At 36.8% G+C, this 144,179-nt stretch overlaps 1 pseudogene across 1 annotated transcript; it reads right to left on the bottom strand.

The window, feature by feature from the left end:
• Positions 1–61,970: 61,970 nt before the first annotated feature.
• Positions 61,971–137,369, bottom strand: LOC307070087 (coiled-coil domain-containing protein 150-like; annotated as a pseudogene). Its single transcript has 16 exons — positions 137,172–137,369; positions 130,202–130,365; positions 128,628–128,847; positions 128,328–128,506; positions 126,435–126,503; positions 121,089–121,205; positions 119,920–120,039; positions 117,109–117,152; positions 115,273–115,365; positions 106,418–106,525; positions 104,268–104,392; positions 103,847–104,024; positions 103,225–103,293; positions 82,047–82,162; positions 76,562–76,645; positions 61,971–62,084 (listed from the first exon to the last, which is right to left on the bottom strand). The product of its transcript is annotated as a coiled-coil domain-containing protein 150-like (transcript).
• Positions 137,370–144,179: the final 6,810 nt, after the last annotated feature.

Genomic DNA, 144,179 nt, shown 5'->3' with positions numbered 1-144,179 from the left:
TCACTTTAAAGAAAAGATGATTTGGGGGAATAAAATCATTAATATTTACTCACAAATCTCCAAATTGTGTGTTTTTCTACATTTTCTTCCTCTTATTCCCAACCCTCTCAATACAAATCGACAATTAACATTACTGAGCTTATCTCTGAATCAGAAAAAAATTCATCCAAAATTTTTAATTTAAATCAACTTTTTCCTCTCTCAGTATCTTTTCTTGTTTCCCACCTCTGAAGGGCAAACTCCTCTTGGTTGTAGCCACTGATTGTTTTCAAGAACTGTTAAAATTTGAGTGCTAATACTTCGTTTTTTTTAGAACGCTACATGAAAACACATTTTGTCTTAGGAAATCTCTCTTGTTCCATCAGCAGAATCCTTTTTCTCATCTTTGCCTGTTTCTGGTGCTCTTTTCCACAGTGTACAGTATAAAACATATTCCATGGCTCCCCCTTAAGTGTATTCACTTAAGGTTTCAGAATTAGAATGGCTGCCTCTAAAGAGAGGTATTGATGCAACACTTATTCTCATTTTAAACGTAAGCAAACTGCTGTTAACCTTAGAACTCAGTGGAAAATACTGATGAACACTCAAGAATTTTCGATTTGCCTCTCTTCAAACAAAACACAGAATATCCTTATTCCACAATATTTCTCAGGTAACTGACGCTACCCCCAGCCTCAGAGTACTCAATAAAATGCCCTGAAACTTGTCAGATGGCATGTTCTCATCTATAAAGCACTTTACTTTTTATACTGGGTTTCTTTTCTGGAAGAATTTCTAATTCAGGACACTGAAATGGGGAAGAACACAGAAGCAAATAAATCCTGCTGCCCTCAGAGATCTGATGTTTCTGTGTCATTAAAATCCAAGTAGCTTCCACAGCTAGCTTACCAGGCAGTCTCGGAAATACCAGTATTTAGGTCAAGGTCATATCCTCCTACTGTTTCAAATGATCTAAATATATATAGATACATATTTTTAAAAATTGAGGTAGAGTTGATTTATAATATTATGTAAGTTTCAACTATACAACATAGGGATTCACAATTTTTAAAGATTATACTCCATTTATAGTTACTATAAAATATCGGCTATATTCCATGTAATGTACAATATATCCTTGTAGCTTATTTTATACACAGTAGTCTGTACTTCTTAATCTCCTACCCTAATATTGCCCCTTCCATATATTTTCTAATATAAAACTATAAAAACATAACACTATAGAAACTGTGAGACACCTAAGAAATGGATGAAAAGGAACTTTTTGTGTGTGTGTGTGTGTGTGTGTGTGTGGTACGTGGGCCTCTCACTGTTGTGGCCTCTCCCGTTGCGGAGCACAGGCTCCGGACACGCAGGCTCAGCGGCCATGGCTCACGGGCCCAGCCGCTCCGCGGCATGTGGGATCTTCCCGGACCGGGGCACGAACCCGCGTCCCCTGCATCGGCAGGTGGACTCTCAACCACTGCGCCACCAGGGAAGCCCTTCACCATTTTTTTAACCTGCATTCATCTGTGTATGCACACATGCACGTAGCTCTATGTAATTTGACCCCATGCACATATTCCTGTGATCACGACAATCAAGATACAGAACTGCTCCACTGCCGCAAAGAACTCACTTGTGCTACTTCTCTGTGTTCACACCCTCCCCCAAACTCATCCCATGTCCCCTGGCAACCAGTAATTTGTTCTCTATCGCTACTGTTTTTGTCATTTCAAGAATGTTATTTTAAACATTTAAAAATAATTAATTTTAGTATAATACATTCACATTTTTTAAAACAGCCTTACTGAGATATAGTTGAAATAAGCTATGTATATTTAAAGTGTACAATTTTGATATATGTATAAACCATAATCATGATAATGAACACTTCCATTATCCCAAAAGTTCCCTTATGCCTTTTTGTAATTTCCCCCACTTCTATCTCTCCCTGTTCCTACACATCCACCCAAGGCTACCACTGACCTCTTTTCTGTCACAATCAATTCACTTTTATTTCCTAGAATTTTATATAAATGAAATCATATTTGATGTACTCATTTTTGAACGATTTTCCACTCAGCACAATTATTGTGAGATTCACTCACTCTTCTTTATATATCAATACTTCTTCCTTTCTGTTGCTGAAGAGTGTTCTGCTGAACACTGGAGTTGTTCCAGTTTTAAGCTGTTACAAGTAGAGCTGCTCTGGGCAGTTGTATACAGATCTTCATGTAGATATACGCTTTCATTCATCTTTGGTGAATGCATAGGAGTGGAATGCCTGGGTTGTATGGTCGTAGCATGTCTCACTTTTAAAGAAACTACCAAACTATTTTCCAGAGTGGCTGAGTGATTTTACATTCCCTTCAGCAATGTATGAGAGTTCCTCCACATCTTCACTAACACTTGGGGTAATCAGTTTTTCAATCTTAGACATTCTAATAGTGTGTGGTAGTACCTCACTGCAGTTTTAATTTGCATTTCCCTAATGACTGATGTTTAACATCTTTTCAGGTGCTTATTTATCATCCGTATATCTTTTTTGGTGAAACGTGTGTTCACCAAATAAATAAAATACTTTGCACCTTTTTTTTTTCCAGATTGTTTTTCCTTCTTAGTGAGTTTTGAGAGTTTTTAATAAACTGTGGAGACAAGACCTTTATCAGATATGTGATTTGCAAATGTTTTCTTCCCCCAGCCTGTAGCTTGTCATTTTCTTAACAATGTCTTTGAAGAGCATACGTTGTCAATGTTACATTTTTTCCTTTATGGATCATGCTTTTGATGTCAAACCTAAGAAATCTTAGTGTAATCCAAGATCACAATGGTTTCATCCTATGTTTCAGAAGTTTTACAGTTTTAAGTTTTACCTTTAGGGATTTCATCCATTTTGAGTTAATTTTTATATATGGTAAGAGGTATGGATCAAAGGTATTTTGTTTTTTTGTTTCTGCATATGATACCCAATTGCTTTAGCACATTTGTTGAAAAGACCATCCTTTCTCTACTTTTACTTCTGTTGAAAATAAAATGTTCATAAATTTTTTCTGGATGGGTAGCACATTCACATTACTCTTAAGGTACAAAAGGATAAAGTGAAAAATCTCCCAGCCACCCAGTTTCCTTCCTCGAAAATAATGTTGCCAATTTATTACGATTCATTTTAGAGAGACTCTATTCAAAAGTGAATACATATGTATACTTCATCGCCCCAACCCTTTTGCACACAAATAGTAAAATACTCTGTATACTCTTCTGAACCTTGACTGTTTTAACCTAATAATAGATATGTTATGATTAAGATAAATATATCTTCAAACAGTATTCCAAACTATGGATATACCATGATTTATTTAGCCAGCCTCTTACTGATGGAATTTTGGTTGTTTCTAGTCTTTTGCTAATAACAAACAATACTTCAGAAAGTAACCTTGTAAACATGTCTTATGTACAAGCTAGTGTATCTGTAGGAAAAAGTACAACTGTGGGTGTAAGGTGATAAACAAAGCCAAATTGTCCTCCACAGGAAAAGGGCACTCCAAGCAGCAGCAAAGAAGAATGCCTTTTCCCCACATCTTCCTCAAATTATACTTCCTTATAACTTTTAACCTGTAACGTTAAAAATACTTTAACGTCTTCTGTAAGGGTTCAAGAATACTACAAAAGATGCTAACTTAGAAGGTTTTGAAAACCTATTGGATTTTGTTCTAGAAAAGCACATTAGGAAGAATATAGTTTTTATAATTTTACCAGTGCTTATAAATTATTTATAAAAATGAAAAGGCCACTAGCAAAAGTGCTTACAGAAAGGGTCTAAATTGTAGTTAACTCTAGAAGACAAGCTACAGTACTTTCTATTTTTAAATACCAAACAAAGATGGATGCTCTAGTAAGTTTTCTTTGGGAAGTATTTTCCAGTGTTCAAGTTCTCAGGGCTTCTATTTATGTATTTCTACTTGAAAATCAGGCTTTACCCATTTTACTGTAAATGTTAAGACTATTAGCATTAATTTTTAAAGTGAAAATTAGATTAAAAATCTCAATGGTTACTCTTAAGCCAAATATGACATTTCTGTGTCCAAATCAAAAACTAAGTATGCAATAGCCAGAATGATGGTTTTGATCTACATCATCAGTTTCTGCTGTTTGTGAAGAAGTTCTTTCCTTGTTGTTACTCACACCTCCAAACGTTATCTTTCTAGATGTTACTACTTTTCTTCATTGTTGTATAAATCTGAAATTTCCTTATGATTTAATTTGTGGCCTTCACTTACCGAATCCCGGTGAAGAAAATTTGGTGACTCATCATTTTTTAATGGTCTTGAGGCAAGAATGTCTATTTTACCTTCCAGTCTTCCCTCCATGGTTTTAATGGCATTCAAAAGAGTCTTTAGAGAGATCCCAGAGTCTCCAATCTCCTGAGAAGACCTCACAGAAGTCACGGTAGGTGCAAAGGTCACATGGTGTGTAGGGTTTGGCCTAACACTGGGCAAAACAACTGATGAACTTCGTTCCTTTACATTGTTGACACGGGGCCTATGGCTTTAAAGTAATTTTGAAGATGCAGGCCTCTCTGGAGACTTCCTCCTTCTTGGAAGCATCAGCAATTTAAAAAGACAAAATCAACTAAACCTAGAATTATTTTTCAGTGAGTGCCCCCTTTACTATGAGAAACAGCACAACGTTCCAAATGAAGCTGGGATGGAAAATATACTTTAAAATGTGTTCCTTTGCTTTCAGAATGAAGAAAATACTAGTGTAAAGTATGTCCTCATGAAGAAACAAAGCATATCTAATGAGGTCCCCTTTACCAGTATAGTCAGATTGTTAGAACCCATTTGAAGACACATTCTAGTTGCTTGGTTACCAAGGGTATACATACACAAACGTTATAGTTAAAGAAGTTACACATGCTTACACTGTTAAAAATTAAAAATAAATAATGTGATAAATTTGTAAATCATTCTTAATAGTCTCAATAGTCTCAGTCTCAATAGCCACCATGCTAACCAGTAAGCACCTTCACTACTAATACCTCTTTCAAGTGCGCTATTGCAAGTATATCTTGTTGGCAATGAGTTCTGCGTTCGCCTGTAATTAAAAACCCAAAGATACTTGTTCCTCACCTCTGACAAAAGTTTTAAGGTTCAAATTAAAAAAACACTTCCTCTATGATAGAGATTCTCGAGGCTTTCATCATGATGATGTTCCCTATGCATGCTCACAATACAATCTATTTTGTTTCTGAAAGGCATAACCTTCTATTCTATAATAAAGTCTGCCGAGTACATTCCTAATCCTGCAATTAGAGCATGCAAGTTCAATGTCCCAATACTGCTTCAGGCATCTTTATGAACTCTTCTGTGGTTGAGTGGAACCTTGTACATCGAGGGTGTTTAAAATATTTTTGATAAATTGAGTCAAGTGAGAGAATATTCATCTTTCTGGGATCATACGGTGAGGTGGGGAGAAAGTCACCAATTTCTTAAAAGCTAATTAAAACAACATAGAAGCAATCTGTTTTATAGCTATTAAACACACCTGAGCATATTTGTCCTCTAATGCCTTATTCAACTTGCGTAGATGGTCGTTCTGTGAACTGGTTTCAGAAAAAGAATGTAGTTGTTCTTCTAGCTGCTTAACTTTTATCTAGAGGGAAAACAGAAGAATAAAAAAACAAGTCTCATTAAAGAAATATATATATATATATATATATATACACACACTCCAAAACAGAAAAAAAAAGATGTCACAAGTTTTGCAGAAAAAAATCACAGAAAATCCTTAAACCTTGTAAAAAGCGATCCTGTTTTTCTAATGACGCTACTTCTACTAAAATAGCTATTTCAACAAATAAAATAGGCTATAGCCTTATACATGTACTGAGATAATTCATTTGGTTTATAGCGTTTATGGAAAGTCCAAATTAACATGACTCATGAATATAACAGTGAGACTTTGTGGGTAAAATATTTCAATTTTAAAGAAATTGTGGTATCTAGTATTCAAAACCCTTTCTGAGTACGGATAATTAGAATTGTCAATATGTAAGGAGACAAGAGTCTTGTGTTTACCCACAGAGAATTACGAAAGTTGAATTAACAGAATTCTTATAGGCTGAATTATATTTGAAAACTAACTCATAAAGCTGACTACTCACATCTTTCACTTTAAAGAAAAGATGATTTGGGGGAATAAAATCATTAATATTTACTCACAAATCTCCAAATTGTGTGTTTTTCTACATTTTCTTCCTCTTATTCCCAACCCTCTCAATACAAATCGACAATTAACATTACTGAGCTTATCTCTGAATCAGAAAAAAATTCATCCAAAATTTTTAATTTAAATCAACTTTTTCCTCTCTCAGTATCTTTTCTTGTTTCCCACCTCTGAAGGGCAAACTCCTCTTGGTTGTAGCCACTGATTGTTTTCAAGAACTGTTAAAATTTGAGTGCTAATACTTCGTTTTTTTTAGAACGCTACATGAAAACACATTTTGTCTTAGGAAATCTCTCTTGTTCCATCAGCAGAATCCTTTTTCTCATCTTTGCCTGTTTCTGGTGCTCTTTTCCACAGTGTACAGTATAAAACATATTCCATGGCTCCCCCTTAAGTGTATTCACTTAAGGTTTCAGAATTAGAATGGCTGCCTCTAAAGAGAGGTATTGATGCAACACTTATTCTCATTTTAAACGTAAGCAAACTGCTGTTAACCTTAGAACTCAGTGGAAAATACTGATGAACACTCAAGAATTTTCGATTTGCCTCTCTTCAAACAAAACACAGAATATCCTTATTCCACAATATTTCTCAGGTAACTGACGCTACCCCCAGCCTCAGAGTACTCAATAAAATGCCCTGAAACTTGTCAGATGGCATGTTCTCATCTATAAAGCACTTTACTTTTTATACTGGGTTTCTTTTCTGGAAGAATTTCTAATTCAGGACACTGAAATGGGGAAGAACACAGAAGCAAATAAATCCTGCTGCCCTCAGAGATCTGATGTTTCTGTGTCATTAAAATCCAAGTAGCTTCCACAGCTAGCTTACCAGGCAGTCTCGGAAATACCAGTATTTAGGTCAAGGTCATATCCTCCTACTGTTTCAAATGATCTAAATATATATAGATACATATTTTTAAAAATTGAGGTAGAGTTGATTTATAATATTATGTAAGTTTCAACTATACAACATAGGGATTCACAATTTTTAAAGATTATACTCCATTTATAGTTACTATAAAATATCGGCTATATTCCATGTAATGTACAATATATCCTTGTAGCTTATTTTATACACAGTAGTCTGTACTTCTTAATCTCCTACCCTAATATTGCCCCTTCCATATATTTTCTAATATAAAACTATAAAAACATAACACTATAGAAACTGTGAGACACCTAAGAAATGGATGAAAAGGAACTTTTTGTGTGTGTGTGTGTGTGTGTGTGTGTGTGGTACGTGGGCCTCTCACTGTTGTGGCCTCTCCCGTTGCGGAGCACAGGCTCCGGACACGCAGGCTCAGCGGCCATGGCTCACGGGCCCAGCCGCTCCGCGGCATGTGGGATCTTCCCGGACCGGGGCACGAACCCGCGTCCCCTGCATCGGCAGGTGGACTCTCAACCACTGCGCCACCAGGGAAGCCCTTCACCATTTTTTTAACCTGCATTCATCTGTGTATGCACACATGCACGTAGCTCTATGTAATTTGACCCCATGCACATATTCCTGTGATCACGACAATCAAGATACAGAACTGCTCCACTGCCGCAAAGAACTCACTTGTGCTACTTCTCTGTGTTCACACCCTCCCCCAAACTCATCCCATGTCCCCTGGCAACCAGTAATTTGTTCTCTATCGCTACTGTTTTTGTCATTTCAAGAATGTTATTTTAAACATTTAAAAATAATTAATTTTAGTATAATACATTCACATTTTTTAAAACAGCCTTACTGAGATATAGTTGAAATAAGCTATGTATATTTAAAGTGTACAATTTTGATATATGTATAAACCATAATCATGATAATGAACACTTCCATTATCCCAAAAGTTCCCTTATGCCTTTTTGTAATTTCCCCCACTTCTATCTCTCCCTGTTCCTACACATCCACCCAAGGCTACCACTGACCTCTTTTCTGTCACAATCAATTCACTTTTATTTCCTAGAATTTTATATAAATGAAATCATATTTGATGTACTCATTTTTGAACGATTTTCCACTCAGCACAATTATTGTGAGATTCACTCACTCTTCTTTATATATCAATACTTCTTCCTTTCTGTTGCTGAAGAGTGTTCTGCTGAACACTGGAGTTGTTCCAGTTTTAAGCTGTTACAAGTAGAGCTGCTCTGGGCAGTTGTATACAGATCTTCATGTAGATATACGCTTTCATTCATCTTTGGTGAATGCATAGGAGTGGAATGCCTGGGTTGTATGGTCGTAGCATGTCTCACTTTTAAAGAAACTACCAAACTATTTTCCAGAGTGGCTGAGTGATTTTACATTCCCTTCAGCAATGTATGAGAGTTCCTCCACATCTTCACTAACACTTGGGGTAATCAGTTTTTCAATCTTAGACACTCTAATAGTGTGTGGTAGTACCTCACTGCAGTTTTAATTTGCATTTCCCTAATGACTGATGTTTAACATCTTTTCAGGTGCTTATTTATCATCCGTATATCTTTTTTGGTGAAACGTGTGTTCACCAAATAAATAAAATACTTTGCGCCTTTTTTTTTTTCAGATTGTTTTTCCTTCTTAGTGAGTTTTGAGAGTTTTTAATAAACTGTGGAGACAAGACCTTTATCAGATATGTGATTTGCAAATGTTTTCTTCCCCCAGCCTGTAGCTTGTCATTTTCTTAACAATGTCTTTGAAGAGCATACGTTGTCAATGTTACATTTTTTCCTTTATGGATCATGCTTTTGATGTCAAACCTAAGAAATCTTAGTGTAATCCAAGATCACAATGGTTTCATCCTATGTTTCAGAAGTTTTACAGTTTTAAGTTTTACCTTTAGGGATTTCATCCATTTTGAGTTAATTTTTATATATGGTAAGAGGTATGGATCAAAGGTATTTTGTTTTTTTGTTTCTGCATATGATACCCAATTGCTTTAGCACATTTGTTGAAAAGACCATCCTTTCTCTACTTTTACTTCTGTTGAAAATAAAATGTTCATAAATTTTTTCTGGATGGGTAGCACATTCACATTACTCTTAAGGTACAAAAGGATAAAGTGAAAAATCTCCCAGCCACCCAGTTTCCTTCCTCGAAAATAATGTTGCCAATTTATTACGATTCATTTTAGAGAGACTCTATTCAAAAGTGAATACATATGTATACTTCATCGCCCCAACCCTTTTGCACACAAATAGTAAAATACTCTGTATACTCTTCTGAACCTTGACTGTTTTAACCTAATAATAGATATGTTATGATTAAGATAAATATATCTTCAAACAGTATTCCAAACTATGGATATACCATGATTTATTTAGCCAGCCTCTTACTGATGGAATTTTGGTTGTTTCTAGTCTTTTGCTAATAACAAACAATACTTCAGAAAGTAACCTTGTAAACATGTCTTATGTACAAGCTAGTGTATCTGTAGGAAAAAGTACAACTGTGGGTGTAAGGTGATAAACAAAGCCAAATTGTCCTCCACAGGAAAAGGGCACTCCAAGCAGCAGCAAAGAAGAATGCCTTTTCCCCACATCTTCCTCAAATTATACTTCCTTATAACTTTTAACCTGTAACGTTAAAAATACTTTAACGTCTTCTGTAAGGGTTCAAGAATACTACAAAAGATGCTAACTTAGAAGGTTTTGAAAACCTATTGGATTTTGTTCTAGAAAAGCACATTAGGAAGAATATAGTTTTTATAATTTTACCAGTGCTTATAAATTATTTATAAAAATGAAAAGGCCACTAGCAAAAGTGCTTACAGAAAGGGTCTAAATTGTAGTTAACTCTAGAAGACAAGCTACAGTACTTTCTATTTTTAAATACCAAACAAAGATGGATGCTCTAGTAAGTTTTCTTTGGGAAGTATTTTCCAGTGTTCAAGTTCTCAGGGCTTCTATTTATGTATTTCTACTTGAAAATCAGGCTTTACCCATTTTACTGTAAATGTTAAGACTATTAGCATTAATTTTTAAAGTGAAAATTAGATTAAAAATCTCAATGGTTACTCTTAAGCCAAATATGACATTTCTGTGTCCAAATCAAAAACTAAGTATGCAATAGCCAGAATGATGGTTTTGATCTACATCATCAGTTTCTGCTGTTTGTGAAGAAGTTCTTTCCTTGTTGTTACTCACACCTCCAAACGTTATCTTTCTAGATGTTACTACTTTTCTTCATTGTTGTATAAATCTGAAATTTCCTTATGATTTAATTTGTGGCCTTCACTTACCGAATCCCGGTGAAGAAAATTTGGTGACTCATCATTTTTTAATGGTCTTGAGGCAAGAATGTCTATTTTACCTTCCAGTCTTCCCTCCATGGTTTTAATGGCATTCAAAAGAGTCTTTAGAGAGATCCCAGAGTCTCCAATCTCCTGAGAAGACCTCACAGAAGTCACGGTAGGTGCAAAGGTCACATGGTGTGTAGGGTTTGGCCTAACACTGGGCAAAACAACTGATGAACTTCGTTCCTTTACATTGTTGACACGGGGCCTATGGCTTTAAAGTAATTTTGAAGATGCAGGCCTCTCTGGAGACTTCCTCCTTCTTGGAAGCATCAGCAATTTAAAAAGACAAAATCAACTAAACCTAGAATTATTTTTCAGTGAGTGCCCCCTTTACTATGAGAAACAACACAACGTTCTAAATGAAGCTGGGATGGAAAATATACTTTAAAATGTGTTCCTTTGCTTTCAGAATGAAGAAAATACTAGTGTAAAGTATGTCCTCATGAAGAAACAAAGCATATCTAATGAGGTCCCCTTTGCCAGTATAGTCAGATTGTTAGAACCCATTTGAAGACACATTCTAGTTGCTTGGTTACCAAGGGTATACATACACAAACGTTATAGTTAAAGAAGTTACACATGCTTACACTGTTAAAAATTAAAAATAAATAATGTGATAAATTTGTAAATCATTGTTAATAGTCTCAATAGTCTCAGTCTCAATAGCCACCATGCTAACAAGTAAGCACCTTCACTACTAATACCTCTTTCAAGTGCGCTATTGCAAGTATATCTTGTTGGCAATGAGTTCTGCGTTCGCCTGTAATTAAAAACCCAAAGATACTTGTTCCTCACCTCTGACAAAAGTTTTAAGGTTCAAATTAAAAAAACACTTCCTCTATGATAGAGATTCTCGAGGCTTTCATCATGATGATGTTCCCTATGCATGCTCACAATACAATCTATTTTGTTTCTGAAAGGCATAACCTTCTATTCTATAATAAAGTCTGCCGAGTACATTCCTAATCCTGCAATTAGAGCATGCAAGTTCAATGTCCCAATACTGCTTCAGGCATCTTTATGAACTCTTCTGTGGTTGAGTGGAACCTTGTACATCGAGGGTGTTTAAAATATTTTTGATAAATTGAGTCAAGTGAGAGAATATTCATCTTTCTGGGATCATACGGTGAGGTGGGGAGAAAGTCACCAATTTCTTAAAAGCTAATTAAAACAACATAGAAGCAATCTGTTTTATAGCTATTAATCACACCTGAGCATATTTGCCCTCTAGTGCCCTATTCAACTTGCGTAGATGGTCGTTCTGTGAACTGGTTTCAGAAAAAGAATGTAGTTGTTCTTCTAGCTGCTTAACTTTTATCTAGAGGAAAAACAGAAGAATAAAAAAACAAGTCTCATTAACGAAATATATATATATATATAAATATACGTATATATACATATATATATGTGTGTATATATATATATATACACACACACACACTCCAAAACAGAAAAAAAAAGATGTCACAAGTTTTGCAGAAAAAAATCACAGAAAATCCTTAAACCTTGTAAAAAGCGATCCTGTTTTTCTAATGACGCTACTTCTACTAAAATAGCTATTTCAACAAATAAAATAGGCTATAGCCTTATACATGTACTGAGATAATTCATTTGGTTTATAGCGTTTATGGAAAGTCCAAATTAACATGACTCATGAATATAACAGTGAGACTTTGTGGGTAAAATATTTCAATTTTAAAGAAATTGTGGTATCTAGTATTCAAAACCCTTTCTGAGTACGGATAATTAGAATTGTCAATATGTAAGGAGACAAGAGTCTTGTGTTTACCCACAGAGAATTACGAAAGTTGAATTAACAGAATTCTTATAGGCTGAATTATATTTGAAAACTAACTCATAAAGCTGACTACTCACATCTTTCACTTTAAAGAAAAGATGATTTGGGGGAATAAAATCATTAATATTTACTCACAAATCTCCAAATTGTGTGTTTTTCTACATTTTCTTCCTCTTATTCCCAACCCTCTCAATACAAATCGACAATTAACATTACTGAGCTTATCTCTGAATCAGAAAAAAATTCATCCAAAATTTTTAATTTAAATCAACTTTTTCCTCTCTCAGTATCTTTTCTTGTTTCCCACCTCTGAAGGGCAAACTCCTCTTGGTTGTAGCCACTGATTGTTTTCAAGAACTGTTAAAATTTGAGTGCTAATACTTCGTTTTTTTTAGAACGCTACATGAAAACACATTTTGTCTTAGGAAATCTCTCTTGTTCCATCAGCAGAATCCTTTTTCTCATCTTTGCCTGTTTCTGGTGCTCTTTTCCACAGTGTACAGTATAAAACATATTCCATGGCTCCCCCTTAAGTGTATTCACTTAAGGTTTCAGAATTAGAATGGCTGCCTCTAAAGAGAGGTATTGATGCAACACTTATTCTCATTTTAAACGTAAGCAAACTGCTGTTAACCTTAGAACTCAGTGGAAAATACTGATGAACACTCAAGAATTTTCGATTTGCCTCTCTTCAAACAAAACACAGAATATCCTTATTCCACAATATTTCTCAGGTAACTGACGCTACCCCCAGCCTCAGAGTACTCAATAAAATGCCCTGAAACTTGTCAGATGGCATGTTCTCATCTATAAAGCACTTTACTTTTTATACTGGGTTTCTTTTCTGGAAGAATTTCTAATTCAGGACACTGAAATGGGGAAGAACACAGAAGCAAATAAATCCTGCTGCCCTCAGAGATCTGATGTTTCTGTGTCATTAAAATCCAAGTAGCTTCCACAGCTAGCTTACCAGGCAGTCTCGGAAATACCAGTATTTAGGTCAAGGTCATATCCTCCTACTGTTTCAAATGATCTAAATATATATAGATACATATTTTTAAAAATTGAGGTAGAGTTGATTTATAATATTATGTAAGTTTCAACTATACAACATAGGGATTCACAATTTTTAAAGATTATACTCCATTTATAGTTACTATAAAATATCGGCTATATTCCATGTAATGTACAATATATCCTTGTAGCTTATTTTATACACAGTAGTCTGTACTTCTTAATCTCCTACCCTAATATTGCCCCTTCCATATATTTTCTAATATAAAACTATAAAAACATAACACTATAGAAACTGTGAGACACCTAAGAAATGGATGAAAAGGAACTTTTTGTGTGTGTGTGTGTGTGTGTGTGTGTGTGGTACGTGGGCCTCTCACTGTTGTGGCCTCTCCCGTTGCGGAGCACAGGCTCCGGACACGCAGGCTCAGCGGCCATGGCTCACGGGCCCAGCCGCTCCGCGGCATGTGGGATCTTCCCGGACCGGGGCACGAACCCGCGTCCCCTGCATCGGCAGGTGGACTCTCAACCACTGCGCCACCAGGGAAGCCCTTCACCATTTTTTTAACCTGCATTCATCTGTGTATGCACACATGCACGTAGCTCTATGTAATTTGACCCCATGCACATATTCCTGTGATCACGACAATCAAGATACAGAACTGCTCCACTGCCGCAAAGAACTCACTTGTGCTACTTCTCTGTGTTCACACCCTCCCCCAAACTCATCCCATGTCCCCTGGCAACCAGTAATTTGTTCTCTATCGCTACTGTTTTTGTCATTTCAAGAATGTTATTTTAAACATTTAAAAATAATTAATTTTAGTATAATACATTCACATTTTTTAAAACAGCCTTACTGAGATATAGTTGAAATAAGCTATGTATATTTAAAGTGTACAATTTTGATATATGTATAAACCATAATCATGATAATGAACACTTCCATTATCCCAAAAGTTCCCTTATGCCTTTTTGTAATTTCCCCCACTTCTATCTCTCCCTGTTCCTACACATCCACCCAAGGCTACCACTGACCTCTTTTCTGTCACAATCAATTCACTTTTATTTCCTAGAATTTTATATAAATGAAATCATATTTGATGTACTCATTTTTGAACGATTTTCCACTCAGCACAATTATTGTGAGATTCACTCACTCTTCTTTATATATCAATACTTCTTCCTTTCTGTTGCTGAAGAGTGTTCTGCTGAACACTGGAGTTGTTCCAGTTTTAAGCTGTTACAAGTAGAGCTGCTCTGGGCAGTTGTATACAGATCTTCATGTAGATATACGCTTTCATTCATCTTTGGTGAATGCATAGGAGTGGAATGCCTGGGTTGTATGGTCGTAGCATGTCTCACTTTTAAAGAAACTACCAAACTATTTTCCAGAGTGGCTGAGTGATTTTACATTCCCTTCAGCAATGTATGAGAGTTCCTCCACATCTTCACTAACACTTGGGGTAATCAGTTTTTCAATCTTAGACATTCTAATAGTGTGTGGTAGTACCTCACTGCAGTTTTAATTTGCATTTCCCTAATGACTGATGTTTAACATCTTTTCAGGTGCTTATTTATCATCCGTATATCTTTTTTGGTGAAACGTGTGTTCACCAAATAAATAAAATACTTTGCGCCTTTTTTTTTTTCAGATTGTTTTTCCTTCTTAGTGAGTTTTGAGAGTTTTTAATAAACTGTGGAGACAAGACCTTTATCAGATATGTGATTTGCAAATGTTTTCTTCCCCCAGCCTGTAGCTTGTCATTTTCTTAACAATGTCTTTGAAGAGCATACGTTGTCAATGTTACATTTTTTCCTTTATGGATCATGCTTTTGATGTCAAACCTAAGAAATCTTAGTGTAATCCAAGATCACAATGGTTTCATCCTATGTTTCAGAAGTTTTACAGTTTTAAGTTTTACCTTTAGGGATTTCATCCATTTTGAGTTAATTTTTATATATGGTAAGAGGTATGGATCAAAGGTATTTTGTTTTTTTGTTTCTGCATATGATACCCAATTGCTTTAGCACATTTGTTGAAAAGACCATCCTTTCTCTACTTTTACTTCTGTTGAAAATAAAATGTTCATAAATTTTTTCTGGATGGGTAGCACATTCACATTACTCTTAAGGTACAAAAGGATAAAGTGAAAAATCTCCCAGCCACCCAGTTTCCTTCCTCGAAAATAATGTTGCCAATTTATTACGATTCATTTTAGAGAGACTCTATTCAAAAGTGAATACATATGTATACTTCATCGCCCCAACCCTTTTGCACACAAATAGTAAAATACTCTGTATACTCTTCTGAACCTTGACTGTTTTAACCTAATAATAGATATGTTATGATTAAGATAAATATATCTTCAAACAGTATTCCAAACTATGGATATACCATGATTTATTTAGCCAGCCTCTTACTGATGGAATTTTGGTTGTTTCTAGTCTTTTGCTAATAACAAACAATACTTCAGAAAGTAACCTTGTAAACATGTCTTATGTACAAGCTAGTGTATCTGTAGGAAAAAGTACAACTGTGGGTGTAAGGTGATAAACAAAGCCAAATTGTCCTCCACAGGAAAAGGGCACTCCAAGCAGCAGCAAAGAAGAATGCCTTTTCCCCACATCTTCCTCAAATTATACTTCCTTATAACTTTTAACCTGTAACGTTAAAAATACTTTAACGTCTTCTGTAAGGGTTCAAGAATACTACAAAAGATGCTAACTTAGAAGGTTTTGAAAACCTATTGGATTTTGTTCTAGAAAAGCACATTAGGAAGAATATAGTTTTTATAATTTTACCAGTGCTTATAAATTATTTATAAAAATGAAAAGGCCACTAGCAAAAGTGCTTACAGAAAGGGTCTAAATTGTAGTTAACTCTAGAAGACAAGCTACAGTACTTTCTATTTTTAAATACCAAACAAAGATGGATGCTCTAGTAAGTTTTCTTTGGGAAGTATTTTCCAGTGTTCAAGTTCTCAGGGCTTCTATTTATGTATTTCTACTTGAAAATCAGGCTTTACCCATTTTACTGTAAATGTTAAGACTATTAGCATTAATTTTTAAAGTGAAAATTAGATTAAAAATCTCAATGGTTACTCTTAAGCCAAATATGACATTTCTGTGTCCAAATCAAAAACTAAGTATGCAATAGCCAGAATGATGGTTTTGATCTACATCATCAGTTTTTGCTGTTTGTGAAGAAGTTCTTTCCTTGTTGTTACTCACACCTCCAAACGTTATCTTTCTAGATGTTACTACTTTTCTTCATTGTTGTATAAATCTGAAATTTCCTTATGATTTAATTTGTGGCCTTCACTTACCGAATCCCGGTGAAGAAAATTTGGTGACTCATCATTTTTTAATGGTCTTGAGGCAAGAATGTCTATTTTACCTTCCAGTCTTCCCTCCATGGTTTTAATGGCATTCAAAAGAGTCTTTAGAGAGATCCCAGAGTCTCCAATCTCCTGAGAAGACCTCACAGAAGTCACGGTAGGTGCAAAGGTCACATGGTGTGTAGGGTTTGGCCTAACACTGGGCAAAACAACTGATGAACTTCGTTCCTTTACATTGTTGACACGGGGCCTATGGCTTTAAAGTAATTTTGAAGATGCAGGCCTCTCTGGAGACTTCCTCCTTCTTGGAAGCATCAGCAATTTAAAAAGACAAAATCAACTAAACCTAGAATTATTTTTCAGTGAGTGCCCCCTTTACTATGAGAAACAGCACAACGTTCCAAATGAAGCTGGGATGGAAAATATACTTTAAAATGTGTTCCTTTGCTTTCAGAATGAAGAAAATACTAGTGTAAAGTATGTCCTCATGAAGAAACAAAGCATATCTAATGAGGTCCCCTTTGCCAGTATAGTCAGATTGTTAGAACCCATTTGAAGACACATTCTAGTTGCTTGGTTACCAAGGGTATACATACACAAACGTTATAGTTAAAGAAGTTACACATGCTTACACTGTTAAAAATTAAAAATAAATAATGTGATAAATTTGTAAATCATTGTTAATAGTCTCAATAGTCTCAGTCTCAATAGCCACCATGCTAACAAGTAAGCACCTTCACTACTAATACCTCTTTCAAGTGCGCTATTGCAAGTATATCTTGTTGGCAATGAGTTCTGCGTTCGCCTGTAATTAAAAACCCAAAGATACTTGTTCCTCACCTCTGACAAAAGTTTTAAGGTTCAAATTAAAAAAACACTTCCTCTATGATAGAGATTCTCGAGGCTTTCATCATGATGATGTTCCCTATGCATGCTCACAATACAATCTATTTTGTTTCTGAAAGGCATAACCTTCTATTCTATAATAAAGTCTGCCGAGTACATTCCTAATCCTGCAATTAGAGCATGCAAGTTCAATGTCCCAATACTGCTTCAGGCATCTTTATGAACTCTTCTGTGGTTGAGTGGAACCTTGTACATCGAGGGTGTTTAAAATATTTTTGATAAATTGAGTCAAGTGAGAGAATATTCATCTTTCTGGGATCATACGGTGAGGTGGGGAGAAAGTCACCAATTTCTTAAAAGCTAATTAAAACAACATAGAAGCAATCTGTTTTATAGCTATTAATCACACCTGAGCATATTTGCCCTCTAGTGCCCTATTCAACTTGCGTAGATGGTCGTTCTGTGAACTGGTTTCAGAAAAAGAATGTAGTTGTTCTTCTAGCTGCTTAACTTTTATCTAGAGGAAAAACAGAAGAATAAAAAAACAAGTCTCATTAACGAAATATATATATATATATAAATATACGTATATATACATATATATATGTGTGTATATATATATATATACACACACACACACTCCAAAACAGAAAAAAAAAGATGTCACAAGTTTTGCAGAAAAAAATCACAGAAAATCCTTAAACCTTGTAAAAAGCGATCCTGTTTTTCTAATGACGCTACTTCTACTAAAATAGCTATTTCAACAAATAAAATAGGCTATAGCCTTATACATGTACTGAGATAATTCATTTGGTTTATAGCGTTTATGGAAAGTCCAAATTAACATGACTCATGAATATAACAGTGAGACTTTGTGGGTAAAATATTTCAATTTTAAAGAAATTGTGGTATCTAGTATTCAAAACCCTTTCTGAGTACGGATAATTAGAATTGTCAATATGTAAGGAGACAAGAGTCTTGTGTTTACCCACAGAGAATTACGAAAGTTGAATTAACAGAATTCTTATAGGCTGAATTATATTTGAAAACTAACTCATAAAGCTGACTACTCACATCTTTCACTTTAAAGAAAAGATGATTTGGGGGAATAAAATCATTAATATTTACTCACAAATCTCCAAATTGTGTGTTTTTCTACATTTTCTTCCTCTTATTCCCAACCCTCTCAATACAAATCGACAATTAACATTACTGAGCTTATCTCTGAATCAGAAAAAAATTCATCCAAAATTTTTAATTTAAATCAACTTTTTCCTCTCTCAGTATCTTTTCTTGTTTCCCACCTCTGAAGGGCAAACTCCTCTTGGTTGTAGCCACTGATTGTTTTCAAGAACTGTTAAAATTTGAGTGCTAATACTTCGTTTTTTTTAGAACGCTACATGAAAACACATTTTGTCTTAGGAAATCTCTCTTGTTCCATCAGCAGAATCCTTTTTCTCATCTTTGCCTGTTTCTGGTGCTCTTTTCCACAGTGTACAGTATAAAACATATTCCATGGCTCCCCCTTAAGTGTATTCACTTAAGGTTTCAGAATTAGAATGGCTGCCTCTAAAGAGAGGTATTGATGCAACACTTATTCTCATTTTAAACGTAAGCAAACTGCTGTTAACCTTAGAACTCAGTGGAAAATACTGATGAACACTCAAGAATTTTCGATTTGCCTCTCTTCAAACAAAACACAGAATATCCTTATTCCACAATATTTCTCAGGTAACTGACGCTACCCCCAGCCTCAGAGTACTCAATAAAATGCCCTGAAACTTGTCAGATGGCATGTTCTCATCTATAAAGCACTTTACTTTTTATACTGGGTTTCTTTTCTGGAAGAATTTCTAATTCAGGACACTGAAATGGGGAAGAACACAGAAGCAAATAAATCCTGCTGCCCTCAGAGATCTGATGTTTCTGTGTCATTAAAATCCAAGTAGCTTCCACAGCTAGCTTACCAGGCAGTCTCGGAAATACCAGTATTTAGGTCAAGGTCATATCCTCCTACTGTTTCAAATGATCTAAATATATATAGATACATATTTTTAAAAATTGAGGTAGAGTTGATTTATAATATTATGTAAGTTTCAACTATACAACATAGGGATTCACAATTTTTAAAGATTATACTCCATTTATAGTTACTATAAAATATCGGCTATATTCCATGTAATGTACAATATATCCTTGTAGCTTATTTTATACACAGTAGTCTGTACTTCTTAATCTCCTACCCTAATATTGCCCCTTCCATATATTTTCTAATATAAAACTATAAAAACATAACACTATAGAAACTGTGAGACACCTAAGAAATGGATGAAAAGGAACTTTTTGTGTGTGTGTGTGTGTGTGTGTGTGTGTGGTACGTGGGCCTCTCACTGTTGTGGCCTCTCCCGTTGCGGAGCACAGGCTCCGGACACGCAGGCTCAGCGGCCATGGCTCACGGGCCCAGCCGCTCCGCGGCATGTGGGATCTTCCCGGACCGGGGCACGAACCCGCGTCCCCTGCATCGGCAGGTGGACTCTCAACCACTGCGCCACCAGGGAAGCCCTTCACCATTTTTTTAACCTGCATTCATCTGTGTATGCACACATGCACGTAGCTCTATGTAATTTGACCCCATGCACATATTCCTGTGATCACGACAATCAAGATACAGAACTGCTCCACTGCCGCAAAGAACTCACTTGTGCTACTTCTCTGTGTTCACACCCTCCCCCAAACTCATCCCATGTCCCCTGGCAACCAGTAATTTGTTCTCTATCGCTACTGTTTTTGTCATTTCAAGAATGTTATTTTAAACATTTAAAAATAATTAATTTTAGTATAATACATTCACATTTTTTAAAACAGCCTTACTGAGATATAGTTGAAATAAGCTATGTATATTTAAAGTGTACAATTTTGATATATGTATAAACCATAATCATGATAATGAACACTTCCATTATCCCAAAAGTTCCCTTATGCCTTTTTGTAATTTCCCCCACTTCTATCTCTCCCTGTTCCTACACATCCACCCAAGGCTACCACTGACCTCTTTTCTGTCACAATCAATTCACTTTTATTTCCTAGAATTTTATATAAATGAAATCATATTTGATGTACTCATTTTTGAACGATTTTCCACTCAGCACAATTATTGTGAGATTCACTCACTCTTCTTTATATATCAATACTTCTTCCTTTCTGTTGCTGAAGAGTGTTCTGCTGAACACTGGAGTTGTTCCAGTTTTAAGCTGTTACAAGTAGAGCTGCTCTGGGCAGTTGTATACAGATCTTCATGTAGATATACGCTTTCATTCATCTTTGGTGAATGCATAGGAGTGGAATGCCTGGGTTGTATGGTCGTAGCATGTCTCACTTTTAAAGAAACTACCAAACTATTTTCCAGAGTGGCTGAGTGATTTTACATTCCCTTCAGCAATGTATGAGAGTTCCTCCACATCTTCACTAACACTTGGGGTAATCAGTTTTTCAATCTTAGACATTCTAATAGTGTGTGGTAGTACCTCACTGCAGTTTTAATTTGCATTTCCCTAATGACTGATGTTTAACATCTTTTCAGGTGCTTATTTATCATCCGTATATCTTTTTTGGTGAAACGTGTGTTCACCAAATAAATAAAATACTTTGCGCCTTTTTTTTTTTCAGATTGTTTTTCCTTCTTAGTGAGTTTTGAGAGTTTTTAATAAACTGTGGAGACAAGACCTTTATCAGATATGTGATTTGCAAATGTTTTCTTCCCCCAGCCTGTAGCTTGTCATTTTCTTAACAATGTCTTTGAAGAGCATACGTTGTCAATGTTACATTTTTTCCTTTATGGATCATGCTTTTGATGTCAAACCTAAGAAATCTTAGTGTAATCCAAGATCACAATGGTTTCATCCTATGTTTCAGAAGTTTTACAGTTTTAAGTTTTACCTTTAGGGATTTCATCCATTTTGAGTTAATTTTTATATATGGTAAGAGGTATGGATCAAAGGTATTTTGTTTTTTTGTTTCTGCATATGATACCCAATTGCTTTAGCACATTTGTTGAAAAGACCATCCTTTCTCTACTTTTACTTCTGTTGAAAATAAAATGTTCATAAATTTTTTCTGGATGGGTAGCACATTCACATTACTCTTAAGGTACAAAAGGATAAAGTGAAAAATCTCCCAGCCACCCAGTTTCCTTCCTCGAAAATAATGTTGCCAATTTATTACGATTCATTTTAGAGAGACTCTATTCAAAAGTGAATACATATGTATACTTCATCGCCCCAACCCTTTTGCACACAAATAGTAAAATACTCTGTATACTCTTCTGAACCTTGACTGTTTTAACCTAATAATAGATATGTTATGATTAAGATAAATATATCTTCAAACAGTATTCCAAACTATGGATATACCATGATTTATTTAGCCAGCCTCTTACTGATGGAATTTTGGTTGTTTCTAGTCTTTTGCTAATAACAAACAATACTTCAGAAAGTAACCTTGTAAACATGTCTTATGTACAAGCTAGTGTATCTGTAGGAAAAAGTACAACTGTGGGTGTAAGGTGATAAACAAAGCCAAATTGTCCTCCACAGGAAAAGGGCACTCCAAGCAGCAGCAAAGAAGAATGCCTTTTCCCCACATCTTCCTCAAATTATACTTCCTTATAACTTTTAACCTGTAACGTTAAAAATACTTTAATGTCTTCTGTAAGGGTTCAAGAATACTACAAAAGATGCTAACTTAGAAGGTTTTGAAAACCTATTGGATTTTGTTCTAGAAAAGCACATTAGGAAGAATATAGTTTTTATAATTTTACCAGTGCTTATAAATTATTTATAAAAATGAAAAGGCCACTAGCAAAAGTGCTTACAGAAAGGGTCTAAATTGTAGTTAACTCTAGAAGACAAGCTACAGTACTTTCTATTTTTAAATACCAAACAAAGATGGATGCTCTAGTAAGTTTTCTTTGGGAAGTATTTTCCAGTGTTCAAGTTCTCAGGGCTTCTATTTATGTATTTCTACTTGAAAATCAGGCTTTACCCATTTTACTGTAAATGTTAAGACTATTAGCATTAATTTTTAAAGTGAAAATTAGATTAAAAATCTCAATGGTTACTCTTAAGCCAAATATGACATTTCTGTGTCCAAATCAAAAACTAAGTATGCAATAGCCAGAATGATGGTTTTGATCTACATCATCAGTTTTTGCTGTTTGTGAAGAAGTTCTTTCCTTGTTGTTACTCACACCTCCAAACGTTATCTTTCTAGATGTTACTACTTTTCATCATTGTTGTATAAATCTGAAATTTCCTTATGATTTAATTTGTGGCCTTCACTTACCGAATCCCGGTGAAGAAAATTTGGTGACTCATCATTTTTTAATGGTCTTGAGGCAAGAATGTCTATTTTACCTTCCAGTCTTCCCTCCATGGTTTTAATGGCATTCAAAAGAGTCTTTAGAGAGATCCCAGAGTCTCCAATCTCCTGAGAAGACCTCACAGAAGTCACGGTAGGTGCAAAGGTCACATGGTGTGTAGGGTTTGGCCTAACACTGGGCAAAACAACTGATGAACTTCGTTCCTTTACATTGTTGACACGGGGCCTATGGCTTTAAAGTAATTTTGAAGATGCAGGCCTCTCTGGAGACTTCCTCCTTCTTGGAAGCATCAGCAATTTAAAAAGACAAAATCAACTAAACCTAGAATTATTTTTCAGTGAGTGCCCCCTTTACTATGAGAAACAACACAACGTTCTAAATGAAGCTGGGATGGAAAATATACTTTAAAATGTGTTCCTTTGCTTTCAGAATGAAGAAAATACTAGTGTAAAGTATGTCCTCATGAAGAAACAAAGCATATCTAATGAGGTCCCCTTTGCCAGTATAGTCAGATTGTTAGAACCCATTTGAAGACACATTCTAGTTGCTTGGTTACCAAGGGTATACATACACAAACGTTATAGTTAAAGAAGTTACACATGCTTACACTGTTAAAAATTAAAAATAAATAATGTGATAAATTTGTAAATCATTGTTAATAGTCTCAATAGTCTCAGTCTCAATAGCCACCATGCTAACAAGTAAGCACCTTCACTACTAATACCTCTTTCAAGTGCGCTATTGCAAGTATATCTTGTTGGCAATGAGTTCTGCGTTCGCCTGTAATTAAAAACCCAAAGATACTTGTTCCTCACCTCTGACAAAAGTTTTAAGGTTCAAATTAAAAAAACACTTCCTCTATGATAGAGATTCTCGAGGCTTTCATCATGATGATGTTCCCTATGCATGCTCACAATACAATCTATTTTGTTTCTGAAAGGCATAACCTTCTATTCTATAATAAAGTCTGCCGAGTACATTCCTAATCCTGCAATTAGAGCATGCAAGTTCAATGTCCCAATACTGCTTCAGGCATCTTTATGAACTCTTCTGTGGTTGAGTGGAACCTTGTACATCGAGGGTGTTTAAAATATTTTTGATAAATTGAGTCAAGTGAGAGAATATTCATCTTTCTGGGATCATACGGTGAGGTGGGGAGAAAGTCACCAATTTCTTAAAAGCTAATTAAAACAACATAGAAGCAATCTGTTTTATAGCTATTAATCACACCTGAGCATATTTGCCCTCTAGTGCCCTATTCAACTTGCGTAGATGGTCGTTCTGTGAACTGGTTTCAGAAAAAGAATGTAGTTGTTCTTCTAGCTGCTTAACTTTTATCTAGAGGAAAAACAGAAGAATAAAAAAACAAGTCTCATTAACGAAATATATATATATATATAAATATACGTATATATACATATATATATGTGTGTATATATATATATATACACACACACACACTCCAAAACAGAAAAAAAAAGATGTCACAAGTTTTGCAGAAAAAAATCACAGAAAATCCTTAAACCTTGTAAAAAGCGATCCTGTTTTTCTAATGACGCTACTTCTACTAAAATAGCTATTTCAACAAATAAAATAGGCTATAGCCTTATACATGTACTGAGATAATTCATTTGGTTTATAGCGTTTATGGAAAGTCCAAATTAACATGACTCATGAATATAACAGTGAGACTTTGTGGGTAAAATATTTCAATTTTAAAGAAATTGTGGTATCTAGTATTCAAAACCCTTTCTGAGTATGGATAATTAGAATTGTCAATATGTAAGGAGACAAGAGTCTTGTGTTTACCCACAGAGAATTACGAAAGTTGAATTAACAGAATTCTTATAGGCTGAATTATATTTGAAAACTAACTCATAAAGCTGACTACTCACATCTTTCACTTTAAAGAAAAGATGATTTGGGGGAATAAAATCATTAATATTTACTCACAAATCTCCAAATTGTGTGTTTTTCTACATTTTCTTCCTCTTATTCCCAACCCTCTCAATACAAATCGACAATTAACATTACTGAGCTTATCTCTGAATCAGAAAAAAATTCATCCAAAATTTTTAATTTAAATCAACTTTTTCCTCTCTCAGTATCTTTTCTTGTTTCCCACCTCTGAAGGGCAAACTCCTCTTGGTTGTAGCCACTGATTGTTTTCAAGAACTGTTAAAATTTGAGTGCTAATACTTCGTTTTTTTTAGAACGCTACATGAAAACACATTTTGTCTTAGGAAATCTCTCTTGTTCCATCAGCAGAATCCTTTTTCTCATCTTTGCCTGTTTCTGGTGCTCTTTTCCACAGTGTACAGTATAAAACATATTCCATGGCTCCCCCTTAAGTGTATTCACTTAAGGTTTCAGAATTAGAATGGCTGCCTCTAAAGAGAGGTATTGATGCAACACTTATTCTCATTTTAAACGTAAGCAAACTGCTGTTAACCTTAGAACTCAGTGGAAAATACTGATGAACACTCAAGAATTTTCGATTTGCCTCTCTTCAAACAAAACACAGAATATCCTTATTCCACAATATTTCTCAGGTAACTGACGCTACCCCCAGCCTCAGAGTACTCAATAAAATGCCCTGAAACTTGTCAGATGGCATGTTCTCATCTATAAAGCACTTTACTTTTTATACTGGGTTTCTTTTCTGGAAGAATTTCTAATTCAGGACACTGAAATGGGGAAGAACACAGAAGCAAATAAATCCTGCTGCCCTCAGAGATCTGATGTTTCTGTGTCATTAAAATCCAAGTAGCTTCCACAGCTAGCTTACCAGGCAGTCTCGGAAATACCAGTATTTAGGTCAAGGTCATATCCTCCTACTGTTTCAAATGATCTAAATATATATAGATACATATTTTTAAAAATTGAGGTAGAGTTGATTTATAATATTATGTAAGTTTCAACTATACAACATAGGGATTCACAATTTTTAAAGATTATACTCCATTTATAGTTACTATAAAATATCGGCTATATTCCATGTAATGTACAATATATCCTTGTAGCTTATTTTATACACAGTAGTCTGTACTTCTTAATCTCCTACCCTAATATTGCCCCTTCCATATATTTTCTAATATAAAACTATAAAAACATAACACTATAGAAACTGTGAGACACCTAAGAAATGGATGAAAAGGAACTTTTTGTGTGTGTGTGTGTGTGTGTGTGTGTGTGGTACGTGGGCCTCTCACTGTTGTGGCCTCTCCCGTTGCGGAGCACAGGCTCCGGACACGCAGGCTCAGCGGCCATGGCTCACGGGCCCAGCCGCTCCGCGGCATGTGGGATCTTCCCGGACCGGGGCACGAACCCGCGTCCCCTGCATCGGCAGGTGGACTCTCAACCACTGCGCCACCAGGGAAGCCCTTCACCATTTTTTTAACCTGCATTCATCTGTGTATGCACACATGCACGTAGCTCTATGTAATTTGACCCCATGCACATATTCCTGTGATCACGACAATCAAGATACAGAACTGCTCCACTGCCGCAAAGAACTCACTTGTGCTACTTCTCTGTGTTCACACCCTCCCCCAAACTCATCCCATGTCCCCTGGCAACCAGTAATTTGTTCTCTATCGCTACTGTTTTTGTCATTTCAAGAATGTTATTTTAAACATTTAAAAATAATTAATTTTAGTATAATACATTCACATTTTTTAAAACAGCCTTACTGAGATATAGTTGAAATAAGCTATGTATATTTAAAGTGTACAATTTTGATATATGTATAAACCATAATCATGATAATGAACACTTCCATTATCCCAAAAGTTCCCTTATGCCTTTTTGTAATTTCCCCCACTTCTATCTCTCCCTGTTCCTACACATCCACCCAAGGCTACCACTGACCTCTTTTCTGTCACAATCAATTCACTTTTATTTCCTAGAATTTTATATAAATGAAATCATATTTGATGTACTCATTTTTGAACGATTTTCCACTCAGCACAATTATTGTGAGATTCACTCACTCTTCTTTATATATCAATACTTCTTCCTTTCTGTTGCTGAAGAGTGTTCTGCTGAACACTGGAGTTGTTCCAGTTTTAAGCTGTTACAAGTAGAGCTGCTCTGGGCAGTTGTATACAGATCTTCATGTAGATATACGCTTTCATTCATCTTTGGTGAATGCATAGGAGTGGAATGCCTGGGTTGTATGGTCGTAGCATGTCTCACTTTTAAAGAAACTACCAAACTATTTTCCAGAGTGGCTGAGTGATTTTACATTCCCTTCAGCAATGTATGAGAGTTCCTCCACATCTTCACTAACACTTGGGGTAATCAGTTTTTCAATCTTAGACATTCTAATAGTGTGTGGTAGTACCTCACTGCAGTTTTAATTTGCATTTCCCTAATGACTGATGTTTAACATCTTTTCAGGTGCTTATTTATCATCCGTATATCTTTTTTGGTGAAACGTGTGTTCACCAAATAAATAAAATACTTTGCGCCTTTTTTTTTTTCAGATTGTTTTTCCTTCTTAGTGAGTTTTGAGAGTTTTTAATAAACTGTGGAGACAAGACCTTTATCAGATATGTGATTTGCAAATGTTTTCTTCCCCCAGCCTGTAGCTTGTCATTTTCTTAACAATGTCTTTGAAGAGCATACGTTGTCAATGTTACATTTTTTCCTTTATGGATCATGCTTTTGATGTCAAACCTAAGAAATCTTAGTGTAATCCAAGATCACAATGGTTTCATCCTATGTTTCAGAAGTTTTACAGTTTTAAGTTTTACCTTTAGGGATTTCATCCATTTTGAGTTAATTTTTATATATGGTAAGAGGTATGGATCAAAGGTATTTTGTTTTTTTGTTTCTGCATATGATACCCAATTGCTTTAGCACATTTGTTGAAAAGACCATCCTTTCTCTACTTTTACTTCTGTTGAAAATAAAATGTTCATAAATTTTTTCTGGATGGGTAGCACATTCACATTACTCTTAAGGTACAAAAGGATAAAGTGAAAAATCTCCCAGCCACCCAGTTTCCTTCCTCGAAAATAATGTTGCCAATTTATTACGATTCATTTTAGAGAGACTCTATTCAAAAGTGAATACATATGTATACTTCATCGCCCCAACCCTTTTGCACACAAATAGTAAAATACTCTGTATACTCTTCTGAACCTTGACTGTTTTAACCTAATAATAGATATGTTATGATTAAGATAAATATATCTTCAAACAGTATTCCAAACTATGGATATACCATGATTTATTTAGCCAGCCTCTTACTGATGGAATTTTGGTTGTTTCTAGTCTTTTGCTAATAACAAACAATACTTCAGAAAGTAACCTTGTAAACATGTCTTATGTACAAGCTAGTGTATCTGTAGGAAAAAGTACAACTGTGGGTGTAAGGTGATAAACAAAGCCAAATTGTCCTCCACAGGAAAAGGGCACTCCAAGCAGCAGCAAAGAAGAATGCCTTTTCCCCACATCTTCCTCAAATTATACTTCCTTATAACTTTTAACCTGTAACGTTAAAAATACTTTAACGTCTTCTGTAAGGGTTCAAGAATACTACAAAAGATGCTAACTTAGAAGGTTTTGAAAACCTATTGGATTTTGTTCTAGAAAAGCACATTAGGAAGAATATAGTTTTTATAATTTTACCAGTGCTTATAAATTATTTATAAAAATGAAAAGGCCACTAGCAAAAGTGCTTACAGAAAGGGTCTAAATTGTAGTTAACTCTAGAAGACAAGCTACAGTACTTTCTATTTTTAAATACCAAACAAAGATGGATGCTCTAGTAAGTTTTCTTTGGGAAGTATTTTCCAGTGTTCAAGTTCTCAGGGCTTCTATTTATGTATTTCTACTTGAAAATCAGGCTTTACCCATTTTACTGTAAATGTTAAGACTATTAGCATTAATTTTTAAAGTGAAAATTAGATTAAAAATCTCAATGGTTACTCTTAAGCCAAATATGACATTTCTGTGTCCAAATCAAAAACTAAGTATGCAATAGCCAGAATGATGGTTTTGATCTACATCATCAGTTTTTGCTGTTTGTGAAGAAGTTCTTTCCTTGTTGTTACTCACACCTCCAAACGTTATCTTTCTAGATGTTACTACTTTTCTTCATTGTTGTATAAATCTGAAATTTCCTTATGATTTAATTTGTGGCCTTCACTTACCGAATCCCGGTGAAGAAAATTTGGTGACTCATCATTTTTTAATGGTCTTGAGGCAAGAATGTCTATTTTACCTTCCAGTCTTCCCTCCATGGTTTTAATGGCATTCAAAAGAGTCTTTAGAGAGATCCCAGAGTCTCCAATCTCCTGAGAAGACCTCACAGAAGTCACGGTAGGTGCAAAGGTCACATGGTGTGTAGGGTTTGGCCTAACACTGGGCAAAACAACTGATGAACTTTGTTCCTTTACATTGTTGACACGGGGCCTATGGCTTTAAAGTAATTTTGAAGATGCAGGCCTCTCTGGAGACTTCCTCCTTCTTGGAAGCATCAGCAATTTAAAAAGACAAAATCAACTAAACCTAGAATTATTTTTCAGTGAGTGCCCCCTTTACTATGAGAAACAACACAACGTTCTAAATGAAGCTGGGATGGAAAATATACTTTAAAATGTGTTCCTTTGCTTTCAGAATGAAGAAAATACTAGTGTAAAGTATGTCCTCATGAAGAAACAAAGCATATCTAATGAGGTCCCCTTTGCCAGTATAGTCAGATTGTTAGAACCCATTTGAAGACACATTCTAGTTGCTTGGTTACCAAGGGTATACATACACAAACGTTATAGTTAAAGAAGTTACACATGCTTACACTGTTAAAAATTAAAAATAAATAATGTGATAAATTTGTAAATCATTGTTAATAGTCTCAATAGTCTCAGTCTCAATAGCCACCATGCTAACAAGTAAGCACCTTCACTACTAATACCTCTTTCAAGTGCGCTATTGCAAGTATATCTTGTTGGCAATGAGTTCTGCGTTCGCCTGTAATTAAAAACCCAAAGATACTTGTTCCTCACCTCTGACAAAAGTTTTAAGGTTCAAATTAAAAAAACACTTCCTCTATGATAGAGATTCTCGAGGCTTTCATCATGATGATGTTCCCTATGCATGCTCACAATACAATCTATTTTGTTTCTGAAAGGCATAACCTTCTATTCTATAATAAAGTCTGCCGAGTACATTCCTAATCCTGCAATTAGAGCATGCAAGTTCAATGTCCCAATACTGCTTCAGGCATCTTTATGAACTCTTCTGTGGTTGAGTGGAACCTTGTACATCGAGGGTGTTTAAAATATTTTTGATAAATTGAGTCAAGTGAGAGAATATTCATCTTTCTGGGATCATACGGTGAGGTGGGGAGAAAGTCACCAATTTCTTAAAAGCTAATTAAAACAACATAGAAGCAATCTGTTTTATAGCTATTAATCACACCTGAGCATATTTGCCCTCTAGTGCCCTATTCAACTTGCGTAGATGGTCGTTCTGTGAACTGGTTTCAGAAAAAGAATGTAGTTGTTCTTCTAGCTGCTTAACTTTTATCTAGAGGAAAAACAGAAGAATAAAAAAACAAGTCTCATTAACGAAATATATATATATATATATAAATATACGTATATATACATATATATATGTGTGTATATATATATATATACACACACACACACTCCAAAACAGAAAAAAAAAGATGTCACAAGTTTTGCAGAAAAAAATCACAGAAAATCCTTAAACCTTGTAAAAAGCGATCCTGTTTTTCTAATGACGCTACTTCTACTAAAATAGCTATTTCAACAAATAAAATAGGCTATAGCCTTATACATGTACTGAGATAATTCATTTGGTTTATAGCGTTTATGGAAAGTCCAAATTAACATGACTCATGAATATAACAGTGAGACTTTGTGGGTAAAATATTTCAATTTTAAAGAAATTGTGGTATCTAGTATTCAAAACCCTTTCTGAGTATGGATAATTAGAATTGTCAATATGTAAGGAGACAAGAGTCTTGTGTTTACCCACAGAGAATTACGAAAGTTGAATTAACAGAATTCTTATAGGCTGAATTATATTTGAAAACTAACTCATAAAGCTGACTACTCACATCTTTCACTTTAAAGAAAAGATGATTTGGGGGAATAAAATCATTAATATTTACTCACAAATCTCCAAATTGTGTGTTTTTCTACATTTTCTTCCTCTTATTCCCAACCCTCTCAATACAAATCGACAATTAACATTACTGAGCTTATCTCTGAATCAGAAAAAAATTCATCCAAAATTTTTAATTTAAATCAACTTTTTCCTCTCTCAGTATCTTTTCTTGTTTCCCACCTCTGAAGGGCAAACTCCTCTTGGTTGTAGCCACTGATTGTTTTCAAGAACTGTTAAAATTTGAGTGCTAATACTTCGTTTTTTTTAGAACGCTACATGAAAACACATTTTGTCTTAGGAAATCTCTCTTGTTCCATCAGCAGAATCCTTTTTCTCATCTTTGCCTGTTTCTGGTGCTCTTTTCCACAGTGTACAGTATAAAACATGTTCCATGGCTCCCCCTTAAGTGTATTCACTTAAGGTTTCAGAATTAGAATGGCTGCCTCTAAAGAGAGGTATTGATGCAACACTTATTCTCATTTTAAACGTAAGCAAACTGCTGTTAACCTTAGAACTCAGTGGAAAATACTGATGAACACTCAAGAATTTTCGATTTGCCTCTCTTCAAACAAAACACAGAATATCCTTATTCCACAATATTTCTCAGGTAACTGACGCTACCCCCAGCCTCAGAGTACTCAATAAAATGCCCTGAAACTTGTCAGATGGCATGTTCTCATCTATAAAGCACTTTACTTTTTATACTGGGTTTCTTTTCTGGAAGAATTTCTAATTCAGGACACTGAAATGGGGAAGAACACAGAAGCAAATAAATCCTGCTGCCCTCAGAGATCTGATGTTTCTGTGTCATTAAAATCCAAGTAGCTTCCACAGCTAGCTTACCAGGCAGTCTCGGAAATACCAGTATTTAGGTCAAGGTCATATCCTCCTACTGTTTCAAATGATCTAAATATATATAGATACATATTTTTAAAAATTGAGGTAGAGTTGATTTATAATATTATGTAAGTTTCAACTATACAACATAGGGATTCACAATTTTTAAAGATTATACTCCATTTATAGTTACTATAAAATATCGGCTATATTCCATGTAATGTACAATATATCCTTGTAGCTTATTTTATACACAGTAGTCTGTACTTCTTAATCTCCTACCCTAATATTGCCCCTTCCATATATTTTCTAATATAAAACTATAAAAACATAACACTATAGAAACTGTGAGACACCTAAGAAATGGATGAAAAGGAACTTTTTGTGTGTGTGTGTGTGTGTGTGTGTGTGGTACGTGGGCCTCTCACTGTTGTGGCCTCTCCCATTGCGGAGCACAGGCTCCGGACACGCAGGCTCAGCGGCCATGGCTCACGGGCCCAGCCGCTCCGCGGCATGTGGGATCTTCCCGGACCGGGGCACGAACCCGCGTCCCCTGCATCGGCAGGTGGACTCTCAACCACTGCGCCACCAGGGAAGCCCTTCACCATTTTTTTAACCTGCATTCATCTGTGTATGCACACATGCACGTAGCTCTATGTAATTTGACCCCATGCACATATTCCTGTGATCACGACAATCAAGATACAGAACTGCTCCACTGCCGCAAAGAACTCACTTGTGCTACTTCTCTGTGTTCACACCCTCCCCCAAACTCATCCCATGTCCCCTGGCAACCAGTAATTTGTTCTCTATCGCTACTGTTTTTGTCATTTCAAGAATGTTATTTTAAACATTTAAAAATAATTAATTTTAGTATAATACATTCACATTTTTTAAAACAGCCTTACTGAGATATAGTTGAAATAAGCTATGTATATTTAAAGTGTACAATTTTGATATATGTATAAACCATAATCATGATAATGAACACTTCCATTATCCCAAAAGTTCCCTTATGCCTTTTTGTAATTTCCCCCACTTCTATCTCTCCCTGTTCCTACACATCCACCCAAGGCTACCACTGACCTCTTTTCTGTCACAATCAATTCACTTTTATTTCCTAGAATTTTATATAAATGAAATCATATTTGATGTACTCATTTTTGAACGATTTTCCACTCAGCACAATTATTGTGAGATTCACTCACTCTTCTTTATATATCAATACTTCTTCCTTTCTGTTGCTGAAGAGTGTTCTGCTGAACACTGGAGTTGTTCCAGTTTTTTTTTTTTTTTTTTTTTTTTTTTTTTTTTTTTTGCGGTGCGCGGGCCTCTCACCACTGTGGCCTCTCCCGTTGTGGAGCACAGGCTCCGGACGCGCAGGCTCAGCGGCCATGGCTCACAGGCCCAGCCGCTCTGCGGCATGTGGGATCTTCCCAGACCAGGGCACGAACCCATGTCCCCTGCATCGGCAGGCAGACTCTCAACCACTGCGCCACCAGGGAAGCCCTGTTCCAGTTTTAAGCTGTTACAAGTAGAGCTGCTCTGGGCAGTTGTATACAGATCTTCATGTAGATATACGCTTTCATTCATCTTTGGTGAATGCATAGGAGTGGAATGCCTGGGTTGTATGGTCGTAGCATGTCTCACTTTTAAAGAAACTACCAAACTATTTTCCAGAGTGGCTGAGTGATTTTACATTCCCTTCAGCAATGTATGAGAGTTCCTCCACATCTTCACTAACACTTGGGGTAATCAGTTTTTCAATCTTAGACATTCTAATAGTGTGTGGTAGTACCTCACTGCAGTTTTAATTTGCATTTCCCTAATGACTGATGTTTAACATCTTTTCAGGTGCTTATTTATCATCCGTATATCTTTTTTGGTGAAACGTGTGTTCACCAAATAAATAAAATACTTTGCACCTTTTTTTTTTCCAGATTGTTTTTCCTTCTTAGTGAGTTTTGAGAGTTTTTAATAAACTGTGGAGACAAGACCTTTATCAGATATGTGATTTGCAAATGTTTTCTTCCCCCAGCCTGTAGCTTGTCATTTTCTTAACAATGTCTTTGAAGAGCATACGTTGTCAATGTTACATTTTTTCCTTTATGGATCATGCTTTTGATGTCAAACCTAAGAAATCTTAGTGTAATCCAAGATCACAATGGTTTCATCCTATGTTTCAGAAGTTTTACAGTTTTAAGTTTTACCTTTAGGGATTTCATCCATTTTGAGTTAATTTTTATATATGGTAAGAGGTATGGATCAAAGGTATTTTGTTTTTTTGTTTCTGCATATGATACCCAATTGCTTTAGCACATTTGTTGAAAAGACCATCCTTTCTCTACTTTTACTTCTGTTGAAAATAAAATGTTCATAAATTTTTTCTGGATGGGTAGCACATTCACATTACTCTTAAGGTACAAAAGGATAAAGTGAAAAATCTCCCAGCCACCCAGTTTCCTTCCTCGAAAATAATGTTGCCAATTTATTACGATTCATTTTAGAGAGACTCTATTCAAAAGTGAATACATATGTATACTTCATCGCCCCAACCCTTTTGCACACAAATAGTAAAATACTCTGTATACTCTTCTGAACCTTGACTGTTTTAACCTAATAATAGATATGTTATGATTAAGATAAATATATCTTCAAACAGTATTCCAAACTATGGATATACCATGATTTATTTAGCCAGCCTCTTACTGATGGAATTTTGGTTGTTTCTAGTCTTTTGCTAATAACAAACAATACTTCAGAAAGTAACCTTGTAAACATGTCTTATGTACAAGCTAGTGTATCTGTAGGAAAAAGTACAACTGTGGGTGTAAGGTGATAAACAAAGCCAAATTGTCCTCCACAGGAAAAGGGCACTCCAAGCAGCAGCAAAGAAGAATGCCTTTTCCCCACATCTTCCTCAAATTATACTTCCTTATAACTTTTAACCTGTAACGTTAAAAATACTTTAACGTCTTCTGTAAGGGTTCAAGAATACTACAAAAGATGCTAACTTAGAAGGTTTTGAAAACCTATTGGATTTTGTTCTAGAAAAGCACATTAGGAAGAATATAGTTTTTATAATTTTACCAGTGCTTATAAATTATTTATAAAAATGAAAAGGCCACTAGCAAAAGTGCTTACAGAAAGGGTCTAAATTGTAGTTAACTCTAGAAGACAAGCTACAGTACTTTCTATTTTTAAATACCAAACAAAGATGGATGCTCTAGTAAGTTTTCTTTGGGAAGTATTTTCCAGTGTTCAAGTTCTCAGGGCTTCTATTTATGTATTTCTACTTGAAAATCAGGCTTTACCCATTTTACTGTAAATGTTAAGACTATTAGCATTAATTTTTAAAGTGAAAATTAGATTAAAAATCTCAATGGTTACTCTTAAGCCAAATATGACATTTCTGTGTCCAAATCAAAAACTAAGTATGCAATAGCCAGAATGATGGTTTTGATCTACATCATCAGTTTTTGCTGTTTGTGAAGAAGTTCTTTCCTTGTTGTTACTCACACCTCCAAACATTATCTTTCTAGATGTTACTACTTTTCTTCATTGTTGTATAAATCTGAAATTTCCTTATGATTTAATTTGTGGCCTTCACTTACCGAATCCCGGTGAAGAAAATTTGGTGACTCATCATTTTTTAATGGTCTTGAGGCAAGAATGTCTATTTTACCTTCCAGTCTTCCCTCCATGGTTTTAATGGCATTCAAAAGAGTCTTTAGAGAGATCCCAGAGTCTCCAATCTCCTGAGAAGACCTCACAGAAGTCACGGTAGGTGCAAAGGTCACATGGTGTGTAGGGTTTGGCCTAACACTGGGCAAAACAACTGATGAACTTCGTTCCTTTACATTGTTGACACGGGGCCTATGGCTTTAAAGTAATTTTGAAGATGCAGGCCTCTCTGGAGACTTCCTCCTTCTTGGAAGCATCAGCAATTTAAAAAGACAAAATCAACTAAACCTAGAATTATTTTTCAGTGAGTGCCCCCTTTACTATGAGAAACAGCACAACGTTCCAAATGAAGCTGGGATGGAAAATATACTTTAAAATGTGTTCCTTTGCTTTCAGAATGAAGAAAATACTAGTGTAAAGTATGTCCTCATGAAGAAACAAAGCATATCTAATGAGGTCCCCTTTACCAGTATAGTCAGATTGTTAGAACCCATTTGAAGACACATTCTAGTTGCTTGGTTACCAAGGGTATACATACACAAACGTTATAGTTAAAGAAGTTACACATGCTTACACTGTTAAAAATTAAAAATAAATAATGTGATAAATTTGTAAATCATTCTTAATAGTCTGAATAGTCTCAGTCTCAATTGCCACCATGCTAACCAGTAAGCACCTTCACTACTAATACCTCTTTCAAGTGCGCTATTGCAAGTATATCTTGTTGGCAATGAGTTCTGCGTTCGCCTGTAATTAAAAACCCAAAGATACTTGTTCCTCACCTCTGACAAAAGTTTTAAGGTTCAAATTAAAAAAACACTTCCTCTATGATAGAGATTCTCGAGGCTTTCATCATGATGATGTTCCCTATGCATGCTCACAATACAATCTATTTTGTTTCTGAAAGGCATAACCTTCTATTCTATAATAAAATCTGCCGAGTACATTCCTAATCCTGCAATTAGAGCATGCAAGTTCAATGTCCCAATACTGCTTCAGGCATCTTTATGAACTCTTCTGTGGTTGAGTGGAACCTTGTACATCGAGGGTGTTTAAAATATTTTTGATAAATTGAGTCAAGTGAGAGAATATTCATCTTTCTGGGATCATACGGTGAGGTGGGGAGAAAGTCACCAATTTCTTAAAAGCTAATTAAAACAACATAGAAGCAATCTGTTTTATAGCTATTAATCACACCTGAGCATATTTGCCCTCTAGTGCCTTATTCAACTTGCGTAGATGGTCGTTCTGTGAACTGGTTTCAGAAAAAGAATGTAGTTGTTCTTCTAGCTGCTTAACTTTTATCTAGAGGAAAAACAGAAGAATAAAAAAACAAGTCTCATTAACGAAATATATATATATATATAAATATACGTATATATACATATATATATGTGTGTATATATACATATATATATATACACACACACACACACACTCCAAAACAGAAAAAAAAGATGTCACAAGTTTTGCAGAAAAAAATCACAGAAAATCCTTAAACCTTGTAAAAAGCGATCCTGTTTTTCTAATGACGCTACTTCTACTAAAATAGCTATTTCAACAAATAAAATAGGCTATAGCCTTATACATGTACTGAGATAATTCATTTGGTTTATAGCGTTTATGGAAAGTCCAAATTAACATGACTCATGAATATAACAGTGAGACTTTGTGGGTAAAATATTTCAATTTTAAAGAAATTGTGGTATCTAGTATTCAAAACCCTTTCTGAGTATGGATAATTAGAATTGTCAATATGTAAGGAGACAAGAGTCTTGTGTTTACCCACAGAGAATTACGAAAGTTGAATTAACAGAATTCTTATAGGCTGAATTATATTTGAAAACTAACTCATAAAGCTGACTACTCACATCTTTCACTTTAAAGAAAAGATGATTTGGGGGAATAAAATCATTAATATTTACTCACAAATCTCCAAATTGTGTGTTTTTCTACATTTTCTTCCTCTTATTCCCAACCCTCTCAATACAAATCGACAATTAACATTACTGAGCTTATCTCTGAATCAGAAAAAAATTCATCCAAAATTTTTAATTTAAATCAACTTTTTCCTCTCTCAGTATCTTTTCTTGTTTCCCACCTCTGAAGGGCAAACTCCTCTTGGTTGTAGCCACTGATTGTTTTCAAGAACTGTTAAAATTTGAGTGCTAATACTTCGTTTTTTTTAGAACGCTACATGAAAACACATTTTGTCTTAGGAAATCTCTCTTGTTCCATCAGCAGAATCCTTTTTCTCATCTTTGCCTGTTTCTGGTGCTCTTTTCCACAGTGTACAGTATAAAACATGTTCCATGGCTCCCCCTTAAGTGTATTCACTTAAGGTTTCAGAATTAGAATGGCTGCCTCTAAAGAGAGGTATTGATGCAACACTTATTCTCATTTTAAACGTAAGCAAACTGCTGTTAACCTTAGAACTCAGTGGAAAATACTGATGAACACTCAAGAATTTTCGATTTGCCTCTCTTCAAACAAAACACAGAATATCCTTATTCCACAATATTTCTCAGGTAACTGACGCTACCCCCAGCCTCAGAGTACTCAATAAAATGCCCTGAAACTTGTCAGATGGCATGTTCTCATCTATAAAGCACTTTACTTTTTATACTGGGTTTCTTTTCTGGAAGAATTTCTAATTCAGGACACTGAAATGGGGAAGAACACAGAAGCAAATAAATCCTGCTGCCCTCAGAGATCTGATGTTTCTGTGTCATTAAAATCCAAGTAGCTTCCACAGCTAGCTTACCAGGCAGTCTCGGAAATACCAGTATTTAGGTCAAGGTCATATCCTCCTACTGTTTCAAATGATCTAAATATATATAGATACATATTTTTAAAAATTGAGGTAGAGTTGATTTATAATATTATGTAAGTTTCAACTATACAACATAGGGATTCACAATTTTTAAAGATTATACTCCATTTATAGTTACTATAAAATATCGGCTATATTCCATGTAATGTACAATATATCCTTGTAGCTTATTTTATACACAGTAGTCTGTACTTCTTAATCTCCTACCCTAATATTGCCCCTTCCATATATTTTCTAATATAAAACTATAAAAACATAACACTATAGAAACTGTGAGACACCTAAGAAATGGATGAAAAGGAACTTTTTTTGTGTGTGTGTGTGTGTGTGTGTGTGGTACGTGGGCCTCTCACTGTTGTGGCCTCTCCCGTTGCGGAGCACAGGCTCCGGACACGCAGGCTCAGCAGCCATGGCTCACGGGCCCAGCCGCTCCGCGGCATGTGGGATCTTCCCGGACCGGGGCACGAACCCGCGTCCCCTGCATCGGCAGGTGGACTCTCAACCACTGCGCCACCAGGGAAGCCCTTCACCATTTTTTTAACCTGCATTCATCTGTGTATGCACACATGCACGTAGCTCTATGTAATTTGACCCCATGCACATATTCCTGTGATCACGACAATCAAGATACAGAACTGCTCCACTGCCGCAAAGAACTCACTTGTGCTACTTCTCTGTGTTCACACCCTCCCCCAAACTCATCCCATGTCCCCTGGCAACCAGTAATTTGTTCTCTATCGCTACTGTTTTTGTCATTTCAAGAATGTTATTTTAAACATTTAAAAATAATTAATTTTAGTATAATACATTCACATTTTTTAAAACAGCCTTACTGAGATATAGTTGAAATAAGCTATGTATATTTAAAGTGTACAATTTTGATATATGTATAAACCATAATCATGATAATGAACACTTCCATTATCCCAAAAGTTCCCTTATGCCTTTTTGTAATTTCCCCCACTTCTATCTCTCCCTGTTCCTACACATCCACCCAAGGCTACCACTGACCTCTTTTCTGTCACAATCAATTCACTTTTATTTCCTAGAATTTTATATAAATGAAATCATATTTGATGTACTCATTTTTGAACGATTTTCCACTCAGCACAATTATTGTGAGATTCACTCACTCTTCTTTATATATCAATACTTCTTCCTTTCTGTTGCTGAAGAGTGTTCTGCTGAACACTGGAGTTGTTCCAGTTTTAAGCTGTTACAAGTAGAGCTGCTCTGGGCAGTTGTATACAGATCTTCATGTAGATATACGCTTTCATTCATCTTTGGTGAATGCATAGGAGTGGAATGCCTGGGTTGTATGGTCGTAGCATGTCTCACTTTTAAAGAAACTACCAAACTATTTTCCAGAGTGGCTGAGTGATTTTACATTCCCTTCAGCAATGTATGAGAGTTCCTCCACATCTTCACTAACACTTGGGGTAATCAGTTTTTCAATCTTAGACATTCTAATAGTGTGTGGTAGTACCTCACTGCAGTTTTAATTTGCATTTCCCTAATGACTGATGTTTAACATCTTTTCAGGTGCTTATTTATCATCCGTATATCTTTTTTGGTGAAACGTGTGTTCACCAAATAAATAAAATACTTTGCACCTTTTTTTTTTCCAGATTGTTTTTCCTTCTTAGTGAGTTTTGAGAGTTTTTAATAAACTGTGGAGACAAGACCTTTATCAGATATGTGATTTGCAAATGTTTTCTTCCCCCAGCCTGTAGCTTGTCATTTTCTTAACAATGTCTTTGAAGAGCATACGTTGTCAATGTTACATTTTTTCCTTTATGGATCATGCTTTTGATGTCAAACCTAAGAAATCTTAGTGTAATCCAAGATCACAATGGTTTCATCCTATGTTTCAGAAGTTTTACAGTTTTAAGTTTTACCTTTAGGGATTTCATCCATTTTGAGTTAATTTTTATATATGGTAAGAGGTATGGATCAATGGTATTTTGTTTTTTTGTTTCTGCATATGATACCCAATTGCTTTAGCACATTTGTTGAAAAGACCATCCTTTCTCTACTTTTACTTCTGTTGAAAATAAAATGTTCATAAATTTTTTCTGGATGGGTAGCACATTCACATTACTCTTAAGGTACAAAAGGATAAAGTGAAAAATCTCCCAGCCACCCAGTTTCCTTCCTCGAAAATAATGTTGCCAATTTATTACGATTCATTTTAGAGAGACTCTATTCAAAAGTGAATACATATGTATACTTCATCGCCCCAACCCTTTTGCACACAAATAGTAAAATACTCTGTATACTCTTCTGAACCTTGACTGTTTTAACCTAATAATAGATATGTTATGATTAAGATAAATATATCTTCAAACAGTATTCCAAACTATGGATATACCATGATTTATTTAGCCAGCCTCTTACTGATGGAATTTTGGTTGTTTCTAGTCTTTTGCTAATAACAAACAATACTTCAGAAAGTAACCTTGTAAACATGTCTTATGTACAAGCTAGTGTATCTGTAGGAAAAAGTACAACTGTGGGTGTAAGGTGATAAACAAAGCCAAATTGTCCTCCACAGGAAAAGGGCACTCCAAGCAGCAGCAAAGAAGAATGCCTTTTCCCCACATCTTCCTCAAATTATACTTCCTTATAACTTTTAACCTGTAACGTTAAAAATACTTTAACGTCTTCTGTAAGGGTTCAAGAATACTACAAAAGATGCTAACTTAGAAGGTTTTGAAAACCTATTGGATTTTGTTCTAGAAAAGCACATTAGGAAGAATATAGTTTTTATAATTTTACCAGTGCTTATAAATTATTTATAAAAATGAAAAGGCCACTAGCAAAAGTGCTTACAGAAAGGGTCTAAATTGTAGTTAACTCTAGAAGACAAGCTACAGTACTTTCTATTTTTAAATACCAAACAAAGATGGATGCTCTAGTAAGTTTTCTTTGGGAAGTATTTTCCAGTGTTCAAGTTCTCAGGGCTTCTATTTATGTATTTCTACTTGAAAATCAGGCTTTACCCATTTTACTGTAAATGTTAAGACTATTAGCATTAATTTTTAAAGTGAAAATTAGATTAAAAATCTCAATGGTTACTCTTAAGCCAAATATGACATTTCTGTGTCCAAATCAAAAACTAAGTATGCAATAGCCAGAATGATGGTTTTGATCTACATCATCAGTTTTTGCTGTTTGTGAAGAAGTTCTTTCCTTGTTGTTACTCACACCTCCAAACATTATCTTTCTAGATGTTACTACTTTTCTTCATTGTTGTATAAATCTGAAATTTCCTTATGATTTAATTTGTGGCCTTCACTTACCGAATCCCGGTGAAGAAAATTTGGTGACTCATCATTTTTTAATGGTCTTGAGGCAAGAATGTCTATTTTACCTTCCAGTCTTCCCTCCATGGTTTTAATGGCATTCAAAAGAGTCTTTAGAGAGATCCCAGAGTCTCCAATCTCCTGAGAAGACCTCACAGAAGTCACGGTAGGTGCAAAGGTCACATGGTGTGTAGGGTTTGGCCTAACACTGGGCAAAACAACTGATGAACTTCGTTCCTTTACATTGTTGACACGGGGCCTATGGCTTTAAAGTAATTTTGAAGATGCAGGCCTCTCTGGAGACTTCCTCCTTCTTGGAAGCATCAGCAATTTAAAAAGACAAAATCAACTAAACCTAGAATTATTTTTCAGTGAGTGCCCCCTTTACTATGAGAAACAGCACAACGTTCCAAATGAAGCTGGGATGGAAAATATACTTTAAAATGTGTTCCTTTGCTTTCAGAATGAAGAAAATACTAGTGTAAAGTATGTCCTCATGAAGAAACAAAGCATATCTAATGAGGTCCCCTTTACCAGTATAGTCAGATTGTTAGAACCCATTTGAAGACACATTCTAGTTGCTTGGTTACCAAGGGTATACATACACAAACGTTATAGTTAAAGAAGTTACACATGCTTACACTGTTAAAAATTAAAAATAAATAATGTGATAAATTTGTAAATCATTCTTAATAGTCTCAATAGTCTCAGTCTCAATAGCCACCATGCTAACCAGTAAGCACCTTCACTACTAATACCTCTTTCAAGTGCGCTATTGCAAGTATATCTTGTTGGCAATGAGTTCTGCGTTCGCCTGTAATTAAAAACCCAAAGATACTTGTTCCTCACCTCTGACAAAAGTTTTAAGGTTCAAATTAAAAAAACACTTCCTCTATGATAGAGATTCTCGAGGCTTTCATCATGATGATGTTCCCTATGCATGCTCACAATACAATCTATTTTGTTTCTGAAAGGCATAACCTTCTATTCTATAATAAAGTCTGCCGAGTACATTCCTAATCCTGCAATTAGAGCATGCAAGTTCAATGTCCCAATACTGCTTCAGGCATCTTTATGAACTCTTCTGTGGTTGAGTGGAACCTTGTACATCGAGGGTGTTTAAAATATTTTTGATAAATTGAGTCAAGTGAGAGAATATTCATCTTTCTGGGATCATACGGTGAGGTGGGGAGAAAGTCACCAATTTCTTAAAAGCTAATTAAAACAACATAGAAGCAATCTGTTTTATAGCTATTAATCACACCTGAGCATATTTGCCCTCTAGTGCCTTATTCAACTTGCGTAGATGGTCGTTCTGTGAACTGGTTTCAGAAAAAGAATGTAGTTGTTCTTCTAGCTGCTTAACTTTTATCTAGAGGAAAAACAGAAGAATAAAAAAACAAGTCTCATTAACGAAATATATATATATATATAAATATACGTATATATACATATATATATGTGTGTATATATACATATATATATATACACACACACACACACACTCCAAAACAGAAAAAAAAAGATGTCACAAGTTTTGCAGAAAAAAATCACAGAAAATCCTTAAACCTTGTAAAAAGCGATCCTGTTTTTCTAATGACGCTACTTCTACTAAAATAGCTATTTCAACAAATAAAATAGGCTATAGCCTTATACATGTACTGAGATAATTCATTTGGTTTATAGCGTTTATGGAAAGTCCAAATTAACATGACTCATGAATATAACAGTGAGACTTTGTGGGTAAAATATTTCAATTTTAAAGAAATTGTGGTATCTAGTATTCAAAACCCTTTCTGAGTACGGATAATTAGAATTGTCAATATGTAAGGAGACAAGAGTCTTGTGTTTACCCACAGAGAATTACGAAAGTTGAATTAACAGAATTCTTATAGGCTGAATTATATTTGAAAACTAACTCATAAAGCTGACTACTCACATCTTTCACTTTAAAGAAAAGATGATTTGGGGGAATAAAATCATTAATATTTACTCACAAATCTCCAAATTGTGTGTTTTTCTACATTTTCTTCCTCTTATTCCCAACCCTCTCAATACAAATCGACAATTAACATTACTGAGCTTATCTCTGAATCAGAAAAAAATTCATCCAAAATTTTTAATTTAAATCAACCTTTTCCTCTCTCAGTATCTTTTCTTGTTTCCCACCTCTGAAGGGCAAACTCCTCTTGGTTGTAGCCACTGATTGTTTTCAAGAACTGTTAAAATTTGAGTGCTAATACTTCGTTTTTTTTAGAACGCTACATGAAAACACATTTTGTCTTAGGAAATCTCTCTTGTTCCATCAGCAGAATCCTTTTTCTCATCTTTGCCTGTTTCTGGTGCTCTTTTCCACAGTGTACAGTATAAAACATGTTCCATGGCTCCCCCTTAAGTGTATTCACTTAAGGTTCAGAATTAGAATGGCTGCCTCTAAAGAGAGGTATTGATGCAACACTTATTCTCATTTTAAACGTAAGCAAACTGCTGTTAACCTTAGAACTCAGTGGAAAATACTGATGAACACTCAAGAATTTTCGATTTGCCTCTCTTCAAACAAAACACAGAATATCCTTATTCCACAATATTTCTCAGGTAACTGACGCTACCCCCAGCCTCAGAGTACTCAATAAAATGCCCTGAAACTTGTCAGATGGCATGTTCTCATCTATAAAGCACTTTACTTTTTATACTGGGTTTCTTTTCTGGAAGAATTTCTAATTCAGGACACTGAAATGGGGAAGAACACAGAAGCAAATAAATCCTGCTGCCCTCAGAGATCTGATGTTTCTGTGTCATTAAAATCCAAGTAGCTTCCACAGCTAGCTTACCAGGCAGTCTCGGAAATACCAGTATTTAGGTCAAGGTCATATCCTCCTACTGTTTCAAATGATCTAAATATATATAGATACATATTTTTAAAAATTGAGGTAGAGTTGATTTATAATATTATGTAAGTTTCAACTATACAACATAGGGATTCACAATTTTTAAAGATTATACTCCATTTATAGTTATTATAAAATATCGGCTATATTCCATGTAATGTACAATATATCCTTGTAGCTTATTTTATACACAGTAGTCTGTACTTCTTAATCTCCTACCCTAATATTGCCCCTTCCATATATTTTCTAATATAAAACTATAAAAACATAACACTATAGAAACTGTGAGACACCTAAGAAATGGATGAAAAGGAACTTTTTGTGTGTGTGTGTGTGGTACGTGGGCCTCTCACTGTTGTGGCCTCTCCCGTTGCGGAGCACAGGCTCCGGACACGCAAGCTCAGCGGCCATGGCTCACGGGCCCAGCCGCTCCGCGGCATGTGGGATCTTCCCGGACCGGGGCACGAACCCACGTCCCTTGCATCGGCAGGCGGACTCTCAACCACTGCGCCACCAGGGAAGCCCTTCACCATTTTTTTAACCTGCATTCATCTGTGTATGCACACATGCACATAGCTCTATGTAATTTGACCCCATGCACATATTCCTGTGATCACGACAATCAAGATACAGAACTGCTCCACTGCCGCAAAGAACTCACTTGTGCTACTTCTCTGTGTTCACACCCTCCCCCAAACTCATCCCATGTCCCCTGGCAACCAGTAATTTGTTCTCTATCGCTACTGCTTTTGTCATTTCAAGAATGTTATTTTAAACATTTAAAAATAATTAATTTTAGTATAATACATTCACATTTTTTAAAACAGCCTTACTGAGATATAGTTGAAATACAATAAGCTATGTATATTTAAAGTGTACAATTTTGATATATGTATAAACCATAATCATGATAATGAACACTTCCATTATCCCAAAAGTTCCCTTATGCCTTTTTGTAATTTCCCCCACTTCTATCTCTCCCTGTTCCTACACATCCACCCAAGGCTACCACTGACCTCTTTTCTGTCACAATCAATTCACTTTTATTTCCTAGAATTTTATATAAATGAAATCATATTTGATGTACTCATTTTTGAACGATTTTCGACTCAGCACAATTATTGTGAGATTCACTCACTCTTCTTTATATATCAATACTTCTTCCTTTCTGTTGCTGAAGAGTGTTCTGCTGAACACTGGAGTTGTTCCAGTTTTAAGCTGTTACAAGTAGAGTTGCTCTGGGCAGTTGTATACAGATCTTCGTGTAGATATACGCTTTCATTTATCTTTGGTGAATGCATAGGAGTGGAATGCCTGGGTTGTATGGTCGTAGTATGTCTCACTTTTAAAGAAACTACCAAACTATTTTCCAGAGTGGCTGAGTGATTTTACATTCCCTTCAGCAATGTATGAGAGTTCCTCCACATCTTCACTAACACTTGGGGTAATCAGTTTTTCAATCTTAGACATTCTAATAGTGTGTGGTAGTACCTCACTGCAGTTTTAATTTGCATTTCCCTAATGACTGATGTTTAACATCTTTTCAGGTGCTTATTTATCATCCGTATATCTTTTTTGGTGAAACGTGTGTTCACCAAATAAATAAAATACTTTGCACCTTTTTTTTTTCAGATTGTTTTTCCTTCTTAGTGAGTTTTGAGAGTTTTTAATAAACTGTGGAGACAAGACCTTTATCAGATATGTGATTTGCAAATGTTTTCTTCCCCCAGCCTGTAGCTTGTCATTTTCTTAACAATGTCTTTGAAGAGCATACGTTGTCAATGTTACATTTTTTCCTTTATGGATCATGCTTTTGATGTCAAATCTAAGAAATCTTAGTGTAATCCAAGATCACAATGGTTTCATCCTATGTTTCAGAAGTTTTACAGTTTTAAGTTTTACCTTTAGGGCTTTCATCCATTTTGAGTTAATTTTTATGTATGGTAAGAGGTATGGATCAAAGGTATTTTGTTTTTTTGTTTCTGCATATGATACCCAATTGCTTTAGCACATTTGTTGAAAAGACCATCCTTTCTCTACTTTTACTTCTGTTGAAAATAAAATGTTCATAAATTTTTTCTGGATGGGTAGCACATTCACATTACTCTTAAGGTACAAAAGGATAAAGTGAAAAATCTCCCAGCCACCCAGTTTCCTTCCTCGAAAATAATGTTGCCAATTTATTACGATTCATTTTAGAGAGACTCTATTCAAAAGTGAATACATATGTATACTTCATCGCCCCAACCCTTTTGCACACAAATAGTAAAATACTCTGTATACTCTTCTGAACCTTGACTGTTTTAACCTAATAATAGATATGCTATGATTAAGATAAATATATCTTCAAACAGTATTCCAAACTATGGATATACCATGATTTATTTAGCCAGCCTCTTACTGATGGAATTTTGGTTGTTTCTAGTCTTTTGCTAATAACAAACAATACTTCAGAAAGTAACCTTGTAAACATGTCTTATGTACAAGCTAGTGTATCTGTAGGAAAAAGTACAACTATGGGTGTAAGGTGATAAACAAAGCCAAATTGTCCTCCACAGGAAAAGGGCACTCCAAACAGCAGCAAAGAAGAATGCCTTTTCCCCACATCTTCCTCAAATTATACTTCCTTATAACTTTTATTTTATTTTTTATTTATTTATTTTTTTGTGGTACGTGCACCTCTCACTGTTGTGGCCTCTCCCATTGCGGAGAACAGGCTCCGGATGCGCAGGCTCAGCGGCCATGGCTCACGGGCCCAGCCGCTCCGCGGCATGTGGGATCCTCCCAGATCGGGGCACGAACCCGCGTCCCCTGCATCGGCAAGCGGACTCTCAACCACCGCGCCACCAGGGAAGCCCCCTTATAACTTTTAACCTGTAACGTTAAAAATACTTTAACGTCTTATGTAAGGGTTCAAGAATACTACAAAAGATGCTAACTTAGAAGGTTTTGAAAACCTATTGGATTTTGTTCTAGAAAAGCACATTAGGAAGAATATAGTTTTTATAATTTTACCAGTGCTTATAAATTATTTATAAAAATGAAAAGGCCACTAGCAAAAGTGCTTACAGAAAGGGTCTAAATTGTAGTTAACTCTAGAAGACAAGCTACAGTACTTTCTATTTTTAAATACCAAACAAAGATGGATGCTCTAGTAAGTTTTCTTTGGGAAGTATTTTCCAGTGTTCAAGTTTTCAGGGCTTCTATTTATGTATTTCTACTTGAAAATCAGGCTTTACCCATTTTACTGTAAATGTTAAGACTATTAGCATTAATTTTTAAAGTGAAAATTAGATTAAAAATCTCAATGGTTACTCTTAAGCCAAATATGACATTTCTGTGTCCAAATCAAAAACTAAGTATGCAATAGCCAGAATGATGGTTTTGATCTACATCATCAGTTTTTGCTGTTTGTGAAGAAGTTCTTTCCTTGTTGTTACTCACACCTCCAAACGTTATCTTTCTAGATGTTACTACTTTTCTTCATTGTTGTATAAATCTGAAATTTCCTTATGACTTAATTTGTGGCCTTCACTTACCGAATCCCGGTGAAGAAAATTTGGTGACTCATCATTTTTTAATGGTCTTGAGGCAAGAATGTCTATTTTACCTTCCAGTCTTCCCTCCATGGTTTTAATGGCATTCAAAAGAGTCTTTAGAGAGATCCCAGAGTCTCCAATCTCCTGAGAAGACCTCACAGAAGTCACGGTAGGTGCAAAGGTCACATGGTGTGTAGGGTTTGGCCTAACACTGGGCAAAACAACTGATGAACTTCGTTCCTTTACATTGTTGACACGGGGCCTATGGCTTTAAAGTAATTTTGAAGATGCAGGCCTCTCTGGAGACTTCCTCCTTCTTGGAAGCATCAGCAATTTAAAAAGACAAAATCAACTAAACCTAGAATTATTTTTCAGTGAGTGCCCCCTTTACTATGAGAAACAACACAACGTTCTAAATGAAGCTGGGATGGAAAATATACTTTAAAATGTGTTCCTTTGCTTTCAGAATGAAGAAAATACTAGTGTAAAGTATGTCCTCATGAAGAAACAAAGCATATCTAATGAGGTCCCCTTTGCCAGTATAGTCAGATTGTTAGAACCCATTTGAAGACACATTCTAGTTGCTTGGTTACCAAGGGTATACATACACAAACGTTATAGTTAAAGAAGTTACACATGCTTACACTGTTAAAAATTAAAAATAAATAATGTGATAAATTTGTAAATCATTGTTAATAGTCTCAATAGTCTCAGTCTCAATAGCCACCATGCTAACAAGTAAGCACCTTCACTACTAATACCTCTTTCAAGTGCGCTATTGCAAGTATATCTTGTTGGCAATGAGTTCTGCGTTCGCCTGTAATTAAAAACCCAAAGATACTTGTTCCTCACCTCTGACAAAAGTTTTAAGGTTCAAATTAAAAAAACACTTCCTCTATGATAGAGATTCTCGAGGCTTTCATCATGATGATGTTCCCTATGCATGCTCACAATACAATCTATTTTGTTTCTGAAAGGCATAACCTTCTATTCTATAATAAAGTCTGCCGAGTACATTCCTAATCCTGCAATTAGAGCATGCAAGTTCAATGTCCCAATACTGCTTCAGGCATCTTTATGAACTCTTCTGTGGTTGAGTGGAACCTTGTACATCGAGGGTGTTTAAAATATTTTTGATAAATTGAGTCAAGTGAGAGAATATTCATCTTTCTGGGATCATACGGTGAGGTGGGGAGAAAGTCACCAATTTCTTAAAAGCTAATTAAAACAACATAGAAGCAATCTGTTTTATAGCTATTAATCACACCTGAGCATATTTGCCCTCTAGTGCCCTATTCAACTTGCGTAGATGGTCGTTCTGTGAACTGGTTTCAGAAAAAGAATGTAGTTGTTCTTCTAGCTGCTTAACTTTTATCTAGAGGAAAAACAGAAGAATAAAAAAACAAGTCTCATTAACGAAATATATATATATATATATAAATATACGTATATATACATATATATATGTGTGTATATATATATATACACACACACACACTCCAAAACAGAAAAAAAAAGATGTCACAAGTTTTGCAGAAAAAAATCACAGAAAATCCTTAAACCTTGTAAAAAGCGATCCTGTTTTTCTAATGACGCTACTTCTACTAAAATAGCTATTTCAACAAATAAAATAGGCTATAGCCTTATACATGTACTGAGATAATTCATTTGGTTTATAGCGTTTATGGAAAGTCCAAATTAACATGACTCATGAATATAACAGTGAGACTTTGTGGGTAAAATATTTCAATTTTAAAGAAATTGTGGTATCTAGTATTCAAAACCCTTTCTGAGTACGGATAATTAGAATTGTCAATATGTAAGGAGACAAGAGTCTTGTGTTTACCCACAGAGAATTACGAAAGTTGAATTAACAGAATTCTTATAGGCTGAATTATATTTGAAAACTAACTCATAAAGCTGACTACTCACATCTTTCACTTTAAAGAAAAGATGATTTGGGGGAATAAAATCATTAATATTTACTCACAAATCTCCAAATTGTGTGTTTTTCTACATTTTCTTCCTCTTATTCCCAACCCTCTCAATACAAATCGACAATTAACATTACTGAGCTTATCTCTGAATCAGAAAAAAATTCATCCAAAATTTTTAATTTAAATCAACTTTTTCCTCTCTCAGTATCTTTTCTTGTTTCCCACCTCTGAAGGGCAAACTCCTCTTGGTTGTAGCCACTGATTGTTTTCAAGAACTGTTAAAATTTGAGTGCTAATACTTCGTTTTTTTTAGAAAGGCTACATGAAAACACATTTTGTCTTAGGAAATCTCTCTTGTTCCATCAGCAGAATCCTTTTTCTCATCTTTGCCTGTTTCTGGTGCTCTTTTCCACAGTGTACAGTATAAAACATGTTCCATGGCTCCCCCTTAAGTGTATTCACTTAAGGTTCAGAATTAGAATGGCTGCCTCTAAAGAGAGGTATTGATGCAACACTTATTCTCATTTTAAACGTAAGCAAACTGCTGTTAACCTTAGAACTCAGTGGAAAATACTGATGAACACTCAAGAATTTTCGATTTGCCTCCCTTCAAACAAAACACAGAATATCCTTATTCCACAATATTTCTCAGGTAACTGACGCTACCCCCAGCCTCAGAGTACTCAATAAAATGCCCTGAAACTTGTCAGATGGCATGTTCTCATCTATAAAGCACTTTACTTTTTATACTGGGTTTCTTTTCTGGAAGAATTTCTAATTCAGGACACTGAAATGGGGAAGAACACAGAAGCAAATAAATCCTGCTGCCCTCAGAGATCTGATGTTTCTGTGTCATTAAAATCCAAGTAGCTTCCACAGCTAGCTTACCAGGCAGTCTCGGAAATACCAGTATTTAGGTCAAGGTCATATCCTCCTACTGTTTCAAATGATCTAAATATATATAGATACATATTTTTAAAAATTGAGGTAGAGTTGATTTATAATATTATGTAAGTTTCAACTATACAACATAGGGATTCACAATTTTTAAAGATTATACTCCATTTATAGTTATTATAAAATATCGGCTATATTCCATGTAATGTACAATATATCCTTGTAGCTTATTTTATACACAGTAGTCTGTACTTCTTGATCTCCTACCCTAATATTGCCCCTTACATATATTTTCTAATATAAAACTATAAAAACATAACACTATAGAAACTGTGAGACACCTAAGAAATGGATGAAAAGGAACTTTTTGTGTGTGTGTGTGTGGTACGTGGGCCTCTCACTGTTGTGGCCTCTCCCGTTGCGGAGCACAGGCTCCGGACACGCAAGCTCAGCGGCCATGGCTCACGGGCCCAGCCGCTCCGCGGCATGTGGGATCTTCCCGGACCGGGGCACGAACCCGCGTCCCTTGCATCGGCAGGCGGACTCTCAACCACTGCGCCACCAGGGAAGCCCTTCACCATTTTTTTAACCTGCATTCATCTGTGTATGCACACATGCACATAGCTCTATGTAATTTGACCCCATGCACATATTCCTGTGATCACGACAATCAAGATACAGAACTGCTCCACTGCCGCAAAGAACTCACTTGTGCTACTTCTCTGTGTTCACACCCTCCCCCAAACTCATCCCATGTCCGCTGGCAACCAGTAATTTGTTCTCTATCGCTACTGCTTTTGTCATTTCAAGAATGTTATTTTAAACATTTAAAAATAATTAATTTTAGTATAATACATTCACATTTTTTAAAACAGCCTTACTGAGATATAGTTGAAATACAATAAGCTATGTATATTTAAAGTGTACAATTTTGATATATGTATAAACCATAATCATGATAATGAACACTTCCATTATCCCAAAAGTTCCCTTATGCCTTTTTGTAATTTCCCCCACTTCTATCTCTCCCTGTTCCTACACATCCACCCAAGGCTACCACTGACCTCTTTTCTGTCACAATCAATTCACTTTTATTTCCTAGAATTTTATATAAATGAAATCATATTTGATGTACTCATTTTTGAATGATTTTCCACTCAGCACAATTATTGTGAGATTCACTCACTCTTCTTTATATATCAATACTTCTTCCTTTCTGTTGCTGAAGAGTGTTCTGCTGAACACTGGAGTTGTTCCAGTTTTAAGCTGTTACAAGTAGAGTTGCTCTGGGCAGTTGTATACAGATCTTCGTGTAGATATACGCTTTCATTTATCTTTGGTGAATGCATAGGAGTGGAATGCCTGGGTTGTATGGTCGTAGTATGTCTCACTTTTAAAGAAACTACCAAACTATTTTCCAGAGTGGCTGAGTGATTTTACATTCCCTTCAGCAATGTATGAGAGTTCCTCCACATCTTCACTAACACTTGGGGTAATCAGTTTTTCAATCTTAGACATTCTAATAGTGTGTGGTAGTACCTCACTGCAGTTTTAATTTGCATTTCCCTAATGACTGATGTTTAACATCTTTTCAGGTGCTTATTTATCATCCGTATATCTTTTTTGGTAAAACGTGTGTTCACCAAATAAATAAAATACTTTGCGCCTTTTTTTTTTTCAGATTGTTTTTCCTTCTTAGTGAGTTTTGAGAGTTTTTAATAAACTGTGGAGACAAGACCTTTATCAGATATGTGATTTGCAAATGTTTTCTTCCCCCAGCCTGTAGCTTGTCATTTTCTTAACAATGTCTTTGAAGAGCATACGTTGTCAATGTTACATTTTTTCCTTTATGGATCATGCTTTTGATGTCAAACCTAAGAAATCTTAGTGTAATCCAAGATCACAATGGTTTCATCCTATGTTTCAGAAGTTTTACAGTTTTAAGTTTTACCTTTAGGGATTTCATCCATTTTGAGTTAATTTTTATATATGGTAAGAGGTATGGATCAAAGGTATTTTGTTTTTTTGTTTCTGCATATGATACCCAATTGCTTTAGCACATTTGTTGAAAAGACCATCCTTTCTCTACTTTTACTTCTGTTGAAAATAAAATGTTCATAAATTTTTTCTGGATGGGTAGCACATTCACATTACTCTTAAGGTACAAAAGGATAAAGTGAAAAATCTCCCAGCCACCCAGTTTCCTTCCTCGAAAATAATGTTGCCAATTTATTACGATTCATTTTAGAGAGACTCTATTCAAAAGTGAATACATATGTATACTTCATCGCCCCAACCCTTTTGCACACAAATAGTAAAATACTCTGTATACTCTTCTGAACCTTGACTGTTTTAACCTAATAATAGATATGTTATGATTAAGATAAATATATCTTCAAACAGTATTCCAAACTATGGATATACCATGATTTATTTAGCCAGCCTCTTACTGATGGAATTTTGGTTGTTTCTAGTCTTTTGCTAATAACAAACAATACTTCAGAAAGTAACCTTGTAAACATGTCTTATGTACAAGCTAGTGTATCTGTAGGAAAAAGTACAACTGTGGGTGTAAGGTGATAAACAAAGCCAAATTGTCCTCCACAGGAAAAGGGCACTCCAAGCAGCAGCAAAGAAGAATGCCTTTTCCCCACATCTTCCTCAAATTATACTTCCTTATAACTTTTAACCTGTAACGTTAAAAATACTTTAACGTCTTCTGTAAGGGTTCAAGAATACTACAAAAGATGCTAACTTAGAAGGTTTTGAAAACCTATTGGATTTTGTTCTAGAAAAGCACATTAGGAAGAATATAGTTTTTATAATTTTACCAGTGCTTATAAATTATTTATAAAAATGAAAAGGCCACTAGCAAAAGTGCTTACAGAAAGGGTCTAAATTGTAGTTAACTCTAGAAGACAAGCTACAGTACTTTCTATTTTTAAATACCAAACAAAGATGGATGCTCTAGTAAGTTTTCTTTGGGAAGTATTTTCCAGTGTTCAAGTTCTCAGGGCTTCTATTTATGTATTTCTACTTGAAAATCAGGCTTTACCCATTTTACTGTAAATGTTAAGACTATTAGCATTAATTTTTAAAGTGAAAATTAGATTAAAAATCTCAATGGTTACTCTTAAGCCAAATATGACATTTCTGTGTCCAAATCAAAAACTAAGTATGCAATAGCCAGAATGATGGTTTTGATCTACATCATCAGTTTTTGCTGTTTGTGAAGAAGTTCTTTCCTTGTTGTTACTCACACCTCCAAACGTTATCTTTCTAGATGTTACTACTTTTCTTCATTGTTGTATAAATCTGAAATTTCCTTATGATTTAATTTGTGGCCTTCACTTACCGAATCCCGGTGAAGAAAATTTGGTGACTCATCATTTTTTAATGGTCTTGAGGCAAGAATGTCTATTTTACCTTCCAGTCTTCCCTCCATGGTTTTAATGGCATTCAAAAGAGTCTTTAGAGAGATCCCAGAGTCTCCAATCTCCTGAGAAGACCTCACAGAAGTCACGGTAGGTGCAAAGGTCACATGGTGTGTAGGGTTTGGCCTAACACTGGGCAAAACAACTGATGAACTTCGTTCCTTTACATTGTTGACACGGGGCCTATGGCTTTAAAGTAATTTTGAAGATGCAGGCCTCTCTGGAGACTTCCTCCTTCTTGGAAGCATCAGCAATTTAAAAAGACAAAATCAACTAAACCTAGAATTATTTTTCAGTGAGTGCCCCCTTTACTATGAGAAACAACACAACGTTCTAAATGAAGCTGGGATGGAAAATATACTTTAAAATGTGTTCCTTTGCTTTCAGAATGAAGAAAATACTAGTGTAAAGTATGTCCTCATGAAGAAACAAAGCATATCTAATGAGGTCCCCTTTGCCAGTATAGTCAGATTGTTAGAACCCATTTGAAGACACATTCTAGTTGCTTGGTTACCAAGGGTATACATACACAAACGTTATAGTTAAAGAAGTTACACATGCTTACACTGTTAAAAATTAAAAATAAATAATGTGATAAATTTGTAAATCATTCTTAATAGTCTCAATAGTCTCAGTCTCAATAGCCACCATGCTAACAAGTAAGCACCTTCACTACTAATACCTCTTTCAAGTGCGCTATTGCAAGTATATCTTGTTGGCAATGAGTTCTGCGTTCGCCTGTAATTAAAAACCCAAAGATACTTGTTCCTCACCTCTGACAAAAGTTTTAAGGTTCAAATTAAAAAAACACTTCCTCTATGATAGAGATTCTCGAGGCTTTCATCATGATGATGTTCCCTAAGCATGCTCACAATACAATCTATTTTGTTTCTGAAAGGCATAACCTTCTATTCTATAATAAAGTCTGCCGAGTACATTCCTAATCCTGCAATTAGAGCATGCAAGTTCAATGTCCCAATACTGCTTCAGGCATCTTTATGAACTCTTCTGTGGTTGAGTGGAACCTTGTACATTGAGGGTGTTTAAAATATTTTTGATAAATTGAGTCAAGTGAGAGAATATTCATCTTTCTGGGATCATACGGTGAGGTGGGGAGAAAGTCACCAATTTCTTAAAAGCTAATTAAAACAACATAGAAGCAATCTGTTTTATAGCTATTAATCACACCTGAGCATATTTGCCCTCTAGTGCCTTATTCAACTTGCGTAGATGGTCGTTCTGTGAACTGGTTTCAGAAAAAGAATGTAGTTGTTCTTCTAGCTGCTTAACTTTTATCTAGAGGAAAAACAGAAGAATAAAAAAACAAGTCTCATTAACGAAATATATATATATATAAATATACGTATATATACATATATATATGTGTGTATATACATATATATATATACACACACACACACTCCAAAACAGAAAAAAAAAGATGTCACAAGTTTTGCAGAAAAAAATCACAGAAAATCCTTAAACCTTGTAAAAAGCGATCCTGTTTTTCTAATGACGCTACTTCTACTAAAATAGCTATTTCAACAAATAAAATAGGCTATAGCCTTATACATGTACTGAGATAATTCATTTGGTTTATAGCGTTTATGGAAAGTCCAAATTAACATGACTCATGAATATAACAGTGAGACTTTGTGGGTAAAATATTTCAATTTTAAAGAAATTGTGGTATCTAGTATTCAAAACCCTTTCTGAGTACGGATAATTAGAATTGTCAATATGTAAGGAGACAAGAGTCTTGTGTTTACCCACAGAGAATTATGAAAGTTGAATTAACAGAATTCTTATAGGCTGAATTATATTTGAAAACTAACTCATAAAGCTGACTACTCACATCTTTCACTTTAAAGAAAAGATGATTTGGGGGAATAAAATCATTAATATTTACTCACAAATCTCCAAATTGTGTGTTTTTCTACATTTTCTTCCTCTTATTCCCAACCCTCTCAATACAAATCGACAATTAACATTACTGAGCTTATCTCTGAATCAGAAAAAAATTCATCCAAAATTTTTAATTTAAATCAACTTTTTCCTCTCTCAGTATCTTTTCTTGTTTCCCACCTCTGAAGGGCAAACTCCTCTTGGTTGTAGCCACTGATTGTTTTCAAGAACTGTTAAAATTTGAGTGCTAATACTTCGTTTTTTTTAGAACGCTACATGAAAACACATTTTGTCTTAGGAAATCTCTCTTGTTCCATCAGCAGAATCCTTTTTCTCATCTTTGCCTGTTTCTGGTGCTCTTTTCCACAGTGTACAGTATAAAACATGTTCCATGGCTCCCCCTTAAGTGTATTCACTTAAGGTTCAGAATTAGAATGGCTGCCTCTAAAGAGAGGTATTGATGCAACACTTATTCTCATTTTAAACGTAAGCAAACTGCTGTTAACCTTAGAACTCAGTGGAAAATACTGATGAACACTCAAGAATTTTCGATTTGCCTCTCTTCAAACAAAACACAGAATATCCTTATTCCACAATATTTCTCAGGTAACTGACGCTACCCCCAGCCTCAGAGTACTCAATAAAATGCCCTGAAACTTGTCAGATGGCATGTTCTCATCTATAAAGCACTTTACTTTTTATACTGGGTTTCTTTTCTGGAAGAATTTCTAATTCAGGACACTGAAATGGGGAAGAACACAGAAGCAAATAAATCCTGCTGCCCTCAGAGATCTGATGTTTCTGTGTCATTAAAATCCAAGTAGCTTCCACAGCTAGCTTACCAGGCAGTCTCGGAAATACCAGTATTTAGGTCAAGGTCATATCCTCCTACTGTTTCAAATGATCTAAATATATATAGATACATATTTTTAAAAATTGAGGTAGAGTTGATTTATAATATTATGTAAGTTTCAACTATACAACATAGGGATTCACAATTTTTAAAGATTATACTCCATTTATAGTTATTATAAAATATCGGCTATATTCCATGTAATGTACAATATATCCTTGTAGCTTATTTTATACACAGTAGTCTGTACTTCTTGATCTCCTACCCTAATATTGCCCTTTACATATATTTTCTAATATAAAACTATAAAAACATAACACTATAGAAACTGTGAGACACCTAAGAAATGGATGAAAAGGAACTTTTTGTGTGTGTGTGTGTGTGTGGTACGTGGGCCTCTCACTGTTGTGGCCTCTCCCGTTGCGGAGCACAGGCTCCGGACACGCAAGCTCAGCGGCCATGGCTCACGGGCCCAGCCGCTCCACGGCATGTGGGATCGTCCCGGACCGGGGCACGAACCCGCGTCCCTTGCATCGGCAGGCGGACTCTCAACCACTGCACCACCAGGGAAGCCCTTCACCATTTTTTTAACCTGCATTCATCTGTGTATGCACACATGCACATAGCTCTATGTAATTTGACCCCATGCACATATTCCTGTGATCATGACAATCAAGATACAGAACTGCTCCACTGCCGCAAAGAACTCACTTGTGCTACTTCTCTGTGTTCACACCCTCCCCCAAACTCATCCCATGTCCCCTGGCAACCAGTAATTTGTTCTCTATCGCTACTGCTTTTGTCATTTCAAGAATGTTATTTTAAACATTTAAAAATAATTAATTTTAGTATAATACATTCACATTTTTTAAAACAGCCTTACTGAGATATAGTTGAAATACAATAAGCTATGTATATTTAAAGTGTACAATTTTGATATATGTATAAACCATAATCATGATAATGAACACTTCCATTATCCCAAAAGTTCCCTTATGCCTTTTTGTAATTTCCCCCACTTCTATCTCTCCCTGTTCCTACACATCCACCCAAGGCTACCACTGACCTCTTTTCTGTCACAATCAATTCACTTTTATTTCCTAGAATTTTATATAAATGAAATCATATTTGATGTACTCATTTTTGAATGATTTTCCACTCAGCACAATTATTTTGAGATTCACTCACTCTTCTTTATATATCAATACTTCTTCCTTTCTGTTGCTGAAGAGTGTTCTGCTGAACACTGGAGTTGTTCCAGTTTTTTTTTTTTTTTTTTTTTTTTTTTTTTTTTTTTTTTTTTTTTTTTTTTGCGGTATGTGGGCCTCTCACTGTTGTGGCCTCTCCCGTTGCGGAGCACAGGCTCCGGACACGCAGGCTCAATGGCCATGGCTCATGGGCCAAGCCGCTCCGCGGCATGTGGGATCCTCCCAGACCGGGGCACGAACCCGTGTCCCCTGCATCGGCAGGCGGACTCTCAACCACTGCGCCACCAGGGAAGCCCCTGTTCCAGTTTTAACCTGTTACAAGTAGAGTTGCTCTGGGCAGTTGTATACAGATCTTCGTGTAGATATACGCTTTCATTTATCTTTGGTGAATGCATAGGAGTGGAATGCCTGGGTTGTATGGTCGTAGTATGTCTCACTTTTAAAGAAACTACCAAACTATTTTCCAGAGTGGCTGAGTGATTTTACATTCCCTTCAGCAATGTATGAGAGTTCCTCCACATCTTCACTAACACTTGGGGTAATCAGTTTTTCAATCTTAGACATTCTAATAGTGTGTGGTAGTACCTCACTGCAGTTTTAATTTGCATTTCCCTAATGACTGATGTTTAACATCTTTTCAGGTGCTTATTTATCATCCGTATATCTTTTTTGGTGAAACGTGTGTTCACCAAATAAATAAAATACTTTGCACCTTTTTTTTTCCAGATTGTTTTTCCTTCTTAGTGAGTTTTGAGAGTTTTTAATAAACTGTGGAGACAAGACCTTTATCAGATATGTGATTTGCAAATGTTTTCTTCCCCCAGCCTGTAGCTTGTCATTTTCTTAACAATGTCTTTGAAGAGCATACGTTGTCAATGTTACATTTTTTCCATTATGGATCATGCTTTTGATGTCAAATCTAAGAAATCTCAGTGTAATCCAAGATCACAATGGTTTCATCCTATGTTTCAGAAGTTTTACAGTTTTAAGTTTTACCTTTAGGGCTTTCATCCATTTTGAGTTAATTTTTATGTATGGTAAGAGGTATGGATCAAAGGTATTTTGTTTTTTTGTTTCTGCATATGATACCCAATTGCTTTAGCACATTTGTTGAAAAGACCATCCTTTCTCTACTTTTACTTCTGTTGAAAATAAAATGTTCATAAATTTTTTCTGGATGGGTAGCACATTCACATTACTCTTAAGGTACAAAAGGATAAAGTGAAAAATCTCCCAGCCACCCAGTTTCCTTCCTCGAAAATAATGTTGCCAATTTATTACGATTCATTTTAGAGAGGCTCTATTCAAAAGTGAATACATATGTATACTTCATCGCCCCAACCCTTTTGCACACAAATAGTAAAATACTCTGTATACTCTTCTGAACCTTGACTGTTTTAACCTAATAATAGATATGTTATGATTAAGATAAATATATCTTCAAACAGTATTCCAAACTATGGATATACCATGATTTATTTAGCCAGCCTCTTACTGATGGAATTTTGGTTGTTTCTAGTCTTTTGCTAATAACAAACAATACTTCAGAAAGTAACCTTGTAAACATGTCTTATGTACAAGCTAGTGTATCTGTAGGAAAAAGTACAACTGTGGGTGTAAGGTGATAAACAAAGCCAAATTGTCCTCCACAGGAAAAGGGCACTCCAAGCAGCAGCAAAGAAGAATGCCTTTTCCCCACATCTTCCTCAAATTATACTTCCTTATAACTTTTAACCTGTAACGTTAAAAATACTTTAACGTCTTCTGTAAGGGTTCAAGAATACTACAAAAGATGCTAACTTAGAAGGTTTTGAAAACCTATTGGATTTTGTTCTAGAAAAGCACATTAGGAAGAATATAGTTTTTATAATTTTACCAGTGCTTATAAATTATTTATAAAAATGAAAAGGCCACTAGCAAAAGTGCTTACAGAAAGGGTCTAAATTGTAGTTAACTCTAGAAGACAAGCTACAGTACTTTCTATTTTTAAATACCAAACAAAGATGGATGCTCTAGTAAGTTTTCTTTGGGAAGTATTTTCCAGTGTTCAAGTTCTCAGGGCTTCTATTTATGTATTTCTACTTGAAAATCAGGCTTTACCCATTTTACTGTAAATGTTAAGACTATTAGCATTAATTTTTAAAGTGAAAATTAGATTAAAAATCTCAATGGTTACTCTTAAGCCAAATATGACATTTCTGTGTCCAAATCAAAAACTAAGTATGCAATAGCCAGAATGATGGTTTTGATCTACATCATCAGTTTTTGCTGTTTGTGAAGAAGTTCTTTCCTTGTTGTTACTCACACCTCCAAACGTTATCTTTCTAGATGTTACTACTTTTCTTCATTGTTGTATAAATCTGAAATTTCCTTATGATTTAATTTGTGGCCTTCACTTACCGAATCCCGGTGAAGAAAATTTGGTGACTCATCATTTTTTAATGGTCTTGAGGCAAGAATGTCTATTTTACCTTCCAGTCTTCCCTCCATGGTTTTAATGGCATTCAAAAGAGTCTTTAGAGAGATCCCAGAGTCTCCAATCTCCTGAGAAGACCTCACAGAAGTCACGGTAGGTGCAAAGGTCACATGGTGTGTAGGGTTTGGCCTAACACTGGGCAAAACAACTGATGAACTTCGTTCCTTTACATTGTTGACACGGGGCCTATGGCTTTAAAGTAAATTTGAAGATGCAGGCCTCTCTGGAGACTTCCTCCTTCTTGGAAGCATCAGCAATTTAAAAAGACAAAATCAACTAAACCTAGAATTATTTTTCAGTGAGTGCCCCCTTTACTATGAGAAACAACACAACGTTCTAAATGAAGCTGGGATGGAAAATATACTTTAAAATGTGTTCCTTTGCTTTCAGAATGAAGAAAATACTAGTGTAAAGTATGTCCTCATGAAGAAACAAAGCATATCTAATGAGGTCCCCTTTGCCAGTATAGTCAGATTGTTAGAACCCATTTGAAGACACATTCTAGTTGCTTGGTTACCAAGGGTATACATACACAAACGTTATAGTTAAAGAAGTTACACATGCTTACACTGTTAAAAATTAAAAATAAATAATGTGATAAATTTGTAAATCATTCTTAATAGTCTCAATAGTCTCAGTCTCAATAGCCACCATGCTAACCAGTAAGCACCTTCACTACTAATACCTCTTTCAAGTGCGCTATTGCAAGTATATCTTGTTGGCAATGAGTTCTGCGTTCGCCTGTAATTAAAAACCCAAAGATACTTGTTCCTCACCTCTGACAAAAGTTTTAAGGTTCAAATTAAAAAAACACTTCCTCTATGATAGAGATTCTCGAGGCTTTCATCATGATGATGTTCCCTATGCATGCTCACAATACAATCTATTTTGTTTCTGAAAGGCATAACCTTCTATTCTATAATAAAATCTGCCGAGTACATTCCTAATCCTGCAATTAGAGCATGCAAGTTCAATGTCCCAATACTGCTTCAGGCATCTTTATGAACTCTTCTGTGGTTGAGTGGAACCTTGTACATCGAGGGTGTTTAAAATATTTTTGATAAATTGAGTCAAGTGAGAGAATATTCATCTTTCTGGGATCATACGGTGAGGTGGGGAGAAAGTCACCAATTTCTTAAAAGCTAATTAAAACAACATAGAAGCAATCTGTTTTATAGCTATTAATCACACCTGAGCATATTTGCCCTCTAGTGCCTTATTCAACTTGAGTAGATGGTCGTTCTGTGAACTGGTTTCAGAAAAAGAATGTAGTTGTTCTTCTAGCTGCTTAACTTTTATCTAGAGGAAAAACAGAAGAATAAAAAAACAAGTCTCATTAACGAAATATATATATATATATAAATATACGTATATATACATATATATATGTGTGTATATATACATATATATATATACACACACACACACACTCCAAAACAGAAAAAAAAAGATGTCACAAGTTTTGCAGAAAAAAAATCACAGAAAATCCTTAAACCTTGTAAAAAGCGATCCTGTTTTTCTAATGACGCTACTTCTACTAAAATAGCTATTTCAACAAATAAAATAGGCTATAGCCTTATACATGTACTGAGATAATTCATTTGGTTTATAGCGTTTATGGAAAGTCCAAATTAACATGACTCATGAATATAACAGTGAGACTTTGTGGGTAAAATATTTCAATTTTAAAGAAATTGTGGTATCTAGTATTCAAAACCCTTTCTGAGTATGGATAATTAGAATTGTCAATATGTAAGGAGACAAGAGTCTTGTGTTTACCCACAGAGAATTACGAAAGTTGAATTAACAGAATTCTTATAGGCTGAATTATATTTGAAAACTAACTCATAAAGCTGACTACTCACATCTTTCACTTTAAAGAAAAGATGATTTGGGGGAATAAAATCATTAATATTTACTCACAAATCTCCAAATTGTGTGTTTTTCTACATTTTCTTCCTCTTATTCCCAACCCTCTCAATACAAATCGACAATTAACATTACTGAGCTTATCTCTGAATCAGAAAAAAATTCATCCAAAATTTTTAATTTAAATCAACTTTTTCCTCTCTCAGTATCTTTTCTTGTTTCCCACCTCTGAAGGGCAAACTCCTCTTGGTTGTAGCCACTGATTGTTTTCAAGAACTGTTAAAATTTGAGTGCTAATACTTCGTTTTTTTTAGAAAGGCTACATGAAAACACATTTTGTCTTAGGAAATCTCTCTTGTTCCATCAGCAGAATCCTTTTTCTCATCTTTGCCTGTTTCTGGTGCTCTTTTCCACAGTGTACAGTATAAAACATGTTCCATGGCTCCCCCTTAAGTGTATTCACTTAAGGTTCAGAATTAGAATGGCTGCCTCTAAAGAGAGGTATTGATGCAACACTTATTCTCATTTTAAACGTAAGCAAACTGCTGTTAACCTTAGAACTCAGTGGAAAATACTGATGAACACTCAAGAATTTTCGATTTGCCTCTCTTCAAACAAAACACAGAATATCCTTATTCCACAATATTTCTCAGGTAACTGACGCTACCCCCAGCCTCAGAGTACTCAATAAAATGCCCTGAAACTTGTCAGATGGCATGTTCTCATCTATAAAGCACTTTACTTTTTATACTGGGTTTCTTTTCTGGAAGAATTTCTAATTCAGGACACTGAAATGGGGAAGAACACAGAAGCAAATAAATCCTGCTGCCCTCAGAGATCTGATGTTTCTGTGTCATTAAAATCCAAGTAGCTTCCACAGCTAGCTTACCAGGCAGTCTCGGAAATACCAGTATTTAGGTCAAGGTCATATCCTCCTACTGTTTCAAATGATCTAAATATATATAGATACATATTTTTAAAAATTGAGGTAGAGTTGATTTATAATATTATGTAAGTTTCAACTATACAACATAGGGATTCACAATTTTTAAAGATTATACTCCATTTATAGTTATTATAAAATATCGGCTATATTCCATGTAATGTACAATATATCCTTGTAGCTTATTTTATACACAGTAGTCTGTACTTCTTAATCTCCTACCCTAATATTGCCCCTTACATATATTTTCTAATATAAAACTATAAAAACATAACACTATAGAAACTGTGAGACACCTAAGAAATGGATGAAAAGGAACTTATTTTCTTTTTCGTACACGGGCCTCTCACTGTTGTGGCCTCTCCCGTTGCAGAGCACAGGCTCCGGACACGCAGGCTCAGCGGCCATGGCTCACGGGCCCAGCCGCTCCGCGGCATGTGGGATCTTCCCGGACCGGGGCACACCCCGCATTCCCTGCATCGGAAGGCGGACTCTCAACCACTGCACCACCAGGGAATCCCAGCGTTATCGTTTTACTGGACAACATACTGTTGCACAACCATGATTTAGCAACTGCCTTTCAGATCACCTGCCATTTCTGGGCTGGATTTTGTCTGCTAACCCTATGGCAAGTTCCTTGGGAAGATGAGATAAGATTAACACTGAGGTGTTCGGCAAATCTCTATTGAGATTACTTATTCAGTCAGCTCTATAGCTGCCAAGCCTAACCAGACTTCACTTCATACCATTCAGTCCAGTGGTGCTCAACTATGTGTGCACATTGGAATCAACGGGGATTTAAAAAGTATTGAAGCCTATGACTTATTTCCTGAGATTCTGATTTAAGTGCTCTGGGGTGCAAGCCCGCTCATGGGGAGTTTTCCCTTTATATTTTATTATGAAAAAATTTAAATATACAGAAAAATTGAAATGTGCATACACCTGCCTTTCAAATTCAACCATTAACATTTTTATACTTACTTATCATATATCCATCCATCATTTCCTGTATCGATCTACCAAACGATTTTCTTTTTTCTTTTTTTAATGATTCATTTCAAAGTAAATGGCAGACATCATATACTTCCTAGCATGAAGAGTTTTTAAAATTCCCCAGGGGAGCCTACTGTGTAGCTAAGGCTGAGAACCACTAACTTAGACTTCAGTGTTTCTACTGAAGTTGGTTTAAGGCAGGTCTAGCCTTATTAGTGGCAAGCTTCCTGCTCTGAGGACACTTTAGGGACAAAACTCACATGGAGTGAAAGAAGAGTATCATCTCATGCACAAGTCAATTCTATTGCCTTGCATCTCAATTTCCAGGGTTATTTCTTTTTAGGAATGTTATAAAAATTTTGCAAAAAGGAAAACATATGCGATGGAGGGAATCAAGATGGTGGAGTAGGATGATGCTGAGCTCACCTACCCCTACAAACAAATCAAAAACACATCTATATGTGTAGCAGCTCTCAGTGAAAACAAACTGGAGACTGGCAGGAAGATGTCTACAACCAAGGCTGCAAAGAAAGATCCACAGAGTTTGGTAGGAAGGGAGAAGTGATCAGGTTGGGACCTATGTCCCTAGTAGGGATACAGAAGAGGAGGGGATATCACAGGTTCAGAGATCCTCCCTGGGGATTTTTGGGCTTGAACCACATATTAGGAACCTCAGTCCTGGGGACCAACAATGGAAAGATGAATCCCACTAGCTGGTTTGAAAATCAGTGGGACATACCAGAGAGCTGTAAGAACCTGAGACTCCGCTACTGAAGAGTGCACACACGCTTGCTTACTCCCAGGAACAATGGAGAGGAAACAGATTAAAAATGGCCTGGGGCTCTGGCCGGTTTCCCAAGACCACCCCAACAGCTGCCCTAGCCTGCACGGATGACAGCTCCAGCCCCTCTTGCTCTGGAGCAGCTCCACACTAGGTAAAGGCTGCCACTGTCAAGGAGGATAAGCACTTGGGGGAGATGGAGCAGTTCAGACTGGGCCCTGCATCTGAACAGGGTGAGGGCAATCATTACCAGTGTGTGCAGAAGTGGTGGGGCAGGAGCTACCTGGAACTCCTACTGATGTGCTGGGACCATCCCAGTGCATACCCCAGCCAACGCCAGGTACCTACTCTGGAACCTTTTGCTCCGATGCAGCTGCCCACTAGGCTGAAGGCTGCCATTGCTGGAGGGGAGAGGGAGTGCACACTTAACAGGGAAAAAACCAGCCTGGACCTAACCCTTAGGGCTTCTGCTCCAGCACCTTGATACCTGGCCCTACACCTGATAGGGTGGCTATAGCCATTGAGCAGAGGAGAAATGCCAGCTCACACCTTGCTCTGGTTCTAGCCCCTCCGTCTCTGGCCCTACCTCCCACCAAGGTGGTAACTGCCAGCACACCCTGGGGGAAGATGTAACCTGTGCTCATTTCAGATTCAGCTCTCCCAACAAAGCCACTGGACACGAGCAGACTGCACAGGGACACTCCCACACGAGGTCACCCCTTTACGTTTGGGATAAGTAACTTTTACCTAGAGATACAGAAAGTAAAGCAAAATGAGAAGATAAAAGAATGTATTTGAAACAAAAGAACAAAAAACAACCCTGAAAAAAACAACTAATGAAATAGAGATAAATAATTTACCAGATATAGAGGTCCAAGCATTAGTAATAAGAATGCTAACTGAACTTGGGGAAAGAATAGATGAATAGAGTAAGAATTTTAACAAGGGACTAGAAAATATAAAAAAGAACCAGTTGGAGCTGAAAATCATAATAACTGAAATGAAAAGTACACTAAAGGGCTTCCCTGGTGGTGCAGTGGTTGAGAGTCTGCCTGCCAATTCAGGGGACACGGGTTCGTGCCCCGGTCTGGGAGGATCACACATGCCGCGGAGTGGATGGTTCTGTGGGCCATGGCCGCTGGGCCTGCGCGTCCGGAACCTCTGCTCGGCAGCGGGAGAGGCCACAACAGTGAGAGGCCTGCGTACCACAAAAAACAAAACAAAAAAAGTACACTAAAAGGAATTAATAACAGACTAGGAGATACAGAAGAATGCATAAGTAATCAGGAAGATACAGTATTGGAAATCACCAATTCAGAAGAGCAAAAAGGAAAACAAATTTAAAAAAATGAGGATAGTTGAAGGAACCTCTGGGACAACATTCCCATTTTAGGGGTCCTAGAAGGAGAAGAGCAAGAGAAGAAGGTTAAAAATGTATTTGATGAAATTATGGCTGAAAAAATTTATTCCTGAGGATGAAGAAAGAAACAGATTTCTAGGTATAGGAAGTACAAAGAGTTCCAAATAAGATGAACCTAAAAAGACCCACACCAAGACATATAATTAAAATGGCAAAAGTTAACGAGAGAATTTTAAAGGCAGCAAGAAAAAAAAAAATAAAGACTAACATACAAAGGAACCTCCGTAAGGCTATCAGCTGCTTTTTCCATAGAAACTTGGCAGGTCAGAAGGGAGTGGCATGATATATTTAAAGTATTGAAAGGGAAAAACCTACAAGCCAGAATACTCTACCCAGCAAAATTATTATTCAGAATTGAAAGAGAGATGAACAACTTCTCAGAGAAGCAAAAACTAAGAGAGCTCATCTAACTGATGTTACAAGTGTTAAAGGGTCTTCTCTAAGTGGAAAAGGCTACAAGAAGAATTTATAGGAAAGGAAAATCCCACTAGAAAAGGCAAATATAAGATAAAGGTTGTGGATCAACTACTTAAATAAGCTAGTACAAGATTAAGAGACAAAAATTATAAAATCAACCATAACTACAATAAATAGTTAAGGGATAGACATGAATATGTAAAATATGACATTGAAAACACAAAATGTGGTGGGAGGGAATAAAAAATGTGGCTTTTTAAAAGTGTATAAATGTACCTGAACTGAAATAACTATCGGTTTAAAATAAGCACATAAAGTTCTAGGTCAACATATATGAACTCCACAGTAACCACAAATAAAAAACCTACAATAGATACAATAGATACACAAACCTACAATAGATACAAGCACACCACTAAAGAAAATCATCAAACCACAAGGGAAGGAAGTAAAAGAAGAAGATAACAGAGAAGAACTATAAAAACAACCAGAAAACTAGGGACAAAATGGCAATAAGTACACACTTATCAATAATCACTTTAAATATCAATGGGCTAAATGCTCCAGTCAAAAGACATAGGGTGGCTGACTGGATAAAAATGAAGACCCATCTATATGCTGCCTGCAAGAGACACATCTCAGAGACACACACACAGCCTGAAAGTGAGGGGATGGAAAAAGATAGTTCATGTAAATGGAAGAGGAAAAAAATGCTGAGGTAGCAATACTCATAGCAGACAAAGTAGACTTTAAAATAAAGTCTATAACAAAAGAAAACAAACAGCATTATATAATAATAAAGGGATCTGTACAAGAATAGGATTAACTTTCATTAACATATATGTACATAAAACAGGTGAACCTAATCAGGAGCATCTAAACATATAGAGCAAATATTAACAGACATAAAGGCAGAAAAAGACAACAATACAATAATAGTACGGGACTTTAACACTCCACTTGTATCAATGGACAGAAAATCAATAAGGAAAGAGTGGTCTTAAATGGCACATTAGACCAGTTGGTCTTAATAGATATCTATGGGACTTTCGTCCAAAAACAGAAGAATACACATTCTTTTTAAATGCAGATGGGGGATTCCCTGGTGGCACAGTGGTTGGGAGTCCACCTGCCAATGCAGGGGACACAGGTTCGAGCCCTGGCCTGGGAAGATCCCACATGCCACGGAGCAACTAAGCCCATGCGCCACAACTGCTGAGCCTGTGCTCTGGAGCTCGCGTGCCACAACTACTGAAGGGCGTGCACCTAGGGCCCGTGCTCCACAACAAGAGAAGCCACTGCAATGAGAAGCCTGCACACAGCAATGAAGAACAGCCCCTGCGTGCCACAACCAGAGAAAGCCTGCGCACAGCAATGAAGACCCAATGCAGCCAAAAATTTAAAAAAATAAAAAATAAATAAAATTTAAATGCATATGGAATGTTTTTCAGGATAGATCACAAGCTAGGCCATAAAACAAGTCTCAACAAATTGAAGAGAACAGAAATTATATCAAGCATTTTTTTATGAACACAATGGTATGTAACTAGAAATCAACTACAGGAAGAAAAATGGGAAAACCACAAACGTGGAGACTACACAACATGCTATTAAAACCTATGGGTAGGTAAAGAAATCAAAGAGGAAATCAGAAAATACCTTGAAACAAATGAAAATAAAAACACAACTTTCCAAAATCTACGAGATGCAGCAAAAACAGTCCTAAGAGGGAAGTTTACGGCGACACAGGACTACCTCAAGAAAAAAGAAAAATTTCAAATGAACAACCTAACATACCATCTAAAGGAATTAGAAAAAGAACAAAGCCCAAAGTCAAAAGGAAGGAAATAATAAAGATCAGAGAGGAAGAAATGAAAAGGAGACTAAAAAAAAAAAACACCAATAGAAAGGATCAATGAAACTAAGAGCTGTTTTTTTGAAAAGATAAATAAAATCAATAAGCCTTTAGCCAGGCACTTTAAGAAAAAAAGACAGAGAACACAAATGAACAAAATAATAACTGAAAGAGGAGAAATTACAACTGATATCACAGAGGTACATAAAAACATCAGAAGAGAATACTATGAACAGCTATATGCCAACAAATTGGACAACCTAGAAGAAATGGATAAATTTCTAGAAACATACATTCTTCCAAGACTGAATGAGGAAGAAAGAGATAATCTGAACAGACTGATCACTAGTAGTGGAATTGAATTAGTAATCAAAAAACTCCCAGGAAACAAAAGTCCAGGACCTGACAGCTTCACAGGGAAATTCTATCAATAACAAACATATAAAGAAGAGCTGATACCTATCCTTCTCAAACTACTCCAAAAAACTGAAGAGGAGGGAACACTCCCAAATTCATTCTATGAGCCTACGATTATCCTGATACCAAAATCAGACAAAGACACCACAAAAAAAGAGAAAATTACAGGCCAACATCTCTGATTAATATAGTTGCAAAAATCCTCAACAAAATATTAGAAAACTGAATTCAACAATTATAAAAAGGATTATATACCGTGATCCAGTGGGATTTATTCCAGGGATGCAAGGATGGTTTAATACCTACAAATTAATCAATGTGATACACCACATTAACAAAACAAAGGATAAAAATCACATGATCATCTCAACAGATGTAGAAAAAGCATTTGAAAAAATTCAACAAACATTCATGATACAAACTTTCATCAAAGTTGGTATAGATGAAACATATCTCAACATAAATAAAGGCCATTTATGACAAACCGGCAGCTAACATCATACGCAATGTTGGAAAGCTGAAAGCTTTTCCTCTAAAATCAGAAACAAGACAAGGATGCCTACTCTTCCCATTTATATTTTACACAGTATTGGAAATCCTAGACACAGGAATCAGACAAGAAAAAGAAATAAAAGGCATCAAACTGGAAGGGAAAAGGTAAATCTGTCACTATTTGCAGATGACATTATACTTATATATAAAACCCTAAAGTCTCCACCAAAAAACTATTAGAATAAATTAATTCAGTAAAGTTGCAGGATACAAGATTAATATACAGAAGTCTGTTGCTTTTCTATACTCTTACAATGAACAATCACAAAGAGAAAGCAAAACAATCCTGTTTAAAATCACACCAAAAGAATAAAATACCTAGGAATGATCTTAACCAAGAAGGTGAAAGACCTATACTCTCCAAAACTATAAAACACTGGTGAAGGAAATTAAAGATGATATAAGGAAAGGGAAAGATATCCCATGTTCACAGAAATTTTGGTAAAATGTCCATACTACACAAAGCAATCTACAGATTTAATGCAATCCCTATCAAAAACCCAGGACATTTTTCACAGAACTAGAATAATCATAAAATTTATATTGAACCACAAAAGATCCTGAATAGCCAAAGCAATCTTGAGAAAAATGAACAAAGTTGGAGTTAACATATGCACCCTGACTTCAGACTATACTACAAAGCTACAGTAATCAAAATAGTATGGTACTGGAATAAAAAGAGACACATAGATCAATGGAACAAAACAGAGAGTCCAGAAAGAAACCCACACATATATGGTCAATTATTTTACAACAAAGGAACCAAGAATATACAATGGGAAAAAGGTAGTCTCTTCAATAAACTGTGTTGGGGAAATTGGACAGGCACTTGACAAAGAAAGAAAATGGACCACTAACTTATACCATTTACAAAAATTAACTTGAAATGGATTAAAGACTTGAATGTAAGACCCGAAACCACAAAACTCCTAGAAGAAAACACAGAACACTCTTTGACATACATTGTAGCAATCTTTCTTGGGTTCTTTCTCCTAAGGCAAAGGAAACAAAAGCAAAAATAAAACAAATGGGACCTAATTAAGCTTAAAACCTTTTGCACAGCAAAGAAAACCATTGACAAAATGAAAAGACAACCTACTGAGTGGGAGAAAATGTTTGCAAATGGAATGACTGATAAGGGGTTAATATCCAAACTACGTAAACAGCTAATACAACTCAATATCAAAAAACCCAAACACCCCAATTAAAAAAATGGTCAGAAAACCTGAATAGACATTTCTTCAAAGAAGATGTACAGAGGGCCAACATGCACATGAAAAGATGCTCAACACTGCTTATCATCAGGGAAATGCAAATCAAAACCACAATGAGATATCACCTCACACCTGTCAGAAAGGCTATCATCAAAAAGACCACAAATAACAAACATTGGCAAGGATGTGGAGAAAGGGGAACCCTAGTGCAATGTTGGTGGGAATGTAAATTGTTGCAGCCATATGGAAAACAGTATGGAGGTTCCTCAAAAAACTAAAAATAGAACTACCATATGATCGAGCAATTTCTCCCAAGTATATATCTGAAGAAAATGAAAATACTAATTCAAAAACCCCAATGTTCAATAATAGTGGGGGACTTTAACACCTCACTTACACCAATGGACAAATCATCCAAACAGAAAATTAATAAGGAAACACAAGCATTAAATGACACAATAAACCAGATAGATTTAATTGATAGTTATAGGACATTCGATCCAAAAACAGCAGATTACACTTTCTTCTCAAGTGCGCATGGAACAGTCTTCAGGATAGATCACATCTTGGTTCACAAATCAAGCCTCAGTAAATTTGAGAAAATTGAAATCATATCAAGCATCTTTTCTGAGCAAAATGCTGTGAGATTAGACATCAATTACAGGGAAAATTACATAAAAACCACAAACACATGGAGGCTAAACAATACATTACTAAATAACCAAGAGATTACTGAAGAAATCAAAGAGGAAATCAAAAAATACCCAGAGAAAATGACAATGAAAACATGACGATCCAAAACCTATGGGATGCAGCAAAAGCAGTTCTAAGAGGGAAGTTTATAGCTATACAAGCCTACCTCAAGAAACAGGAAAAATCTCAAATAAACAATCTAACCTTACACCTAAAGGAACTAGAGAAAGAACAACAAACAAAACCCAAAGTTAGCAGAAGGAAAGAATTCATGAAGCTCAGAACAGAAATAAATGAAATAGAAACAAAGAACACAATAGCAAAGATCAATAAAACTAAAAGCTGGTTCTTTGAAAAGATAAACAAAATTGATAAACCATTAGCCAGACTCATCAAGAAAAGGAGGGAGAGGACTCAAATCAATAAGATTAGAATTGAAAAAGGAGAAGTTAGTTACAACAGACACCGCAGAATTACAAAGTATCCTAAGAGACTACTACAAGCAACTCTATGCCAATAAAATGGACAACCTGGAAGAAATGGACAAATTCTTCAAAAGGTATAACCTTCCAAGTCTGAACCAGGAAGAAATAGAAAATATGAACAGACCAATCACAAGTAATGAAATTGAAACTGTGATTAAAAATCTTCCAACAAACAAAAGTCCAGGACCAGATGGCTTCACAGGTGAATTCTATCAAACATGTAGAGAAGAGCTAACACACATCCTTCTCAAACTCTTCCAAAAATTGCAGAGGAAGGAACACTCCCAAACTCACTCTATGAGGCCACCATCACCCCGATAACAAAACCAGACAAAGATACTACAAAAAAAAGAAAATTTCAGACCAATATCACTGATGAATATAGATGCAAAAATCCTCAACAAAATACTAGCAAACAGAATCCAACAACAAATTAAAGAATCATACACCATGATCAAATGGGATTTATCCCAGGGATGAAAGGATTCTTCAATATACGCAAATCAATCAATGTGATACACCATAGTAAAAATTTGAAGAATAAAAACCATATGATCATCTCAATAGATGCAGAAAAAGCTTATGACAAAATTCAACACCCATTTATGATAAAAAAGTCTCCAGAAAGTGGGCATAGAGGGAACTTTCCTCAACATAATAAAAGCCATATATGACAAACCCACAGCAAACATCATTCTCAGTGGTGAAAACCTGAAAGCATTTCCTCTAAGATCAGGAACAAGGATGTCCACTCTCACCACTATTATTCAACACTGTTTTGGAAGTCCTAGCCACAGCAATCAGAGAAGAAAAAGAAATAAAAGGAATACCAATTGGAAAAGAAGTAAAACTGTCACTGTTTGCAGATGGCATGATACTATATAGAGAGAATCCTAAAGATGCCACCAGAAAACTACTACAGCTAATCAATGAATTCGGTAAAGTTGCAGGATACAAAATTAATGCACAGAAATCTCTTGCATTCCTATACACTAATGATGAAAAATCTGAAAGACAAATTAAGGAAACACTCCCATTTACCACTGCAACAAAAAGAATAAAATACCTAGGAATAAATCTACCTAGGGAGACAAAACACCTGTATGCAGAAAACTATTAAGACACGGATGAAAGAAATTAAAGATGATACAAACAGATGGAGAGATATACCATGTTCTTGGATTGGAAGAATCAATATTGTGAAAATTACTATGCAACACAAAGCAATCTACAGATTCAATGCTATCGCTATCAAATTACCAATGGCATTTTTTACAGAACTAGAACAAAAATTCTTAAAATTTGTATGGAGACACAAAAGACCCTGAATAGCCAAAGCAGTCTTGAGGGAAAAAAACGGAGCTGGAGGAATAGACTCCCTGACTTCAGACTATACTACAAAGCTACAGTAATCAAGACAATAGGGTACTGGCACAAAAACAGAAATATAAATCAATGGAACAAGACAGAAAGCCCAGAGATAAACCCATGCACCTATGGTCAACTAATCTATCACAAAGGAGGCATGGATATACAATGGAGAAAAGACAGTCTCTTCAGTAAGTGGTGCTGGTAAAACTGGACAGCTACATATAAAAGAATGAACTTAGATCACTCCCTAACACAAAAATAAACTCAAAATGGATTCGAGACCTAAACGTAAGACTGGACACTATAAAACTCTTAGAGGAAAACCTAGGCAGAACACTGACATAAATCACAGCAAGATGTTTTTTGATCCACCTCCTAGAGTAATGGAAATAAAAACAAAAATAAACAAATGAGACCTAATGAAACTTAAAAGCTTTTGCACAGCAAAGGAAACCATAAACAAGATGAAAAGACAACCCTCAAAATGGGAGAACAAATCAAAGGACAAAGCATTAATCTCCAATATATATAAATAGCTCATGCAGCTCAATATTAAATAAACAAACAAACAACCAATCCAAAAATGGGCAGAAGACCTAAATAGATATTTCTCCAAAGAAGACACACAGATGGCCAAGAAGCACATGAAAAGCTGCTCAACATCACTAATTATTAGAGAAATGCAAATCAAAACTACAGTGACAGGGCTTCCCTGGTGGTGCAGCGGTTGAGAGTCTGCCTGCCGATGCAGGGGACACGGGTTCTTGCCCTGGTCCGGAGAGATCCCACATGCCGCGGAGCGGCTGGGATCGTGAGCCATGGCTGCTGAGCCTGCGTGTCCGGAGCCTGTGCTCCACAATGAGAGAGGCCACAACAGTGAGAGGCCCACGTACCACACACACACACACAAAAAAAACTACAATGACATATCACCTCACACCAGTTAGAATGGGCATCATTAGAAAATCTATGAACAACAAATGCTGGAGAGGGTGTGGAGAAAAGGGAACCCTCTTGTACTGTTGATGGGAATGCAAATTGATACAGCCACTATAGAGAACAGTATGGAGGTTCCCTAAAAAACTAAAAATAGAATTACCATATGATCCAGCAATCCCACTACTGGGCATATACCCAGAGAAAACCATAATTCAAAAAGACACATGCACCCCAATTTCATTGCAGCACTATTTACCATAGCCAGGTCATGGAAGCAACCTAAATGCCCACCGAGAGATGAATGGATAAAGATGTGGCACGTTTATACAATGGAATATTACTCGGCCATAAAAATGAACGAAATTGGGTCATTTGTAGAGACGTGGATGGACTTGGAGACTGTCATACAGAGTGAAGTAAGTCAGAAAGAGAAAAGCAAATACCGTATATTAACACATATATGTGGAACCTAGAAAAATGGTACAGATGAACCAGTTTGCAGGGTAGAAATAGAGACACAGATGTAGAGAACAATCGTATGGACACCAAGGGGGGAAAGCAGCTCCGGGGAGGGGGTAGTAAAAAAAAAGAAAAAAAAAAGAGTTCTTTTTTACACTTCAAAAATTAAACATGGTCCCGAATAGGAAAATCTACAGAGACAGAGAGTAAATTAGTGGTTGCCAGAGGCTAGGGAAGGGGAGAATGGGGAATGACTGCTAGTGGGTACAGGGTTTCTTTCTGTCATGATGAAAATATTCTGGAATTAGACAGTGGTAATGATTCCACAACTTTGTGAATGTACTATAAACCACTAAATTTTACATTTTAAACGTGAATTATATCTCAATAAACCCATTATTTTAGGAGGAAAAAAACCCCAATCTTCATAGCAGCATTATTTACAATAGCCAAGATATGGAATCAACCTAAGGGTCTATCAACAGATGACTGGATAAAGAAGATGTGAGAATATATATATATATGTTCTCTCTCTTTCTCTCTCTATATATATACATATACATACGTGTACGTATATATACACAGACACAGACATATATATATATATATATAGAGAGAGAATATTAGTCAGCCATAAAAAGGAATGAAATCTTGCCATTTGCAACAACATGGATAGACCAGAAAGGTATTATACTTAGTGAAATAAGTCAGACAAAGAAAGACAAATATTATATGTTAGCACTTATATGTGGAATCTAAAGAATAAAACAAAGCAATGAAAATAACAAAACAGAGACAGACTCACAGAAATAGAATAAACTAGTGGTTATCAGTGGGGGGAAGGAAGGTGGGAGGGGCAAAACAGGGGTAGGAGATTAAGAGGTACAAACTACTATGTATAAAATAAACAAGCTACAAGGACTGATTGTTCAGTACAGGGAATATAGCCAATATTTTATAATAACTTTAAATGGAGTATAATCTATAAAAGTATTGAGTCACTCTGTTGTACACCTGAAACTAATGTAATACTGTAAATCAACTATACTTCGATAAAGAAAGAGAGAACATAGGCTTTCTACATTGGCAGCAAATGACCATGCATAAAATAATTATAATAAAGTTTTATACTGTCACAGAATGAGCCTTGGCTTCACAATTTTAGGTTTCAGTATTATATTATAGGTGTGTAAATAGAAGTCACCTGGATTTCAATGAGGGACCAAACTTAGGGAGGCTTAAAATCTTGTCCAAAGTTATAGAATTAGTAAATGACAGAGCTAAGTCCTCTCAAAATCCAGCAAAATTTAGCTTGACAACTGGCATTAAAAAATTAGAAAACAAAAATCAAAAAACGAAATCTCATACCTGTAGTCTTCCCTTTTCATAGGCCAGTTTATTTTTACTCTCAGTAATTTTTCCCAAGACATTTTCCACCTGCTGTTGGGCAAGCTGATAAAGCAAACACAGGTATCAGTACCTCTAGGCATAGAATGAATAATCATTTTCTTTCTTAAACAAGTATTTATACCCTTACTATTTCTAAAGTAATGAATCCAGGATTCATATTTATTTGCTACTGCTACCACTTAGTCTGTCTTTAGACAGCTGATCATAGTGTAATATGAAACATGTAGAGAGACTGCTAATGAAAATATGAGTGCCTTAGGACTCACTGTTGTTCTTTGTTTCCTAATTCTGTTTTTGTTATGTCAAGTATTCCTTTGTAGTTGCAACCTAACCCAGATGTGGGGTGGTTTTATCAGTGGTTGCAGATATGCAGTTTGAGGATTATATGCAGTTGGCCCTCTGTATCCACAGGTTCCACATCTACTGGTTAAACCAACTGTGGATCAAAAATATTCAGGAAAAATTAATTTCCAGTAAGTTCCAAAAAGCAAAACTTGAATTTGCCACACACGGGCAACTGACAACTATTTAAATAGCATTACATTGTGTTCGGTATTATAAATAATCTAGAGATGATTTAAAGTATATGGAAGGATGTGCATAGATTATATGCAAATATCACACCATTTTATATAAGGGACTTGAGCATCCACAGATTTTGGTATCTGGGGGGTCCTGGAACCAATCCCCCACACATACTGAGGGATGATTGTAGTTATTTAAGACAGTGGGAGCTACAAATGATCACAACCATTTGGTCAATAGCAGACACCTCAGTTACCATAGTAAAAGGCAGTAAAAAAAGAAAAAAAAACTGAAAAAAAAACAAAAGAAATGTTTGTCGGAAACTCCAACATTGTTTGATCAAGTACTCAACGTAATGTTATCTAGGACAAACATTACTGAAGTCTCTGTTTCATGAAATTACATATTTAATCATTCAAACAGCCTTTAATAATGAGGGTTTTTTCTTTTTTGCGGTACGCAGGCCTCTCACTGTTGTGGCCTCTCCCGTTGTGGAGCACAGGCTCTGGATGCTCAGGCTCAGCAGCCATGGCTCACGGGCCCAGCCACTCCGCGGCATGTGGGATCTTCCTGGACCAGGGCACGAACCCATATCCCCTGCATCGGCAGGCGGACTCTCAACCACTGTGCCACCAGGGAAGCCCTGGGATTATGTTTTGGTCAAGACTTCAGCAGAAAATATATGACAAGGATGGCCAATAATGCTACAAAAACAAAGCTACACCATAACCATAAAAGCTGAATTATTTAAAACTTAAAATTCAGTTCCAAGTCCTATAAATCAAGGTGCCCAATGTGCTGCAAAATGTAGGTATAGCTTATAAAAAGTCAAGAGCCAGATTTAACCAAAAATATGCTAGCTATTACAAATAAAAACACTCAAAAATAACTTTGCTTGCCTTCTTGGAATGTGGAAGGCTTTTTATTTTTTTTTAAATAACTTGGATAGTCTGGGTCTCTTATAAAATGTGTCCAAGAATTTTTAAAATAATGGCACTTTTTTCTTCAATAAAATTCCCTCTTTTAGGCAAAGGCATAAAGAATTCTATTACTCTTTCAAATACACTTTTAAAATAATTTCCCCTTTTTGCCACCCAAGAGAACACTAATGCACTGATAAGTGAAAACTAAGAAAAATCAAAATGTGTTACTGTTTGACACAAAGTCACTTATTTAAATTTATGACAAACAAAAATAAATTGTTCCAGTTGCTAAAGGAAAGTAGATGTTAAGGCAGTCACTTAAATGACTGTTTTCAGATTATTTAAATAGGCCCTGTACTTAAGGAAATTGGTGGAACACCAAAAATTAGAGAGAGACCACTTAAATGAGTGAATATCTCAGATTCTGAGTTGTGGAATGCAGAACTCAATGTAACCTTTGCTTAAATAATCTTGGCAATATACTATAAAATTTATTAATATACAGAGCAAAACAGAAACTGGAGAATCACCCCAGAAACAGCATACAAAGAAAAATGCTAATGGTTAGAATATACATTTTAACTCAAGCACAAAAACATCACTCCTTGGAAAAGCAGGAAGCTAACACAGAAAGAATTATCTTACGATATGAAAGGCAGGTTGACAACGATCAACAGTAAGCCACAAAGTGATTTCTAAAATAATTTTAAAAATCTGGGTAAGCTCTAAAAGTTAGCAGAAGCTGTTAGAAGGATACATAAAACCAAGAGATAGTAGCATCTTGGTAAAGCTGTTTTATAAGTAGATTGTTAAGTACGAATTTTATTCAAGATGTTTAACAACCAGTAGGACATAGGCCCCCGCAAATGGAACCGACTCTGTCACCCTCACAAGTATACACTGACTGAATGTCACCCTAGTTTTAAGAAATACTACATTTAATACATTGTTTAATTTCAAGTCATTATAATCCTAGTTGTGTATGCAACTAATTCTACTTCTGTCTGCTGCTACCATTTGAAAACGTATGTTTAAAATACAAATGAGAAGTGGGGCAAATAGTCATTTAACTTGAATCCAGGAATAGTAACCTTCTCGGGGCCTCCCTGGTGGCGCAGTGGTTGAGAGTCCGCCTGCCGATGCAGGGGATACGGGTTCGTGCCCCGGTCTGGGAGGATCCCATATGCCGCGGAGCGGCTGGGCCCGTGAGCCATGGCCGCTGAGCCTGCGCATCCGGAGCCTGTGCTCCGCAACGGGAGAGGCCACAACAGTGAGAGGCCCGCGTACCGCAAAAAAAAAAAAAAAAAAAAAAAAGAATAGTAACCTTCTCACATTTGGATCTTTTCTCATTGTATTTCCCTGCATGACTGCCTGTGGTAACGGACTTAAGTTACACCATTATTCATAGCAAACAGACTTGTGGTTGCCAAGGGGGAGGGGAGAATGGGGGAGGGAGGGAGTGGGAGTTTGGGGTTAGCAGGTGCAAACTATTATATATAGAATATATAAACAACAAGGTCCTACTGTATAGCACAGGGAACTATATTCAATATCCTGTGATAAACCACATGGAAAAGAATATTTAAAAATATAAAAGTATAACCGGCTCACTTTGCTGTACAGCAGAAATTAACACAACGTTGTAAATCAACTATATTTCAATAAAAAAATTTAAAAATTACACAGTCATTAAAGGCTGAAATGGAAAACATAAACCTAAAATTAGGAAGTGTGAGAAAAAGAAGAAATTATATTTATACAAGTATACTGTATATGTTGGCCCTGTGAGGGGCACTTTACTCACAGTATGACATTTAATCCTCACAGCCTGGTAAGACCACATGACCCTCTTTGTGCTCTACCCAATCAACATTTCTTTAACACCTATTATGTATTAGGTGTTACGGTAGGCAAGGGAGTATACAGATGAGTAACTACTCTTCTTGCATTAGAAGAGAGTGAAGGCAGATGCATAAGCAGGTCAATTTCTAACTTAGCAGTTAGAAATGTAGTACCTATTTTGCTATGGGTTTGCACAGTAGAACCCCACAGTTAGGGCAGATCCCCTTGGCGCTGAAGGCCATAGAGGTTAAGAACTTGCCCAGGTCACACAGTAAATGGAGCCGAGTATTGTAACCAGGTCTGAATTTAAATCTGTGGTGTGGCATACACAACACACATTCATATGTATATCTCTAAAAATCAGTAAGAGGTTATACTAGAGGGTAGTTTTTATTGAGAATTTCAAGTGTTAATTCTCAAAGAACAATAGGTTTAATGACATTGCTCGGATTGAAAAAAAAAAAAGTTCTTAACCTCTTTCCTCAAGACTCATACAGCCAAGTGAGGCACTTCCAGGCAGGTTTGGTCAGAGAAGATTCTTTGCATAGACATATAAGCTGGAATTGAGGTATGGGATATCACTGGGAGACCTTAATCAAGAGATGCTGTGGACAGGCAAGAATCAGCATTGAGCAAATCACTTGCAAGACCCGTCAAAGTCACTAATAGGATAAGGTCACAGGCCTGCTCACTGGCAGTAGAGGCATGAAAGAATCATGCAGACTGAGATATGGTCTTCCAGAGAGACCCAAGCCAGGTGGGTGGATAAGCCCAGCTGAGGCCTGGCCAACAGGAAAGGACATGGATGAATCTTTAATCTTGGGGGAGGGAGGCGTGGTTTGAGACAGTACCAGGAATTAGAGCTAATGCACCTTGTTGCTCTGATAGGAACTTACAGGCTTTCTTCTGAGACAGTTGAGATACTAAGAATTCAATAAATGTTAGAATGCTCTACATGTTTTACATGTATTAACTTACTTAACCTCAACAACCTCCTAATAATAGTATGATTATCCCCATTTTGAGACATTAAGAAACTCAGGCTCCGAGAGGTTAAGGATCACACCCAAGGTCACAGCCAAAATTGAAATATAGATAGTCTGGCTCTAAAGCCATGAAAAATTAGAGTATTTATACATATATTTTTAATTTTTATTTATTTATTTATTTTTGGCTCTATGGGGTCTTCGTTGCTGCGCACGGGCTTTCTCTAGTTGCAGTGAGTGGGGGCTACTCTTCATTGGGGTGTATGAGCTTCTCATTGAGGTGGCTTCTCTTTGTTGCAGAGCACAGGCTTTAGGCATGCAGGCTTCAGTAGTTGTGGCACGAGGGCTCAGCAGTTGTGGCTCGCGGGCCCTAGAGCGCAGGCTCAGTAGTTGTGGCACATGGGCTTAGTTGCTCCGTGGCATGTGGGATCTTACTGGACCAGGGCTTGAACCCATGTCTCCTGCATTGGCAGGCGGATTCTTAACCACTGCACCACCAGGGAAGTCCCAGGATTTAGATTTAGTCTCTGTAATTTTTTATAGTTGAAGTAATGAGCAGCTTATGACAGAGTTTGAAAGAATTTAGTTCAGATTAAGGCAGACTTCACAACAGGGCCTTCTTTGGAATTTTGAAAGATGATTTGCATGTTATAGAAGCAATGGCTAATTCTTTCTCAAGTATTCAGAAGCACATGGAAAGCTTATTAGCTGTTTAACATAACAATCATCTCTTTAAATCTCCTTCACCTGGAGATGTTTTAAGACTTCTACCATTTATTTGTAATGGATTGACCTTGTCAAGTAGCCTTTAGGAATCGAACTTACTATTCATTTCCTAATGGATCGAACTGTCAGAAAGAGAAAAAAAATACAAGTTTCTTCCTCACAATTTATGGAAAAGAAAATATTTTAAAACGTTAGAAATATTGGTGCTTTTCAGCATTATAGATCATCTGTGTAGGCAGACATTTAAAGGCTGTCTTAAACTCTTGTTTTCCTAAATCCTGTATTGTCTGAATACCGTAGGGCTCTCTGACATATTTAGCCTGCATTATTCAGACTTGTGATAATTATCAAAAAAAAAAATGAAGGAAACCCATCTCCTGATTTCTGATTGTTTTTAAAACTCATAGTCATTAATTGCTAATTTAGACTGACTTTTTATACCCCCAATGGTAATCAGAAGTTGCTTGCTCAAGTTCTAGGGAAGCAATTTGATCTGCCAGTTGCTTATTCTTTTGCTCTAGAGTTTGCAGGTTGCAGGTTAATGCATTTATGCCTACCTTTAGAAGAAAAAAGAAGAAAGAATTCTATGCCAGATCCAAAAATATTATCTTGTTTTTTGTTTGTTTGTTTTTTTGCGGTACGCAGGCCTCTCACTGTTGTGGCCTCTCCCATTGTGGAGCACAGGCTCCGGACGTGAAGGCTCAGCGGCCATGGCTCACGGGCCTAGCTGCTCCACGGCATGTGGGATCTTCCCGGACCGGGGCACGAACCCGTGTCCCCTGCATCGGCAGGCGGACTCTCAACCACTGCACCACCAGAGAAGCCCTTATCTTGTTTTTAAAATGACATTTTTAACTGTAAAATAAATGGTATCTTATGAATGTGTTTCCCTGCTTTTTAGTTGTCTTTAGCAGGAGAGTTATTACAAATTGCATAGTGTACATTTACTAGAAGTGAAAGTCCTTCTGATACTTGGTACCTATTTATATATTAACTCGAGCATATAAATATAGAGGCAAAAATACTCCAAAAAATATTAGCAAAATGAATCCAGCAATAAATAAAAGGATAACAAATCAGGACTAAGTGTAGTTTATTCTGGTAATACAAGGCTTGTTCAACATTCAAAATTAATTACAATAATTCACCACATCAATAGACTATAGAAGAAAAACCATATGACCATCTCAATAGACACAGAAAAAGCATTCCACAAAATTCAAATTAATTTATGATAAAAACCCAGTAACCTAGAAATGAAAGGGAACCATCTCTATGTGATCAATTATGTCTGTAAAAACCTACAACTAATATCAGTATTGGTGGAAGACTGAATGTTTTCCCCTAAGACTGGGAAAAAGGCAAGGATATCTGCTCTTGCCATTCCTATTCAGTATCATACGGGAGGCCTTAGCTGGTGCAACAAGGTAAGAAAAAGTAATAAAAAGCATAGAAATTGGAAAGGGAGAAAGAAAACTGTCTCCACTTACAACAGACATGATAGTCTACATAGGAAATCCCAAAGAATCTACAAAAGAAATCCTAGAATAAGTGAGTTTAGTAAGGTTGAAGGATACAAGGTCAAATCAATTGTATTTCTATATATTAGCAACAAACAATTGGAAATTGATATTTCTTAAAAGTTCCATTTATAACAGCACCAAAATCCATGAAATTCTTAGGTACAAATCTAAGAAAAAATATGTCCAATATTTGACATGCTGAAAATTACAGTATGCTGACAAGACAAATCAAAAGCCTAAATAAAATGGAGAGACATACTGTGGCCCTGTATTAGGAAGATACAATATTGCTAAGATGTCAATTCTCTCTAATCCCAATTTAAATTGTGTGGGATAATTTACCAGTGTCCGCCCTTTGGTGGGGTCTAGACTGTGAGGCTAGAAAAAAATGCCCTGTAAGAAATGCTAAAGGGAGCTCTTCAGGCTGAAATAAAAGGGGATTAGATAATAACTGGAATCCACATAAAGAAATAAAGGGTACCAGAAAATGTAGCAATGTAGGTACATGTAGAAGACATATAAATATGTAGTTCTTGTTTGTAACTCAGTTATCTATAAATCAAAAATATATAGTAAAAGAAAGGTTAAGGGAATTAAAATAGTGCACCAGAAATATCTACTTAACACAAAGGAAGGCAATACTGGAGAAACAGAGGAACAAATATCACATAAAACATATAAAAAAACAGTAAAGTGGCAGATGTAAATCCTACCTTATGGGTAATGATGTTAAATATTAATGGATTAAACACTCCAACTAAGAAGCAGAGACAGGCAGAATAAATTTTTTAAAAGACCCAACTGTATGCTGTTTATAAGAGACACACTTTAGATCCAAAGACACAAATGGGTTGAAAATAAAAGGATGGGAAAAGACATATGATGTAAACAGTAATCTGAAAAGAGCTGGAGTGGCTACACTAACATGAGACAAAGTAGATATTAAGACAAAAATCTGTGAGATAAAGAAGGACATTATAGGGTTTCCCTGGTGGCGCAGTGGTTGAGAGTCCGCCTGCCGATGCAGGGGACATGGGTTCGTGCCCCAGTTCGGGAAGATCCCACATGCTGCGGAGCAGCTGGGCCCGTGAGCCATGGCCGCTGAGCCTGCGCATCCAGAGCCTGTGCTCCACAACGGGAGAGGCCACAACAGTGAGAGGCCCACGAAACAAAAAAAAAAAAAAAAGAAGGACATTAAATATTGAAAAAAGGATCAATCCATTAAGAAGATAACATTTATAAATGCATTTGCATCTAACAACACAACCCCAATGAAGCAAAAACAATACAGCAAAAACTGACAGAATTGAAGGGAGAAATAACAATTCAACACTAACAGTTGAAGACTTCAATATCCCTCTTTCAATAATAGGTGGAACAGTTACATGATCAATGAAGAAACAGCTGATGACTTGAACAACACTATAAAGCAACTGGACCTAAAACACATCTTTAGAACACTCCACCAAACAATAATAGAATACACATTTTTCTCAAGTGCACATGAAGCGTGCTCTAGGATATACCACATGTTAAACCATAAAACAACTCTCAATAAATCTGAAAGGACTGAAATTATATAAAGTATGTTCTCCAACAACAATGAAATAAAATTAAATGAATAAAAGAAGGAAATTTGGAAAATTCACATATATGGGGAAATCAACAACATATTTCTAAATAATCAATGGGTCAAAGAGGAAATTACAAAGGAAATTAAAGAATATTTTGAGATGAATGAAAATGAAAATATAACATGATAAAGAAAATGTATGGTATGCAGCTAAAGTGGTGTTTAGAGGGAAATATGTAGCTGTATAAACTTATATTTAAAAAAAGAGAAATATCTGATATCAATAACCTAAGCATCCATCTTAAGAACCTAGAAAAAGAAAATTAAACTCAAAGCAAGCAAAAGGAAGAAAATAATAAGGATTATAGCAGAAATAAAACAGAGGCTAGAAAAACAATAGAGAAAATCAGTAAAACCACAAGTTGGTTCTTTGACAAGATCAACAAAATTGACAAACCACTGTGGTATTAACCAAGAAAAAAATATAAAGAATACACAAATTGCTAAAATTAGAAATGAAAGAAGAGAGATTGTATTGAACTCCCAGAAATTAAAAAGGGGCTACTAGGAACAACTGTATGCCAATAAATTACATAGCCTAGATGAAATGGACAAATTCCTAGAAAGACCCAAATGACTAAAACTCAAAAAGAAGTAGAAATATGAATTGAACTATAACAAATAAAGAGACTGGATCAATAATAATAATAATAAAAAACAAAACACTCCCCACAAAGAAAAACCTAGAACCAGATGGCTTTACTGTTGAATTCTACAAAACACTGAAAGAATTAACACCAATCCCTCACAAAGTCTTCTCAAAATAGGAGAGGGAACACTATCAAATCATTTTAAGAGGCCAATATTATTCAATACCTTGATACCAAAACCAAAGATGTCACAAGAAAAAAAAACAAAAAACTATGTGGTAACCCTTATTAATATAGATTCTTAAATCCTCAACAAAATAATAGCAAGCCAAATCAAACAACATATGAAAAGGATTATACACCATGATCAAGTGAAATTTATCCCCCAAAGGAAAACTTGGTTCAACATTTGAAATCAATCAATGTAATACACCTTAGTAATAGAATAAAGGACAAAATCCACAAGATTATTCCAACAGATATAGAAAAAGCAACTGAACAAGTTCAACATATTTTCATGATAAAAATTCCCAACAAACTAGGAATAGAAGGGAATTTCCTCATCCTGATCATGGGCATTTCGGACACAGCTAACATCATACTTAATGGTGCCAAACTGAAAGCTAACCCTCTAAACTCAGGAACAAAACAAGGATGTCTGCTCTCATCACTTCTATTCAACCTCTCATGGCTGGAGGTTCTAGCCAAAGCAATTACACAAGAAAAAGAGACAAACAGCAACAAATTGGAAAGGAAAAAATAAAACTATCTCCATTTGCAGATGGCACAACCTTATATAGAGAAAATATATACTCTATTGTTAAGATTGCAATACTCTCCAAATTGATCTACAGGATCATACAAACCCTATCAAAATTCCAGCTCCTCTTTTTTTGCAGAAATGGAAAATCTGATCCTGAAATTCATATAGACATGCAAGGATCCAGAATAGCCAGAACAATCTCAAAAAAAATAAAGTTGGAGGGCTCACACATCTCAATTTTAAAACTTATTACAAAGCTACAGTAATCAAGACCATGTGGTACTGGCATACGTACAGTCATATATATCAATGCAATGGAATTGAGAGTCCAGAAATAAGCCCATGCATCTATGGTTAACTAGATTTTGACAAGGGAGCCAACATCATTCAATAGAAAGAACAGTCTTCCAACAAATCGTCCTGGGATAACTGGATATCCACAGGCAAAATAATGAAGTTAAACCTCTACCTCATACCATATATAAAATTTAACACAAAATGGATCAAAGACCAAAATGTAATCTGTAAAACTATAAAATTGTTAGAATAAAAAATGGGTGCAGGATGACAGTTGCAAGATGGGGGAGTAGAAGGACATGAGCTCACTCCTTCATACAAAAACACCAAAATCACAACTAACTGCTGAACAACCATAGAACATAAAACACTAGAACCTACCTAAAGAGACACCCTTCATCCAAAGACAAAGAGGAAGCCACAACGAGATGGTAGGAGGGGCACAACTGCAATAAAATCAAATCCCATACCCACTGGGTGGGCGACCCACAAACTAGAAAGTAATTATACCTGAAAAGGTCTCCCACAGGACTGAAAGTTCAGAGCCCCATGTCGGCCTTCCCAGCGTGGGGACCTGGTAAGAGGAGGAAGAGCCCCCAGAGAATCTGGTTTTGAAGGCCAGCGGGGTTTGATCGCAGGAATTCCACAGGAATGGGGAAAGAGAAACTCCACTCTCGGAGGGCACAGGCAAGGTCTCATGTGCACCAGGACCCAGGGAAAAAAAGCAGTGACCTCATAAGAGACTGGGCCAGACCTACCTGCTAGTATTGGAGGGTCTCCTGGAGAGGCAGGGGAGGTGCTATGGCTCACTGCAGGTACAAAGACACTGGTAGCAGTAGTTGTGGTGAGTAATCATTAGCATGAGCACTCCTGGACGGTGCCATTTCCTCCCAATGACCTAGCCCCACCCAACAGCCTGTAGGCTCCAGTGCTGGGACGCCTCAGGCCAAACAACCAACAGGGCGGGAATACAGTCATACCCATCAGCAGACAGGCTGCTTAAAGTCTTCCTGAGCATGGCCCTGCCCAGAGGGACAAGAACCAGCTCTACCCACCAGTGGGCAGGAACCAGGAAGCCTGCACAAGCCTCTTAGACAGCCTCAGCCACCACAGGGCAGACAGCAGAAGCAAGAAGAACTACAATCCTGCAGCTTGCGGAATGGAAACCGCAATCACAGAAAGTTAAGACAAAATGAGACGGCAAAGGAATATGTCCCAGATGAAAGAAAAAGATAAAACACCAGAAGAACAACTAAGTGAAGTGGAGATAGGCCACCTACTGGAAAAAGAATTCAGAGTAATGATATTGAAGATGTTCCACGATCTCAGGAAAAGAATGGAGGCACACACTGAGAAGATACAAGAAATGTTTAAAAAAGACATAGAGGAACTAAAGCCCAAACAAACAGAGATGTACAATACAATAACTGAAATGAAAAATACACTAGAAGGAATCAATAGCAGAATAACTGGGGCAGAAGAATGGATAAATGAGGTGGAAGACAGAATGGTGGAAATCACTGCTATGGAGCAGAATAAAGAAAAAAGAATGAAAAGAAATGAAGAGAGTCTAAGAGACTTCAGGACAACATTAAATGCACCAACATTCACATTATAGGCCTCCCAGAAGAAGAATAGAGAGAGAAAGAACCTTTGAAAATATTTGAAGAGATAATAGCTGAAAACTTCCCTAACATGGAAAAGGAAACAGTAACCCAAGTCCAGGAAGCAGAGAGACTCCCAGGTAGGATGAACCCAAGGAGGAATATGCCAGGACACACACTAATCAAACTGACAAAAATGAAAGACAAAGAAAAGATATTAAAAGCAACAAGGGAAAAGCAACAAGTAACATACAAAGGAATTCCCATAAGGCTATCAAGTGATTTCTCAGCAGAAACTCTGCAGGCCAGAAGGGAGTGGCAAGATATATTTAAAGTGATTAAAGGCAAGAACCTAAAACCAGGAATACTCTACCCACCAAGGCTCTCTTTCAGATTTCAAGGAGAAATCAAAAGCTTTATAGACAAGCAAAAGCCAAGAGAATTCAGCACCACCAGACCACCTTTACAACAAACACTAAAGGAACTTCTCCAGGTGGAAAAGAAAAGGCCACAACTAGAAACAAGAAAATTATGAATGGAAAGCTCAGCAGTAAAGGTAAACATACAGTTAATGTAGGAAATCATCTGCACACAAATATGATATCAAAACCAGTAACTGTGAGAAGAGGAGAGCACAAATGCAGGATATTGGAATTGCATTTGAAATTAAAAGACTAGAAACTTAAAGCAATCTTCTTTATATACAGACTGCTGTATCAAAAGCTCATGGGAACCATAAACCAAAAATCTGCAATAGATACACACAAAAAAGAAAAAGGAATTGAAACACAACATTAAAGTTGGTCATCAAAGCACAAGATAAGAGAACAAAAGAGGAAGGAAAGAAGAAAGACCTACAAAAACAAATCCAGGGAATTCCCTGGTGGTCCAGTGGTTAGGACTTGGCACTTTCACTGCCATGTCCCAAAACAAGGGATGCAGCCAAAAAAACCCACAAAAAAACCCAAATCCAAAACAATTACGAAAATGGCAAGAGGAACACACATATTGATAATTACCTTAAATGTAAATGGATTAAATGCTCCAACCAAAAGACACAAGACTGGCTGAATGGATACAAAAACAAGATCCGTATATATGTTGTCTATAAGAGACCCACCTCAGATCTAGGGACACATACAGACTGAAATTGAGAGGATGGAAAAAGACATTCTATGCAAATAGAAATCAAAAGAAAGCTGAAGTAGCCATACTCATATCAGACAAAATAGACTTTAAAATAAAGACTGTTACAAGAGATAAAGAAGGCCACTACATAATGATCAAGAGATCGATCTAAGAAGAAGCTATAACAATCGAAAACGTATATGTACCCAACATAGGAGCACTCCAATATATAAGGCAAATACTAACAGCCATAAAAGGAGAAATTGACAGTAATACAATAATAGTGGGGGACTTTAACACCCCACTTTCATCCAAGAACAGATCATCCAGAAAGAAAATCAATAAGGAAACAAAGGCCTTAAATGACACATTAGACCAGATGGACCTAACTGATATTTATAGAGCATTTCATTCAAAAGCAGCAGAGTAAACAGTCTTCTGAAGTGCACATGGAACATTCTCCAGGACTGATCACAAAGCGAGTCTTGGTAACTTTAAGGAAATTGAAATCATATCAAGCATCTTTTCCAACCACAATGCTATGAGATTAGAAATAAACTACAAGAAAAAAACTGTAAAAAACACAAACATGTGGAGGCTAAACAATATGTTACTAAACAACCGATGGATCACTGAAGAAATCAAAGAGGAAATAAAACAATACTAACAGACAAATGAAAACCAAACCACAATGATCCAAAATCTATGGGATGCAGCAAAAGCAGTTCTAACAGGGAAGTTTCTAGCAATAAAATCTTACCTTAGGAAACAAGAAAAATCACATATAAACAACCTAACCTTACACCTAAAGCAACTAGAGAAAGAAGAACAAACAAAACCCAAAGTTAGTAGAAGGGAACAAATTATAAAGATCAGAGTGGAAAGAAATGAAATCGAGACAAAGAAAACAACAGAAAAGATCAATGAAACGAAAAGCTGGTTCTTTGAGAAGATAAACAAAATTGATAAACCTTTAGCCAGACTCATCGAGAAAAAGAGGGAGAGGACTCAAATCAGTAAACTTAGATATGGCAAAGGAGAAGTTACAACAATCACCATAGAAATACAAAGGATCATAAGAGACTGCTAAAAGCAACTATATGCCAATAAAACAGACAACCTAGAAGAAATGGACAAGTTCTTAGAAAAATATAATCTCCCAAGACTGAACCAGAAAGAAAGAGAAAATATGAACAGACCAACCACAAGCCCTGAAATTAAAACTGCGCTTTAAAAACTCCCAACAAACAAAAGTCCAGGACCAGATGGCTTCACAGGCAACTTCTATCAAACATTGAGAGAAGTGTTAACACTTATCCTTCTGAAACTATTCCAAAACACTGCAGAGGAGGGAAGACTTGCAAACTCATTCTATGAGGCCACCATCACCCTGATACCAAAACCAGACAAAGATACCACAAAAAAGGAAACTTATAGGCCAATATCACTGATGAACACAGGTGCAAACATCCTCAACAAAATACTAGCAAACCAAATCCAACAATACATTAAAAGGATCATACACTACGATCAAGTGGAATTTATCCCAGGGATGCAAGGATTTTTCAGTCTCTACAAATTAATCAGTGTGATACACCACATCAACAAATTGAAGAATAAAAACCATATGATCCTCTCAATAGATGCAGAAAAAGCTTTTGACAAAATTCAACACCCATTTATGATAAAAACTCTACAGAAAGTGGGCCTAGAGAGAACCTACCTCAACATAATAAAGACTGTATATGACAAACCTACAGCTAACGTCATACTCAACTGTGAATAGCTGAAAACACCTCCCCTAACATCAGGAACAAGACAAGGATGTCCACTCTCACCACTTTCATTCAACACAGTTTTGGAAGTCCTAGTCACAGTAATCAGAGAAGAAAAAGAAATAAAGGAATCAAAACTGGAAAAGAAGAAGTAAAACTGTCACTGTTTGCAGGTGTTTGCAGATACTATACATAGAAAATCCTAAAGATGCTACCAGAAAACTACTAGAGCTCATCAATGAATTCAGTCAAGTTTCAGGATACAAAATTAATACACAGAAATCTGTTGCATTTCTATACACTAACAATGAGAGATCAGAAGGAGAAATTAGGGAAACAATCACAGTTACCATCATATTAAAAAGAATAAAACACCTAGGAATAAACTTACCTAAGGAGGCAAAAGACCATTATTCTGAAAACTGTAAGATGCTGATGAAAGAAATCAAAGATGACACAGATGGAAAGATATACCATGTTCTTGGACTGGAAGAAGCAATATTGTCAAAATGACTATACTACCCAAGACAATCTACAGATTCGATGAAATCCCTACCAAATTACCAATGGCATTTTTCACAGAACTAGAACAAAAAATCTTAAAATCTGTATGGAGACACAAAAGACCCTGAATAGCCAAAGCACTCTTGAGAAAGAAAAACGAAGCTGGAGGAATCAGGCTCCCTGAGTTCAGACCATACTACAAAGCTACAGTAATCAAAACAGTAGTATCATACTGGCACAAAAACAGAAATATAATTCAATGGAACAGGATAGAAAGCCCAGAAATAAACCACCCACCTATCATCAATTAATCTACAATAAAGGAGGTAAGACTATACAATGGAGGAAAGATAGCCTCTTCAATAAGTGGTGCTGGGAAAACTGGAGAGCTACATGTAAAAGAATGAAATCAGAACACTCCCTAACACCATACAGAAAAATAAACTCAAAATGGATTAAAGACCTAAATGTATTACTGGACACTATAAAACTCTTAGAGGAAAACATAGGAAAAACCTCTTTGACATAAACCACAGCAAGATCTTTTTTGACCCACCTTCTAGAGTAATGAAAATAAAAACAAAAATAAACAAATGGGACCAAATTAAACTCAAAAGCTTTTGAACAGCAAAAGAAACCATAAACAAAATGAAGACAACCCACAGAATGGGAGAAAATATTTGTAAACGATGCAACCGACAAGGGATTAGTCTTCAAAACATACCAACAGCTCATGCGGCTCAATACCAAAAAAACGACCCAATCAAAAACTGGGCAGAAGACCTAAATAGACATTCCTCCAAAGAAGACATACAGATGGCCAAGAGGTACACGAAAAGATGCTCAACACTGTTAATTATTAGAGAAATGCAACTCAAAACTACAATGAGATATCCCCTCACACCAGTCAGAATGGCCATTAACAAAAAGTCTACAAAAAATAAATGCTAAAGAGGGTGTGGAGGAAAGGGAACCCTCCTACACTGCTGGTGGTAATGTAAGTTGGTGCAGCCACTGTGGAGAACAATACGGAGGTTCCTTAAAAAAATAAAATTAGAACTACTATATGATCTAGGAATCCCACTCTTGGGCACATATCTGCAAAAAAAACATGGTTTCACAGGATACATGCACCCCAATGTTCACTGCAGCGCTGTTTACAAGAGCCAAGACATGGAAGCAACCTAAATGTCCATTGACAGAGGAGTGGATAAAGAAGATGAGGTACATAAATATAATGGAATATTACTCAGCCATTGAAAAGAATGAAATAATCCTATTTTCAGCAACATGGATGGAGTTGGAGATTATTATACTAAGTGAAGTAAGTCAGACAGAGAAAGACAAATATCATGATATCACTTACATGTGGAATGTAAAATAAAAAGATACAAATGCACTTATTTACAAAACAGAAACAGACTCACAGACTTAGAGAATGATCTTATGGTTACAGGGGGAAGGGTGGGGGAGGGGAGGGATTGGGAGTTTGGGACTGACATGTACACACTGCTATATTTAAAACAGATAACCAACAAGGACCTACTGTATAGCACAGGAAACTGTTCAATATTCTGTAATAACCTAAATTGAAAAAGAATAGGTACATGTATAACTTAATCACTTGGCTGTACACCTGAAACTAACACAACATTGTTGATCAACTATACTCCGATATAAAAACAAAACAAAACAAAAAGGTGTAAATCTTTGTGACCTTGGATCAGGCAACAGTTTCTCAGATGTGACGCTTAAAGGACAGGCAACTAAAGAAAAAATTGATAAACTGGACTTTATAAAAATATAAAAATTTAAACAGAACCCACAGAATGGGAGAAAAATATCTGCAAGTCACATATCTGAAAAGAGTCTACCATCCAAAATATATAAAGAACTCTTACAACTCAACAATTAAAAGACATTAAATAACCCATCTTAAAAATTGGTAAAGGATCTGAGTGAACAGCTCTCCAAAGAAGATATACAAATGGCCAATAAACACATAATAAGATGCTCAACATTATTAGCCACTAAGGAAATGCAAATCAAAACCAAAATGAGGTACCACTTTCACATTTACTAGGATGGCTATTATCAAAAAACAAAAAAATAGGTGCTTCCCTGATGGTGCAGTGGTTAAGAATCTGCCTGCTATCCAAGGAGAAACACACAAAGACACATATTAATCGAACTGTCAAAAATTAAATACAAAGAATACATATTAAAAGCAGCAAGAGAAAAACAACAAATAACACACAAGGGAATCCCCATAAGGTTAACAGCTGATCTTTCAGCAGAAACTCTGCAAGCCAGAAGGGACTGGCAGGACATATTTAAAGTGATGAAGGAGAAAAACCTACAACCAAGATTACTCTACCCAGCAAGGATCTCATTCAGATTTGATGGAGAAAGTAAAGCCTTTACAGACAGTCAAAAGCTGAGAGAGTTCCGCACCACCAAACCAGCTTTACAGCAAAAGCTAAAGGAACTTTTCTAGGCAAGATACACAAGAGAAGGAAAAGACCTACAATAACAAACCCAAAACAATTAAGAAAATGGGAATAGAAACATACATATGGATAATTACCTTAAACGTAAATGGATTAAATGCTCCCACAAAAAGAAACAGACTGGCTGAATGGATACAAAAACAAGACCCATATATATGCTGTCTACAAGAGACCCACTTCAGACCTAGAGACACATACAGACTGATAGTGAGGGATGGAAAAAGATATTCCAGGCAAATGGAAATCAAAAGAAAGCTGGAGTAGCAATTCTCATATCAGACAAAATAGACTTTAAAATAAAGACTATTACAAGAGACAAGGAAGGACATGACATAATGATCAAGGGATTGATCCAAGAAGAAGATATAACAATTGTAAATATTTATGCACGCAACATAGGAGCACCTCAATACATAAGGCAAATAGTAACAGCCATAAAAGGGGAAATCCACAGTAACACAATCATAGTAGGGAACTTTAACACCCCACTTTCACCAATGGACAGATCATCCAAAATGAAAGTAAACAAGGAAACACAAGCGTTAAATGATACATTAAACAAGATGGACTTAATTGATATTTATAGGACATTCCATCCCAAAAAAACAGAATACACATGTTTCTCAAGTGCTCATGGAACACTGTCCAGGATAGATCATACCTTGGGTCACAAATCAAGCCTTGGTAAATTTAAAAAATTGAAATTGTATCAAGTATCTTTTCCAACCACAACGCTACAAGACTAGATATCAATTACAGGAAAAGATCTGTAAAAAATACAACCACATGGAGTGTAAACAATACACTACTTAATAACGAAGTGATCACTGAAGAAATCAAAGAGCAAATTAAAGAATACCTAGAAACAAATGACAATGAAAACACAATGACCCAAAACCTATGGGATGCAGCAAAAGCTTTTCTAAGAGGAAAGTTTATAGCAATACAATCCTACCTTAAGAAACAGGAAACATCTTGAATAAACAACCTAACCTTGCACCTAAAGCAATTAGAGAAAGAAGAACAAAAAAACCCAAAGGTTAGCAGAAGGAAATAAATCATAAAGATCAGATCAGAAATAAATGAAAAAGAAATGAAGGAAACGATAGCAAAGATCAACAAAACTAAAAGCTGGTTCTTTGAGAAGATAAATAAAATTGATAAACCATTAGCCAGACTCATCAAGAAAAGAAGGGAGAAGACTCAAATCAATAGAATTAGAAATGAAAAAGGAGAAGTAACAACTGACACTGCAGAAATACAAAAGATCATGAGAGATTACTACAAGCAACTCTGTGCCAATAAAATGGACAACATGGAAGAAATGGAGAAATTATTAGAAATGCACAACCTGCCAAGATGAAATCAGGAAGAAACAGAAAATATGAACAGACCAATCACAAGCACTGAAATTGAAACTGTGATTAAAAATTTTCCAACAAACAAAAGCCCAGGACCAGATGTCTTCACAGGCGAATTCTATCAAACATTTAGAGAAGAGCTAACACCTATCCTTCTCAAACTCTTCCAAAATATAGCAGAGGGAGGAACACTTCCAAGCTCATTCTACGTGGCCACCATCACCCTGATACCAAAAGCAGACAAGCATGTCACAAAGAAGGAAAACTACAGGCCAATATCACTGGTGAACATAGATGCAAAAATCCTCAACAAAATACTAGCAAACAGAATCCAACAGCATATTAAGGGGATCATACACCATGATCAAGTGGGGTTTATTCCAGGAATGCAAGGATTCTTCAATATACACAAATCAATCAATGTAATACACCATATTAACAAACTGAAGGAGAAAAACCATATGGTCATCTCAATAGATGCAGAGAAAGCTTTTGTCAAAATTCAACACCCATTTATGATAAAAACCCTCCAGAAAGTAGGCACAGAGGGAACTTTCCTCAACATAATAAAGGCTATATACGACAAACCCACAGCCAACATCGTCCTCAATGGTGAAAAACTGAAAGCATTTCCACTAAGATAAGGAACAAGACAAGGTTGCCCACCCTCACCACTCTTATTCAACATAGTTTTGGAAGTTTTAGCCACAGCAATCAGAGAAGAAAAGGAAATAAAAGTTATGCATATCGGAAAAGAAGAAGTATAGCTGTCACTGTTTGCAGATGACATGATGCTATACACAGAGAATCCTAAAGATGCTACCAGAAAACTACTAGGGCTAATCAATGAATTCAGTAAAGGAGCAGGATACAAAATTAATGCACAGAAATCTCTGGCATTCCTATACACTAATGATGAAAAATCTGAAAGTGAAATCAAGAAAATACTCCCATTTACCATTGCAACACAAAGAATAAAATATCTAGGAATAAACCTACCTAAGGAGACAAAAGACCTATATGCAGAAAATTATAAGACACTGTTGAAAGATATTAAAGATGATACAAATAGATGGAGAGATATATCATGTTTTTGGATTGGAAGAATCAACATTGTGAAAATGACTCTACTACCCAAAGCAATCTACAGATTCAATGCAATCCCTATCAAACTAACACTGGCATTTTTCACAGAACTAGAACAAAAAATTTCACAATTTGTATGGAAACACAAAAGACCTCGAATAGCCAAAGCAATCATGAGAACGAAAAACGGAGCTGGAGGAATCAGGCTCCCTGACTTCAGACTATACTACAAAGCTACAGTAATCAAGACAGTATGGTACTGGCACAAAAACAGACAGATAAATCAATGGAACAGGATAGAAAGCCCAGAGATAAACCCAGGCACATATGGTCACCTTATCTTTGATAAAGGAGGCAGGAATGTACAATGGAGAAAGGAGTGCCTCTTCAATAAGTGGTGCTGGGAAAACTGGACAGGTACATGTAAAAGTATCAGATTAGATCACTCCCTAACACCATACATAAAAATAAGTTCAAAATGGATTAAAGACCTAAATGTAAGGCTAGAAACTCTCAAACTCTTAGAGGAAAACAAAGGCAGAACACTCTATGACATAAATCACAGCATGATCCTTTTTGACCCACCTCCTAGAGAAATGGAAATAAAAACAAAAATAAACAAATGGGACCTAATGAAACTGCAAAGCTTTTGCACAGCAAAGGAAACAAGACCAAAAGACAACCCTCAGAATGGGAGAAAATATTTGCAAATGAAGCAACTGACAAAGGATTAATCTCCAAAATTTATAAGCAGCTCATGCAGCTCAATATCAAAAAAACAAACAACCAATCCAAAAATGGGCAGAAGATCTAAACAGACATTTCTCCAAAGAAGATATACAGACTGCCAACAAACACATGAAAGAATTCTCAACATCATTAATCATTAGAGAAATGCAAATCAAAACTACAATGAGATATCATCTCACACCAGTCAGAATGGCCATCATCAAAAAATCTAGAAACAATAAATGCTGGAGAGGGTGTGGAGAAAAGGGAACACTCTTGCACTGCTGGTGGGAATGTGAATTGGTACAGCCACTATGGAGAACAGTATGGAGGTTCCTTAAAAAACTAAAAATAAAACTACCATATGACCCAGCAATCCCACTACTGGGCATATACCCTGAGAAAACCATAATTCAAAAAGAGACATGTACCAAAATGTTCATTGCAGCTCTATTCACAGTAGCCCAGAGATGGAAACAACCTAAGTGTCCATCATTGGATGAATGAATAAAGATGTGGCACATATATACAATGGAATATTACTCAGCCATAAAAAGAAACAAAATTGAGCTATCTGTAATGAGGTGGATAGACCTAGAGTCTGTCATACAGAGTGAAGTAAGTCAGAAAGAGAAAGACAAATACTGTATGCTAACACATATATATGGAATTTAAGAAAAAAAATGTCATGCAGAACCTAGGGGTAAAACAGGAATAAAGACACAGACCTACTTGAGAATGGACTTGAGGATATGGGGAGGGGGAAGGGTAAGCTGTGACAAAGCGAGAGAGAGGCATGGACATATATACACTACCAAACGTAAGGTAGATAGCTGGCGGGAGGCAGCCGCATAGCACAGGGAGATCAGCACGGTGCTTTGTGGCCGCCTGGAGGGGTGGGATAGGGAGTGTGGGAGGAAGGGAGACGCAGGAGGGAAGGGATATGGGAACAGATGTATATGTGTGACTGATTCACTTTGTTGTAAAGCAGAAACTAAAAAAAAGAATAAATGCATTCTTCTGATATTTAGGCTTCTTGGGAGTGAGAAATAGATATTAGACTTAATTACTAGCAAAATTACATTAGACTGCTTAAACTAATGTATCATAACTTTCCCTTAAATTGCACATTCTTTTTAATCCAGTAAGAAGGTAGATGAAAGACCTTTGTAAGTTTTAGCATGGAAAGATCTATGGTGCCATTAAAGTGAAAACCTTGGGGGAAAAAAAAAGAGTCATGTACCAAAATGTTCATTGCAGCTCTGTTTGCAATAGCCAGGAGATGGAAACAACCTAAGTGTCCATCATCGGATGAATGGATAAAGAAGAAGTGGCATATATATACAATGGAATATTACTCAGCCATAAAAAGAAACGAAATTGAGCTATTTGTAATGAGGTGGATTGACCTAGAGTGTGTCATACAGAGTGAAGTAAGTCAGAAAGAGAAAGACAAATACTGTATGCTAACACATATATATGGAATTAAAAAAAAAATGTCATGAAGAACCTAGGGGTAAGACAGGAATAAAGACACAGACCTACTAGAGAATGGGCTTGAGGATGTGGGGAGGGGGAAGCTGTGACAAAGTGAGAGAGTGGCATGGAAATATATACACTACCAAATGTAAAATAGATAGGTAGTGGGAAGCAGCCGCATAGCACAGGGAGATCAGCTCGGTGCTTTGTGACCATCTAGAGGAGTGGGATAGGGAGGGTGGGAGGGAGGGTGACACAAGAGGGAAGAGATATGGGAACATATGCATATGTATAACTGACTCACTTTGTTATAAAGCAGAAACTAACACACCATTGTAAAGCAATTATACTCCAATAAAGATGTAAAATAAAAAAAAGAATCTGCCTGCTGATGCAGGGGACATGGGTTCGAGCCCTGGTCCAGGAAGATCTCACATGCTGTGGAGCAACTGGGCCCATGTGCCACAACTACTGAGCCTGCGCTCTAGATCCCACGTGCCACAACTACTGAAGCCCGCAACCCTAGAGCCTGCGCTCCACCACAAGGGAGGCAACTGCAATGAGAAGCCCACGCACTTCAAGGAAGAGTAGTCCCCGTTCGATGCAACTAGAGAGAGCCCACGTGCAGCAACAAAGACCCAACACAGCCAAAAGTAAAATAAATTAAATAAATAAATAAATAAATAACGTGTTGGTGAGAATGTGGAGCAACTGGACCCCTTGTACACTGCTGGTGGGAAGAAAAAGTGGTTCAGCACTGCGGAAAACAGTCTGGTGGTTCTTCAGAAAGTTAAACATAAAATTACCATATGACCCTGCAATTCCACTCATAGCTATATATCTCAAAGATATGAAAACAGGTACTTACAAATACACATACAAGTGTTTATAGCAGCACTAATCACAACAGCCAAAAGGCAGATACAATGCAAACATCCATCAACAGATAAACAGATAAAGAAATTGTGGTATGTGTGTGTGTACATATATATACGTGTGTGTGTGTGCATGTATACACACACACATACATATATTGGGTTGGCCAAGAAATTCGTTTGGGTTTTCTGTAAAATCTTACAAAAAACCCAAACGAACTTTTTAGCCAACTCAACACACACACACACACACAAACACACACAAAATGAATATTACTCAACCATAAAAAGGAATGAAGTACTGATACATACTGATACAAAAACATGGATGACCCTCAAAAACATTATGCTAAGTGAAAGAAGCCACATACAAAAGATCCCATATTGTATCGTTATATTCATATGAAATATCCATAATAGGTAAATCCATAGAGACAGAATGCAGAGTAGTGGTTGTCAGGGGCTGGGGGAAGGAGGGAATAAGGAGTGATTGCTTAATGGGTATGGAGCTTCCTTTCGGGTTATTGAAATGTTTTGGAACTAGACAGAGGTGGTGGTTGCACAATATTGTGAATATTGTACTAAATGCCACTGAATTGTTCACTTTTAAATGGCTGATTTTATAGTATGTGAATTTCACCTCAGTTAAAAAAAAGAACCGCAATGAGATACTTCACACCTACTAGGATGGGTGTAATTTTTTTTAAAGTTTTTTTAAACAAGTTTAGGTGAGGACGTAGATAGTGGAATGCTCATACATTGCTAGTGGGATTGTAAAATGGTGCAACTACCTTACTTGTGAAACAGTTTGGCAGTTTCTCAAAATGATAAACAGAGTTATCACATGACCCAGTAGTTTTGCTCCTGGAGAACTGAAAACATATGCTCACAAAAAGGACTGTACACAAATGTTCATAGCATTATTCTTAATAGCCAAAAAATGGAAACGGCTTAAATGTCTATCAACTGATGAATGGATAAATGAAGTGTGTTATAGTCATGCAATATTATTCAGCCATAAAAGAAACGAAGTACTTATATACACTACAAAATGGACAAACTTTGAAATCATCATGCTAGGAAGCCAGACCCAAAAGGCCACATACTATTTGATTCTATTTCCATGACATGTCCAGAACAGACAAATCCACTGCGGTAGAAAGTAGAACAGTAGTTGCCAGAGGTGGGCAGGGGTAAATAGGGAGTGACTCCTAATGGGTACTGGGTTTCTTTTTAGGATGATAAAAAAGGTTCTAGAATAAGATAGTGGTGGTATTTGTGCAAACTTGTGAATATACTAAGAAATCACTAACTTGTATATTTTAAGAAGGTGAATTTATGGTATATTAATTATATCTCAATAATAAAAGGTACTAAAACAATCAGATGATCCACCTAAGAATAAATGAACCTTGGACTACATCTTGCATGATATACAAAAATTAACTTGAAGTGGATCATACACCTCATATTGAACAAAAAAGTTCTAGAGAACAAAGGAGAAAATCTATGTAATCTTAGATTAGGCAAAAATTTCTTAGCTACAACACAAAAACTATCATCCATAAAAGTTGAAGAACTGATAAACTGGACTTAATCAAAATATAAAACTTCTGCTCTTTAAAAGAGCATGAAAAGGCATAATACAGAAGAAAAGTAGGTAAAGCACATAGAAAATTTGTTTATATACAAATAGTAATAACTATTACATGAGGATTAATAGGACACTATTTTTAAAGCTCTGAAATATAAATTATAAGAAAACAAACAACTGAATTAAAAATGGTTAAAAGATTTGAAGAGACACTTTAAGTTGTTGATGGCAAATAAGCAGATGAAAAGGTACTCAATGTTACTAGTCACTGGAGAAAAGCAAAGTACACCACAATGACATACCCCTACACACCAATCAGAATGGCTGAAACTGAAAGAACTGACAATGCCAAGGGTTGGTGAGAGTGTAGAGAAACTGGAACTCATATATTCCTGGTAGGAATGCAAGATGGCACACATCCTTTGCAAGACAGTTGAACATATATTTACTGTAGGATCTAGAAGTCCAATTCCTGATATGTATCCAAGAGAAATAAAAATACATGTTCACATATGAATATTTATACAGGTTTTTTCATAACTGCCAAAATCTGGAAGCAATCCAAATGTTCTTCAATTGGCAAATGGGTAAAGAAACTGTGATATAACAGAACATAAACTACTGATACATACAGTAACATGCATGAATCTCAAATCTCAAATGCTTTATGCTAAATAAAAGAAGCCAGACTTATAATGCTACATATTGTATGATACAATTTATACGATATTCTGGAAAAGGTATAACTACAGGGATAGAAAAACAGAGCAGTGGTTGCCAGGGGATGGGGATGGAGGAAGAGGCTGACTACTAAAAGGCACAAGGGAACTTTCCGGGGTGATAGAAATGTTCTATATTTTGATTGTTGTGGTGGTGGTTACATGATTGTGTTTATCAAAGCTCACAGAACTGTACAGTAAAAAAAGGGTGAATTTCACTCTAAATTATAACTCAATAAGCCTGACTTTAAGAAAACATAGCTTTACAATGAGTACACATGTAAAAAACATCAAGTTAGACCAAAAAACGGAACTCTGTAGAAGCACTGTCATTTGCCTTAATAGAACCTCTCTAACGAGCAAGTATCTTTCAGCCCCATGAACATACACTTAGTCTACATTAAAACAAATGAAATCAGACAAGCAAAATAATAATACCATGTTTTAATCACAAATAGCATTTGCCTTAGCCATGAAATATTCACTAGCATTTTAAAGCAAAAAGTATTAATGAATTTAATAGTATCCACCAAATTCCCAAATTTTAAAAAACATATTTGAGGCCACATTGACACCAGCAAAGTCCTTGCCACAGGAAGTCAGCTTTATTTGAAAGATTTTTTGGGTGGACTGTTTTCAAATCACTAGATATGAGTGACTAAACCACAGAAGGTACCTGCCAGCTTAGTGAACTGTCTTTGAGCTCCAGCTCAGAATTTAGCTTTTCTTCTCTCCCCAGTTCTTAAATTAAAAGTTCACATATGTGGTACTAAGAATGCTATTTACTTGAGCCAAGAAACAGTCAAGGCTTGATGACTATATCTGACACCTGTTGCTGGGTTTATTGAATGTGGATGGGCTGAGAGTCCTTGATGCTCCAGATATATTCTCTAGATGATAGTGAGACACAATCTTTACCCTGTTCAAATTTTGAAATGCAAACAGCAATGTCTGAAAGATTTTTTTTTGTTTGAATAAGGATTGTATTTGTTTCTCTGGCCATTCTACCTTCATAGAACCCAGAAAGGGGTATCTCACAAATAAAGTGGCAAGTGCTAACAAGTTAGGAAGCTTAGTTTAAAAAAAAACAAAAAACAAACAAACAAACACCAGCATCGTCAGCAATCATCCCTTTGCAGCCCACAGGCCCATTAGCTCACTCTCAGGGGACTCCGTGGCTAAACTACTCGGTGAACACTAGGGTCCGAGGCAGTGATGACACACTGGCAAACATGAGATGCTCAACAAGCAAACACTCCCCAGACGCAGCCTTATGCTGAAGTGACTGGAGTGCTCCAAGTGCATCCAGCTTCGCGGCTTCTCTATTTCCCCCATGTTTTGGTATTCAACAAAATAACCCATCTCCTCATTCAGATAAGCTGATACAGGAGGCAGCAATACAGAAGGAATTAAATATAATGACATAACAACAAATAAAATGTGGAATACCTTGCTTTTAGCTAATTCCTTTTCCAAGTTGCATTTTTCTTCTGCTATTTCTTTCTCAGTTTTATTAACCTGCCCAAGAGAAGGGAAAAAAAAGAAATGGGTCATTTTAAAAACAGCAGACAGGCTCTACTACAGCAGTTACACCCTGCATGTCAATTAATACCTACACTGCAGAGATAGCACATCCTCTCAGAAAAGGGGCCACTCGGGGAGTCTCTGAGGCAGAGCAGACTTCACAAATAGCCCTGAAATTAGAAAGACACGTCTGCATGTCAGACTCTGCCGGTTATTTCCTAACTAGGAAGACAGGGCTGTTTCCCCTTACATTGTTTCCACTACACTCTCCCACTTCTACTGGGAAAATCGAGTTTTAAATCCGACTCCTTAACTAACATGAGGATGTGTGAATGGTTAACATTCACTCACGCTATATAAGGGCAACTATTTGGCACAGTGCACTCACATGCTAAAAGACACAGATTAGCCACCCAAAGGTTTCTTTCATGGGCAACTCAGACAAACTGCATCTGGGTTGTATTTCTTATCTTTTGCACTTACAAGAAAATTTTAAAACAAGATCATCACCACAACCAGGAGGTAACATAAATCTGCCTCTACCTACCTCTCCCTGAAGTCCTTCTTTCTCCTCTAGCAGAGAGGTCTTCTCTTGCATTGATGCTTCCAGTTCACTTCGCAATCTTGCAATAGTTGATTCTATCAGCTCTTTTTGCACAGCTGCCCTCTTCTCAGCATCCTGTGCTTTCTGGATACACAGGTTATGCTCAAGGACTAAATGGTCCCTGCAGGAAGAGAACAAGGAGATATGAAAGCTGAACGAGAGTTCTTCCTTAACAGAAAGACTAAATGTTCTTACAGAACATATCTCCTGCCTGAGAGCAGTTACCAAAATGTTCTAACAAAACTAGTTCCTTTAGAGCAGAGTCTTTATTTTTGTGACTGGCCCAGCAAATGCAGAATTAAATATTTTCATTAAAGATAAGAAATACAAATGCAAAAACAAAAGTTGCCCACAGTTTACTTACAGATGCATTTGGAGTTGTGTTTTCTCATTCTGAACAGTCTGAAGTTCACTTGTGATACTGACATGGGCTGCATCCAGCAGTAAGTTTTGTTCTTGAAATGTCTGTGTCATCATTTTCTGTTCTTCCTGAGTGTTAGAAGCAATATTAAAAGTTGAGATGCCAGAAGTCATTTGATAGGGTATCACTCTAAACAACTGATCAAAGATACTGATATTTACAAAGGTCAAATTTAATTTATATAAATAAAACCCCTTTTTAAAAGAATTTATCTTAATGTCCAGCTTGCTCTTTGTACCTACCCTGGCCTGACCACAATTCTATCATTTTATAGCTCTTCTAGCAAATAATCAAGAGGCATTATTTATCCAGCTTGCTGCAAAATTTATAAAACTCCTAACATGAACAAATTTTTAGATACCATGTATAAAATAGACAACTGATAGGAACATGCTGTATAGCACAGGGAACTCTACCTAATGCACTGTGGTAACCTAAATGGGAGGGAAGTCCAAGAGGGAGGGGATATCTGTATGTGTACGGCTGATTCATTTTGTTGTGCAGTGGAGGCTAACACAACATTGTAAAGCAACCATACTCCAAAAAAGATGAAAAAAATACTATATTAAGTATATTTTGGTACTTCAAAATTTCAACATGATACTATATTTTAAAAAGTAAAACAATATCAACGTATATAAAGTAAAATGATCGCTCCACCTCTATCTCCCCCACATCTCTTCCAAATAATTCCATTCTCCAGGGACAATCATGTTTCATAGTTTAAATTCTTTTGACAGTATCTGAAATTGCACTCAGACACTGCTACAGCAGACGTCTATAACTGTTCTGCACAATTTCCTCTTGCTTACTTCAATTATCAAAACAGCATTTTTATGCACACTTCCTCTACCTACAATTTACAAAGCTTTTGTAAATATAGTACATATTAATAATTATATTTGTAAACATATTTTAAAACACTTCTTTTTGAACAATATTTCATTGCAAGGTAAACCTTCACACCTTCATACTTGGTAAAATGGGATCTCACTTGTGTCATATTCCAAGGTTTTAAAATGTTTGTGAAAGTGTTACATACATAAGTCACATTCTTCAGTCTACTAAATTGTAAGTTCCATGAAAGTAGGGACTTGTCTTGTTCACTGCCATAATTCTATCTAGATCTAGCAACATACTTGCATGAGGTAAACACTAAATGCTTGCTGAATAAAAAATATTTATTGAGTACCTGTTATGTGCAAAACACGCTTAGCCCTATAGGTAATAACAAAGGTATGTAAGACAATGTCCTAGGAATGTAGTACAGGAAATGAGCAATGCACATAAACTACTACTATAGAATGCAGAACAAGAGAAGCAACATAACATAAATGATTAAAAACACTGAGTCTGGAGTCAAGTCTAGATTGAAATCTGGCTCCACCCTATACTGGCTGGGTGATTTTGGGCAAGTTGATTAACTTCTCTAAATCTTATTTTTATTATCTGTAAAACGAGGATGATAAATATCCCTTTATGTAACTGCTAGGATTAAAGGAGGTAATATATGTAAAATCCTTAGCACAATGCTTGGTATATAGTAAGTACGCTCAAAAAAGAAAAAAAAGAGAGAGCCTTATTATTACAGCCTGTTTAGTGTCCTAGAAGTAGAAATTAAAAGACAAAACTGATTTTTTCTCATTGGAGTGATCAAGCTTCTGGGTGAAAGTGAGTCTTAAAGAATGAACACAATCTCAAACAGTTGAAAATGAAGTAAAGACCATTCTCAGCAGAGGCAATGGCATAAGCAAAATGGGAAAGCACAGGTCTTTGGGGAAAAGATAAATACTTTAGGGTCAGTCATAAGTATTCTCCATAATTCTATCAATACTGGGACAGGTAATTACTTTTCCTAAAGTAATGATATTTGAGAAGAAACCATTAAGAAAGCTCTGAGTGTAAGGCCAAATGACCCCTCTGATGAAAACAGAAAACAACTAATTAAAAAATAAAATAATTCAGAAAAATCCTTGAAATTAATTGCTAAAATGTTTTACGTACCCAGTTGGCTATTTGTATTTCCTGATCTCTTAGCCAAGGAGGCTTCCTGATGACTCTACCAGAAATTGACTAGTGTTAAAAATGAATACCTGCAGAAGGGCTTGGTGGTCAGCAATGATTCTGGTATTTTCCATTCTAACAGTCTGAAGCATTCTGTTCAGCTCTGAACACTTTCTAGTCATTTGGTCATTCAAAACCTAAGACAACATATACAGCAAAGCACAGATCACTCCAATAAATAAGTCTTTTTACTTATGTATCATCATTTTTAACAATGGCATAGTATTTCACCATACATGTGAACTTAATTTATTTAACCTAATCTCAATTGATATTTCATTAGATTATAAAATACTTTCAAATATTTGGAGTCATCATCCTAAACAACTGTAAATTAAAAGGGGAAATTTGGTGATACAGTGGAACAACTGAAGCATTTGGCAGTTTACCAATCTTCCATTCTTCATAATTTTGAATGCTGGTCAATTACAGCAAGACATCTACAGAATGGAATTTACAATGTAGATGCACGGCCCATGTTATAGAAATCCATTCTCAAAACTGGATGATGAGCTTTCAGAACTGTTTAGCTGATAACAAAATATCTAAGCTCCTTCATCACCAATTACAGTATTCAAAAAAGCAAAATACAGATCACTGTGCCATTTCACAAGATTAACCTTCCAAAATAAAACAAAAATCTCTTCTGTAACATACATGTAGTTAGTTTATAATTCTCTTGTCCTTTTGGTATTTTGAAATCTGTATTCCTGTGGAAAATATTTATCTTAATTCTCAGTTATTTTTGCAAAGTATATTTGGTAAGGATCTTATGTTTTAATGTATAAACTCTTTAAGGATGGGGCAAATAACTCTGAAGCGTTAATAGAAAAATCCCTCAAAAACAACCGTAACAAGAAAGGAGACTTCCGGGTAAGATGGCGGAAGAGTAAGATGCGGAGATTACCTTCCTCCCCGCGGATACACCAGAAATACAGCTACACGTGGAACAACTCCTACAGAACACCTACTGAACGCTGGCAGAAGACCCCAGACCTCCCAAAAGGCAAGAAACTCCCCACATACCTGGGTAGGGCAAAGCGGAGAGATTCCCGCACAGAGGATCGGTGCCGAGCGGCACTCACCAGCCCGAGAGGCTTGTCTGCTCGCCCGCCGGGGCGGGCGGCGCTGGAAGCTGAGGCTCGGGCTTCGGTCAGAGCGCAGGGAGAGGACTGGGGCTGGCGGCGAGAACTCAGCCTGAAGGGGGCTAATGTGCCACAGCTAGCCGGGAGGGAGTCCGGGAAAACTCTGGAGCTGCCGAAGAGGCAAGAGACTTTTTCTTCCCTCTTGGTTTCCTGGTGCGCGAGGAGAGGGGATTAAGAGCGCTGCTTAAAGGGGCTCCACAGATGGGCGCGAGTCACGACTGAAAGCGCGGAGCCCAGTGACGGGCGTGGGACGCTGGGGCTGCTGCTGCCACCACCAAGAAGCCTGTGTGCGAGCGCAGGTCACTGTCCACACCGCCCTTCCGGGAGCCTGTGCAGCCCGCCACTGCCGGGGTCCGGGGATCCAGGGGCGGCTTCCCTGGGAGAACGCACGGCGCGCCTCGGGCTGGTGCAACGTCACGCCGACCTCTGCCGCTGCAGGCTCGCCCCGCACTCCGTGCCCCTCCCTCCCGCCCGGCCTGAGTGAGCCAGAGTCCCCGAAGAGGCTGCTCCTTTAACCCTGTCCTGTCTGAGCGAAAACAGACGCCCTTCGGCGACCTACACGCAGAGGCGGGGCCAAATCCAAAGCTGAGACCCAGGAGCTGTGAGAACAAAGAAGAGAAAGGGAAACCTCTCCCAGCAGCCTCAGAGGTAGTGGATTAAAGCTCCATAATCAACTTGATGTACCCTGCATCTGTGGAATACATGAATAGACAACAAATCATCCCAAATTGAGGAGCCAGGAGTCAGTGCTGTGCCTCTGAGGTGGGAGAGCCAACCTCAGGACACTGGTCCACAAGAGACCTCCCAGCTCCACATAATATCAAACGGCGAAAATCTTCCAGAGATCTCCATCTCAACACCAGCACCCAGCTTCAGTCAACGACCAGCAAGCTACAGTGCTGGACACCCTATGCCAAACAACTAGCAACACAGCAACACAACGCCACCCATTAGCAGAGAGGTGGCCTAAAATCATAAAAAGTCTGCAGACACCCCAAAACACACCACCAGACGTGGACCTGCCCACCAGAAACACAAGATCCAGCCTCATCCACCACAACACAGGCACTAGTCCCCTCCACCAGGAAGCCTACACAACCCACTAAACCAACCTTAGCCACTGAGGACAGACACCAAAAACAACGGGAACTACGAACCTGCAGCCTGCAAAAAGGAGACCCCAAACACAGTAACATAAGCAAAATGAGAAGACAGAAAAACACACAGCAGGAGAAGGAGCAAGATAAAAACCCACCAGACCTAACAAATGAAGAGGTAATAGGCAGTCTACCTGAAAAAGAATTCAGAATAATGATGGTAAAGATGACCATCCAAGATTCTATTTCCCAGATCCAAAATCTTGGAAATAGAATAGACAAAATGCAAGAAACAGTTAACAAGGACCTAGAAGAACTAAAGATGAATCAAGCATCGATTAAAAACACAATAAATGAAATAAAAAATACTCTAGATGGGATCAATAGCAGAATAACTGAGGCAGAAGAACGGATAAGTGAGGTGGAAGATAAAATAGTGGAAATAACTAATGCAGAGCAAAATAAAGAAAAAAGAATGAAAAGAACAGAGGACAGTCTCAGAGACCTCTGGGACAACATTAAACGCACCAACATTCGAATTATAGGGGTTCCAGAAGAAGAAGAGAAAAAGAAAGGGACGGAGAAAATATTTGAAGAGATTATACTTGAAAACTTCCCTAATATGGGAAAGGAAATAGTTAATCAAGTCCAGGAGGCACAGAGAGTCCCATACAGAATAAATCCAAGGAAAAATACGCCAACACACATATTAATCAAACTGTCAAAAATTAAACACAAAGAAATCATATTAAAAGCAGCAAGGCAAAAACAACAAGTAACACACAAGGGAATCCCCATCAGGATAACAGCTGATCTCTCAGCAGAAACTCTACAAGCCAGAAGGGAGTGGCAGGACATAATTAAAGTGATGAAGGAGAAAAACCTGCAACCAAGACTACTCTACCCAGCAAGGATCTCATTCAGATTTGATGGAGAAATTAAAACGTTTACAGACAAGCAAAAGCTGAGAGAGTTCAGCACCACCAAACCAGCTTTACAACAAATGCTAAAGGAACTTCTCTAAGCAAGAAACACAACAGAAGGAAAAGACCTACAATAACGAACCCAAAACAATTAAGAAAATGGGAATAGGAACATACATATCGATAATTACCTTAAATGTAAATGGACTAAATGCTCCCACCAAAAGACACACAGTGGCTGAATGGATACAAAAACAAGACCCATATATATGCTGTCTACAAGAGACCCACTTCAGACCTAGAGACACATACAGACTGAAAGTAAGGGGATGGAAAAAGATATTCCATGCAAATGGAAACCAAAAGAAAGCTGGAGTAGCAATTCTCATATCAGACAAAATAGACTTTAAAATAAAGACTACTAGAAGAGACAAAGAAGGACACTACATAATGATCAAGGGATCGATCCAAGAAGAAGATATAACAATTGTAAATATTTATGCACCAAACATAGGAGCACCTCAATACATAAGGCAAATACTAACAGCCATAAAAGGAGAAATCGACAGTAACACAATCATAGTAGGGGACTTTAACACCCCACTTTCACCAATGGACAGATCATCCAAAATGAAAATAAATAAGGAAACACAAGCTTTAAATGATACATTAAACAAGATGGACTTAATTGATATTTATAGGACATTCCATCAAAAAACAACAGAATACACATTTTTCTCAAGTGCTCATGGAACATTCTCCAGGATAGATCATATCTTGGGTCACAAATCAAGCCTTGGTAAATTTAAGAAAATTGAAATTGTATCAAGTATCTCTTCCGACCACAATGCTATGAGACTAGATATCAATTACAGGAAAAGAGCTGTAAAAAATACAAACACATGGAGGCTAAACAATACACTACTTAATAACGAAGTGATCACTGAAGAAATCAAAGAGGAAATTAAAAAATACCTAGAAACAAATGACAATGGAGACACGACGACCCAAAACCTATGGGATGCAGCAAAAGCAGTTCTAAGAGGGAAGTTTATAGCAATACAATCCCACCTTAAGAAACAGGAAACATCTCGAATAAACAACCTAACCTTGCACCTAAAGCAATTAGAGAAAGAAGAACAAAAACATCCCAAAGTTAGCAGAAGGAAAGAAATCATAAAAATCAGATCAGAAATAAATGAAAAAGAAATGAAGGAAACGATAGCAAAGATCAATAAAACTAAAAGCTGGTTCTTTGAGAAGATAAACAAAATTGATAAACCATTAGCCAGACTCATCAAGAAAAAAAGGGAGAAGACTCAAATCAATAGAATTAGAAATGAAAAAGGAGAAGTAACAACTGACACTGCAGAAATACAAAAGATCATGAGAGATTACTAAAAGCAACTCTATGCCAATAAAATGGACAACCTGGAAGAAATGGACAAATTCTTAGAAATGCACAACCTGCCAAGACTGAATCAGGAAGAAATAGAAAATATGAACAGACCAATCACAAGCACTGAAATTGAAACTGTGATAAAAAATCTTCCAACAAACAAAAGCCCAGGACCAGATGGCTTCGCAGGCGAATTCTATCAAGCATTTAGAGAAGAGCTAACACCTATCCTTCTCAAACTCTTCCAAAATATAGCAGAGGGAGGAACACTCCCAAACTCATTCTACGAGGCCACCATCACCTTGATACCAAAACCAGACAAGGATGTCACAAAGAAAGAAAACTACAGGCCAATATCACTGATGAACATAGATGCAAAAATCCTCAACAAAATACTAGCAAACAGAATCCAACAGCACATTAAAAGGATCATACACCATGATCAAGTGGGGTTTATTCCAGGAATGCAAGGATTCTTCAATATACGCAAATCAATCAATGTGATACACCATATTAACAAATTGAAGGAGAAAAACCATATGATCATCTCAATAGATGCAGAGAAAGCTTTCGACAAAATTCAACACCCATTTATGATAAAAACCCTGCAGAAAGTAGGCATAGAGGGAACTTTCCTCAACATAATAAAGGCCATATATGACAAACCCACAGCCAGCATCGTCCTCAATGGTGAAAAACTGAAACCATTTCCACTAAGATCAGGAACAAGACAAGGTTGCCCACTCTCACCACTCTTATTCAACCTAGTTTTGGAAGTTTTAGCCACAGCAATCAGAGAAGAAAAGGAAATAAAAGGAATCCAAATCGGAAAAGAAGAAGTAAAGCTGTCACTGTTTGCAGATGACATGATACTATACATAGAGAATCCTAAAGATGCTACCAGAAAACTACTAGAGCTAATCAATGAATTTGGTAAAGTTGCAGGATACAAAATTAATGCACAGAAATCTCTGGCATTCCTGTACACTAATGATGAAAAATCTGAAAATGAAATCAAGAAAACACTCCCATTTACCATTGCAACAAAAAGAATAAAATATCTAGGAATAAACCTACCTAAGGAGACAAAAGACCTGTATGCAGAAAATTATAAGACACTGATGAAAGAAATTAAAGAGGATACAAATAGATGGAGAGATGTGCCATGTTCTTGGATTGGAAGAATCAACATTGTGAAAATGACTCTACTACCCAAAGCAATCTACAGATTCAATGCAATCCCTATCAAACTACCACTGGCATTTTTCACAGAACTAGAGTAAAAAATTTCACAATTTGTATGGAAACACAAAAGACCCCGAATAGCCAAAGCAATCTTGAGAACGAAAAACGGAGCTGGAGGAATCAGGCTCCCTGACTTCAGACTATAGTACAAAGCTACAGTAATCAAGACAGTATGGTACTGGCACAAAAACAGAAAGATAGATCAATGGAACAGGATAGAAAGCCCAGAGATAAACCCACGGACATATGGTCACCTTATCTTTGATAAAGGAGGCAGGAATGTACAGTGGAGAAAGGACAGTGTCTTCAATAAGTGGTGCTGGGAAAACTGGATAGGGACATGTAAAAGTATGAGATTAGATCACTCCCTAACACCATACACAAAAATAAGCTCAAAATGGATTAAAGACCTAAATGTAAGGCCAGACACTATCAAACTCTTAGAGGAAAACATAGGCAGAACACTCTATGACATAAATCACAGCAAGATCCTTTTTGACCCACCTACTAGAGAAATGGAAATAAAGACAAAAATAAACACATGGGACCTAATGAAACTTAAAAGCTTTTGCACAGCAAAGGAAACCATAAACAAGACCAAAAGACAACCCTCAGTATGGGAGAAAATATTTGCAAATGAAGCAACTGACAAAGGATTAATCTCCAAAATTTATAAGCAGCTCACGCAGCTCAATAACAAAAAAACAAACAGCCCAATCCAAAAATGGGCAGAAGACCTAAATAGACATTTCTCCACAGAAGATATACAGACTGCCAACAAACACATGAAAGGATGCTCAACATCTTTACTCATTAGAGAAATGCAAATCAAAACTACAATGAGATATCATCTCACACCAGTCAGAATGGCCATCATCAAAAAATCTAGAAACAATAAATGCTGGAGAGGGTGTGGAAAAAAGGGAACACTCTTGCACTGCAGGTGGGAATGTGAATTGGTACAGCCACTGTGGAGAACGGTATGGAGGTTCCTTAAGAAACTACAAATAGAACTACCATATGACCCAGCAATCCCACTACTGGGCATATACCCTGAGAAAACCATAATTCAAAAAGAGACATGTACCAAAATGTTCATAGCAGCCCTATTTACAATAGCCCAGAGATGGAAACAACCTAAGTGTCCATCATTGGATGAATGGGTAAAGAAGATGTGGCACATATATACAATGGAATATTACTCAGCCATAAAAAGAAACGAAATTGAGCTATTTGTAATGAGGTGGATGGACCTAGAGTCTGTCATACAGAGTGAAGTAAGTCAGAAAGAGAAAGACAAATACTGTATGCTGACACATATATATGGAATTTAAGAAAAAAAAAATGTCATGAAGAACATAGGGGTAAGACAGGAATAAAGACACAGACCTACTAGAGAATGGACTTGAGGATATGGGGAGGGGGAAGGGTAAGCTGTGACAAAGTGAAAGAGCGGCATGGACATATATACACTACCAAACGTAAGGTAGATAGCTAGTGGGAAGCAGCCGCATAGCACAGGGAGATCAGCTCGGTGCTTTGAGACCGCCTGGAGGGGTGGGATAGGGAGGGTGGGAGGGAGACGCAAAAGGGAGGGGATATGGGAACATATGTATATGTATAACTGATTAAAAAAAAAAAAAGAAAGGAGAGATAAAGATTATCTGGACAGCATCATAAGTGGGACAGCATCATAAGACAGGAATACATTCATGGGCATTTTAAAGTTATAACCAGATGCACAAACTACTTATCAAGGAATACTTGGGGGTAAGACAGAGGAGAACTCTTGCTCCTTGAAAAGAAATAGCTAATTTTCTTTACAGCTAGATTGCTGGGCTCAAATTCCAACTGCGTCACTTACTAGCTATATATATATATTTTTTTAAAATTTATTTTTGGCTGCGTTGGGTCATCATTGTTGCACGCTGGTTTTCTCTAGTTGTGGTGAGCAGGGGCTACTCTTCATTGCAGTGTGTGGGCCTGTCATTGCGGTGGCTTCTCTTGTTGCAGAGCACGGGCTCTAGGCTCAAGGGCTTCAGTAGTTGTGGCACGCGGGCTCAGTAGTTGTGGCTCGCAGGCTCTACAGAGCAGGCTCAGTAGTTGTGGCCACAGGCTTAGCTGCTCTGCAGCATGTGGGATCCTCCCAGACCAGGGCTTGAACCCTGTTCCTTGCATTGGCAGGCAGATTCTTAACCACTGTGCCACCAGGGAAGCCCTAGCTATATTTTTAAACTTCTCTGTATATCAACTTTCTTATCTTTAAAATGGGAATAATAATAGTTCTAAAGAAGTCCTATTGAGAGGATTACAATTTGTTAGTAACATGAAGTGCTTAGAATTGTGCCATGACTGTAGTATGGATTCAGTAAATGTTAACTATCATTTATAGTAAGAGTAGTAGTAGTTACTGTTATCATTATTTTATGAAAGATCACATTTTGTATTTTCTTTATCATAAAGACAGCATAACAACACTATGATCCTAACATTGAAATAATCAAATTGTACTAACAAAAAGTTCTTTTAAACGATCGATACTATTTCTTTGGGCCCTATGAGAAATAACTCGGTTGCTTGCATATGTGGTGACTCCTTTCAATATACATGCATATAGAGAAAACATCAGCTGAATGTGGGAACCACCATCCCACATAAAATGATTACACATAACTCCAAAATCAGCAAGTTTTTATTCGGTTCCTACTGTGCTTTGCCATAGAAGATACAAAGAAAGTATAAGATAGCCCTTGGCATTGAACTGCTTAGAGTTTCATAGGGGGAAATAAAAGGTATACATTTAGTGAGTAAATTAGAAAGCAAACAAGGCAAAGTTTAAACTAGTGCATGGTTTAGCAGTATATCTCAAATACCTACGTATCACAGGAATTTAGAGGGTGAAATGGGAAATGTGGTTAATTTGATGATGTTTCACAAATGAAGTAAATCTTATGGAAATAAAAATTTTGGATGATGGCAATGGTATGAATTCATGTAACCAGGATTAACCTTGGTTCTTGGTTCTTTAACTGAACAAAATTAACATCTAAACACTAGAGAAACGGGAAGATTTACCTGTGCTTTTTCTGATGCTTCACGAAGGGATATTATTTCAGACCTCAAATATGCATTTTCTTCATGTTCCTTGTTGAAAGACAACTGTATATCCTACAGGAAAAAAAAAAGAATTTCTCTTTTTCTACATGTAAGAGCTATTACATGTATCTCTATCAAAATACCTGTTCTGTATTGTGGCTAGTACCAATTCAAGTTCTAATATACATAGATAAGTGTCTTATAAAGGATTTTTTAAAATCTTCATATATCCAACTCCCAAACTTCTCTTAATTTATAAATTATTTATCAAAACTATTTATTAAAAATATTCTCATACTGGGACTCCAATTAGAAAGAATTTGCCTAAAAACAAACCTTGATATTTACCTGGTATCCTTATGTCAAAAATATTCTACTAAGATGAAATATTTTTAGTTTATGTTACATACACATTTCTTCCTATTAGTAGTATGAGCTTATTATTTCAAAGAAACACATGCAAGGATCTTTTAAAATTATAAGTAGGGGAAGAGATTTTCCTCAAGGAATACCTGAGGGTGGAGCAGAAGAAAGCACCTTTGCTCTGTGAAAAAAAAATGTTCTCTTTGAGATGAGGGAAAGGTGATAGGGATGTGAGTTTTGGGCTGGGTTTTACCTAATAGGTACTTAGTCAAATGGGGAAGAACAAAGTCTAAGTCCTCTTCCTTCAGAGAGAGAACCACTTTTCTAGCTTTCCAGAAGAAGCATCTCAAGAAAAGTTAACATCATATAACATCTACACCATGAGATTGATTTAGAAATGTCTTGATATAAAAGTAGTAACATTTATCCTATTTTTTATTTTTTATTGTGGTAAAATACACATAACAAAATTTCTCATTTTAACCATTTTTAAGTCTTTTTAATGAAATGTCTTTTTTATTGAAGTATAGTTGACTTACAATATTGTGTTAGTTTCAGGTGTACAGCACAGTGACTCAGTTATATATAATAATAATACTATTAATATTATATACAAATATACATTATATTATTATATAATTACATATAACAATATGTATTCTTTTTCAGATTCTTTTCCCCTGTAGGGGAAAGGGGCGGGGAAGGATAAATTCGGAGGTTGGGATTAACATATACACACTACTCTATATAAAATAGATAACCAGCAAGGGCCTACTGTACAGCACTATCCTCATTTTAACTATTTCTAAGAGTACAGTTCACTTAAAACTATTTAAGTATTAAGTGTTAAATTCAGTGGTAGTAAGTACATACATTCATGTTGTTGATAAACCATCACCAAAAATAGTTAATATTTCTTTTTTTTTTTTTTTTTTTTTTTTTTTTTTTTTTTTTTTTGCGGTTAGGCGGGCCTCTCACTGTTGTGGCCTCTCCCCTTGCGGAGCACAGGCTCCGGAGCACAGGCTCAGTGGCCATGGCTCACGGGCCCAGCCGCTCCGCGGCATGTGGGATCTTCCCAGACCGGGGCACGAACCCGTGTCCCCTGCATCGGCAGGCGGACTCTCAACCACTGCGCCACCAGGGAAGCCCCAATATTTCTTACATTTCATAAAAAAAGCTTCACAGCAATTCATTTGCAATAGGTATAAAATGCAAATAAGTCTCATTAGTTTTGCCAACTCACCTTTTTTCAAACTATACTAACCTGCATGAAATGATTTATTTCCTAATACCCAGTTGACAACAGTTCTGGATATACACTCATTTACACTGAAACTTTTTTTCATAAAGATTTTAGGAGAATCAGAAGGACTGTAAACCAACATGAGTAAGGAAATACTATTTAGTGAAGAGATGAAAGAAAACCTCTGTACTCAAAACCTCAAAACCTACCTTATTTTCTTCCACCAACTTGGAAATGAGGTCATCTCTAGAAACTAAAAACAAAAAAAGTCCACACAACTATGATGATAATAACTTACAAGTACATTGAAATCACATGGTATTTTCCCTGAGGAACTTTGATTAAAAAAAAAAATTGTTTTCGTCTGTAGTTTGCAGAAATAAGGAGAACGCAAGTATTTCTATCATATTTTTATAGACTGGAAACTAAATCCTGAAATTATCAAGAAACTAGTCCACAGTCACGTACTATGGTAAATGAGGTCACGTTTTACTCAATGCACAGATGATGATGAGTCTGAGGGATTTCAAGACAGAGAGGCACACAATCAAAAAGATCAAAAAGCCTTTTGTTAGATTACTCTGACAAAGGCTCAATAAAGACAGGGAGATCAGTTTAGTAGCTGTTGCAGTAATCCAAGTGTAAAACAATGAGAGCTGGCTCTGAGGTAATGATGCAGAAGGAAAAGACTTGTGAAAAGCAAGCAGGGAGAATTGTCGGGACTTGGTGACTGACCAGTGGTGTAAAGGCAATAGATGAGTCAAGGAAAATATCTAGTGTACAGACCTGGACAGTGGGGGTGGTTGGTGGATTCTAACAGGGAATTCAGGGCAAGGAGCAGGTTTGGGGGATATAATGAGTAAAAATGACTGCAACACTTAAGCTTTCATCATGTGTTTTGAGGTATCTGCAAAGCATCTAAATATAGATGATTAGTTGGCAGTAAGATACCATCTGGAGCTCAGGAGGATGATTTGGTGTAGGAAAAAAAAAAAGATTTGAAACCACTCAGAGTATGTATATACAGTGAAAATAAAACCAAAGGCAGAAATAGGAGAACAGTTTGGCACTGTATACTAGTAGCCAAGAGATATAAACTTTTCTGAGGTTAATGTTTGGCTTCATAGAAAATTCATAAAGATCTATTAGTTTTGTTTCACTTAAAAATTCTAAAGCCAGAAAATTATAAAACATATAAAAACTCATTTTATTTAGGATATACTCAGAAAAACTGTACTTCTTGAAAATGAGTCCAAGACTCATTTTAAGTCAATTCTAATTTAACATATGTGAAGGATCAAAAAGATAAACTACATGATCTATTTTGAAAATTCCACTAGCCAAAGAAAGACTAAAAGGGGAATGTTTATCCTACTTTGGAGAACAATTTAATCACTTTAATTAATGTGTGTGTAATACACACACATAAACACACACATAATGTTTATTGCTAATAAATAAACAATTATTAATAAATAAGTACATTTTAAAATTCATTGAAGCAAATATCTAAAGGCATTCCTTTTATTAATATAGTTAGAATAACTATTTGTACCTTAAAGTAATAAAATTGCATGCATGTAAAGCATCTATTATTCACTATGAAGCATATAGCTGGTATTCAGACAGACTTCCTTTTTTATGTTAATTTGAATTACTGTTATTCTAATCTCAATGTTTTTAATGGTCTTCCATATATTCTTACAAAATTCAAAAAGCATTAATCCATTAAGAAAGTAACATTTTAAAAAATCACTTAATCAGAAGGACAACTAATATAATAGAAAAATCTGTGTTTAGTCCCAGCTATTCTATTTACTGTGGGTCCTTCACTATTGATCTTTTCATCCTTTTGTAGAATGGGGTACATTTTCTTATCTTTCTCACTAGTTTGCTGTAAGGCTCAAATGGGATAATGTGGTAGTACAATAAAATGTAACATGTATTTTTGTAGGCATGCAGTCACAGGAAGACAGAAAATTATTTAGGGACATTATCAGTGAGAACTTCACAGAATAATTCATTACTCAACAACTATATGGAAAAAGAATACTTTCTGCTAAAAGCAGTAAGTAAAAGCATTGAATGGGTTACCCTTTATGGTTTCTTTTTTCTAATTTTCATTTCCCTTTTGGTATTCCCTGTCCTCATTACAGCCACAGAGCAGGCGGGCCACAGTGGCAAGAACATTGGGTTTGGAGTTAGAAGATCCAGGTTGAGGCCTCACTTCACCATTTATTTATTTTGTAACTTTAGGAATTACAGATAGTTTTGTGTGTTACATGAGATAACGTATGTGAAAGCCCTGTGTAAACCATGAAGTGTTATTCATGCGTAAAGCACTGCACTGAAACTCTGTGTGATCTCTATAGTGAGATCTACCTGAACACTGCTGTTACAATTATATATTAACAAACAGTCGTCAGATAAGGGCTGTTGGGTTGGAAGAAGCATGTCTCTGAGCGGCCTGGGATCAAGTCTAGACACTTCCATTTCCTAGCTCTGTCACCTTTTAGGACTATTTTTTAAAACAGACATTTTTTCCTCCTCAAACGAGTAGTTAATCTAACCTCTCTCTATGGTACCTTACAACTATCCTTTACTACAAATACCAGTTGACCAAAATAGGTCGATAACCTGAAGAATGGAGAGTCTGACATGATAAATCGTTAGAATCAGTAGGATAGCAAGGATTAATGACCTCATTTCCTTATTAGCATTCTATTATCCAATATTCAATCTAGATTTATAGAACCCAAATGTTCCCAAGTCCACAGCTAAATAAACCTGAAAGAAACCCACATAAGTTTACAATTAAGAGGGTCAAATTCTATTTTATTACCAACATTCTCTGTCTTTTTCAGTGCCACACATAAAAAGGAAATCAGCAACTTTTTACATTCAGGTCTGTGGGAAATACCAGTAACACTGGCCACTTCGAGAATTTGGAATCTTAAGAGTTTTCGCATGAAATCTCAAAAAACTAACAAAAGTGTAATTTCTAGCATCTGTTTTCATACCTAGATCAGACTTGAGCTGTGAGGTAGCGGTCTCCAACTCTCCTTTCTGTTGTCGCTCCTGTGCCAGTAGTTCTTGGGTGGTCTGAAAACAGCAACGCAGTTTTGCTGCAAAATTTGCACCTGAAATCGTATAAGAAAAACTCCTTTTCTGTAAGGTAAAGATTTCTACTAAGCTAACTTATAGCACAGGTGTAAGGCAGATTTTTCTGATCTTAATGTTCCTGCAGGAAGAAGCGGTGTTTATGTGTTACAGTTAAAAGATCTCAACAGACTGCAGTGTCTTACAGCAGTGCTGTCCAGGAGAACTTTCTGTGCACTCTTCAACAGCACTCAAAATGTGGCCAGAGTGAGTGAGGAGCTGAATCTTTAATTTTGTTTAATTTTAACAAATAAAATTAATTTTCATTTAAATAGCCACATGTGGCTAGTGCCTACTATATTGGCAGTATAAAGTATAGCAATAAAGGATCATTTGCAAATTCTTTAAGTAGAATCCTCTTTATTCTACTTAAGGACATTGTAGAAGGACAGCACTCATTAAAATAATAAAAATTATGGAATCTAATAATAGGTATTATGATTTGAAACTACTAATTGCCTCAGTACTTAGAATTTAAAATATTCTAAATAACATATAGATATTTCAAATAACAACTTTGATGAAAGCAAAAATATTTTGCTAAAATAATGAGACTTGAAAACAGCAATGTAAACACATTCCTGATTATCTGACTTATTCCTTGCTTCAAATGTCAGCTCAGTTTAATCTTTCTTTTCTATGCACATCATATACAATACATATAGCATGAGACTAGGTCAGTGCCTTCCAAAATCAACTCTTGGAACAGAGATTATATGGTGTAGAGGGAAGGATTCCCTCCCAGGAACTAAGAGTTCACTTCTGTAAAGCCTGAGACAAAATATCCTCTCTGTCCTTAGCTCCCTCATTCATAAATTGAGAGCGCTGGACTAAATGGCATCAGAGTCCTTTCTTATTTTGCACTAAAATTTTTAAAATTGTAGTAAGAATGTTAATAGAGGAATACTAAAGAAAGGAATTTAATAAATCTAGAGGAAATAAGCAAAACTATAGGTTTGTAGGTAAATCATTGGCTTTTCCCTTTTGGTTTCACTTTCCCAACATAAACAAGGAGAGAAAATCTCTCTACCTGTTTCCGTTCCACCTCCACTGTTGGTCCCATTTCTTGAATTTTGAGTAGCATGGCTGATCCAGATTTCTCAAGAGATTCCCTTAGGTGCTTCTCTTGAGACAGTTGTCTCCTTAGCTATAGAGCAACACTGCAGTTAGGCAAGACCAAGGGAACTTCATAGCAGTTTAACAAAGATCAAAGTCACCATAAAAAGTTTACCAGACACGCCATCTCACCCCCATTCTTTGTTCATTTATGACTACTCAGAAACATGCTTTTGTTTCTCCCTAACGGATAACCTTCTAGGAAATGCAGAGTCAAATTTGTTACCCTCATCTTCCTACTGTGTAAGTCTGTTTTCCAAACTGTGGGTCAAGATGCATTAGTAAGTTGCAAGAAGCACTTGAAAAAGGGGGGAGAAAAGAATACAAAGAAAATATCAGAGCACATAGCAAGTAGTAAGGAAGGGTAAGTACTGCTTCATGAAATGTTTGTGTATATGCATGTATGTATGGTGTTGCAGTGTAAAATATGTCTTACAATGTATTGCTGTCAAAAGAAGTTTGAAAAACACTAATATGTCTTAGTATATGTATTTTCTGTATTTCTCTATTTTCTAACTTTATTTTTTAACTCTTTATTTTCCTGTATTTTGATTTCTTCACCTATATATATATATATATATATATCTTTTTTATCCCATAGTATTATAAACATTCCTCTGAAAGCTGTTTCAATTATGCACTGGAATTTTTTTTTTCATGTATTGGAACTTAAAGATCAAAACAAATAATGAAGTAGTTGCTAAGCAGCAGACAAAAACAACACTCAAGAATTTGGGTACACTGACCTTATTTCTATCAATAAATGACTATAAAATGAGTCAGATAAAGATACAAAGAAGGTTAAGAGTCTCTTTTATCATGAAGTAAAGAAATCCTTTCTAATTTAAATGGGAACTGAAAAATGCTGTTCCTTTTATGAAGTGACGTTAAATTGAAAGAATTTCTTTTTTAATTTATTTACTTATTTATTTATTTTTGGCTGCGTTGGGTCTTCGTTGCTGCACGTGGGCTTTTTCTAGTGGCGGTGAGTGGGGGCTACTCTTCGTTGTGGTGCGCGGGTTTCTTGTTGTGGTGGCTTCTCTTGTTGTGGAGCATGGGCTCTAGGTGAGTGGGTTTCAGTAGTTGTGGCGCACGGGCTTAGTTGCTCCGCAGCATGTCGGATCTTCTCAGACAGGGCTCGAACCCATGACTCCTGCATTGGCAGGCGGATTCTTAACCACTGCGCCACGAGGGAAGTTCCAGAAATTCTATTTTTAAACCCCAGTAAACATGACGTAAGAGTACACTTTATAACTCTTCTCTACATTGTACATATGCACTTTATATGTGTTTTCTTGAAGGATGATATATTTAACAATTTCCGAAGTTTTTAAAAAGTGAAATGAGTTGAAAAATATGTTGACACGAAATAGTTACAAGATAGCCCATTTTGGAAATATTCTATGATTTTCTTAACCATACACCTAATATTGAACATTTGGACATTTCCAGTGGTTTGTTATTCTAAATACTGTTCTGCTGAACATGCTTGTGAATAAATCTTTCACTGAATTTCTGATTACTTCCTTGGGATAAATCCTACAAAAGGAATCACTAGGTTAAAGGTATAAACATTTTTTAGACTTTTGATACATTTTGTAATTCTTCCAATTTTACCTTATCAGTAGTATTTGAATAAATCTCATCAGCACTACAGATTATCACTTTCTTAAATCTTTGCTAATAAATGAAAAACAACACCTTAATATTTTTGCATTTCTTTGGTTCCTAGTGAGATTAAACAGTTTCTAATATGGTTATTAGTTCTTTATATATTTTCTGAACTGTTCTTATCTTTTGCCCTCTGTTTTTTTAAGTCAATTTAAGTTCTTTAAAAGGGAAGATTATTAACTGTCTAGTTTTGTTATGTTGTATTAGTTTTGCTTTTTTATACATATATAAGATTTTAATTTTTATATGGTCAAACTTATCGAGCTTTTTATAATCCTGTTCCTTCTTTTCAAGCTTAGAAATTCCTTCCTTATCCAATAATCAGTTAAATATTAATATTAGAATCTCATTTAAGAATGAGCTATTGTTTTTGTTTTGGGCTATATTCTTTAGGTTTTATTTTAGTATCAGATTATAATCACTTTATAATTTAGAGTAGCATAATATACTTTTCTAAGCTCTACATCGAATTATATAGTATAATTTGCTCAAGATACAATTTAAGTGACTTATAAAGGGAATCTTTATTTGATAACTATACTACTAAGATATTCATCCCTAAAGCATTATGAAGGGCTATCAGTTAATCTATTTCATGTTCATCAGAACCAGATTTCATATATATATATATATTTCTTATCTCTTAGAAAGATAAATACTGCATTTACTTTATCTTTGTATAGCCCTTTGTTATGGGCTGAACTGCATCCCTCTGAAATCCATATGTTGAAGCCCTAAACCCCAGTATCTCAAAATATGACTGTGTTTGGAGATAGGGCCTTTAAAGAGTTGTTTCAGTTATGAGGCCGCTGGGGTGGGCCCTAATCCAACATGACTGTTGTCCTTATAAGAAGAGGAAATTTGTACTCAAAGAGACACCAGGGATGTGTACACAGAGAAAAGACCATGTGAGGACACAGAAAAAAAGGCAGCCATCTGCAAGCCAAGGAGAAAGGACTCAGGAAAAAACCAAACCTGCTGATGATATTTTGATCTTGAACTTTTCACCTCCAGAATGGTGAGACATAAATTTCTGTTGTTAAAGCCACCAGTCTGTGGTACTTTGTTATGGCAGCCCCAGCAGACTAATACATCCTTCCTGCCTCACATACCCTCAAAATGTACCTATTTGACTAGCACAGTCCTTCTACAGGTCCTTGACAAGTTCCATGAAAATTCAACATTTTACTACAGCACCAAGAATTAAGACTTCCCCAATAAAATAGTGTTAAGTGGCAATCCAAACGATAGTCTTTTCAACAAATGGTGCTGGAACAACTAGACATACACATACACAAACTCACTCAAAGAATCTAGATACAGACCTCACACCTTTCACAAAAAATAATTCAAAACCTAAACGTAAAATGCAAGCTATAAAACTTCTAAAAGATAACATAGAAAAATCTAGGTGACCTTGGGTTTGGCAATGATATTTTATTAATACATATAATACCAAAAGTACAATCCAGGAAAAACAAATGGGTAAGTTGTACTTCATTAAAATTAAAAGCATCTGGGGCTTCCCTGGTGGTGCAGTGGTTGAGAGTCCGCCAGCCGATGCGGGGAACACAGGTTCATGCCCCGGTCCGGGAAGATCCCACGTGCCACGGAGCGGCTGGGCCCGTGAGCCATGGCCACTGAGCCTGCGCGTCCGGAGCCTGTGCTCCACAACGGGAGAGGCCACAACTGTGAGAGGCCTGCGTACCGCAAAAAAAAAAAAAAAAAATTAAAAGTGTCTGCTCTGCAAAAGACACTGTTAAGAGAATGAAAAGATAAGCTAGAGATTGGGAGAAAATATTTGTAAAACACGTACTGGATAAAGGATTGGTATCCAAAATATAAAAAGAACTCTAAAAACTCAACAATAAGAAAAAAAAACCCAGCTGCAAAGTGGGCAAATGATCTAAGATACCTCACCAAAGAAGATAGACAGATGGCAAATAAGCATATGAAAAGATGCTCAATATCACGTCCGTAGAAAACTGCAAATTAAAACAAGATACTGTACATACACCTATAAATTTGGCAAAAATTCAAAACACTGACAACACAAAATGCTGGTGAGGATGTGGAACAACAAGAACTCTCATTCACTGCTGGTGGAAACACAACATGGCATAGCCACTGCAACAGGTTGGCAATTTCTTGGAAAGCTAAACATAAGCTTATCATATGATAAGTATGAGTCATACTCCTAGGTATTTATCCAAAGGAGGTGAAAACTTATGTCCATATAAAAAACTGCATATGAATGTTTACAGCAGCTTTATTCATAACTGCCAAACTTGGAAGCAACTAAGATGTCCTTCAGTAGGTGAATGGATAAACTACGGTACATCCAGACAATGGATTATTGTTCACTGATAAAAAGAAATGAGCTATCAAACCATGAAAAGACATGGAGGATTAAATGCATATGCTAAGCGAAAGAAGCCAGTCCAAAAAGGCTACATGCTGTATGATTCCAACTAGAGAGACAGTGAAAAGATCAGTGGTTGCCAGGGGCTTGGGGAAAGACAGGGGTGGGGGAGAGAGGCGCGGGGTGATGTGTATGTACAGGACAGGGCATTTTTAGGGCAGTGAAGCTATTCTGTATACTGTGATGACCAAAAAGTAAAACTTAATCTAAACTGTGAATTTAGTAATCATGTATCAAAACTGGTTCATCACAGACTAATACAGAATGTGAATAAGAGAGGAAGCTCTGGGGGTGGGGAGAAAGGATATATGGGAACTCTGTTTCTGTACAGTTTTTCTAAAAACTTAAAACTGCTCTAAAAAGAATCTATTAAAATAGCCAAAATATTTTTTAAAGCATGAAACAATATACTCCAACTAACAATGAACAATCATGCTTTTATCAGTAACTATTGGCAAAAAAAATACTCTACGTGAGAGAATGTCCCAGATAGCCACACTTACCACCCTAAACACACTGAAATTCATAATTTTTAAAATAGTGTAACTATTTCTGTTTTGTAAAACAGAATATTTTAAATAGAACTTGATCCTTTTGGTTTGGACTAATGTCAACTATTATTCTGTCAGGGAATATTGAGGTTTTTAGGCCACTGTCAAGGTGTATTGAACTGGTAATTCTTCTGACTCTTCCACTGCTTTCGGCTGCAAATTTTTAGTCCAACAACTTTTAGCAGCCACCTACTCCATAATTCCAATCTGTTATCTACTGAAATTTAGACTGAAATGAAAGTTTTAAGGTAAAATTAGATGAGCAGACTTATTAAAAGCTTTTCATTTTAAACACAACTTTAGTGTAAAAGGTCTTTTTATGTCCACTTAACTCTAGTATATGGGCAACTGCATGAGTTTCACGGTAACTGTTTCCCTCCTGGCTCAGAGAGCATTTATTTTTTATTTCTGGTTTTTTGGCAGTACTGGGGTGAAAGGAAGTCTTAATGTCACATACGGGCAGGCATAACTTCATGGGGCATATTTTTAAAGTCTTCCGAATAAACAGCCACATATTTTCTTCTTCAATGGTTTCTCTTCATTCTGTCCACTACCTTGACTTCCCCCTCTGCAATTCCAACGCCCCCTTCACCTTCCAGCTTCCTTTTTATCTTACCTCCTGAATTTTAAGGTTCATTTTACATTTTGTGGTCTTCAGTTCCTCTTCAATAATGGCTGCATTCTTCTAAAAATAGAAGGAGAAAAGGTTCTAAATAATCTGAAATGACAGGAAGAAACTGTCTACGGTATATCACAGTTCAAATCTAGACTTCTTGGGGGCAACCTATAAATGCTATTCTGAATACAGTTATAAACACTTCTTATTATGAGTCTAAAGTAATTATTACAATGAGATATTTAAAGTGATTTTATTACTTTCATTCATGACTTGTATCATTTTCCCTTTCAGGTAATTAAAAAATGATTAGTCACATGTACCTCCTATGTAAAATTCAATAATCAGAGGAAAACCTGGTAATTGCTAGACATTTTTCTTACAGGGTATAGTCCTATTTTTTTAAGTACTCCATTTTTTCTAGCCTCAAATATTATCTATGCTTACGAGTTGAGGATGAAAAACACAGCTTTCACTATTCATCCTCTTTTATATTATTATTAATGGCACTATAATCTAAGATGTAAAAACTCAAAGCTGTCCTTGCCTTCTTCTCTACCTTCAGCCCCTATCCAATACCACATTCTAACATATCTTTCCTCTCAAAATGCCACAACCGTAGTTCAGACCTAATAAGGTCTATGTCTCAAATAAGGCAATGGATTCCTAATGGGTTTTCCTATCTCCAATCTCTTCTCCTATAATTGATACTCTACACTACTGCTAGATTACTTTTCTTGTTTTCAATTATGTCACTTTCTTATCAAAAATTTAATCAATCCCCATAGGATCAAGCCCAACTACTTAATTATTCTTGATTTTGAGATCCTCTATGACGTTAACCCTTGCCAATTTCCAACTTATTTTACACAAACAATCCTCACTCCTGTCCAGCTAGTTTATGCATTGCCTCCTAACTGCACCCAAGGGAAAGATCTAGGTTCAAATCTGAGTTACAGGAAGAAAACAGGCAAGTGTGATCTCAGAGAGATGACTTCTCTCTGAGCCCCAGTACACTCATCATTAAAATAGAGACAGTAGGGCTTCCCTGGTGGCGCAGTGGTTGAAGTCCGCCTGCCGATGCAGGGGACACGGGTTCGTGCCCCGGTCCGGGAAGATCCCACATGCCGCGGAGCGGCTGGGCCCGTGAGCCATGGCTGCTGAGCCTGCACGTCTGGAGCCTGTGCTCCGCAATGGGAGAGGCCGCAACAGTGAGAGGCCCGTGTACAGCAAAAAAAAAAAAAGAGAGAGACAACAATATCCTACATCTTGAGGTTTTGCAGAGATTAAACAAAACATGTTTTAAACAAAATAAAATCTGTTACACTGCCTGGCCTGTGAAGGGAAAACAAAATCATTAGTTTTTTTTCCCTAGTCTTATTTTTTGCTGCCTCTGTGTGAGGTCTTTTAAATGTCCTCACCTCACTGCTTTGCCTTCTAAAGGCTCATCTCAAGTCCCATGTCTTCCTTGAAGCCTAGTCTAATCTGTTCTAGACAGGACATGTGTACCTTCTCAAACCCACCTGAATACAGAACACTTAGTTGGCAATATTTGCTTATTGTCCTACACTGTCCTTTAATATTTCTTATACCCTTCTTTTCTCTCTTTTCTCCTGCTGTGCCTTGTGCTCCCAGCTAGCATACAAGCTCTTGTAGAGCACAGACTCCCTCATATCTCTGGATCTGCACAGTCACAGGTAGAGGGTAGGAATCTATAAATACTCAATTACCGACAGCACACAATGTTATAGGCTATCGATGTAGATAAATTTCAGATGTCAAGAATCCTCACACCAACATCACCTATTTTTAAAAGTCAGCTTTATGGGTCTGTTGCCTCCTCCAGCTAACACATTAACAGTGAGTTTGTATTCCAGGACTCTGGACTCAAACCTTTGTCTCTGAGGCAAGCTGAAGAGTCACAGTCAACCTTTGCACCTCATCTTGTGCCGTGTCTTCTTTCTCTTTTACATCTCTTAGTTGCTGGCACACATTCATCACTTCCAGTTGCAATAGCTTCAGATCCGTGGAATGCTCCTCCTGTGTGGTATTCAGTCTTTCCTTCAGAAAATCTATCAGACAGGACAGGAGGGTCATCAAGCAGTTTAAAGAAGGTCAGGAAAGGAAAAGAATCATGAACTCATCAAGCACCCACACAGGACCGAATTTCTGATGACTCTCTTCTCTCTATACCTGTTTTCTGTGGGTTCAAATCTTTTTCAGTTTGCAGATGAAGACGTTCATCTTCAAGGACTGGATGAGGCTTTCCAGACGGCACATTCGATTCACCAGAAACTCACAGTTCTTCCATAAAATATCTGTTTTTCCTGAACAAATTATTTCATTCTGGATAGGGCTAATGATGTTCTGGCTCACAGGCTCTTCTAAATATTTTGGAGTTTCCAAGTGGCCTCTGGACAAAGATCCCAATATAACAATATTATAGGGTAATCCCAACCATCGAATCAATGTAACACTTCTACTGAGTATAAAAACTATAGTCTTTAGTTAACCAGTATCTGATAGCCCCTGCAAATTTAAACATAGAGAGCACTATTAGGTAAAGAGGACGAGACCAATGTGGGATGGGTAACGACCACTGATTTTTTTTTTTTTTTTTTTTTTGCGGTACGTGGGCCTCTCACTGTTTTGGCCTCTCCCGTTGCTGAGCACAGGCTCCGGACACGCAGGCTCAGTGGCCATGGCTCACGGGCCCAGCCACTCCGTGGCATGTGGGATCTTCCCAGACCGGGGCACGAACCTGTGTCCCCTGCATCCGCAGGTGAACTCTCAAGCACTGCGCCAGCAGGGAAGCCCAAGACCACTGATTTTTTAACGGTTATTTTAATCAGAATTTTTTGTAAACTTATTTTGTATGTAAAAGCAAGTGATATATAAAACAGGTTAAATGCTAATTCTATAATGGTAAACTAAGAATTAAAGTGAGCATGGAGGCAGTATTTCACATCCTTTTTAGAAAATTTTTAAACGAGGTGATAATAAATATTCCTATTTTGTTCTAACATACTCAACACTGGTACAAATTTAATCTTTGCTGAAGAGTTATTTATTCTACCTGTGCTATAATACCAACTATACCAATTTTAGGTCTTCATAAGAGACACTCAGGAAATACATACGTAATTTTAAAGACAATCACACCAGTAAATTCAACATTGGCCACTTAAGCACCCAGATTCCTCAAGGCCTTTTGACAATCTAACTTTTAATGGCAATAACTTCTTCAGGAGCACAAAGGAAAAACACAGTTCTTCTTTTGAGTACTTCATTCTAAACTATGAATTTTTTTTAAGACTTATAACCTTTCTTTTAATTTACAATAAATTTGGAGAAAGAAAATACAGACCATATTAATGGCATGAATCAAGTAGTAGATGTTCACCTTAACTAATATCAAAGTCTATTTTTATTTTTAAAAAAGGCCCCAATTTTTTTTTCTAATTATGTAAAAAATTACATTTGTTTTTAATCAAGTATTGAGGGAGAATAGGATATCAAAGTTTGTGCACCTAATTAACACACTTTAAAAATCTGTTTAGAATAGTGGTAGTAGCTCCATTACAGGAGGACAACTCTTTATCTTGCAAATATTTCCTAATTAGTATTCTAATGTTATTTCTCAATTCTTTTCTAAGTACTTATTTCACCTGCCAAACCACCCACACTGTGACTCCTTATTAGTAACCAGTGAGGCAAAATTTCTTCAACCTACAAAGATATTGTAACACAATTTTTTTATTTGTTACCTTTTCTCACCAAAGTCCAACATTATTAGGTCATCCCTCAGAGAACTGGTCTGTTCCTCAACTATTCTCATCCTTTGCTGAAGTACCGTGAATGTTTCAGAAGCTGTAACATTGAAGCGGGCTGGAGAGAAGACTGGTCTGGACATTGTAGTTTCCATATGCACCTGAGATTAAAGTCACAATATTAGTGTAGTCGGTTCTATTATTGTTCAGAATAGCCACTGCCCCTTCCTGTGGAGGATTATACATCCCTGTCCTGTTGAGCTTGGAAATGGCCATGTGTCCTGCCTTGCTCAATTAAATGTGGGTAGAAGCTTTAAGAGCCAACTTGTCATTCATCATCTCTTTTCCCTTCTCCATGCGATGAGCAACATCCCAGAGAGGGCCTGCTCCATGTGCCAAGATCCCAGAGTAAAGACTACATGAGCAGAGCCATGGCCCATCCTTGACATACAGTGTGAGTGAGCAAGAAACTAATGTTGTTATAAGCCGCAGATTGTTAGGTCGTTTGTTACTGCAGCACAGTCTAGTCTAACCTGTCTGCTACTATTAGACATACATTAGGACCTATGACTTGGCAGAAGAAGTTATTACCTCTTTTCATTGCCAGCCATTTTCATTTTAACATACTCCCATCCAACTGTTCTGAAAACAAAACAAAACAACACTCTACAGTACTTGGATCTCTGAGCAGTTGTCATAAAATAGGTTTACCAACTACCTTGAAGCAGTGACTTTTAAAAAGAACTTGCAAACATAACTTCATAGCAAAGACTCTTTTACACTTACTGACATCAAATTTCCAGACCCCTCCCGCAAGACCACATGAGAGTAAATGGGAGTAGTGAGACTATTCTTTCAGGTATTAGTGACAGAAGCAGAATCAGCTTATAAGAAGTCCCAACATTTAAACGAATCATGTGCTCAAAGTTCAATGACAAGATCATTGGTGGAAACTTTAAGGACATTTTCCTGCAACTCTATCCTGTTGCAGACAGTTCTATACTAATCAAACCATAAACCTTAAGCATCACTAGCAATGGTGTATCTGTGGGAATGTGTTCACAAAGGCCCCACCTGGGATATTCGTAATACAACTTTCTCTCCAACTTGCTGTGTGATTAGATGCCTCCCCGAGGTATCCCAGGCAATGGAAGTGGGGACTCCCTTAGGTTCAAGTCACTGAAAGTGGTCCCCAGGACCCAGGGAAGGAATTAAAGAAGTCTTAAAACTGGTGGCAGGATTTTAGGGGGCACCAGCGGAAAGGCTGAGCTTCTTGCCAATGTAACACTGTTACAGCCCCTGAGGACAGCTCTCTAACCACCTTCTGTCTTTCCCCCACTGGTCCCAGACAACGGCCTGTTTCTCTCTTTTTACTTAAAACAAAACAAAACAAACCACAAACAAACAAACAAATACTTTACTGAGGAATAGTTGACAAATATAACTGTATACATTTAAAGTGTACAACATGATGATTTTATATACATATACCTTGCAGAATGGTTACCAAGATCAAAATAATTAACACATCCACATAATTAACAACCTCACATAGTTGACGTAAGTAACTTTTTTTCTTTGTGGTAAGAATACTTAAAGATCTACTCTCAGCAACTTTCAAGTATACAATACCATATTATTAACTATAGTCACCATGTTATACATTTGATCCTCAGAATGTCTTATTTGAAAAGGCAACCTGCAGAATGGGAGAAAATATTCGCAAACCATATATCTGATAAAGGGTTAATATCCAAAATATATAAAGAACTCATACAACTCAGTAGCAAAGGGAGAAATAATCCAATTAAAAAATGGGCAGAGGGCCTAAATAGACATTTTTCTAAAGAAAATATACAGGTGGCCAACAGGTACATGAAACGATGCTCAACATCACCAATCATCAGGGAAATGCAAATCGAAATCACAAGATAGTAGCTCACACCTGTTAGAATGGCTAGTTTTAAAAGACAGATAACAAACGTTGGCAAGGATGTGGAGGAAAGGGAACCTTATGTACTGTTGGTGGGAATGTAAACTGGTACAGCCATAATGGAAAACAGTATGGAGGTTTCTCAAAAAATTAAAACTTGAACTACCATATGATCCAGCAACCCCACTCCTGGGTATATATCTGAAGGAACTAAAATCAACATCTTGAGATATCTGCATATCCATGTTCACTGCACCATTATTCACAATAGCCAAGAGATGGAAACAACCTAAACGTCCTTCAGTGGATGAACAGATAAAGATGTGATGTACATATATATATATATATATATATATATATATGGAATGTTATTCAGCCACATGAGAGGAAATCCTGCCATTTGCAGGATGAATCTGGAGGGCATTATGCTAAGTGAAATAAGCTGGACAGAGAAAAAACAGTGTGTGGTTATCACTTATATATGGACTCTAAAAACCAAACAAACCAAAAAAATCTGATTTCATAGAAACAGAGAATAGAATGGTGGTTGCCAGGGGCTGGAAGATAGGGGAAATGGAATGATGTGGGTCAAAGGGTACAAATTTTCTTTTTATTCTTATTTTGTGCTCCTGACCAAGATTTCTCTCCTTTGTGCTGCTCTATAAAACAGAATGCATTTCCGACACACATAACCTTTTTGAATTCTTTAGATTTTCTGTTAACAAACAGCTTAAGGACAGGGGGTAAAGAAGTTCTCTTCTATTAACTGCTTTTCATGCTTTCAATTCATTCTTGAAGGGAATGACAAAAGTAGACACAGATATTAATAGAGTCTCTGGATACACAAAGATGTGAAGCAAGGTTCATCTACATTTCTGAAAAAAGCCAGGTTTGGAGTTTCCTGCTCAGGTGACCACATGGGCCAGGACAGTGTGCCTCAGGTAACAGAAAGAAGAGCCTCGAAGACAAACCTTAGGGCTGGTTCTACTGCCATGAAACCAGGGCTAGGGTTGGGGGAACCACCAATAGTGTGGGGTGGGAAGGAAAGAGAGAGGTAACAGTGAAGAAACACCAGATGGGTTTACCCTCCATTCCATTTTCTGTCACCTGCTGTCTGGCTACTGCCAACATAGAAAGAAACCAGGCCTGGGGTTGGGAGAAAAGGATGGAAAGGGTGTTTAATGGGGTTTGTGACAGGCAGTTGGCTCCTTTGTCCTACCTCCAAAAGAAGTTGAAAAGTTCATGTCTCCACCCTCCCTTACAGCTGGCACGTCCATGTCACATATCCTGGCCAGTGAGACTTTAGGCAGAAGTTTACAAGAAGCTTCTGGGAAGACTTTTTTTTTTCTGATAAAAAGAACAGAAATGGTGGCACCTGTCCTTTCCTTCCCCTGTATGATGCCCGGAGCTCTGAGGGCTCTCTTTAAGTCAGCCATGCAGTACCTCACTGTTAAATGTAAACAAAGAGTCGGGGATCACCAGCATCTGAGAAACAAGGAAAAGGCCAGAGAAGCTCAGATTAACCTGACTTTTTGAAATAAAACTAGTAACCTCCAAACTTTGCTTATGTGAGAAATATAAACTTCTGTTTAGTCACACTTTCCTGTTGCTTGCAACAAAAGCAGTCCTGGAATACATAGTAGTCCCAGATAATAGTTGGTAGAGAAATAGGAAGAAGGAGGAGGTAAAGAAAATGACAAGCGGTGCCGGAGGTGGGAGGGGAGGGCAATTTCTGTGGCAACTTGTTAGGCCCAGGGAGCTGGTTATAATATAGAGGACTGTCTAATTAATTTAGGTCAGAAGTCAGATACATAATACTAACACAAATATAAAAGTTCATTTTTGGAAAAAAAAATACAGAAAATGGAGTACAAGTTTCCCGCATATTTTTAACAAGATGCAGATTCCCACCTAAATTTTTTTCGCGTAATTGTCGAAATGTCATAATTTTGCTGTTATTTCCCCAAGGTACCCAAAATAGATATAAAAGGCTTACATAACCTTACAAGGTATGTGTGCGCATTCAGCCATAAAAACAAGATGGAAAACAACACAAATTAAATGGCTTCATTTTCTCAGAAAAGAGAAAGTAAGTCTATATGTGTTTAGGTAAGAATTTGATTGGCATCATCACTCACACCCACCTGAACCTGGTCTAGACTGGAGTGTCTCAGGCTTCTGGAGAGAAAAAATACTCTCAAACAAAAAGGAAGAAGAAACTTGGGCCCCAGCCTCTGAGGGAGAGGAGGTTTATAGAAAATTCATGCTAAGGAGGGAGAGATCGAGGTGCCTGGGGCACTGACTGACGGTGGGCAGAGGATAAAGCTTTTGAGTGAAATACATGGTGTTGTCCTTGAAATATCCTCTTAGTCAATCAGTGAGGTTCAGGTCATCAAAGAAGTGGATTCAAAAACGAAACAAGACAATCTACCCTTTGAGGATTTATTACAAACAGGTCTCAGGGTTAGTTGAAAATTCTTCCCTACCCCCTCTCCACATGGGGAGAAAAACAATGTCAAGGTCAGGAGAGCCCTCAGAAACAAAAATGGAAGCAATGGTGGCCCCGTAGCGAGAGCAGGACAGCCTTAATATCCACCAGGAAGTCCCTGAGTACCTGCGAGCCTGTTAAAGGAAGAGTAAAGTAAGAACTTGGGATCCAGTGAATCCGTTGAGTTGAGGTTTAGAGTCAGGAGAGATTCTCATTTTCGTTGCAGTTGCTCATACCCCTGCCTCTCCTCCCTCATCCGGCAGGTCCAAGCAAGGGTAACAGAAACACCATGCCTCCACACACAATCCACAGGCCACCTGGAGGTCAGTGGCCGTAACTCTATGACTTCCATGCTCAGTAGACTTATAACTCTATATGTTATTAAGAAGTTACAGACTTTCAACTCTATCTATAACTTATGGGGATAGAAGCCATAACTCTTCTTACAAGAAGAGAACTTAGCTCTAATTGCTAATATTCCAGCAAAGAGACTATACCTTAAACATATCTGTGCTTTGCTGTTTTTGAAAGGGAGTAAATATCATTGAATGCAGCCTTGAACCTAAGCCCTGATGCTTGATAGCAACGAGAATAAAAATACGAAGATATAAGCTTTTATTTTTAAAAAAGTTAATTCACAATTACTTTCCTAAATATATCATGATCAAATTAATACAGTGCTGTCTCTATGTTTAGGGAAAGTATTTCCAGAGAGCTCAGGTTACCTCACTGAAAGCATGGCATGAATAAGACAAATGTCATAAGTAATATACTAGTAAAAGCCAGGTGGCTTTGAAAAGGCAACACTTGCTTCTGTAGGCACAGGCTCCATTCTTATATCTGGCAATAGCTACAACTAGATGCTCTCGGTTCCAAAGTAACAGGCCAGGAACTCAGTGTTGCTTACCACAATCACTGGAAAATAATTGGGTCAGAAATATTTTCTTCATTCACTCATATGTCCAATAAACGTTTCCTGAACGCCTACCATGAGCCAGAAACTCTTTTGACACCAGGCAATACAGCAATGATAGAAAGAGACTAACTCCCTGCCCTCCTGGAGCTTATATTCCAGTTGAAGAAATAAGTAAAATATATAGTTTGTTCACTGGTGATAAGTACAATGGAGAAAAAGTAGGAAAGAGGATGGGAGGGAGGCTGTGGTGCAGGCATCCATTTTAAACAGAGCGGTCAAAGGAAACCTCCCTGAGATGATATTTAAGCAAAGACCTGGGAAGGAGGTACAGGAGTGACATCTGGATGGGACAGAAAGGTCCAGAAAGAGTGAACAGAGAGTGCAAGTCAGAAGGCCTGATGGGTCCACAAACAGTAAGGAGGTCAGTTTGACTGGGAAGCACAAAGTGAAGGAGAGAACAGTGGGAGATAAGGTCAGAGAGTAATAACAGGACAGGTTACATAGAGCCTTAAAGGCTATTGTAAAGGTCTGCCTTTACTTTCAGAGCTATTGGAGGGTTTAGAGTGGAGAAGTGTTGTGATCTACCTTAACTTTTAACTCGATCAGCCTGCCTAGATGGTAGCCAGGCAGAGATGGTAGAAAGACAACAGCAAAGTAGGAAGACCACTTGTAAAGCTACTACGATAACCCAAGGGAGATGCCGCTGGCTAGGACCAGGGTGCTAGCAACGGAACAGGCAGAAGTGGTCAGAGTCCAGACATATTTTAAAGATAGGTTTGGTTGATAGATTAGATGAGAAAGGATGCATTAGAAGGATGCATTGGATGCCATTAACTGAGACAATGAAAGCCTTTAGGAAGAACAAGTTTCAGGAGGAAAGATCAAGAGTTGTTTTGGAAATGTTAAATTAAAAACACGAAAGATGCCCAATACCTGACTGAACTTGTAGATTTGGAGTCAGGGGAGAAAGGTGGACCTTTCTCCCCTGACTCCAAATAAGGGATATAAATTCTGAAGTTGTCAATATATACATGGCTTTTAAAGCCGCGGAGACTGGATAACAGAGAACAGAAAAGATTCAAGGACCCAGTCCTGGGCGCTCCAAGATCAGTGTGGAGCAGACTGATCTAAGCCAGACTAACCCGAGCTTCACCTCAGTAAGGTCAGATTCTTAATCATTTTCTATCTTCAGAGCCCAGACAGTACATGGGACATTGTGGGTGGCAAACAGCGGTAGAGTTCAACAAAAACTTAACTTTGTTCCAGCCTAATTGGTAGGAGCTGGGGAAACAGCAATGAACGAATGTAAATTCCTGACACCTGCATTCTAACGAGTGGGCCAGGGAAGATAACCGGTGGCAAAACCATAACATTAACGAAATGGCTTTCCCAGGAACCTATAACGCCAACCTAACATATAAATAAAGAAAAGTCGGACTGGGGCTTATGCGCGGCCCTCTCTGGTGGCTATCCTTCCCCCGCTGCAGCCAGGTCAATGCAAACCTCGCTCCTAAACGGTTTTCATCGGCATCCAGCGCAGAAGCGCCATTAATCAGGCTCCTGAGGTCCAGAGGGCAAGAGTAAACTCCGCCAGCTAGGGGAGAGGGCGGCAGGGAGAGATGACTGGGACCTTATCTGAACTGCCGACCCGCCCCCGCGGACTCCGGACCTCCCAGGGCCCCGCAGCCTCACCCCACAGTCCATCGGTCCGCCTGTGGCTCTGTCCTGCAGCAGGTGGGCTGCTTTCTATGCAACTAAGACAGCGCTTAAACCTACCCGCTCTTCCGCGCGGTAGCTCCCGTACGCAGGCGCACCCGTGGCAGGGCATGCCGGGAATCACAGTTTTCCCGGCCCTGGAGGGCCCTCCGCCCTGGGCGGGACCCAGGCCGCTACCCGGGGGCGCGCACGGAGCGCGCAGCCCCGTGACCCGGACGACTACAGATCTTCGTTGTGCTCGCGAGCGGGGCACGCCGGGATAGGTAGTTTCAGCCCACTCACGTCCCGGAGGTCCTGCGGCGTCCGCTTTGCGCAATTACCCGTCCCATGCCGGTGAGCGTGCGGCGTTTGGGTCATTTGACACATTCCCTGCATCCGGTCAGAGTCCAAGAGAAGAAAATGTTTTGAGTTTTAGAAGGATGAAAGTATCAAGTAACTTATGAACGACAGGAAAATAAGATTTTGTTAATGAGCATAAAAAATGGTAAAAATACCGAGCTCAAACATTCTCATTGAAGAAAAAAACAAGCCCCTCTTCATCCTCATTCATCATGGCCAGACCGAGAGTAAAACACATGTCTGCTCCCCGGTTTTTTGTCTCTTCAGCATAATTTATTTCTTGCTTTGTCTACAGGTGAGTAGGTATTTCTGTTTGACTGTAAGTAGCTGCGAAACGAGAGAGAGCACCGAGAGTAAAACTACAGTCGTTTCTGAGTTTTGCTGTAAGACTGGGAATCCACACTTACCGGGAAGTCTTCTACAGTGAAAAGGCAACACGGCTTTGCTTTAGGTAGCTGGACAGAACACCTTTTACCAGCACCAGGGCAATTAATGTATTCTTCTCGTCTCTCTGGGGTTGCAGCTGAGAAGAACTTTAGCCCTCAAGTGAATGCAGTCAGATCCGAGATGAGTCCTCCTTTGCTTAGCGAGTGGCTGGCTGAATTGATCTGGCAATTCTTATTCTGATAGATGAGACTCACGTGAGATGGAGAGAATGTCCAAACCACAGCTGTAAGGCATATTCATCAAACTGTGGGGCCATTCGGTGAAGGAGAAACGAGCACCGCAAACGTCATTCAGGTGAAGGGGCCAAATAAAGCTTTTAATATGAAAAGTGGGAGAGTATTTTAGAGCGTCAATACAAAGAGCCAATTACTCGTAAGTTTTCTCTTGCAGTGACCTCTGATTTATGGATGAAGATGGGGGATATGTGTATGCACCTGGTAGATAATCTGCACACTTCAGCGTAATGAGAGTTTTCACCTTCTTGACTCTCCATATTAAACAGCAGTCAGGGAGCCAAATTGATTAAATTTAGTGTTTTTAATTTATTTTCCTCTGTCTACTATTTGGTAAACCACATTAGAACTTAAGTCAGGCAATTACAGAGTTAAAGAATCTGAAGTCGTCAATAAACTAATTCATCTGTTAGAGAAGGGGTTTCTGGACACCTGAGAATTTACTATATTAAAAGTCTGGGTTTTGTTTTTTTTTGTGGTACGCGGGCCTCTCACTGTTGTGGTCTCTCCCGTTGAGGAGCACAGGCTCCAGACGCGCAGGCTCAGCGGCCATGGCTCATGGGCCCAGCCGCTCCGCAGCACGTGGGATCCTCCCGTACCAGGGCACGAACCCGTGTCCCCTGCGTCGGCAGGGGGACCCTCAACCACTGCGCCACCAGGGAAGCCCTAAAAGTCTGTTTTTATTCTAAGTGCCTGAACATATTGATTTTTTTTTCTGATTTCCCTCTTGATTTTCAATTGATAAATAGTTTCACACTTGTTGACCCCACTCCAAAACAAGGTCTTTTCAGCCATGGAAATCCTAGGGATTCCATGAGGACCATCCTCTCTCATGACTACTATGATAGCCTTCTAACTGGTTTTCTGATCACTCTTCCCAAAGCATCCTTCATATAGCTACTAAAATGATCTTTTGAGAAAGTAAATCTGATTATCTTATTCCTTTGCTTAAAAACATTTAATAGTTCCCCACTTGAACTTTTAGTTTCCCATTGAACAGTATGAAGCCCAAGTTTCTAATGGCTTCAGCCTAATCCACCAGCCTCATCTGCATCTGGCCCCCCAAGGGAACCTTGAATTCAAGCCTACAGGCACGTCTTTGTGCTTGCAGGCTCTGCGCCCTCCGCCAGGCATGCCCTGCCTCTTATCAGTGTGGTGAATTCAACAGAAATGTAACCTCTTCTGTAGAGCCATTCTGTTCCCTCCCAAAGTGTTTATTGTACAGCATAATTGTCAGTGTGCCTTACCTCCCCTTGATTAGGCTGTAAGCTACTTGAGGACAGGACCTTTGTTCTCTTTATTTTGATTTTTAAGTTTTCAACAGCAAGCACAATGCCTGGCAGACAGTAGAGGCTTGGTAAGTTCTTGTTTAGTGAATGAATTAATGAATACATTTTGAATGCTTCTACAGAGGTTATGTCTCACTCTCCTGACTAATCTTATATAATCATGGTACAGTGATCAAAACTAAGAAATTAGTACTGGTATGATACAGTTAATGAAACAACAAACTGCATTTGGGTTTCATCAGTTTACCCACTAATGTCTTTTTTCTGTTTCAGGATGCAATCCAGGAGCCTACATTGCATTTACTTGTCCTGTCTCCTTCCTCAGCCTTTGTCTTTCATGACCTTAGGATCTTTGAAGACTACTGGTCAGTTATTTTGTAAAATGTCCCCCAATTTGGGTTTGTCATGATTTCTCATGACTAGATCGAGGTTATGCAATTTGGGAAAAATACCACAGAAGTGATATTGTGTACTTCTTGGTGCCTCATATTCGGGGGGACATGATATGCCTGCCTTATTACTGTTTAAGTTAATATTCATCCCTTGCTTAGGGTGATGCCTGTTAGATTTCTCCAGTAATCTTACTGTGTTCTTCTCTGTAACTAATAAGTATTTGGGGAGAGACACTTCAAGCCTGTGCAAATATCCTGTTTCTCCTTAAACTTTCACCCACTAAATTTAGCTGGTTTTTCTTGCTAACAGCTTTTATGGTGTGTTAATGGTGGCTTTCTACTTTCCTCATTTACTAGTTTGAGTTCTTTTGTAGAGACGAGTTGTATGTTTTCTCCCATTTATTGATTTATTCAGTTATTTACATCAGTATGAGCTTATGGATATTTATTTCATTCTTTGGGTTATAATTCAATACCATTATTCTTTTATTTCTGAAATTGTTCCAGCTTTGGCCATTCAGAGACCATTAAGGAGCCACTGTGTCTCATTTTTTTTTCTTTAAGCACTACCCTACTTTCTATCATTGCAAGATTTCCAGGCTCATCTTTTATTTTCCTGGCCCAGCCCTAGATTCAACCACTTCTCCAAGGAGCCCTGTTTCTTTTTATTAAAGAATGGTATTTAAAATCTGAATGCTAGGCTATCACTGCTTCTAGTTCCTCTCAGAAGACAGAGATAGGAAATATATGTATAAATACCACCCCATGCATATACATTAATATATCTATATTTCTGTATCTATCTGTGTATATATATATGTTTTACGTGTATGTAAATGTGTGGATATATAAACAAGACATGAGTTCATACTGATATTCCCACTCAAATCCAGCACCACAGTTTATTCTAACTTTTGCCCTTTTCTTTGAACTTCTTTCTGTGACTGTGGGAAACCTGGCTCTCATTATCCACAATACATCTACTTGTTTGTTCAACCCTAGTACACATATAAAGCAGTTTTAAAAATTGCTCATCCATACCAGATAAGAAACACATTTCAAACTAGAGCATGTTGCTTGGGCACAGATCTTTTTGTCTTTAGCCTTATAGCACCCAGTCCAAACATCATTTTCCAAAGTTACTTGGGTCACTCCTTCCTTCTCCACCTGCTTCAGGGTGGCTATTGGATTTATTTGGAATACAGTTAGATTCATATGTCCCAGTCTGCATTCCAGCTTGTGTTCTGTCCAAATCCTGGTTGGTTTTCTCTAATTTCCATATGGTAAAATGTACTATTTGTGGTGTCCAGTCCAATGAGTTTCAACAAATTATTAGAGTTTTCTATTTCCCACCACAGTTGTATACAGAAGTTTCCTCACCCTCAAAATTCCATCATTCTCCCCCTTAATAGTCAATCCCTCCCCCCCACCTCCCAGCCTCTGACAACTACTGATATGTTTTCCATACCCATAATTTTGCTTTTCCAAAATGTCATGTTAATGCAGTCATACCCTTTGGGTCTGACCTCTTTCATTTAGCAAATGCATTTAAGATTTATCCATGTTGTTGCATGAATCAATAATTCATTTTTGGGATCCCCTGGTGGCGCAGTGGTTGAGAGTCCGCCTGCCGATGCAGGGGACATGGGTTCGTGCCCCGGTCCGGGAAGATCCCACATGCCGCAGAGCAGCTAAGCCCGTGAGCCATGGCCGCTGAGCCTGCACGTCCAGAGCCTGTGCTCCGCAACGGGAGAGGCCACAACAGTGAGAGGCCCATGTACCATAAAAAAAAAATTCATTTTTATAGCTGACTAGCATTCCACTCTATTGATATATCAGTTTGCTTATTCTTTCACTGGTTGAAGGACATCTCAGTTGTTTCCAGTTTGGGGAGGTGGTTGTTAATAAAGCTTCTATAAATATTTGCATAGAAGTTTTTGTGTAAAAATAAATTTTTCATTTCTCTTGGATTAAACACTTAGGAGTGGGATTGCTGAATTATATAGTAGGTACATGTTTAAATTTGTAAGACACTGCCAAACTGCTTTCCACAGTGGCTCTACCATCTTGCATATACATCAACAATGTATGGCATTCCCAGTTGCTTCTCATCCTTGTCCACACTTGATAGTGTCAGTATTTTTTTTTCTTTAGCCATTCTAGTAAGTGTGTAGTGGTATCTTGTGGCTTAGTTCACATCTTCTCAGTGACTAATGATGTTGAACATATTTTCATATGTTTATTTGACATGAAGGTATCTTTTATAATAATTTGTCTGTTCATACCTTTTGCCCATTTTAAAAATGGGGTGGTTTTCTTCTGATCAATTTTTTGAGATACAAGTCCTTTATCAAAATGTGATTTGACAACATTTTCTCTTAGTCTGTGGCTTGTCTTTTCACTCTCTGAACGGTGTTTTGCAGAGCAAAAGGTTTTAATTTTGATAGAACCAACTTACCAGTTTTTTTTCTTTTATGTATTGCTCTTTAGGTGTCATACCTAAAAATTCCTTGCCTAACCCTAGGTCATGCAGATTTTTTCCTATGATTTCTTCTGGAAGTTGTACCATTTGGTGTTTTACTTTTAGGTCTATGATCTAGAGTTATTTTTTAAAATTAGGTATGAGGTATAAGTTGTTTTGTTTTTGGTTATGGACATCCAATTATTCTAGCACTATTGTTGGAAAGATTATCCATCCTTTCTTCTAGTGCAACACTGTCTTTGGTTAGTGTAGTTTACAGTATTTCTTGAAATCAGAAAGCGTAGTCTTCCAACTTTGTTCTTCTTTTTCAACTTTATTTTGGCTATTCTAATCCCTTTCCCTTTCCCTAGAAATTTAAAAATCAACTTGTTGATACCTACAAAAAATTCTGCTAAGGTTTTGTTGGGGAATACGCTGAATCTGTACATCAAGTTGGGGAGAATTTAGGATTAATATTATTGAGTCTATCAATCCACGAACATGATATATCTCTCTACTTATTTAAGTCTTCTTTAATTTATTTTATCAGTATTTTGTAGTTTTCAGCATATAGATCCTACTCATAGTTTGATTTATATCTAAGTTTTCTTTTTTTGGTGCTATTGTAAAGTGTTTTTAATATTTTTAAATCCAAGTTAGTTTATAGAGATGTAATTGACTTTTGTATTTATCTCTTATCCTGTGACTTTGGTAAATTCACTTACTAGTTTTAGGAACTGTTTTTGCTATATTTGGGGGGATTTTCTATGTAAAAATCCTGTCATCTGTATATAGAGTATTTTCCCCCCTTACAATCTGAAATGACTTTATTTTTCTCACCTTGTTACACTGGCTAGGACTTTCACTGTGGTGTTGAGTAGGAGTGGTGAAAGGAGATTATCTTTACCATGTTCCCATTAAGTTTGATATTAGTTGTAGGTTTTTTATGGTTATCCTTTATCAGGTTAAGGAATTTTCCTTCCATTTCTAGTTTGTTGAGTGTTTTTATTATGAAGAGGTGTTGAATTTTGTCAAATGCTATTGAGATAATCGTGTTTTGTTTTGTTTTTTTTCTTCTTTAGTCTGGTAATGTGGTGAATTACACTGCGTTTTCAGAAGTTGAACCAACCTTGTATTCCTAGGTTTTGCCCGACTTGGTCAGTCTGTATTATTTTTGTTATATATGCCTAGATTTGATTTGCTAATCGTTTTTCTTTTAATTTTTATTTTATATTGGACTATAGTTGATTTACAATGTTGTGTTACTTTCAGGTGTACACAAAGTGATTCAGTTATACATGTACGTATATTTATTCTGTTTCAGATTCTTTTCCCATATACGTTATTACAGAATATTGAGTAGAGTTCCCTGTGCTATACAGTGGGTCCTTATTCATTATCTTTTTTTGTTTGTTTTTGTTTTGTTTTGTTTTTTTGCGGTATGCGGACCTCTCACTGTTGTGGCCTCTCCCACTGCGGAGCACAGGCTCTGGACGCTCAGGCCCAGTGGCCATAGCTCACGGGCCCAGCCACTCCGCGGTATGTGGGATCTTCCTGGACTGGGGCACGAACCCGTATCCCCTGCATCGGCAGGCGGACTCTCAACCACTGCGCCACCAGGGAAGCCCTGATTATCTATTTTACATTTAGTAGTGTGTATATGTTAATCCCAACCTCCTAATTTATCCCTCCCTGCAACCTTTTCCCTTTGGTAACCAGAAGTTTGTTTTCTAAGTCTGTGAGTGTTTCTGTTTTGTAAAT

This window comes from Hyperoodon ampullatus (genome assembly GCF_949752795.1).
Source record: "Hyperoodon ampullatus genome assembly, contig: scaffold_513, whole genome shotgun sequence".
NCBI classification, from domain to species: domain Eukaryota; kingdom Metazoa; phylum Chordata; class Mammalia; order Artiodactyla; family Ziphiidae; genus Hyperoodon; species Hyperoodon ampullatus.
The sequence above is the reverse complement of the archived record's forward strand: the minus strand, read 5'-3'. Positions and strand labels throughout refer to the sequence as shown.